This window comes from Anolis sagrei, chromosome 5 (assembly GCF_037176765.1).
Source record: "Anolis sagrei isolate rAnoSag1 chromosome 5, rAnoSag1.mat, whole genome shotgun sequence".
Classification (NCBI taxonomy): Eukaryota; Metazoa; Chordata; class Lepidosauria; order Squamata; family Dactyloidae; genus Anolis; species Anolis sagrei.
Window position 1 is genome coordinate 74,064,155 of NC_090025.1, and position 144,179 is coordinate 74,208,333.

Genomic DNA, 144,179 nt, shown 5'->3' on the forward strand with positions numbered 1-144,179 from the left:
AGGGTGGTTGGTGGTGGCTGGCCTAGCAGTTGGTGATAGAAAGGTTAATGTAAGTCTTAGTTCTAAAGGGTTGAGTAATCCCAAATGATATTGAAACAACTGGGTGCAAGTGGATGCCCATGATATTCTGAGTCAATTCCATAATTCCAACTTGGTATATCTACCCCAGACTCTTGGTCCTGTAGTCTTATGAGAAGGTTCGGCACAAGATCTTTACCAAACTTGAGGTAGAGGACACAACAGAAGGAGAACTCATGACAACAAAAGTGAACTCAGTTGTGACTTGCCTTGACTCCCATGGCAGGAGAAATACAAAACATAAATACAAGAAATAATAAAGAAATAAAACAGTTGGGCGCAGGGAGCTAAATGTTTCCAGCTGTACAATAAGGTGGATTTGGATGTTGCTGTTTCCTGTTTTTGCAAGTTGTTGGGTACACTATTCTGGAAGCCTTTTACTGGCAATTCCAGAAGCAATTATGCAGCTGCTCTCATAATCAAAAATGCCACCAGGACGAGGGCTGTGTATGACAATTTGTCCAGGTATATCATTCTCTCACTCTCTCTTTTGGCTATAGGATTGATCAGGCAGGGCAATTTTAGCATCCTAGGACACTTCCACCCTGTTCCGGGGATAGAGCCCCATGCTGGCCATCACACAATGTCATGTGACTTCCTGAGGAGGCCCTGACCCCAACTGGGTTGGAAACATCCTTGGACGATTCTCTCCCAACATGGGAATCTGTTGTGCTGGCTACAATGGAGCCAGCATGGGTCCTTGCTGGGAGGATGACATTTTCCATGTGTGTCACTGCAAGGGAATGGATGCTTCGCTCTGGCCTTTATGATGTGGTCGTTTATCTCATAGAATATGAAAGCCTCATATGGCATTGCACACTTCAAAATACTCCAAAATCCAAAATTGCCCACATGAGTTGGTAAGATAATGACAAGTTTGTTTTCTGATAGTTCAGTGTACACACATGTTGTGTCATGCACAAAACAGTGTCTAAAATTACCTTCAGGCCATGTGTATAAGATTCATATGAAACATAAATAAATGTTTAGTCTTGGGTCCCATCCCCAAGTTATCTCATTATGCATGCATTTGCAAATACAGATAGTTCAAAAACTGAAGCAAATCTGAAATCCAAAATTCTTCAGCCCCCAAGCACTTGAGTCAAGAGGTACTCAAACCGTATTGTTACATGTCTTGTTGGTGTGTGTTCACATTTGGAGCTGGGTTATCATACATGCCAGAAACAATGCTTTTACAGAAACATGCCCTACTCTCTACAGAATACATATTAATAATGTATAACCATAATTTGAAGATAATGCAATAACTGCTTGCTTGATTATGTAGCCAAAAGAATCATTTCTGAGATGTTTGATTTCTGCATGGTGACTGCATTTTGTATAATTCGGTGTGTATGAAAGGTTGGGCTGGGGGTGGGGAGGGGAAACAGATGCTCATCTATTTGTAACGGTCCAGAAAGCAGCGCTAAATTGAACTAGAATTACTTTAAACCTTTCCAAGCACCTTATTTTACTTCAAAAATAATCACAGTGTAAATGGTTTTATATTACTTGGCAAAAATCTATGTAAGATTCATGGATGAAGAGAACAATTTCCTCTGCTTCATAATCAAAGAGTAATGCTCTCTCTCTCAAAAAAAGTAAGGTGTGAACTCTTTTTTTTAAAAAAATCCGAACTTTACTTCTTTAGTTCATTTTTACGTTTGCATTTGCTATGCACAGTGTCTTATTCTCTCTCTGTAGAAACAGTGCCAATAAATCTGCTACCCTGCAACTTATGAGATACTTATAAATGTTCCAGTTTTAATCTCTTCCTTTATCCCCCTCTCCACCTCTTTGATCTCAGTTTACTCCAACTTCAGCAAACTGAATTCAATGTGCAAAAATAATTTGCATTGAATTAACTTGAGGGAAGGCATAGTCTTGTGCTTCCCTGTAAGCTCAGAGAAAAGCAAACTGATCACTTTTGTTTACTTAAATTTTATGCCACAATAATTAAAAAAAGTGTTCGGCACCTTTGCTATTTTTTGTTGATTAAGTGAAAACAATATGAATTAAATCTATTTCAATTCCCTCTTGTAACACGACAAAAATTGGACAAATCAAAAGGGAAGGGTGTGAATAATTCTGTAAACCTCTCGCCTTCGCCTTTCTATTGTCTCCCATCTCCTCCCTGGTCTCTCTCTATCCCTCACTCTCTCTCTCCTTTCCTTGCTTTCTTGCTTTTCTTTCCCTCTCTCTTCATCCCCTTCCTCATCCCTCTCTCCCGCATCTCTCCCTTCCTTTCTCCCGTCTCCTCCATCTTTTCCTCCCTCCCTTCCTATGTCTCCCTTCCCTCTCCCTCTCCTCCCCTGCAGTCAGGTGTGTTTATTCAGAAACAGAATCCATCTAGGACATTGTAAATTGTCTTCTCTGCTGAATTTTAGAACCGATCCCCCCCCCCCCCAATTTTGTTCCATTTTGACGACAATCACCGACAAAATGGAAGGTGTGCGGGGTATCACACGGGGGCATTGGGGCAAGGCGTGTTGCTGCCTTGTCCATTCCCCCATCAGACAGGGAAAAGTGTGGCAACACATATTGCTGCATTGCCATTTCTCCCATCAAATGGGGGGGGGGGGAGGGGACCAAAAACACAGGTAGCTCCATCAAAGCTATCCAAAACTTGATTTGGGCCGGAGCTTTAGCACAGCTGGTAAATCATCAGCAACTATAAGATCCACAACCAAAAGTTTGCAAGTTCGAAGCCCCGGGTTGGTGTGAGCGGCCGACCGTCAGCCCTGCTTTAGCTATAATTAGAGAAATTAGGTACCGCTAAAAGCGGGTGAGGTGTTTTACAATGCCATAAAGAAAAAGAGATCAGAAAATGTTGGAATGGGGAAGTCCTCATGGCTCTTCATCATAGAGGATGTAGTGACAGCACCCCCTGGGGACTCGAGCCCAACCGTCCATGGCATCCAAACAACACACCCCTTCTGTTCTGTCTGTCTATGTACTGTCTATACAAATGGCATTGAATGTTTGCCGTATATGTGTACTGTGATCCGCCCTGAGTCCCCTTTGGGGTGAGAACAGCGGAATATAAATAAAGTATTATTATTATTATTATTATTATTATTATTATTATTATTATTTCTTACCATGGGTGGTGAGGGAGCTTCTTGTGACACTTCCTCACTACTTCAGCCATCAGCGGGGTAGGGCTACGGCCTGTGCCATGTGATGGCATTCAGCAGGATTCGTGGCTGAAGAGGAGTAAGGGGCTAATTTACCCCTGTGTGATGAGGTAGTAAATGATACCCCTGCCTCCTGCAAAGAAAGATGAACTGCAACCAGATTCTCCCAATGGGTTTTCCATTTTGTACTATGTTTTACCAACATAGTGAAAGACAAACCCACAATTCAATGGCATCCTTAAGCTACCCCACCAGATCCAGTAGGAATTTGTGGAGCTTACTGGGATTCTGTTCTGGCTTTACATCCGTATTCTGAAAATGGCCAGACTTTTTCAGACCTTGTACTTTCTATGTTTTTATCCCAAGCACACTTTGAGTTGTTTCTGAATTATGGAATCCCTAAAGTAAGCCTATAACATGGTTTTCTGGAGCTGTGAGTGTGTCATCTTGCCCAGGTCACCCAGTGGGTTTTCATGGCTGACCAAGGGTTTTGGACCCTGGTCTCTAGAGTAATAATCCAACACTCAAACGACTGTGCTAGTGGTCTCACCATGCAAACTTTACATGAGTGTAGACACCACTGAATCTTCATGCACAGTAAAAGGCTCTAAATATCTGCTGTCCTTTTATGGCAACTCCAATGTCTTTATTTACCCATTAATTGCATTTTAATTGCCTGACAGCCAGAGTTAGAGGTTGACTGTGATGCCTGCTTCCCTGTGCCTGTAGGTTCAACCCACCATCAGTTCATTCTCTTTCTATACCTACAAACACAGCAAGGCTTTGCATTGCTTTGCTTAGTTGTTGTCATTTTTGTTCACTGACCAATGAATAATAATAATAAATAATAAACCTTTATTTATACCCCGCTAACATCTCCCGAAGGACTCGGTGCGGCTTACAAGAGGCCGAGGCCCAACATATCAATAAAACAACAGCATAACAAATACAACAATAAATAAACTCATAAAAACAAAACAATAAACATTGAAAGACTAGCAGTAAACATTAAACAATAACACCACGACGCATTTAAAACTAAGGCTGGGCCAAATGTAATGATTAAAAATTTTAAAAATGCTGGACATGACAGGTGAGATGGATAGGTTTTTGGAGATAAGTGCGATGTGCAGACAATCTTAAATCTCTAGTAAAGTGCATTTGGGACATGATGCTTGGAGTTTCCTATTCTAGGAAGGCACACTGGAACAACTACATCTTCAAGCTCTTCCTAAAGACTGCCAATGTTGGGGCTTGTTTGATGTTCTTGGGGAGAGAGTTCCAGAGTCGGGGGGCCACCACGGAGAAGGCCCTGTCCCTCGTCCCCACCAATCGCACTTGCGACGCAGGTGGGATCGTGAGCAGGGCCTCTCCAGATGATCAGAGAGATCGTGTGGGTTCATATATGGAGATGCGGTCATGCAGGTAGGCGGGTCCCAAACCGTTTAGAGCTTTGTAGGTAAGCACCTGCCCTTGAATTGGGACCGGAAAATGAACGCCAGCCAATGGAGCTCCTTAAACAGGAGAGTTGACCTCTCCCTGTAAGGAGCGCCAGTTAACAACCTGGCCACCGCCCGTTGGACCAGTTGGAATTTCTGGGCTGTTTTCAAGGGCAGCCGCACGTAGAGTGCATTACAGTAGTCCAATCTGGAGGTGACTAAGGCATGGACCACCCTGGCCAGATCCGCCTTCACGAGGTACGGTCGCAGTTGGTGCACGAGTCTCAATTGTGCAAAAGCCCTACTGGCCACCGGCGACGCCTGAACAGAAAGGATGATGTTGACACCAGTTTCTATGCACAAAGACAATTAAATGTAGAAACCTCTATCATAATTCAAGTGCATATATGCTGCTCAAAAAGAATTTCATATGACTAGAAGAATAGTTACCAGTAAAAAAAAATACATTAAAAGCCCTGTAGTGATTAAAGTCAGAAATTAGGTTTTGTGGTATAAGGGTGGGAAGGAGGTGTTAGGTTCAGGAAGTGGTCAATTTGGTTTCATGCAGGATAGTTCCAAGTCTGTTGTTAAAACGGAACTTGGACTGGACAGGAGAAGATGGATGGAAAAGCAAGCAATTAATTTACAGTCAATGCCTGAAGGCTAAAGATATAAATCAAAAAGGAGAATTACTGTATCAGGAACAAGGGAAAACAAAGAAGTTATTCTAGAAGAGGTGGTACATAGGGAAGCTGTCCAAAGTGTTTTGAGTACTCCCATTTCAACTTGAATATGTTTAGAGGTAGGTAGGTTACAAATGTGTTTAAAATAATCTTTATGAATTTTTCATAAAAACATACAATAGCTGGGTGGGTAAGGGATAAAAAGGGGAGGGGTATAGAGGAATGGGGAAGGTAAAGCATAGAAAAGTTAGGGAGTATTCTGATTTATAGCTACTGAAAGAAAATATAGTGTGCCGGGTGTAGAAACAGAAAAAAATGGGAAAAGGGGGAGGGAAGGAAAAAACGGGGGATTGTGGGAGAGGTGGGGGAAGTGGGGTATGCATATTTTGGATCTGGCGTTGACTTCCCGGTATCTTTTGGAGGTTCTTCCTATTCCTTTATTCCTTCCCTCTTTTTTCTTTTCCTCTTTCATCTCTTTTTCTGCTCTCCCCTTGTTTGTCTTTTCTTTCGGTTCTTTCATATGATTATTTCCATATTTTTTTTCCTCTGCTAGGTATGTTGTGACTCGTTTCCAGTCTATTTCCGCTGTTGGGGTACCCCTTTTTTTTGAAAGTATATATGTTAATTTGTCCATATTTCTTATATCAAGAATCTTCGTTAGCCATTCCTCTTCTTCCGGGGTTTTTTTTTTCTTTCCAATGTTTTGCATGAACTATTGTAGCTGCTGTCATTAAAAGGTATAAGATTTTGTCTTTGTTTTTTTCCATTTTTATATTATGTATCCCTAGTAAGAAGGTTTCTGGTTTCCAAGGTATATCAGTCCTCAGTATTCTTTGTAGTGCTTTTTGTATTTTTTTTCCAATAGTTTGTTGCTTTTGGACAAGTCCACCATAGGTGGTAGTATGTTCCTTCCTGTTTTCCACATTTCCAACATTTTGTGTTTGTGTTTTTGTTAAATTTTCCTACCCTATTATTATTATTATTATTATTATTATTATTATTATTATTTAAACTTATATGCCGCCACTCCCCTGGGGCTCGGAGCGGCTTACAAGAATGGCTAAAATCTAACAATTTAAAAGCAATTTAAAACAATTTAAAAACAACAGTATCAAACATTAAAAGCCTGTCGGAACAGGTATGTCTTACATGCCCTGCGGAAAGCTGGTAAGTCCCGCAGGGCACGAACCTCAGGTGGCAGAGCATTCCAGACTGATGGCGCCACTGCTGTGAAGGCTCTGCGTCTGTTTGCTGCTAGACGCAAGGTCTTGACACTGGGGACCTCCAATAGATCTTGGTCCTCAGAACGGAGGGATCTCTGGGGTTGGTAGGGGGTGAGACGATCCCTCAGATACATTGGCCCCAGACCATGCAAGGCCTTAAAGGTGAGTACCATCACTTTGAAAATGATCCGGTGCTCAATTGGTAACCAATGCAGCTGCAGTAAGATTGGTGTTATGTGGCATCTCATCGGAATTCCCGCAAGAAGCCGAACAGCTGCGTTTTGTACTAACTTGAGCTTCCGAATCACCGACAGAGGGAGGCCAATGTAGAGGGCGTTACAGTAGTCCAGTCTTGAGATGACCGTGGCCTGGATCACTGTAGCTAGGTCGTCCCTGGACAGGTAGGGGGCCAGCCGTCTAGCCTGCCGCAGGTGAAAGAAGGCGGTTCTGCTCACGGCGGAGACCTGGGCCTCCATTGTCAGCAGAGGGTCCAAAAGGACTCCCAGACTCTTTACCAATGATGACGGGCGTAACGCCTCGCCATCCAGGGTGGGCAGATGGATGTCCCCACTGCCCGGTCCACCCAGCCATAGGATCTCCGTCTTTGCTGGATTCACCCTCAACCTGCTGGCACGCAGCCATCCAGTCACGGCCTCGAGGCACTGATGGAAACAATCGGGTACAGAGTCCGGTCGGCCTTCCATCTTCAGCACCAGCTGAGTGTCATCGGCATACTGATAACACTCAAGCCCAAAACCTCGAACCAGCTGAGCAAGTGGTCGCATATAGATGTTAAACAACAGAGGGGAGAGAATGGCCCCCTGAGGAACCCCACAAGATAGAGGGGACCTCTCAGTGACCAGGCCTCCCTTCTCCACTCGCTGTCCACGGTTGTGAAGAAAGGAGGACAGCCAGTTTAAAGCTGTCCCCCTGATTCCAGCAACAGCAAGGCGGTGGGTCAAGAGATTGTGGTTGACTGTGTCAAATGCTGCTGTGAGATCCAATAGCACAAGCAGCGCTGACCCGCCCTGGTCAAGCTGGCATCGAAGGTGATCCGTGATGGAGACCAGCACAGTCTCTGTCCCGTGCCCCGCACGGAAGCCGGACTGGAAGGGATCTAGTCCGGCTGTGTCATCTAGGAATTGCTGCAACTGCTCCGCTGCTGCCCTCTCAATCACCTTGCCCAGGAACGAGAGATTTGAAACTGGGCGGTAACTGGAGGGAACCAAGGGATCTAAATCTGGTTTCTTCAGCAAAGAAGAGACCACCGCCTCTTTTAAACCCTCTGGAAAGACTCCTTGCTCAAGGGAGCTGTTTATGATCTTCAACAGAGGGTCACGTAATCCCTCCAAGCAGGATTTCACCAACCAAGAGGGACACTGATCGAGGGAGCAAGTGGTCGGTCTAGCTGCAGCTATGAGCCTATCGACAGCCCCTGCATCCAGCGGGATGAACCGGTCGAGGATGGGCCCAGCAAGCCCTATGTGGAGTTATATACCACCTATGCGCTATCTTAAACCAATTTTCTTTAAGTTCCATCGCTTTCGAGTATTTTAGCTTCTTATTCCATATTTCTTCCCATTCTTCTTTCTTTATCTCTCTTCCTAGATTGTCCTTCCACTTTCTCATATAAGTTTTCTCTTTTCCTGTATCTCCTTCTAAAAGTTTTTTATATATCTTTGAGATTAGTTTATTTTCCGTTTGCATTATTTTGTCCCAGAAACAGGTACCTTCTTCGAATCCTTCAAATGTATATGGAGTCAGCCCTCCGAATACACATAGCGGTACAGTACCCTCGTGAAGGTAAAAAAAAGTCAACAAAAAAAGTTGAGGGTTTTTTTTAACATAAGAGAACAGCTTTTTAGACATTTCTGGGCAGCTGACCATAGAATCACATTGGTATTCATTGAAATCTCTGTGGTTGAATGAAAATCATGTCTTTACCAATCCACAGACTGTCTTGACAGAGAAAAGATATGCCACAGTAAAGAATAAGGTGTTTACTCTTTGTTATGCAGAGCAACAGTCATGTGAACAGTTGCATTGACTCACACAAATGTCCTTTGAGAGAGATTCAAATGGTCCTTAGATGTCCATGTGAAGGATCTTCTTCCAACAGCTCAGAAGCATAAAAACTAATTGTCTTGGTAAGCTCCTCCACAGAAAATCTAAATATGTAACTGTTGCCAGAACTCCCAGGCTCAGTTAGTCTCTCAGGTGTGGCCCAACCAATCAGCTTTGTGCTTTGCAATTTTCAATTAACACACTCACCAACTGATTTTACATGCTCCAACCATCTCTAGGACTTCCAACATGACTGAAAGACATTGACCATAGCATTGCACTGGAAGACTTTGAGATTCCTAAAGAGACTGTTTCAAAGCAAACCCATGAGTAATCAAATTCACAAAAGTCAAATCCGAACATGTGGAGGGACAACTACATAAACAGTCATCTAAATGGCATATAAACCCCAATATGGCTCCGGTCCAGCTTACTTGTCCGAATGTATCTCCCTCTATGTTCCACCTTGTAGTTTAAGATTATCTGGGATGGCCCTGCTCTCAGTCCCATCAGCTTCGTAAAAGCGGCTGGTGGAGACGAGGGACAGGGCCTTCCCAGTGATGACCCCCCCCCCCCACACACACACACACCTGTGGAATTTGCTCCCCAGAGAGATCAGGTCAGCTTCATCCTTCCTTTCCTTTAGGAAGAAATTAATATTATGGTTTTGGAACCAGGCTTTTGGCCAGCAGGCGTGACAGTGTCTTGGATGTCGAATAGCACCTTGACTATATGATTGTGATAACGATGGAAATGGCTATATGATTATTATAATAATGTTTTAACTGTTTTTAATCTATTGTTTTATTTATTGTTTATATTGCTGTTATAGTTGTGTTCTGGAACAGCAGTTCCAGGAGCTCCAGATTTATTTGCTGTGTTTAAATGTTTGTGTGCAATTATTTATTTATTTATTTATTAATGCACTTGTATACCGCTAATATCTCAGCCTAAATCGGCGACTCATTGCGGTTTACAACATTTAAAAAACAATATTCAGTTAAAAGCATAAAACACATATACAGTACAAATTATTGGGCCACCAATAACAATCCTATGCATCTCATAACTGGAATCGTAATCCAAAATTCATCGTCCGTGTATAACCAATCCTTAGTCATCACAATTCGTTACAACGGATTAACCGAATGCTTGTTTAAACATCCATGTCTTCAATCTTTTCCGAAACACCACCATGCTTGGGATTTTGCAGCAGGGGGTTTCCTGTTATAATTTGCATTTATAGGGTAAGCCACCTGCCAATTATAGTTAGGATTCCTGGTCCTGCCCCTTTTTTGCGTTTTGGAGGGAAGGGAGCCTTTTCCAGTCAGTCACAGCAAGGTGAGCAATGTATAGGATGTGTTTACTTCCACTGTACAAAGGCTTCAACCTTTAAGAGCTCCAGGGAAAGAACGCCAGGGAAGCATTCCCACAGCTTTAAGGGTCTCCTAAGAACTCCAGGGATTCCTTCCTACAGCCTTGGGAGTTTCCAGGAAGACAACCAACTCTACAGAACATCCATCGCCTGTCTGGTAGGTCCTCTCAGTGTTTCGAGAAGCAGTTCGGCCTGGCAGAGGAGTCTACACCAGTGAGGGTTGGATTTTTGTTAGCCTTGGGAGAAGTTAAAAAGGGGGAATTTTCCTTTGAAGAAAGTTATTGAAGATAGTGCCTGTTCCCTGCGGACAAGTTTGAGAGAACTGATACTTTAAAGCTTTACAATTCCTGTTTGATTCATTAATAAATACTTTGTTGTACCTTTTAAGCCATTTGAAGATTCCTTTTGTAAAGGAAGCCTCTGAGAAGTTTTCCTACGGCCCCTGGTTTCCCGCTGGGTAAAGGTTACTCATCCTATATCTAAAGTCAACTAACTATAGGCCCAGCGGCGACAGAACAAGTTGTCATTTTTTGTTGCGGCATCGAATTGTCGCCAATGCAAGCCACTCTGAGTCCCCCTGTCCCCCCGGGGGTTGAGAAGGGTGGGGTAGAAATGTTGTAAATAAATAAATCAGATCTCATCTGATCTTGGAAACTAAGCAGGGCCAGACCTTGTTAGTACCTGATGAGGAGTAGTCAATGAAGTCAGTGCTTCAGAGGGAAGCAACTGACAAAACCACCTCTGAGTATTCATTGCTTAAGAAAACCCTATAGGGTCACCAGGTCTATCAGTGACTTGAAGTTACATAAATGCAAGCAATACATGTATTGACAAAAACAACAGTTCTTTTCCATTTCAAGGAATCTTTCTTTTTTCTTCTTATAGTTGTTTTATCAAGCCATTAAAATTGGTAACATTTCATAGGAAAGGATGTAGTTTCTTCTTTCAAAAGTCTCATCAGCCTATAACCCACAAATGGTGTAAGCCACCTACACATGCTTTTGGATAAATAGGCCTCTAATTGTCAGAATTGAATAAGACCCCCCCCCCCCGGCTATATTATTAAATGCAGGATTGTAGTCTGACCTTTGAGCTGGTATAGACATAACTGCAGTCAGATCGCCCCAAGAAGTAAATGCTCACATGACGGTAAAATTTGCGTAAGCAGTGAGAACTCTGAAATGGAAACTCACAGATTACAGGGGCTTTTCTGTGATTAGAAGAAGCTCAATTTTAAAACTGTGCAAATTCCTGCATCAGGGATTATAGCATTAGAATACAAAGGTAATTTTTAAAGAGACGTCATGTTTCTATTATGCCTTTCTTCTCGGTAAAATAATAAGAGCTACCTTAAAAGTTTGCTGTGAAGCCTCCTACTTTAATCTATGTGAAGAAGCTTGGAGATTTTCAAGTGCTATATAAAGTCTTGTATTGTGCATTTCAATCCAATTACATTGTGTTTTAATGGAGCCCTGAAGATGTAATGAAGTTACATTTCAAAAGAAATTAAGTTCAGGAGAGTAAAAGTCCTTTATTGGTGTAATGAATATTAACTAATGATTTCCAGTTACTTTTTGCTTTTTGGAATATTTCAAATTTTGGGTTTCCAAATAAGGAATCCTGTATTCCAAGCCACATTTCAGAAGTCATCACTATTTGCAAAACACTCAGTGCTCTTTACTATCATTATTATGTTTTCCTTTGTCTTTGCTTTCTCTATTGCATTCACATTCACCTATGACAAGTCTGAATTTTGAACAGGCTAGTTTTCTTCTCCCAGAATTGTCAATTTAAATTGTAGTGTTGGTTACCTAGCAGAGATCTAGTTACCTAGTTCTGGGAAATGGCGCTACTGTCCCAAGATCCTGGAGATGTGATGATGTGATCTGATTCCTAGGGACCCTTCCACACAGCCATATAACTCAGAATATCAAGGCAGATAATACACAATATCTGTTTTGAACTGGATTATTAGAGTCCACAGTGCCATGTAATCCAGTTCAATGTGGATTTTATACAGCCACGTGGAAGGGGCCTAAGGTAGACCTGTTGAAAATTTTATTCTGATACCTGAGTAAGGTACTGTTTATTCTGGCGTATAAGACTACTTTTTAACCCAAAAAAATCTTCTCAAAAGTCAGGGTTCGTCTTATACGCGGGAGTAGTTTTATACGCTGGAGTAGTCTTATACATGGGAGTAGTCTTATACACGGGAGTAGTATAATACACTGGAGTAGTTTTATACGCTGGAGTAGTCTTATACGCGGGAATAGTCTTATACACGGGAGTAGTCTAATACACTGGAGTAGTTTTATGCGCTGGAGTAGTCTTATGCACGGGAGTAGTCTTATACACAGGAGTAGTCTTATAAAGCGGGTGCTGAAACGTCCAATCGGATTGGAGAATCTGTGGTTGCCGCATATTGGGGGGGGGGGGAGCTCAAAAATGGCAGTGGCCGTGTCCCTGCCGTATGCAGCGACTATATGAAAGCATTAAGGGTGATGCTGCACAAGTACGGTAGAAGAAAATCCATTTATCAGGATTCATGGACTTAATGCGATCTTGATGGTGAGGTGAAGGGGCACCTCACCAGGAAGGTGTAAGTAAAGGGTGGAGCAAGCTGCAAGCGTCCGGGTCACTCAGGGTATGGAAAAAAGAGATAGAGTGGGTCTGGGCCCAGACAAACACACCTCTTTTACCTGTCTGACCCCCTCCTCTGCCTCTCAGGTCTCGCTCCTGAAGACTGCAGTGAAGCGGTGCAGGTGCACATGTGCGAGATCTGAGAGGCAGAGAAGGAGGTACAGTAATAGGAAAATTACCATATTGAAATTAAATCTGATGCTTTTTTAAAAAAAATTGGTGTGCATTGGAAGAGGGGTAGTTTTTTATAGCGTATATATCCAAACTCTATATTTTTACTGGAAAAGTTGGGGGTCGTCTTATACGCCCTGTTGTCTTATATGCCGGACTATACGGTACATAGGAGCAGCTTGACGTTAAGGATGGGTTTGAAGGGAAGCTCAGAAAAGTTCCTTTTATTCAAGTTACTAATTAAGGTTTTTGAGGACTAGCCATTGTGATTATTTGTCATAATGTTGTGCAACTAAATTGTTCATTCTTTTTTATTGTTTTCTGCTATTTTTAAAGAAGGAATCCCTTAGGATTTCTAAGTGAGTGACATAAAACTAGTACTCCTGTCAAAACATTTGTCAAATTACCCTTTAACCACAGGAATCATTCTTGAAAGCAGGAATAATTGTTCCTTGCATTAATACATTCATGATGTTATCGTTGCGATCATGCACTTTTGCTCTTTGCTGCTCCTTCTGTCTAAGCAACCTGCAGGCATCTAGTTTTAAAATTTTGTGAATGAGCTTGCCCAGATTACTGCTTATATACTGTCTCAAAATCTTGAGTTGCGAATAAGCCAGAGGAACTCAGAACCTTGACTGAGAGAAAGTACTAGACAGGGATTGGCACATACTTGCTCTGAGTGCTCTTACACACTGAACAAAATGTTTATTTCCCTTGCATTTTTGGTGGGACAGGGGTTCTAAAACCTGCTTTTCTGGCTGGGAGTTGGACAGATATCCAGCCGTACTGTTTCACAATCAGCATGGTTGGGCAGGGGCATTGGCACACTCCCCTCCCTGACTCTGTTTAGCACTTACAAATAGCAAAAACAGTTTGTGTTGCACCCTAGCATTGGAGCACCCTGTCACCCAGCACCACACCAGAGTCCAGTGATCCAGTAAAATAATGTTTATTAAAGAAAGCATATAAAAGGGGAAAATCTAAAAGAGACAGTCAGGATATAAAGTGCACTATATAAAAGAAGTTCAGTAGCAGTAATCCAGAAATGCTAGGTTTAACACAAAAACCAAGGAATAACTATTTCTTGATTTAAGTCATTGACGTGCTGGCTGATACCCAAACAAGGGATGAGCTGGAGATGTCACTGCCTTGGTCCTTTCACTATTGGCTGCTACTTCCCGGCGGATGTCAGGTGGTGCAATATCAGGTAAACAGTGTAATTTCTCCAGGGGTGTAGGGCGCAGACACCCCGCGATAATGCAGCATGTCTCATTAAGAGCCACATCCACTGTTTTAGTGTGGTGAGATGTGTTCCACACTGGGCATGCATACTCAGCAGCAGAGTAGCATAGCGCAAGGGCAGATGTCTTCACTGTGTTTGGTTGTGATCCCCAGGTTGTGCCAGTCAGCTTTCGTATGATATTGTTTCTAGCACACCCACCTTTTGCTTGATATTCAGGCAGTGCTTCTTGTAAGTCAGAGCATGGTCCAGAGTGACTCACAGGTATTTGTGTGCACTGCAATGCTCCAGTGGGATTCCTTCCCAGGTGATCCTCAGAGCTCGGGATGCTTGTCTGTTCTTAAGGTGAAAGGCACATGTCTGTGTTTTAGATGGGTTGGGGATCAGCTGGTTTTCCCTGTAATAGGCAGTAAGAGCACCTAGAGCTTCGGAGAGCTTCTGTTCAACCATCTCAAAGCTTCCTGCTTGAACGCTAATGGCACAATCATCAGCATAGATGAAACTCTCTGTCCCTTCTGGCAGTGGCTGGTTATTTGTGTAAATGTTGAACATGGATGGGGCAAGCACGCTCCCCTGAGGCAGGCCGTTCTTCTGTTTCCGCCATCTGCTTCTCTGGCCCTGGAACTCAACAAAGAAGCTCCTGTTTTGTAGCAGGTTTCCTATGAGGTGGGTGAGATAGTAGTCCTTTGTGATATTATACATTTTTCTCAGGAGGAGGCGGTGGTTCACAGTATCATAAGCTGCTGACAGGTCTATGAAGACAGCTCCTGCTGCCTTTCAAAGCCATCTTCTATGTGCTGAGTCAGGTTGAGCACTTGCGATGTGCAGCTTTTTCCTTTCCTGAAGCCAGCTTGCTGTGGAATCAGACAGGGGTCTATTTTTTTCCATAATTTTATGCAAAATAAGTCTCTCCAGAACTTTGTAGAGGTGGCACAACAGGGAGATTGGTCTGTAGCTTTTTGGATCATTACGGTCTTTGCCTGGCTTCAAGATGGTGATGACATTTTAAAACAGTTCACCAAGTTTAAAATGTGCTCCTAATGGTCTGACCTCATTTATGATGCTAGCGGTTGTAGAGGAATCTTTTTAACAGAAATGGTTACATGCTCTTACTTTGAATACAGTTGGCTCTTCATAATTTTGGGTTTCACATAACTTTGATTGGCTTTGATTAGTCACAAGCTAGTTCAACCTCCCCAACCTCCTGAAGTTGTTACTTCATCTTCAGGAAGTGGGAGATGCAAGGGATCACTGCCTGTGTTGCATCTGACTCATGAGGGTGGTGAAGGGTGGCTATTTAGGAGATATGACATAGATGGTGATGGCATTCTCCTACCTCCTAAGAATGGGCTACTCTGAGAATGGTCACAAAGTAGGCCTAACTGTGGGAGCCAGATGTGCTGCATGTGTCCATTTCTTCCATTGTCTCCCATTCATTGTCCGGACAAGGCAGACAGGCATGGCACACAAGAAGGTTCTGGGATCCCCAGGGTAAGTGAAGTGGAAGGCTGACTGCACCTTGTTTCCATCCATAGGTATCATATCATTGCAGGTCATGAGGAAATGAGTTATAACACCAAGGGAGAGCAGAACTTGGGAAAGTTTCTGCAAGCTCTAGTCATAGAATCATGGAATCATAGAATCAAAGAGTTGGAAGAGACTTCATGGGCCATCCAGTCCAATCCCCTGCCAAGAAGCAGGAATATTGTATTCAAATCACCCCTGACAGATGGCCATCCAGCCTCTGTTTAAAAGCTTCCAAAGAAGGAGCCTCCACCACACTCCAGGGCAGAGAGTTCCACTGCTGAACGGCTCTCACAGTCAGGAAGTTCTTCCTCATGTTCAGATGGAATCTCCTTTCTTGTAGTTTGAAGCCATTGTTCCTTGTCCTAGTCTCCAGGGAAGCAGAAAACAAGCTTGCTCCCTCCTCCCTGTGGCTTCCTCTCACATATTTATACATGGCTATCATATCCCCTCTCAGCCTTCTCTTCTTCAGGCTAAACATGCCCAGCTCCTTAAGCCACTCCTCATAGGGCTTGTTCTCCAGACCCTTTATCATTTTAGTCGCTCTCCTCTGGACACATTCCAGCTTCTCAATATCTCTCTTGAACTGTGGTGCCCAGAATTGGACACAATATTCCAGGTGTGGTCTAACCAAAGCAGAATACTTCCCTAGATCTAGACACTATGCTCCTATTGATGCAGCCCAAAATCCCATTGGCTTTTTTTGCTGCCACATCACATTGTTGGCTCATGTTTAACTCGTTGTCCACGAGGACTCCAAGATCTTTTTCACACGTACTGCTCTTGAGCCAGGCATTGTCCCCCATTCTGTATCTTTGCATTTCATTTTTCCTGCCAAAGTGGAGTATCTTGCATTTGTCACTGTTGAACTTCATTTTGTTAGTTTTGGCCCATCTCTCTAATCTGTCAAGATCGTTTTGAATTCTGCTCCTGTCCTCTGGACTATTGGCTATCCCTCCCAATTTGGTGTCGTCTGCAAACTTGATGATCCTGCCTTCTAACCCTTCAACTAAGTCATTAATAAAGATGTTGAACAGGACCGGGCCCAGGACGGAACCCTGCGGCACTCTGCTCATCACTTCTTTCCAGGATGAAGAGGAAGCATTGGTGAGCACCCTCTGGGTTCGTCCATTTAACCAATTACAGATCCACCTCACCATAGTTTTGCCTAGCCCACATTGGACTAGTTTCCTTGCCAGAAGGTCATGGGGGACCTTGTCGAAGGCCTTACTGAAATCCAGGTACGCTACATCCACGGCATTCCCCGCATCTACCCAGCTTGTAACTCTATCGAAAAAAGAGATCAGAGTCTGGCCTGACTTGTTTTTGATAAATCCATGTTGACTATTAGCAATGACCGCATTTGTTTCTAAGTGTTTGCAGACCACTTCCTTAACAATGTTTTCCAGAATCTTGCCTGGTATCGACGTGAGGCTGACTGGACGGTAGTTGTTTGGGCCATCCTTTTTTCCCTTCTTGAAGATTGGGACCACATTGGCCCTCCTCCAATCTGCTGGAACTTCTCCTGTTCTCCAAGAACTCTCAAAGATGGTTGCCAATGGTTCCGAAATGACTTCCGCTAGTTCCTTCAATACTCTTGGATGTAGTTGATCTGGCCCTGGGGACTTGAACTCATTTAGAGCAGCCAGGTATTCCTGTACGACTTGTTTCCCAATTTGGGGTTGGATGTCCTCAAATCCCTCATCCACTCCGTCTTGCTGAGGTTGAAGATGACGTTCTTTTTGTGAGAAGTCTGAGGCAAAGAAGGTATTAAGTAGTTCTGCCTTTTCCCTACCCCCTGTCAGCATTGCCCCATTTTCTCCTCGAAGAGGCCCTATCGCCTCCTTGTTTTTCCTTTTTCTACTGACATAAGAAAATAATCCCTTTTTATTGTTTTTAATGTCCCTGGCAAGCCTGAGCTTGTTTTGTACTCTTGGCCGAGTTTGTTTTCCAGCAAATATCGGGATAGTTGAAATCGCCCATGACTACTACATCTCTTCTCTGTGCCTGTTTGGTCAACTGTTGGCAGAAGACTTCATCAAGTTTTTCCTCCTGGCTTGGGGGTCTATAGTAGACGCCTACAACAAGATCTTTTTGAGTCCCAGTTCCCTTGATTCTTATCCAGATGCTTTTAAGCTGGTTTCCCGGATTGTTGTCTTGCATCTCTTCTGCAGCATAAGAGTTTTTGACATATAAGGCTACTCCGCCTCCTCTCCCCTTTGTTCGGTTTTTGTGAAAGAGGTTATAGCCCTCGATGTCTACATTCCGGCGATAGGAGTCATCCCACCAGGTTTCAGTGATGCCTATGATATCATATTTGTGGTGTTGTGCTAAAAGTTGGAGTTCGTCATGTTTATTTCCCAGCTCCCAGAAAAATGTATTGTTGAAGGCTTCCGTGGCTGGAATCATTGGGTTGTTGTAGGTTTTTCGGGCTATATGGCCATGTTCTAGAAACTCCCAGAAACTTTCCCAAGCTCTGTTCTCCATAGCAAGTGACCATGTTGGTTGGGAGATGTTTCAAGAGTTATAGTCCAAAAATAACTTTTCTAAACTCTGGAAATGCTTTGCAATGCATGCAAGAGGTCTGAGGCTGAAATTCTGGCATCTCCAAAGGTTGAGAAAGGCCTCTGCTTCAGAGCCTAGGGATGGCTGTCTCTCAATGTAGACCATAAAAAGTTACATAGATTGAAGAACTGATTAAATACAAGGCAACTTCTTCAATTTGCAATTTAACCCATGCTACTCAATATGCCCCGAAGACACCGCTGAAAAGTATTTTGAGTCATAAGACTGACTATGTGGTTTTACATGCATACATGTGAATATAACATCAGTTATGGCAAGTGCATGGCCACTTTAGCATATATTGGGTTTAACCTAATTCTTACACTTGACTGGAATTGATTCAATGGATCTATTCTAGATAGGACTAACAAATTGATTTGGCTTGCTGAATTTTAAATGGATCCACCACATTGTCCACATTGTCCTATTGACTATTTGAACATGAGAACTTGCCATCATTTCCACATCGCACTGTGAAATATTAGCTTTGCATGGTTGTTCCCACAGAATTTATTTCCACCATTGTTTTTCATATACTCAGAACTGGGCTATTCAACTCCCCTCTTTTGATGCGGCCATGCATGATAGATTTGCTAATGGTGGTTGTTTCACTTATGTGACCTCTTGGATCGTATTTCACAGCAGAATAAGAAGAGCCGAAGTAGATCACTCCACGAATCTGTCTCAGTTCAGTATGTGACTGGCAACACACAGGTTTATGGATCGAATACAGCATCCTAACTTAGCAAGTTATCAAAGGTACAACAATTTTCTTCTCTTTCCTATCCACTTTTGTGTGTGCAGTGGCTCATAGAATTGGGCCACCAGTTAATGGAATTAATTGATTGAACATGAATGGTGGATAGTGCAGGAGGGTGACATTATTACAAAGAAAAGCAATTAGATTGGTAGTTTTCGATGGGCCAAATACAAAAAATAATCACCCAGATAATTATTTTCCATTCACCTGTTAAAATTGGCTTCATTGCCTAATAAAGTCAGAGAACAAATATTAAAGAAAGAAGAAAAAGAATATCAATACATACACAGAGGGGGGAAATATTGACTCAAAGGCAAGTGTTGTATAGGAAAGAAAAGGAATGTGATGGATCCAATGAATTGTGGACTCTGCAGAGATTGTATACAATCGGGCAGTGAGGATTTTTATTGTGAGACTTGCTTTTCTAAGAGATGGCAACAAAGATCCCTATATACATTACCAAATACAGTCAGCCCCACACATTCACTCCAATTAGGGGTAGAGGACCTCACAAAGGTGTGAAAAACTTAGACACAAATGCTATTTTTTAACGTGACAGAACACCTTTCTCTTCTGTATTTCAAAACACTTCATCTGCTACTGTATGATAGAGAATAAGCCTACCTTGTATCGAGGGCTGGCCTAACCTTTAGGTCAGTGGTTCTCAACCTGTGGGTCTCCAGATGTTTTGGCCTTCAAATGTCAGAAATCCTAACAGCTGTTACACCGTCTGGGATTTCTGGTAGTTGGAGGCCAAAACACCTGAGGATCCACAGGTTGAGAACCACTGCTTTAGGTAGACTAAGGGAATCTTCTTCAGTGCTTTGGCAGAGTACTATATTCACTTCCCTCAATTGGAGGGCAAACCTGTGTGAAAAAAAGACCTGTTTCTTTCATGCATGTATGCAAAATAACATTAAGCATATGGAAAAGGGAAGGGAGACATCTTGCCCATCACTTCCAGCAAGAAATGCCTTGGGATACCTCTGCCCTTGTCACTATTGCAACATGTGGCTCAAAACTATCCAAATTTAGTAGTAAATGCACTTCCTTTTCTTTATTTGCTCTTCCTGCAAGTATTTTGTACTACTCCTTTGCAGTACTCTGTATCTCTAGAGACATCCAGTTTGGAGGACAACTGGCTACTGGAGAATGAGGTGCCATTAGGCAAAGAGATACGATTGCCTAGGGCAGGAGAAGGAATATTTCCTTAGCTAGTATGTAGATACAGGTATTTCTTATCCAAAATGCTTGGGGCCAGAAGTGTTTTGGACTTTGGATTCAAGAGCCAGGGTGTGTGTGTATTTGCACATATGTACATCATGAGATTCTGCTTCAGATAGGATCCAGGTTTCATATACATCTTACACACCTGGCCTGAATGTAATCTTATACACTTTTAAAAATAATTGTGTGGGTATGAAACAAAGTTTGTGTACACTGAACTATGAGATGGTAAAAGTGTCATTGGACTACTTCACATGGGGCAAAAATGCCCTGTTTGCTGCCTTCACATGATGGACAGCAGACCCCTTCCACTTTCCTTCCAAAATGGAGGTGGAGTGCCAAAAGGCACTTTGCCCTTCACTACGGGGAGGAAAGTGTAATGTAACTGGTTCCAACTGAGCTACCCACACTTTTGGCTCCAAAAGCCCGTGTGATGGCAGAAACGGTGGTGGGGCAATGAGCGTTCCACCCTTTCTGCCATATGATGGGGTGAAAGCCGGCAAAGCGGAACGGTCCAACTGGGCCATGTGATAAGGTCCATTATATCAGTCACACATGTGCATAATTTTGGAGTATTTCAGATTTTGAATAAGGGATGCTCAACCTGTATAGCTCTAAGCACTTTATAGAATGGAGGTGGAAACTAGCTGTCCATATTACATGATGTTGTGCAATATCCATTGCTGGTCTGCCGTCTCCCCATGATGAAGCCCATCAATAGATTCTGATCTCACCACAGTCCTGGGGCACACTCATGTGGAGAATTTGGATGTTTCTGTAATGCATCTTCTGCTCTCCCCTTGTTGGTAAAACTTTAAAAATATTAACTGGTTATTCAGCAGTTATGCCATTCACTCTGAAATGCAGGTTCCCACTGCCGAGGTGTCACAGTTGTGCAATGCCAGCAGTTGTTGAATGTTGTCCACCATCATGATGGGAAATAGCTGCTAACTTGTATCACGGGAACGCCATGGAGTAATGGTTCATCTAAAGTGATACCTGTTTTAAAGGCAGTCCAGATAACCGCTGGCAATATATTGGTGAATTGCAATGACTTAAGTTGGCTCTATGCCATCACAACTCAATTTTTCCCCTTGTTGCAGAGGTCAGAATTCACTACTAGCTTTGGTGTGACCAAACCCAAACACCTCCACTCGCGACCCACTTTTTCTCAGTTGCAGCCTGCCAATCCTGCCATTTCCTGGTTAGGAAAGAACAGGAGCAGCACTAGAGAAGCATCCAGGTATTTTCTAGTTGGAAACAGAGAAATTTCAAGTTCAGGTGGCTGAATCTGAGACAAGGTGGGTTTGGGGTGAGAGATCATTACAGTTATGACTTGTAGCTACAAGTTCTGATGCAGGGTTGGAGCTACTAAGTTCAGACTTTGACAGGATAGATGTTAAGACCAAGAAAGTTTTATAGGATTTGCCTCAGGGTGGTATGGTCGTAAAGCAGAGGGACAGAATGAAGAATGAGTGAGCAGAAAGATTCCCAGGTAGATGATAAATGGGAGGAAACCAAGAGTAGGGTTGGCTGGGTGCAAGGACACACATATCCAGCATTTGATGGGCAAGCCAAAAAAAGACTATCATCACAAAGGCCAGTTAACATTTCTCTGAACTGCATTAAGAACAATTCTTTCTTTTACATCACTTTTTGAAATGACAATGCAGTGCTGTATATACACAACTATGCATATGATAGTCATGTGCTTTGATTAACTGTGTACTTTTATCTCTTGAACAACTGATACTCTACCTCCTGAAGACATTTTTCTGCCACTTGCTGGCGTCAGTTACTTTTGCTTGAAGCAAAAGAAATTGAGGCCTGGCTAGCCATATGATGATAGTTTGGCCTCTTTTGTTGACAAGGCATTCAAAGCAACTACTGTCTAGAAGTTCCACTTTTTTCAGAAATAGTGCTGGAAGAAGGAGAAAAAGAAAGAAAGGAGAACCAAGTGAAGAATTCATGTGATACGCAGCTAAATGTTGTTTACCTGCTGCCTTCTTTATTGTCCAGTTACGTACACTGACTTTCTGGGTCAAGCTCAATTTTTACTCAGAAATAGAACCATGAATCAGTGGGAACTTGGTCAGGCAACACTTACACAAGGTTCACTGATTGCAAGGACATTGGACTTAGGACTGTGACTTTTCCATGAACATTCTTTGCAAGAGTTTGTGTGCACATAGGACAGTAATTGTGTCCAAGCTTCACAACAAACAGACATTTTTCTGTTTCAAGAGTTTATAATCTCCGACTCAAGAAAGCAATAGGTCAGTGGTTCTAAACCTTCCTAATGCTGTGACCCCTTAATACACTTTCTCATGTTATCGTGACCTCCAACCATAAAATTAGTTTCATTGCTACTTCATAACTGTCATTTTGCTGCTGTTATGAATAGTAATGTAAATATCTGATATGCAGAATGTATTTTCCTGCATATCAGGAACCAAATTTGCATACTGGACCAAATTTGGCACAAATACCCAATACACCCAAATTTGAATACTGGTGGGATGGGGGGCGGGGATTGATTTTTTTCCTGTGTGAGTTGTAATTGCTGGGATTTAGAGTTCACCTACAATCAAAGAGCATTCTGAACTCCACCAATGATGGAATTGAATCAAACTTGGCACACAGAACTCCCATGACCAACAGAAAATACTGGAAGGGTTTGGTGGGCACTGACCTTGAGTTTTGGGAGTTGTAGTTCACCTGCATTCAGAGAGTGCTGTGGACTCAAACAATGATGGATCTGGACCAAACTTGGCACGAATTCTCAATATGCCCAAATGTAAACACTGGTGGAGTTTGGGGGAAAATAGACCTTGACATTTGGGAGTTGTAGTTGCTGGGGTTTATAGTTCACCTACAATCAAAGAGCATTCTGAACCCTACCAACGATTGAATTGGGCCAAACTTCCCACACAGAACCTCCATTCTGAACTCCATCAGTGATGGAATTTAACCAAATATGGCACACAGAACTCCCACGATGAACAGAAAATATATATCAGTGACTAGCGGTCCCCTGCCACACGTTGCTGTGGCCCAGTCTGTTGATCTAGAAAATAAAGTAATGAGAAAGTGTTGGTTTCTAATATATGTAATTTCTTAATGCTTGTGGGTCAATGGTATTTCTTGCTGTTTTTTTTTGCCAGTGTTGATGTGGAGAGTGTCTGGTTTGCCTACTCTGAAACATGCAACATATCATTGTCCTTTAGGGGTCTCTTTCAAATCTATGGTACTATATCTGTCATAAACATGTGTGTGTGTGTGTGAACCATATTTATTTCTCTATATCTATGGTTGGATGGCTCTTTGTCAGGAGGGCTTTATGTTTTCTTGCTGTGGTGAAGGGAGTTGGACTGGATGGCCTTAAGGCAGCATTTCTCAACCTGGGGTTTGGGACCCCTGAGGGGGGTTGCGAGGGGGTGTCAGAAGAGTCATCAAAGACCACCAGAAAACACAGTATTTTATGTTGGTAATGGGGGTTCAGTGTGGGAAGTTTGCCCCAATTCTATCGTTGGTGGGGTTCAGAATGCTTCTTGATTGTAGGTGAACTATAAATCCCAGTAACTACAACTCCCAAATGTCAAGGTCTATTTCCCCAAAACTCCATCTGTGTGTATATTTGGGCATATTGAGTATTCGTGCCAATTTTGGTCCAGATCCATCATTGTTTGAGTCCACAGTGCTCTCTGGATATAGATTAACTACAACTCTCAAACTCAAGGTCAATGCCCACCAAACCCTTCTAGCATTTTCTGTTGGTCATGGGAGTCCTGTGTGCCAAGTTTGGTTCAATTCCATCATTGGTGGAGTTCAGAATGCTCTTTGATTGTAGGTGAACTATACATCCCAGCAATTACAACTCCCAAATGACAAAAACCATAATTTTTGAGTGATGGTCACTCCTTGTGTAGTGAGGCGTTTTGTTACCAAATTTGGTGTGATTTCATTCATTGGTTCTTTTGTTTTTAAGTTACTTGTTATGCACAGAGCATATATATATATATATATATATATATATATATATATATATATATATGTATGTATGTATGTATGTATGTATATGTATATGTATATGTATATGTATATGTATATGTATATGTATGTATATTAGCTTTCCCCTGCCATGCATTGCTGTGGCCCAGTCTGGTGATCTGGAAAATAAAGTAATGAGAAAGTGTGGTTTCTAATATATGTAATTTCTTTATGCTTGTGTTGATGTAGAGATTGTCTGGTTGGCCTACTCTGGAGCATGCAACATAGAATTGTCCTTGCTTAGGGGTCCCTTTCAAATCCATGAAATTATATCTGTGGGTGTGTGTCATATCTCTCTCTCTATATCTATGGCTGGATGGCTCTTTGTCAGGAGGGCTTTGGTTATGTTTTCTTGCCCTGGTGAAGGGAGTTGGACTGGATGGCATTAAGTATTTTCTGTTGGTCATGAGAGTCCTGTGTGCCAAGTTTGGTTCAATTCCATCGTTGGTGGAGTTCAGAATGGTCTTTGATTGTAGGTGAACTATAAATCCCAGCAACTTCAACTCCCAAATGACAAAATCATATATTTTTGAGTGATGGTCACTCCTTGTGTTGTGAGACATTTTGTTGCCAAATTTGGTTGATTTCGTTCATTGGTTCTTTTGTTTTTAAGGTACTCATTATGCACAGAGCATTTTTATATATATAGATATATAGATTGGTTGGGGGGGGGGGGGCAAAATACTGTTTGCTTACTGTTTAAAATTGCCTAGGGCCGCCTCTGCACATTGGGAACCAAAGGTTTAAGGATACTTTCATTATTGGTGTGACCATAAATAATAATAGGATCTCTGATTTAATGACAATTGGCCCAAAAACAACTAATTCCTGACAATCTTAAGACACTATGCTTGGAATCTTCATGGCCTATTGCCAAATCAGGAAGAAAACCCATCTTATCTGCCATAGTCATAAACAGAACGTGAGGGCTAACGGGCTTGGAGATGACCATATGTTTGTTTTATAGATCTTCAAATCCTATTACGTATCCAATTTTAGTTTAAGTATCCATGTTAGGCAATGGGAGCTGAGGGGGAGAGATTTCAAAGGGAAATGGTTAAGAAGATATAGGCACAATCATGTGTATTGTCTGGGTGTGATTCTCCTCCCAGCTGGTTTTTTTTTCCTGCCTGTCTCATAGCTACTAATCTTCTGATTTCATGCCTTCTGTCTCTTCCACCAATGTTTTAAAACTTGATATCTTAGTGTTTCCCCCTCTCACTCTAAAGATGGCATGTAGCTGACATACTTTATAAGTGGCTTGACCTAATTCTAGCAGATTACTATGAAATGCGTGTTAATAGTAGTAATTGATTGCTTGCAATAGAAAATGGCATTAGGACATTAATTGGCATCTGAATTAGCACAACTATAGATTTGTCCTTTGTTTCGCAATACCTCCATGCACAAAGAGATCTCTTTAAAACTCGGGGTGAGATTCAAGTCAAGCTGGATGGATCAGTGAGATAAGATGCTTTCTGAAATATTAGCTGTACATCTTCCCAGCTAGACTTCCTGTTGGTGTCGTCCCCCCCCCCCACCACCTTGTAAGCCATGCAGCCTCCAAAACAGCCATATTGGAGCCCCATCTACGAGGGTTGAATGAAAAGAAATGCCTCCACCTTCGTTACTTGGATTTGGATGGGAATATTTTAATAAATCAAACGCAGAAATAATCCTTAGAATGTGCTCTTTAACTACCACTATTCACTTTTCCACATAATCGCCAGACAATTGGATACATTTCTGCCAACGATGAACATGTTTTCTGAAGACGTTATGGAAGAAGTCAACAGTTTCCACAACCAATTGTGCACAGATCTTCCGATAGTAAAGCAAAGCAATGTGACCCACACGTTCTTGTGAAATGCCAATTATGTTTGAAATTTCTGAGTGATACAACGATCGTCCTGAAACAATCTGTCAACGTTTTGCTTATGAAACTCGGTGCTTGATGTCACAGGACCTCCAACTCTTTGTTTTGTCATGCATGTCAGATGTTCCCACCTCAACATCTTTAAACTTACTCATCCAATGACGCACAGTCCTCACATCAACACAATAACCATAAACAGCTTGCATTCTCTGATGAATCTCCTTTGGAGTGACACCTTCTGCTGTCAAGAATTCAATGACTGCACGTTGCTGAAGTTGCATTGACCGACTGTCTGTGCAGAGTTCCATATTTTGTACTTGAACAACACAACCATTCAATGCTAAGGCTACCCGCCAAAATGGAACTGTAGAGGAGAGTCTACTGAACAAGCCAGTACCTGCTGCCTACCAGTACTGCCATCTGTTGAGGAGTTACAAAGGTGGAGGCATTACTTTTCATTCGACTCTCGTACACCAGCAGTTTCAAACCGGTATTGAAGAAAGTGGTTTCATTGTGCAGATCATTACATAGGAAATCCTGGAACCAGTCTGAGGCCTAGATGGCGATTACACAAACTAGAGCAGAGCTTGCTTTTGCACGTGTTTTGTGGGACTTTGTTATCTAGCTACTGCAGTTTGAAACTAGCTTCTAACTACATTAAAGGTCCAGTATAGATAGGACCTAAGTTGTTGGAGAGTGAGATGTGCAGCAACATATCCAACTATTTTCCTTAAACTGAATGTGCTGCAACAGGCACTAGCAGCAGGCCTTTAGACATCCCTGGGAAACCCTTGTAGATGATGTCCTTTCAGGAGACACTCTGCTAAAAGCTCATGAATACACTCTGGCAAGCTGGAAATGTTTATGTGGCTTAAAAGCTAAGTTTAGGAGAACCTTCGTCATTGCATATTTAGAATTCCAATTGTCAGTGACTGAAAAGGTGAGTTGCAATGCCATAAGAAAGACTCAAAACATCCTAACTTACTAGCAGAATGACTGCCATCATATTTTTTCCATCATGAGAGAAGATTACTTCTCTTCTCAGCTGTGCACAATCCAAACTTCTTTGAGAACAAGAAGTTTGAGGGTGAGGGGCAATGCTTTGCAGTGATGCTGCTCATAGGTTTTTTGCTCATAGAACTCCCAGTCCTTCCACTGCATGAGGGTTTCTGTTAACATAGTTTGTTGTAAATATTTGGTCTCCTTGGGGTTTGTACTTCGCAAATTTTGTGTCTTTATTGCAATTAGCAAAACCTTGTGGTTTTTACTATTGTATTATATACCAGATATACACTGGACATAGTAATACATCATTTTAAATATTTTATTTTCTCCCTTTTTTTCTGTGTTCTATAGAATAATACTTTATCTAGATTGATATATAGGTTTTCTGATATTATTCATTCAATTTGTGTTTGAATCTGTATATTTTAGGGTGTGTGTGTTTGAATCTCTATATTTTAAGTTAATTATAGCTCAATCTTGCACTTGCACCCAATTAAGAGGGTATGTGATGCAATGTTTATAAATATCTGAAAGGATGATATATTGAGGAGGAGGCAAGCTTATTGTCTGCTGCTCTAGAGATGAGGACAGGGGGCAAATGGGCTAAAATTGTAGGAAAAGAGATTCTACATAAACATGAGAATGAACGTCCTGACAGCAAGAGCTGCTCTACAGTGGAGTAAGACACCTGGGGGTGTGGTGGTGTCTCATTCTTTGGAGGTTTTGAAACAGAAGCTGGGTGGCCATCTGTTGGGGCCATAGATTGTGTTTTTCTGCTTGGCAAGAGGTTGGATTGCATGGCCTTTGTGATCTTTTTCAATTCTATCATTCTAGAGTTGGTGTCCTTGAAGATGCTGCTATTGATCTGTATGCAAGAAAATGGCTGGATTCTTGTATGCTGCTTCTCCGCTCACTACCAACCAAGAAATGCTCAGATTTGGAAGACCACTGGGAAGAGATGGGGTTTAGGTGAGATCTGGAGTGTTTTATGGTCAGTAAGGACTTATAACCTGCCCAACAACCAAAAATGAGGGGTTGCGATAGTATAAAGCTGACCACACCATTGTATGTAATCAATAGGATGCAAGCTATTTTTAACTGATTTAATTCAAATAGATGTAAATGCAAGTATGTAGATGCTGCCTTTCGGGACAGGCATATTTCTAAGGAGGTTTGCTAGTAAGATAAAACATAAGTTATAAAATCGTTATTAATAATCCTCAATAAGACAAATACATAAGGCACAACAACACATCCCACATTAAACTCAATCCGATTAAATGGCTTTGTTTCCAATGTTCTTTCATCACATCAACCGAGTGTGATCTGGGAGAACACGTCGATTGGGATTTTGGTTCTATCAAGTGTGTAATTGGTGAAATATACCATGCCAACAGCTGCAAATTCATGTATACTATTTACACTTTTATTTAAACTCTTCAACAATACATCTTTCAGACTTCCACATATTTATACATACGTTCATTGTGCATATATATATATAAGTTTATTTATATATTTATAGAAAAATATTTTTAAGACTCAAGAGCCTAAAGGAGCTGAGAAGACATTATTGCTACATTTTCAGCATTTACATAAAATTGGAGCAATAAAACAAATCTGAAACTATCAAGCCGCTCTGTAACCAAGTAGTCAACAAAAACAGAATTATAAAAATATAACTTTTCAGATTATAGGAAAAAACACTGTCTATCCAAGTGCCAAAGAAGTACCATGGTGTCAACAATTATTACAAGTTTTTTTTCTCTTACAGTTGCAAAAGCCAAAAGGTTTTGTATTTATTTATGATAGTCTTATAAGTAGGATTGGAGGAAGAAAGCATACTAGCCATATTCTCACCTTTAATATATACATATACTGAATGTGTGGATGGAAGACAGGGACTGATACATACCTCTGGGTCCTGTCCCTACTTGGTATCCAGCAGGAGGTGTAAAGTGGCCCAGGATGTGTACAGTTAGACACACAAAATGTCTTCTACGCAACTGTGAACCTTAACTGTGCAATGTTCCTATCTGCACATGTGAAGCATAGACATGAAGAACCTTACAGAGCTGATTTAAAAAAATATTCTGGGCACTGTCCGCTAGCATAATCCTCCTTGCTCTGTGTCTTACAATCATATACTAATGCGTTGCAAGTGAAAACCGTTACAGAGTGACTCTAATTCAGTGCACAGTTCTGATCATACACATGGAGCTTTCCACTGTCAGGAAAGGAAGAAAATCTGCATGTGCAATGAGAAACATGATAGGCATTTATTTATGGGGAGAGAGAGAGAGAGAGAGAGAGAGAGAGAGAGAGAGAGAGAGAAAGGAAAGCCCCTGCTTACATGGAGCTTGGATCAAGCCATGCCTCACAAAATTCAGCAAACTTTTGAAAAGTGCAACAGTGTAAATGACTACATTGTAAGTGCCTACTTTTAAGAAAGGGATGGCATATTTTTGGAACCTTAATCCCAAATAATCTGGTTAAATACACAATGCTTGGTCAACAAAAGTTAGTGATGTTGGATATAATTTGAAGCCTCTGGCAGTGCATTTTTAAGAGGAACTTTCATTTAGGTCTACAGTTGCTCAATAATATTGCATTTGGACACAGTTACATCTATCAATGTAAAGCCGACAAGAGAAGTTGTTACATTTTAAGTGTAAATCACAACAGTCTTAAAGGGAAGCTATTCTGAAAATATACAGGTATTTTAGTGTAAGTCTATTAATCAAAAGATGATCTCGAGATTTTTGTTTATTGGACAGATGCTTTTAGAAAACCAAAGTGAATTCAGACAATATGGTAATATTGACACGTAATTCCTAAAGCTACCTGCCTGCATTTTGTATTAACCTGATAACTTCAAAAATTTACTTCTTGATCTATATTTCTATCCATACATCAGTCAATACTACAGGAAAACATCCTCCTCCCAAAATGTGGCCATGTGAGATTTTGTTCTATTAAGCTTACACAGCTGCATGTACCCAAGATATGCTTTGAGGAGAGTAAGAACATTATTTGACTATTCTAGCCAGACTATTAGAGCTACCCAAGGTATATATCATAGTTCATGTTGTGATACAAGCAGATGTGTCTTCACCAGACATGGGAACTACTAGGATGTTCTCCAACAATTTATGATGTAACATATTTGTCCACTTGAAGTTAGCCATGCAACAGTGTATCTTTATTTCCCAATATATGCTGTTAGAAATAGATGCACTGGTTGACCTTCCAGTGTGTATAATTGGTGTAAAAGAAATATATTGGGCCCTCTCTACCAAATCACAAAATATTGAGGGGGTGTATACAAATGGGAACATGTGCATACAAATGTTCCTGGTGTTGGAGGAAAATTCTGAGAGTGTCTTGGACCACAAGATCAAACCAGTCCATATTCCAGGAAACAAAGCCTGACTGCTCACTGGAGGGAAGGATATTAGAGGCAAAGACGACGATAAGAAAGCTTGGAGAAGACAATGATGCAGGGGAAAATGGAAGGAAAAAGGAAGAGGGGCCAACCAAGAGCAAGATGGATGGATGGTATCCTTGAGGTGACTGGCTTGATTTTGAAGGAGCTGGGGATGGCTACGGCTGACAAGGAGCTCTGGCGTGGGCTGGCCCAAAAGGTCACAAAGGGTCAGGAGCAATTGAATGAATACACAACAACATGGATACAAAACAAAAGCTTGGAAATTGTCTTCTGTTCTCTTCTTCTTATGTATCTTCTGTCTCGACTGGAAAATGCAGAAGCAAGACCTGTTATAGACACTAAACTCTTAGCGCAGAGGTGGGGAACCTGTATCCCTCTGGATGTTGTCCTGACTACAGTTGCCATAATTCCTTAACACCAGCAGGGCTGGCTATATCTTATGGGAGATGAAATACAACAACATCTAAAGTTAGCTCAATGTCTTTCTGTTCCTTTCTAATCAGGTGAGTAATGTCTTGGATTCTGGGGGCTCAATCCAATCCTGGATTTTTTTTTCTCTTGCAGAAACAGAATATAGTATTAGGAGGACTACAAAAACCTTTTCCTCACTCTAGTACCTGCAAGAAACTGTTTGACGTGGCTGCAAAACCCTTTGAAACTAATATCTGGACAACTCCATAGTCACAAGAGGAAAAAAATGAACATCTCAATGCCACTACCAGTTTCACATTGGATTTGGCCCAGAATGTCAAAGTTTGCTTACATTTCTAAGGTTCAAAGTTTCAGAACTAATGGAAAATGTCTTAAGACATTTGCCTTTCCAAATTTTCAAACAGGACCAACAACTTTCTAGAGTTAGTGCTCTTGAGATCTCCATTTTAAAAATGTTGCATTCAAAGAATTCCATATCCCATTTTTAGACATTCTTCCCCACTCCCAAATTTTAATGTTTACTTTCCACTTCTACACTACAAATGCAAATAACATAGCAACTATACACAGACTCTAGCAAACAGTGCAACAATGCTGTAACTGTGGTGGGCAATCTACTTTGCTTTTAACAGCATGTAATAAAAAAGGAAATTATTGTAGTATTTCTACTACTCTCAGTGTATCAGTGAACAAAATGAGAACAACTCGTAGCCATTGTTTTAAAAACTGCAGAGTCCCAATCATGGCTGGTTGAATTTGTTTTCAAACATCTTCATGTGTGAGGAGAGGCTGAGTAAATGAAGCACTGCTACCCACTGAGTTGATTCTCGCAGAGTGATCTGTACCATTTCCTTGACTGCAAATGCCGCTTGTAACATTTGAGTAAATCTGGAAGAGATACAAACTGGAATCAATACTTAATGGCCACACGTAACACCAAAGTATCTATCAACATTTTTGCATGTATTTGAGGCAAGTTAACACACTTGTACAGTCATTTTATGAAGTAACCTTGGTTCCAAAAATCCCATGTCACAGTGAATTTGACAACTTCAAAAGAGTTTAATCTCCAATTCTCTATAATGCTAAAAAATTAGGAAGAAAAATGTCATTTCCGCAGTGTTTGTGAGAGTCCAATGCCTTCCCATACACTTCTGAGGTCAATTCTGTCTTTTATTTCTCTCTGATCTTTACATTCCCACCCCATCAAACAGGCAGTTTATAGCTATAGGTCAGAACAACATTTCATGATGCATATGATGAAATAAATCCCAGGCCACAAAAGGTCATGCCATAATAAATTTATTAGCTTTTAGTGTTCCACAATAATAGTGTTTTTACTATTATTTCTTTTTGTAGCAAAACCTTATAACTGAACCTTAGGGCCTTGAAACTTCATTACATTTCTAAAGCCTGTAGGAAGTTCTCCACTGATGAAGAAGCAATCTGTCTCACTCAGTGGGACGAATACTTCTGTACAATGATTTTAACAATAGCCAAATGCAATACTTTCTCAGAAATTATTAAAAACCATCCAGGGTTCTATAACTCTCTTCACCAAATGGAACCACTTAAAACTGAATGCAGGATGTTGGTGTGTCTGGGGTTTCATTTTCCAAACACTGTGTCAAATAAAACTTTTTGCAACTCAGCCTAGACTACTCAACACTTACATGGTTTGTAGTATCTGAAATCTGTTGTTCAATCAGTTGTACAACTTGCTTAAAGGTTGGTCTCTTTACAGGATCTGCATCCCAGCAACTCTTCATTATCGCATACCTAGTCATGGAAAGAATGCATCAACTCAGATTTTAGCAGCAGATAAAGCATTGACTACAAACATTAGAAAAGTCTGTTTTCAAAACAAACTATTAAGTCTACAGGTCAACCAAAGGAAAAAAAAATCAGAAAACAGAATGAATGCACATTCAGCCAATGAGTGTACTGTAATATTCTTGAGTATTATACTACGATTCTAGGAAACTAGAGTTCAAGTTCCCACCCAGCTATTACTTCTCAGTCTGATTTTCTTTTGTTGTGTCAGGAGAGACTTGAAAAACTGTAAGTCACTTCTGGTGTGAGAGAATTGGCCATCTGCAAGGACATTGCCCAGGGGAAACCTGGATGTTTTGATGGTTTACCATCCTTGTGGGAGACCTCTCTCATGGTCTCCCGGACTTGAACCTGCAACCTATCAGTTTTCAGTCCTGCTGGCACAGGGGTTAACCCACTGCACCACCGGGGGCTGTGTCTGAAAGACTCAGGGCAAGTCACACACTCACAGCCTCAAAAAAAGGTAGTGATAAACCTTATTATTCACCTTCAACTCATTTCTGACTTGCGGTGAGATAAGGTGAATTAATCACAGGCATTCTTGTCATTATTTCTTCAAACTATCATTCAAAAAATTGACCACTGGATTCTACTGAAGCTTTTTGCTCTTAAGTGCAGGCCCCAGCCTTATATCCATTGTCAAGTTGTAAATGATATATCAAAGTGCTACAACTGGTTTGGTTATGAATGCTTATTGTTGTTCAATTTTAAGTCATTTTGTTAGGCAATTCTTTTAAAGCAGAACATTTTTAAGAATGAGACTGGGGAGCTGTATAGTATTTTAAGTACTGTAACAGGTTTTACTTGTTTTAAGTAATTTTACCTGACTTGTTTTATTTATTGTGGGTTTAACTCTCTCTCCATATATATGATGTAGGTTTTAAATAGCATTGTTTTTAATGTTGTGAGATGCTTTGGGTCTTGGTCAAGAAAGAAAGAAGGGGAATAAATAAGTAAATAAATAAATAAATAAATAAATAAAATAACCCTAGAGAAGGGGTCCTCAAACTAAGGCCCGGGGGCCGAATACGGCCCTCCAATGTCATTTACCCGGCCCTCACTCAGGGTCAACCTAAGTCTGAAATTACTTGAAAGCACACAACCAAAACAACAAGAATCCTATCTTGTCAGCCCTCCAGGTGTTTTGGACTTCAACTTCCACAGTTCCTAACAGCCAACTGTGGGAGTTGAAGTCTAAAACACTGGGAGGTCCCAAATTTGCCCGTGCCTGCTTTAGACCTTAACTCACAGAGGTACTAAGGGTCAGGAATTCTGGGAGCAAAAGTCAAAAACATCTAGAGGACCAAAGTTTGAAAAAGGCTGTTGTAGACTACAATTTATAGGCCTAAATTCAACTGCTAGTCCACTGAATTAATTTCTAGATTAAAAGTTAGCACACATGTAAACATCATCAATGCTGCAGAAAAAGCTTCAAAAGATAGCTGTGGCCCTGCAGGAGAAGGATTTCTAGCCACTGGAGCAAAAGTGTGGTTTAAGTGTCAAGCCTATGTCATTCCACCCCTCCAATATCAGCTAAAACATAATTGTACAAAAATTAACAAATATGAAAAGGGAGCATATCTCAGTTGTAGAACATGGCCTCTGCAAGCCAAATGTCCAAGATCTCAGAAAGAGAACCAAGAGAAGACAACCTATATCCCTGCAAAGCTGCTGGTCAATCAAAACTGACAAATAAGGAGGTAGTATTTATAAGTATTGTACCTAATTGAGGTAATTTCGTCATGTTGGCTGGTGACAGATTTTCTTGGTGGAGGGTTTAATTCACCTGAGTGTTTTGATTTTATATTCAGTTTTATGTTTATATTGCACAGAAAGCACTCAACTCTTGAGTACAAATGATTCAGTAAACTAATATCCCAATCTCACGCAGATATACTTGGGACATCAATCCTATTGATTTCACAGGGGCTTACTTTCAAGAAAACAATTTAGGAACAGCTGTATGTCAGTGATAGGGAATCTTATGAATATTCAGAATATAATTAAGATTTTCCTTCACTACAGCAACTTCCCAAAGACAGAAAACAAAGGACAGTTATTTAAATCAAAAACTGGACGCTTGTCATTTTCCATTTCGGAATTGTAAGAAGTCTGGTCTCTCACATTTCAGCAGGTGCAAATTCTGGGCTAAACATCCTGTATCCTTCCTTAATCCTTTTATAGAACTTGGAATCCACAGGCATTCCAGGATAGGGGCTGCCTCCTGTCAACACAGAAAATGTCAATATATCATAGCGTGTTTGAAAAATGGGGAGAAATAAAACATCCAAGTAGTAATCTTGTTGAGTTGCATCAAGCAGAAACCCGAAAGCCAAGTGTGTTTTACCTAGAGAGAAGAGTTCCCAAAGCAAAATTCCATAAGACCAGACGTCACTCTCAAATGTGTATACACACTCAAAAATGCTTTCAGGTGCCATCCACTTGACAGGAAGTCGTGCCTGTGAAAGGAAGCAAGACAATGAATGGGAAGATTAAGAATTATCCCATACTAAAATGTATTTTATGATAGTAAGACTGTCGTGGGCTAAAGATTTTTAGCCAATGATCCATCTGCCTTTGAACAGAGTAATCAGTGATTAACTATATTTGAACATACAAATGCCCCATTGTACCCAAGGATTCTGGATTCACAAATTTAACTATGTACATCTTAAGATTATTTTTTAACATTTACTAAAAGTAAAAATATAATATTCATTTGTGAGATTAACATAATTCAAAAACCACTGGGCGAATTGACACTGAATTTGGACACAATACACCTATCAGGCCAACAAGTGACCATCACTCATAAAAACACTGAAAAATACAGCAAAATAGATTTTAAAAGCCAAAAAATAAAAAAAACATTACACCGCATGCGCTTAACCACATAAATACACATATACACAAATATATACACACATATATACACACAATATATATATATATATATATATATACACAGACTGGGCCACAGCAACACGTGGCAGGGGATGGCTAGTTTTATATGTTGTTGTTGTTCATTCGTTCAGTCGTCTCCGACTCTTCGTGACCTCATGGACCAGCCCACGCCAGAGCTCCCTGTCGGCCGTTACCACCCCCAGCTCCCTCAAGGTCAGTCCAGTCACTTCAAGGATGCCATCCATCCATCTTGCCCTTGGTCGGCCCCTCTTTTATATAAGTTTTATATAGTTTTATATAAGGAACATTATTTTACTACACTACTGTATATAATGAGAGTTGAGAAACCATAGAATTTGGTATTCCTTGTGGATACTGGAACCAGCCCCAGTAGATACTGACAATTTCTTGTGTACATTACTAAAATGGGGAAAGTTGACTATAAGTTTTATTTTTATTGAACAAAAAATACCCCTTATTTTAGATGTAATAACTGCAATTAATTATTCTTCATTCATCTTTTATTACTCTTAACAGGAACGGATATCAGACTTTGGCCATACGCATCAGGCAAGGGACCAAGGACTGTTGGGATGATGTAACATTTGCCTTCAAGGAAGAACCACAAGGAAAGGAAGACCAAGCTCCCTCTCTCCTTCCAAAGGGCCATGGAAAGAGCTAGAAGCTGTGGTTCATTCTCCCTGTTTGAAAGAACAACCCTACAATTCTGTGACTGCAGAATAGATGGAAGGTATAGCACAGTGGTCTCACCCCACTCACTGGTCAAGAGACTAAGCTCACTGGATGAGATGGGCTTAGTGATAGGGTTTGTGTTCATTGTGGAAATTTGCTTTAAGCTGCCTTGAAGATCATTCAATAAAAAGGCAACATATAAGCCTCCTATATAGATACTTCCTAAGTGTTCTTAACTGCAAGCCCTGACAGTTAAAATTGGTTCTCACTGATTTATCACTGCAGCCTTTGTTGATGAGTCTACCAATTAAATCAATTACAGTTTACAGCTCCAATTATTATACAACCCACTGAGAAAGTGATCACTATTAGAATACAAGGAGCTACAAAGATACTACCAAGGCAAAAAGTGAGAGATATATATTGAAGAAAATTCATTTGAGTGTATTGTTGTGATCTTCCATTATTGTCTTTTAAGATCCAGTCTGATATCATTGGAAGGCATTTATTTCTTGCCCGCTCCAACAAAGAATTATTTGTCTTATGTCTCATAAATTGCTAAAATTATGAAGATGGTGATGGCATATTTGCAGTTCAACTATATGTAATCTAAAGGTCCTTAAAATGTATGGCAATTCTGACAACCCTCAACATTTTAGCAATACCCACAGAAAATTAATCATACATATTACAAAGGTTATGGTCTTCATATTTATTCAACATTGTTTTATTGAATCCTTTCCCCCCATCTTTTAGGTTTTATTTGATTAAAGAAATTTTAACTCACATCTCCACAAATATTTAAATTTTTGTACTATAAACTTGGAAACTTAAAAATCAAATGCCTAAATCCCATGGTTAGTCATTGAAAGAGGGGACCTGTTGAGTCAGTCAAGTGTACATAAGTGCTGACTTGCCAAGATGCTATTGTTTTAATGGTTCTACATTTAGTTGGGACAAAAGGATCTTAGGACAAACAACTAAGTAAATAATAGTTTTGTATTTGAATGGGACATCATCTCAAACAGCAGTGGCTTATGCCGTCCAACAAATCATTTATGAAACTAAAGGGACCTTCTGTAACAATTTTTGATACAGTGCATGTGTTTATATAAGCGGTTCTGTGAAAATGAAAATTAAGCTGAAGTTGTAATGTGTCCTCCTTTGGGCTATACTAAATTACTACTCCTTTGAACCACTTCTGGTTCTTTTTTTTATTAAAAAAACAGGATTATTAATACTATTACGGCTAGGATATTCATGAAATGCCTCATCTACTTTTTCATATTGCTATTACAAATTCATTTTCTGCAACCTTATGGTGACCTTTATAGCTTAAAGCCTAATTCTAACAGCAAGACCGAGATAGAACAGAGCTAATGAGTCAACCGCTGAATGGCAAGTCAGCATAACGTAAATCCAATAGAATCAAAAAGACTCATGTAATTGGGATTCCAGCCTGTGATGACGACCCATGACATTTCAAAGGGCCACATAGTTGATTTCACCAAAGTTATTGTGATGTCATGGGTTTGTATATCAAAAAATGTTGTCTGTTTTGTTGGGTTACCATGCAGTAAGTAGCTGCTGGGAGTGGAGAGACAATTGAGTGTTGAGGTGGATGCTGACTAGGGGAATGTTTAAGGAGATTTGCATGAAATTGTCATCTAACAAATGTGAGTTCAGATGGAGAGGTAAATTGGTTGTAGCCAAGGATTTGAAAAAAAACTGCAACAAGAAAAGGGAGTTGACTTAGACAAGGACTGAAGAGAAATGAGTTCAAGTTGAGTGATTGGTGAGGGTCTGATTTAGCTTGAAATAAAAGGTATTTTAAAGGTTATGTATAAATGCTCTGCTCTTTTATGTTTAAATTCTGTAATAAAGGTTTTGTTTTTACATACTTTAGCTTCTGTAATTATCAATCTGAGAATCTGGTTTCAGACAAAGTGTCTGTGGAGGCACTGTTGAAGGTGGGATAAAAGCAATATGAATCTTCATAGAAACTTTGAAGGCATTTAGACTGATCCCACACAAGGCAGCCAGGAATAGGTCCTTAAGCATAACAGACATGGGATGAGGGAAAGCCCTCACATTGCAAAATGCTTCACATTTGGTGGGCTTAATGGTAAAGATTCCTATATTTGGCCAAAGTGGTGGGATGGTGAGAGGAATCCTCACAGTTGGTGGGACTGGCGTGATTGCCCAACTGGAAAACTCCACATTTGGTGTTTTCAGTGGTTGAAATAAACACCAAAGTTACTGCTGTGGAGTACAAGAACTTGCTGTGTTGGTGACAGAAAGCAATTTGCTTAACTACTTCATCTAACTGTATGAAGTAAGACCTCTGAATTAGAGCTTCAAGCGATATCTTTGATCACGCAAGGAAGAGCAAATCTGTTCTTGTCATACTTCGAGGGAGACACTGCCTGCTGTCACTTTCCAGAGTGATTGGGAGGGCTCCTTAGCATCTGCTCTGAGATTATGCCAGACACAATTACAGGACATCTTCTCTCCCTGGTTGCTAACAGCTGCAGCTAAGCCCTCTTTCATGCCATAAAACATCAGGCAACTCAGGACACTGAAACCCCTTAATTTAGACAAATGGAGTGCAATTACTTACTGCCCACCTGCAAGCTGTTGTCTTACGCTTAAAGAAAAAAAAAAGCCCCAAGGATGGAGTTAATTAGACTGAGGCTGGAAATTAAAGCAGTTGTCTGAATACAGTTTCTCAACACACAGATATGCTATTGAGGTGGTTTCTTCCTAAATTTGCTAGTTTTGCTGCTCAGATTTTTTATCTCCGCTTAACAGCCAGCATCTCATAATGAAATCTGCAGGGAAAAAAGTAGTGGTAGCAAAAACAGATCTAAAAGGAAGGAATGCAGTCATCTTTGCTTGAGCCTTGGATGAGACGGATCTTCATTATCTCAGGAGATGGTTTCAACGGTGTCCCCACCTCCAGTAAACAGGAAGAGATTACAGCTTTAATACAGCGATTTAGCTGAGAGGAAGTTTATTTGAGGGGAGGCCATTTGTCGTGAACAGGTGACACAAGACACCTCCTTCATATCTTCTGTTAGAACATCCAGCCCATTTTGCTTCCGTTGCCTACCCCCATTCTAAGTTGTGCTTTCTAGGCATAACATTTCTGTACATATACATTTTGAAAAAGGTCAATGGCCATTAGGAATCAGGGAAGGGTTTACCATATGCTTTATACCAGTGGTTTCCAACCTGTGGTCTGTGGACCACTAGTGGTCCACAAAAAACTAAAATATGGTCCACAGCCTCACTGTTACTTCACTATTGCAACAAGAGTGAGTGGTCTCGCAAAACTCCCTTTTAGTGCCGAGGCTTAATAAATATAGTTTTCTGTGGACAAGCAGATGGTGACTACTGAATGGCATATGTTCTGTATCAGAAACTAGAGCTGATGTGGTCTATCCAGTACAGTTTTCTGAATTAGCACCCCAAATAATGAAACCAAATCTGTAATTTAACAAAATCTGATTCATAACCCTTTTGGTGCTAATGTTGGTCCCTGGTCAAAAAAAGGTTGGGAACCACTGCTTTATACAGATAAAGGTGATATTCAAACATACTTACATTTCCTTTGACAACATAGTTTGAGTCATTCCTAATGTCTCTTGCAAGACCAAAGTCACAGATTTTTGTGATCCGTCCATGAGTGAGCAAGATGTTGCGTGCTGCTAAGTCTCTATGGATGCACTGAATGGAATAGACACAACAACAAAAGATATACACATTATATCAATAAACAGAAATAATTGCGCACCAGTACTGTGAAGAGCAGTCTAGGTTGGGGGGGGGGGGGGGAGTGACATGTAATCAAATGTATCTTGGCTTTTCTTATTTAAAACAGGGGCCAGTTTTATATCCTGAGAGCTATTGAGTGGGGAACCACTGAAAAGTAAAAATAAAGATGCCAATAATCAACTTCCGGCCCTCAAAACGAGTATTTTGTGATGTGAAACACTATAGAGAGACCTTATAAACAATTTGAAATATGGAGAAAACGAAAATATAAAGACACCTGTAGAAGAGAAGGCTGAGAGTTGACATGATGGCCATGTATAAATATGTGAGGGGAAGTCATAGGAAGGAGGGAGCAAGCTTGTTTTCTGCTGCCCTGGAGACAAGGACACGGAACAATGGCTTCAAACTACAGAAAAGGAGATTCCATCTGAACATTAGGAAGAATTTCCTGAGAGAGCTGTTCAGCAGTGGAACTCTCTGGTGAAGGCTTCTTCTTTGGACGCTTTTAAACAGAATCTGGATGGCCATCTGTTAGGAGTGCTCTGAATGCAATTTTCTTGCCTCTTGGCAGGGGGTTGGACTAGATGGCCCATGAGGTCTGGTCCAATTCTATGATTCTAAAAAAGTTGCTATGGGGTTTCTGTCATTCTTAGTTCTCTGATTCTCCTAACGATGACTTATAATGAAGATGTAAATGTGTAATTCACGGAATGACTTCTGCTCTTCCCAAAAAGATTGGCAGGAATGGTACTTTGTCTTAATATTCTTGTCAAAGTTCCAGTGACAGAACAAAATAATTCATCAAGGATCCTACACCAGGTTCCTTCGAGAGTGGTTTGTTCCAAGGTAACTATAGGAAGAATCTGTATTTAATTAGTTTACTCCACATTGCCTTGTGTCACTTTCTAAGATGATTTTATTTCATTTAATCTGTTTACCTTTTTCTCTACAAACTGTACCTTATCCTTCTGAGACTGCCAATTTAGAAATGACTCACTGCATAGTTAATTAGAAGGAAGTTCCATGGAAATCAAACGAATATGCTTCTAAGTTATGCCTTTGGGATGGAATTTGTTGTTTGCTTTAGGGGTTCTTCCATCAAAGACGCTGCATAACTGGGTCCAAACATTTTGTATGTTTTGTATAAAGAAGATAAAGTTAGGTGAAACCAACCAATGGTTGACTCTATAAATCAGTACCTACATGAGCCATAAATGAGGGCACAATTTTTAAAAGTTGCTTAAAATACAGGCAAGATATAAGTTGACTCTTTTTCAAAAAGATTATCCAACAGGGAAAATATGCACCATTTAATGTCACGCTGTATGAAAAGAAATCATTATTTTCCATGTTTCTGACTTACATTTTTGGAGGACAGAAAGCTCATTCCCTTTGCCACCTGGTAAGAAAAACTTAATAGGTCTTCAATATCCAGAGCCAATTCATCATCTTCTAAGATGGCAATGGTGACATCCTGATTAACAAATGATCCTAAGCAACAGATGTAGGAACAAGGTACAAATGGATTAATTATGGCTGTTTGGGAAGATAGCAGACTTTCTATTAACAGAGCATGATACCAAATTAACACAGCAATGCTCCTCAAACATATAATCTGCTATGAAAACACGAAGCTATTCTGAACATCTTATTGAAATCTGCCTGCTAACTCACTTAAAAACCTCAATGTAGACTATTCAAGTTTTAAAAAATGGACAATTCCAAAAGAGAAGGCATTCTACTTTCCCTCCTACCAACTCACCTGTCCTTCCTGGACTTCTTTTAGCAGTTTTGGCATGGACAACTTTAGATACTCCAGGTTTCATATCCATATATTCATTGGTAGCATCACTGTATGGAAAAAAGGACATCTTTGCAACTCAAAGAATAAATGTCTTGGAAAGCAAACAATATTTTACACTGAACATTAAGGAATATATTTAATATTTAATTAACAATAAAACAAAGGAGAATATACAGTAAGTGATTGTGACTAAAAGCCCCTTCATTTGACTGCTGGTAAATGAAGGGATTTTAGGATGCCATCAATTAGAGTGATTTGTAAGCTGATGCTTTGGATTTCAGAAAAGTTCATTTTTGTTAACTATAACCTCTCCTTACCTAAACTAGCTATAATCTGAGATACTTATTAATTCATTAGTTAATTTACTATTATTTCTCATTTTCATGAGTGTTTGAATTCACAATAAACCACCATTTCCTATGGTTAACTACTGTTAACTATGATTTATAGATGTAAATCAATTTCCTAATCAATAGTTTTAAGATGAGGTGTTTTGAATGAACCTTAATTAAACTAAACAGAATATTCTGGGTTAAAAAGACATGTGAAACAAAGACAGAACATAGAGTTCACAAACACTCACTAGTGGTTACAGCAAGCATTTGAACATGCTTTTAAAATCATGAAATTCCCATGATTTAAGAAAATGAAAAAAAGTAACTATTGGTGAGGCCACACCTCGCAATCTAAAGATTACACCTCATTCAAAACCAAAGATAAATTTACAGAAAATAGGATGTCATGGAGAAGGTTTCAACTTAACCTTTCTTTGCTTGGAGAGATTTTTGCAACCTCTACCAGCAATTGCAACCTCTACCAGTGATTTAAAACTTTGTGGGAGTTAGGGGCACATGATACCTGCAAAAGTAGAAAAACTACAAATCACAAATGTCTTCAAAGACAGTTCATTGCTAGACCCTCCTGCCAGATATTGACCACAGAATCATGCTGGAGGACCTAGAAATGTCTAGAGAACGTATCTTTTTGGTTGCATACAGGATAGCAGTGGAGGCAGTGGAAAATACAGTAATCAGCAAATATTTAAGTCCAAAAATGTGGAGAGACTAATAAAAGTCAGATGCAGACTAATAAAAGTCAGACCTTTCCAAGCCCCTGGAACTCTTCAATGATTAAAAATATGGAAGGTTCAAACCATTGTTGATTTAGAGCATTTAACTTTACTGCTTGCATGATGGGAAAGAGTTTAGCTTCTCACCTAAAGGGGAGAAGACCTAAGGTGCTAGGCTACAGACCTGCTCAGATATTGAGCAGATCTGTAACTCAGCTGCAGAATGGATTGGGTCTTCACATGCTCTGAGCCTTCACATGCTCTGAAGACGAATGAAAGAGTAGACATATTTAGCCCGAACAATCTAGGTATTTGAGTAGCAGAAAAACTGAACAGGTGGTGAAGTGGAAAGAGATTTGAACTCACTAAAACTTCAATGACTGTGTCATTCCTAAATGAAGTTACAGCTTTTATTAAAGTCTAACTACCATGTATGTGTTTTCATTTTTGTTCAGGATAGACTTGTTTCCAGTGTGGCTTGCAAGTAATATAGACATTTTCTTCTGGTGCTAAGTTTACAGTGGTGTCTGTCTATAAAGACCCAATTCATAATGATTCAAAGACACAAAAAGCCTATATTCAATAATTTGATGTCTATTGCTAAAGAAAGGCAGGCTGCATGGAGGACACAACACAAGAGGGAAGTTGTAAACATAAAATATAGGAAAAAAACTCAGGGTGAGGCATCTCCCACTCCCCAGACAACAAGCCAGCTTCGGCAAATAGAACAATTCTCTGTAGCCATCCTGAATCCTCTGAGAAGAAAGAGTGAAAAGGAAATGTGATAAACAAAAACCCGTCCTATCACAGAATGGATACAAGAATTGGCACCAAATCCTTACTACATGTGTTCTTTTTGATGGAGGAGGTTCTTGTAAACAGCCGTTTCTTCATGCTTTGGGCAAATAAAAGAATCACGTTTCCTCCTCAGAAAATTCAAAAGGTCGCCATAACAGCAGTACTCCGTGATGACCAGGGTAGGACCTGCAGATGCAGAGGAAGTTAGAAGTGGTGAATACATTTTGTATTCTGGCTCAGACATAATAAAAAGATTATTGGGCCACGTGCATGAAAATAGCCTGTTTCAAACAGAACTACAGAGCAGCGTTTCAGCTTGAAAAGTCAGGGTGAAATTACATCAGCAGCATCTCTATTCAGGACCTGGGCCCTATTTACAATTAAGAAGATGTCATTCCCAATTAATTATTTCCACACATCAATAGGACTGCAGTGTTAAAAGCACACACATACACGAATTAAATAAGTCTTGTGATAATGGTGCAAACCAGACACATCTGTTTCATTTTGGAGCCCTTCCTGAAGGAAGTGATCTGTTCCAAATGTAAGCTTCTCACATTAATCCTTTGATTCACTTTTGTTTATAGAAAGACATCTCACTCTTACAGTAATGTTTTGGAAATGGTATAAAATATTATATTCAGGAAAAAACAATTCAGATTGAATAAGCTCACTAAGACACAAAGTGAGATCTTCCGGACTTTCAAAACTGTTATTCAGGGTCAGAAAAAGAAATAAAGTCTCAATTGTTTTTATATAAAAATGAGTTTTCTCATTGCCTGATTCAGTCATTTGAATATCTAATACTATTGTCTGGGATTCTGAAGTTAGGATCTTGGATAGTTCTCTTATACACAGATTAGCTTATATCAACTCAAAGACCTCCACTACTTTCTGGGTCTTTTTGGAGTAATAGGAATATCAGTGGCAGTGGAGTCAGCATATGAGGAATGGTACATAGTGCTGTATTTCAGGGAGAGACAGCAGTGGAGATGGGGTTCTAGGCCAGCCTCCAATTCAAGGCACGTTTCATTAGTACTTCCACTTGAAGTGTCTGCATGGAGCACTTTTGCCTAATTTCACGCATTATCTTGTTTCCTCCTTTCCTCATTTTTTAGCTTTAGGCCTCCTCAGAGCTAAGCCGAGAGAGAGACATGAGAGATCAATTTGATGAGACTGCTGACAAATATCTCACTTCTTCTGTATGCATTATTTGTTTGTTGTCAAAACTATGAGGCTTCTAAGAAAACATATTTTCCTCTGGAGCTTCTTGGGCATGTATGCGAATTTCTAGGATTTTCCTCATTTTTCTAAGGCTTACTTTAACTGAATTGCAAAACTGAATCATTCTGCAATTGTATGTTTATGTCTTTGAAGTTAAGTTTCCTACCTTATTTTTCTTAGATCTAATTTTATTAAAATACATAAAGACACATAGTGTGACTTATATGGCAGTTCAAAATACAATTTCCAATTTTGGTGAATTCAAATAGGTACACATTTTGACTAAGGGGTACTAACATTTAGGACCTGAAGGGAAAAGTGTGCATGAATGTGTTGAATGAGTCACTCTGTTTCAAAAGAAATTTTGTTCAACTTGAGCTGACACTGATGTACTACATATTTGCTTTGAGCTTAGACAGGAGCCTCCACTTTTACTATACGATTGCCTTTTGGTTATTTTTGTTTTGCATTTTCAGAAATTTGGAGCTAAAATGTTAAGTTTGTAATTATGGATTAATGTTTCAATCAGGACAGACAGAGATATACAGGACTGCCTGCTTCTTAAAGCAGAGTATTGACAACAAACAGAACAGACCCCATACATATTTGTTCATACAGACGTAGAATTTTAAAATAGTTCTTTAAAGCTGCCTAACATTAAGCAACCTAGATGCAATTTGGGAGAGTCTTGAAGCTCCAGTTTCATTCAGATGTGTCAAAAACTTGCAGACAAGTTATAGTTTCCAGCAGAGGTGAATAGGAGGAACAGTAGCAGCAACCTGAATAACAAATAATGAGTTGCATTTGCACACTGGGTCCACTGGGCATGTTTGTCTTCCCTAAGTTGTCCTGGCTCATTTTCTCTTTAGGTTTCTTGGCCCTTGTAGTTGTTGCAAATAGTTTTGTAAAGCTTGGGATTTTCCTAAACATTCTGATTATAAATCTCTGTCTCTTGAGCAAGGATGGCATTGTTTTAGTTCTGTAAGGACTCAGATTCAGGTAATTACATTCATCTCTCATTTGCGGTTTTGATTTTTGCGGATTTGATTGCTCACAGATTTGATTAAAAATGTTCTCTCTAGGAATTTTAAAGTCCTCCAATGTGACTTTATGGCCAAATTCCTCCTGTCATGTTGGAGGGCCTAGGATCCCTCTCTAGGAAGCTGTAGGTTCTCCAATACAATCCTGTGGCTGGCTTCCAGTGGAAGACATAGAGATTCCTAAAGAAGTGTCCTCTCAGATAAAAATCGGAGTTTTTCACTTTCGCAGTCTTCCTGTGCACCCAACCACAGTGAATGTGGAGGATTGACTGCAATTCATTACTAGTGCATTACTAGTTGAGTTTAATTTGCTCTGGGGCCCACAGACCCTTCCAGTTCTCTAAGCTGGATACCTTGCAGGAAACTGAAGCTATTTCTCCATGCAAACCTGAATCAACTCATGGGTGTGCCTTTCTGATTAGAAATTGTGCCCTAGAAGCACTGTAGGTTTTTATCTCAAGAAATTGTCAAAAATCATACCTCCAATTGTGCAGGCTCCTAGTAAATTCACAATGTTTATATGGTTGCCAAGATAACTCAGTACTTTCAGTTCAGACATCAAGGCTTCCTTTTCAGTGAAATGGGCACTGGCTAGAGAGAGAAAAATGAGGCTCAGCAAGTAAAGGAGCAGAAGATAGTCACAGGTTAGCATATAAGCCTGGCTGCTTTCTCACATAGATATAGTGATACCTTGACTTAAGAGTTTAAATCGTTCCACGACTGAGCTCTTAACTCAAAATGCATTTATCTCAAAGCGAACATCCCAATTTTTGCTGTGTGTTTTTAAATAAGAAAATGTACTTTATAAATAACAAATAATGTATAAATGCACATTCACGTGGATCAATAAAAAGAAAAATCAATTTTAAAATGGTAGAAGCACAAAGTTGTGGCAAGGAAGCACAAAGTGAAGAGGCAGAAGCATCATTTTCTTCATACTCTACTCATTCCAGCCTCTCTTGCTCTACATCTCTCTTCATGAAGCCAAACATACAAGGAATAAAAACCACACAAAATCAAGTAATCCAAAGTTCCTCAAAGCAAACAAGAGCAAAGCAGACCGCAGTCTCCCAAAGTGAACAAGAGCGCGAGGCATAGAAGCTGCTCCCTTGAAGCCCTAAAACCCTGTATTCTAGTACTAGCACTCCGTCTTAACAAAAAATAAGGTTCTTATGTCAAAGCGAAGCATGGCCAAGCTGGATACCTTAACTCAAAATGCTCTTAAGTTAGGATGCTCTTAAGTCAGGGTTTCACTGTACCCTTTAATACGTTTAAGGAGCTTCACACTACCCTCGTGCCTTTTCTGTTATGGAACATTTTCTTACTTATGAAATTCATTTGGAAAGTTTCACCTTTAAAGCAAAATGCAACATTCTATTAAACTACAGGATCACAGTTTTGTAGAGATTATTTATTTATTTGCTCTATTTGTATTCCACCTTTTTCTTCCCTGAAGGAGACTCAAGGTGGCTTTACATATGGCAACTATAAGAGAAAAGAGGAATGTCAATGACCATCTAAAGGATGGTGAGCATTCCACATTTGTGGGTTTAATTTTTGCACAAAGTCACGCCCACTAGGCTTCCACGGATGAGCAGGAGTAATAATTCAGCACTCAAAAGTAGTACACTATAGCAGCTCTCTGATTTATTGTATGATTTCACATTTTGATTTTGGGGCCCCATTGAGTGCCAAATCAAGAGACATTAACTAAAACAAAGAAAATGAATGGAGGCTGCAGAACTTACGCTTGAGCATTTTTACAGCTACTCTCAATGCTCCATCAGGTTTGAACAGACCATAGGCAGTTGCTTCAACAACTTTCCCAAAAGCTCCAGCTCCTAGAGTCTTGCCTGCAGGATTTCCAGAGATGAAAAGTGCAAATATTTAAGAAAACAGGTTAGCCATGCAAATTAACCATACAAAATACAAATTAACCGTACAAAATAAGCTAATCAGTTTTGATCTTTTCGATTAAACAAAGAAATCCAAAGAAAAGATCCCATGCACCCATGTTGCTGTTATTGTGTGCCTTCAACTTGTTTCAGACACATGACAACCCAAAAACCTATCCTGGAGTTCTTTTGGCAATATTTGTTCAGGAGGAGCCTTCCCTTGAGGCTGAGTGTGACTTGCCTAAGGTCTTCCAATGGGGTTGCATGACTGAGTGCACATTTGAACCCTGGTCTCCATAAAAATAGTCCAGTATTCAAACCACTATATCAAGCTAAGTCCTCAAATGACCTGTACAAAATGTTAACATTATTATCTCTCCCCCCCCCACCCCGCCCCGCCCCCCACCACTTCAGAGTACAATACAGTTTTGCTGACAACTTTTAATTCACTATCAAAATCAAATGTGTACAAACCAACCAAAACTTAGCCGGTTTCTTGGAAACTCCCATTTGTCATCATAAGGAAGCTGTGTTGGGTCTATGTAAACATAGTTGTTTCCATTTATTTCATCTACCACTTTCCACTGAATCTCATATTTGGGTTTCTGGAAGACAGATACAATATTCTGAGTAATCAAACTCCCAATGTGAGGTCAGAAATCAGTTAAAGGATGCTTAATACACCTCTATTTGTTGAATTTATTTACTCAAAGCTCTTACCTGAAGATATTTGTACACAAGAACTATGACTATGAGGCACATGAGACCAGCTGCGACTCCAAAGCCAATTAACAAAGGGGTGAAAAGGGTATGAGTACCGATTTGTTCTAGAATGAGATAAGCAAAACAAAAACAAAAAAGTTGTTCAAATCTTCAATAAAGAGAACTATAACAATAATTTGGCTATCATTCCAATATGCCATTAAAGCAATTAAAAAGCTACAGAGCAATATAATTAACTCATTGTTTTGAGGAAAAGAATCATATTCTTGGAAAATGCGAACACTGGTTTTGGAGTTACAGTATATGAAATTGGAGATTAAACATTTATATAATATATTAAAGAATACAGCAGAGCTTGGTAAATTATATCAAAGAGTAATTAGAATAATAGATTAAAGACCTTGGAAGAGACCACATGGGCCATCTAGTCCAATTTCAAACCTAGGCATTCAAAAAGGGTAGAAAGGGTCGGTGTTTCTGTAACGTTCTCCCCATATCATAGAATAATAGAGTTGGAAGAGACCACCTGGGCCATCCAGTCCAACCCTCTCCCATGCAGAGAAAGCACAAGTATGTATATTCCGGGGTATTCGATGACTTTTTAAACCTTTAAAATCCTTTGAAAAGTTGGGGGTCGTCTTATCTTCCGGATATACTTGATGACGAATGGCAGCGGCAGCGGAGCTGACACAGCCGAGGCAGCGGAGGAGAACCTCCGCTCGCAGCGGCCGGCCTGCCTGCCTTCCAATTGGGCCCAGGAAGGAGGGAGGTAGCTTGAGGAAGGCTGCCCTCTGACCTCCTTGTCTCTTTTTTCACTGGGCCCAGCTGGGGCCCAACGGAGAGTCTGGCACCTTTCCCTCCTCCGTCCTTGCCCCGCAGATGCCTTCCTCGGCGGTGGAGACAGGAAAGGCATGTGAGTGAGGAGGGAAAGGTGTGCACCTTTCCCTCCTCTCTTGTCCTGTGTGCGCCTTCACCGCCGAGGAAGGCATCTGCGGGGCGAGGACGGAGGAGGGAAAGGTGCACACCTGCAGAGGCCTGTGCTGACCTCTGCAGGTGGTGAGTGCGCCCACCCCTGCTGCTTCCGGAGAGGCTTCCAGCATGTCAACAGCCTCCTGGCGTGGGCCAGATGCTCCGTTGGGCCCCAGCTGGGCCCAAGGAAAGAGGCAGTGTGAGCAAGGAGGTCGGAGGGCAGCCTTCCTCACACTGCCTCCCTCCTTCCTGGGCCCAATTGGGGCCAATGGAGCATCTGGCCAATGCCGCATTGCTCCTGGAGGCTGTAGACAGAGGCTGGAAGCCTCGCTGGGAGCAGCAGGGGTGGGTGCGCTCACCAGCTGCGGAAGACAGCGCAGGCCTCCGCAGGGGTGCACCTTTCCCTCCTCCGTCCTCGCCTCGCAGATGCCTTCGTCGACCACGAGCCAATAGTGTGATGCTGCAGCTGAAAAGGTCAATGCCGTTTTAGGCTGCGTCAATAGAAGAAGCCTGAGAGAAGGCAAAAGGGAACTGATATGACACTTTACCTTGCCCGGTTTTTTTTAATTGCTTTAAATGAGAATTATTTCATGCAACTGTTTATTTTAACTTATTGCCAGCATGATGTAAAGGACCCAGAGTGTAAATGGAATTCAAGGGAGAAAGAGCAACTGTAATGTACAATGTAAGGTACAATGTCCTTCTCATAGGAACCTGCATGTCATAAGCATTTGAATTAAAATTACTATATTGAATTCAAATCTGATTTTTTATTTTTTTTTAATTTAGTGTGCATTGGAAGAAGGGTGGTCTTATACAGCGAGTATATTCCAAACTCTACATTTTAACTGGAAAAATTGGGGGTTGTCTTATATGCCCAGTTGTCTTATATGCTGGAATATACGGTACCTCTGACAGATGTCCATCTAGCCTCTGTTTAAAAGCCTCCAAAAGAAGGGGCTTCCACCACACTCAAGAGAGTTTTACTATTGAACAGCTCTTGTGGTCAGAAAGTTCTTCCTAGTGCTCAAGTGAAATCTCCTTTCCTATAATTTCAACCCATTGCTCCAAGTCCTAGTCTCCAGGGCAGCAGAAAACCAGCCTGATCCCTCTTCCTTATGACATCCATTCAAATATTTAAACATGGTGATCATGTATCTTCTCAACCTTCTCTTTCAAAGGCTATACATGCCCAGCATTTTGAGCTGCTCCTCATAGGACATGGTCTCCAGACCTTTGATCATTTTAGCTGCCCTCCTCTGGACACATAATTTAATCATACTTTTATTGATGGGAAAAATATAATTACAAGTAACTCATTTGCCTAAATCCAGTTAAATAAATGGGATATTGACAAATAGACATTAATTGAAATACTATTGATTTAATGGGTCTATCCTTAGTTGGCATTAACATTAGATTTAAGTGATTAGTTATTTTCAAACCCTGCTACACAAAAGCACATTGAAGAAAAATTAAGTATTTACCTCTATAGCAACATCATAGAATATGATTGTATTATAAACCAGAAGAATGTTTCTGGTCTCAGAGAGTTTATAGAGTGCAGGTGAGTTTTTGAATGAGATTGCGTGTGTAAAGTATATACCTACAATTGAAATGAAGTTTCAAAAACAATTTTTGCTGTTACCTTTGACCGCAAAGTTGAAATAAGCTGTGCGCCTGTCAATGGCATTCGAAGCCTCACATGTGATTGTGCCATTGTTCTTGAACATGCTGGCATCAATGGTGCTTTCAACAATTACCTTTCCAAAGGAAGGAAAGGGTGAATCATTATAGCTGGTCTTCACATCCACTGGAGAAATATTTGATGAATCTGAACACCTGGAAGAAATAATTTATCTGAATGAAAAAAAAAACCCCAAAAAACTGGCAGAGAAGAGCTAGATGTTCTTCTACTACTAAGTCAATAATAATAATAATAATAATAATAATAATAATAATAATAATAAACAACTGGAAATGCTGACACAATACGATTTAAAGATAGAACTGCAAAGACTCTGGCACAAGCCAGTAAAGGTGGTCCCAGTGGTCATCGGCACACTGGGTGCCGTGCCTAAAGACATTAGCCTGCACTTAAACACAATTGACGCTGACAAAATTACTATCTGTCAGCTGCTATTCGGATCTGTACACATTACATCACACAGTCCCAGACACTTGGGAAGTGTCCGACGTGTGATCCAATACAACAGTCAGCATAGTAATCTTGTTTGATGTGTTCTAATCTTGTTGTGTTTCAAATAATAATAATAATAATAATAATAATCTTAAAACCATTAGCTAAGTTTGTATCCATGATCAGTCAGACTTCTGAAGAATTTTGGTTTATTATTTATGCAACTATGTCCATACACACGACTTGAAAGTTCCTGCTTACATCTTATTGTCAGCAGAACTGGCTACATGAACAAGAACTCAGCAGAGTACAACATCTGAGTCCAACCACTGGCTGGCCATTCCTAAAACTATGTTTTTTGGAAACTGGGTATTTACACACACTTTACACAAGCCAGGGATCCTATACCATCATCAAACCTTCATTTTAGACTCTAGTTTCATAATGGAGTCACAAAACTAGCAATCCATATTCAGAGACACTATTATTCCTCCAGTATCTTCTTAGCTTCTAACTTAAGTCTCATTGATTTCCGCAGGTCTACTCTATATCCAATAGAATATTGTCTTAAATTAAACACAAACCCATTTTATATTAACTACTTTTCATTCAATATCTTGTGTACACTTGGCCTTCCATATCAATGAATACAAACATCCATAGTTTGAAAACATTCTCCAATGCCCCACCCCCCAAAACTCTGGATCGCAAGCCTTGATTTTTCCATTTTATGTAAGGGACACTATTTTACTACACCACTGTATATAATGGGACTTGAACATCAATGGATTTTTGTATTCACAGGGGTGCAAAAACCAAAGTTCAGCAGCAGATACTAAGGGCCCACTGAAAAGTATTATTCTAGCTTTCATAGACTTATCACATTGATCTTTTAATTAGCGTGCCAAATATTTTCTACAAGAAAACAAAAAATATGTCAAGAAATTGTTCACAGCTTGTTATTAAAACCGATTAGACACATTAAAACAATGTAGAAGTTAACAAGCTGGTCTAAAGAAGCTCGTATTCCTGTAATAAAGCATAACAAGATCTTGCAATTTGCTCCTTTCCATGTGCCTGTTTCCATTCTTTTCAGGACTTATCGTCTTATTGGGATGTAGTGATTTCTTTGATCTGTGTTAAGACTTTTCCAAAGGGAAAATCCCTGGGGCTGTTGTTTGCTGAGTTTTAGCTGGGGGCCCAAGTTTGAAGGACACATTTTTCCCTCTGAAACTTTTATTTATTTATTCTCAGAAAAATGCGATGGTGAAAAAGTGCTAGGTCACTAATGTATTGAACAGCTATGGTATCTTGTAACTCTAAAATATTTTAAAGCAGGTAAGAAAGGAGGAAAAGATTTAAAAAGATCACCTTCCTTTAACCTTTCCCTATATTTACCTTGAAACAAAAGAAGCAGGCAAGGGAAGAGGAAGTTCAACCAATATGCAAACAGCAAAGAAGATGTTGCCAGAGGAATTACTGTGGGAATGCTCCCCCTGCAACTATGAGCACAACTATTTTTTCCAAATGTGGAACTTGGGACTTATATGTTTTGAATATGATGTGAGCCACCTTGGGAGAAAGGTGGCTTGGAGAAAGGCTGCATAGAAATATCTAGAATAAATAAATATATTATTTTAGTTTGGGAACTACAGCAACCAATTTTTTTTTCACATTTGCCTTGTCTAGAGGAGTCCATCTTTAAAGCCATATTCATAATTGATGGCATGTTCCACTGCCTGTTTGTCCTATTTGTCACATTATGTGCCACAGGAGGCACAACCCAAAAGGAGACCTCTTTCATGAGCAAGAGGTTTCCTTTTCAGAGAGTGAGTTCTGAATTTAGTAAAAAAAATTTGTCGTGTCAGGAGTGACTTGAGAAACTGCAAGTCGCTTCTGGTGTGAGAGAATTGGCCGTCTGCAAGGACGTTGCCCAGGGGACACCCAGATGATTTGATTTTTTTTTATCATCCTTGTGGGAGGCTTCTCTCATGTCCCCGTACGAGGAGCTGGAGCTGATAGAGGGAGCTCATCTGCCTCTCCCCGGATTTGAACCTGTGACCTGTCGGTCTTCAGTCCTACCAGCACAGGGGTTTAACCCACTGCACCACATCAGTAGCACAGAGCTGGAGTGGGTTTTATTCAAAAATCCAAAGCCCAAAACACTTCAATCTGTACTGGCAAAAGCTGAAGCAAACCCTGGGAGGTTCTGAAAGATTTAAGATAAAAAAGCAACTTTTCCAAGCAGAACTGGTAAAGACAAAAAGTTAGGAATCATTGCTAAAAGCATGCTATGATCTTTCTCATTTTATACTGTAATGCCACAATTGAAACCCTCTGTAACACAAAACACATATGCCAATTTGCGAACTGTTGCTATTGCACAGCTGATGACAAATGCATATTTCAGAAGGAAACTAATGAAAAACAACTGTTGAAGAATGGTTCAGATAGAAAATGTATTATCCGCTTGTAATTAAGTCCAGAACACTGTCAAATACACAAGTATTTTATAATCTTGTTTGCAAATCCTCTACCTGCACTGAAAATACATACAGTCATTTTACAAACTTGGTAATTACCTTTGTAGTGAATTCTTTTCTTTTCCCTAAGCTTACAAGCTTAGGGAAAGTACCATATAAGCTACTCTGTGTAAATGGAAATCTAATTACTCTGCGTCCTGGAAAATTGTGTTATTACATGATAAATCCAAAAGATAATAGCCATACACAGAAGCTATTTTGTAATTGTCATTCTACAGGGTTAAATAATTAGGGCCAAGAAGAGCCTGGTTGTAAAGAGGTGGAAGTCCTCTGAAGTCTCATTTGGCCCATAATGCCTGGTCATAAATTATAGTGACTCCTTCCAGTAAAGGAAGCAAACCCACAGAGTTTTAAGAAAGAAAATGCTAGCTGCCACGTGGGTGTTGACATGTAGAGATTGCTTGTCTTAACCCAATCTTCTAAGTGATACTGATTAGCCACACAGCTGACAACTTATGGAAAATGAAACTTGAGAGTCTTTGAGTTCACCCACTCATAAAGAATAGGTATCATCATCATATGTTACCCGCCTCTCCTCATGGCTCGAAGAGAGGCGCAACACAGTTAAAAAAGATCATTATAAAATACGTACATTAATGGCATACACACATACACAAAAGCTGGGTTGCAAATTAAATCACAATGACTAGCCTCACTTCTGGTAATATATTTTCAAAGGCTGTGTAAGCAATGCATACAAGTGCAGTTTTGTTTTGTTTGTTTGCAATCATGCATGGCTATCTGGCATGCCAAAAGTGAGGATAATGAACACAATCCAACTCCCTTCCCCAAATGCATTTACTGAACACGTCATTTTCACAAAGAATATCCCAACATAGAAAATAACTTCTGTAGCATCTGAAGTTGCTGGCGGGTTACTTGGGGGAGCCAGTCTACTCAGCAAAGAGGAAGGCACTAGTCACCTCATCTTGTTGGTTGCTTCTGCAATGATCCTCCAGGAAAACTCATTGTTATAGTTTATCAGGTCTGTAGGGCATGATGAAGTGCACACATTTAAAGTCAAGGACCTGATTACACTTGGATCGACACATATTCCAATGATTTGTCCACTCACCTCTGCTCAGTTCCTGGACAAATGTACCAGTTTATTGTAGGGGCGGGATATCCTGAAGCCACACAATGAAGCATGCCGTTGCTAAGTCTTTCTGAAGTGACAATCTCTGGTTTGGCTGAAAGTAAATGGGCAGATCAAGGTTAGTTCTTGGGTTTCTGTGTTAATGCAAATTACTATTTTGCCCATACTACTGAGCAGATAGCAAAAACATGTGCACGGTAACTAAAACATCTGACAAAACTACACACCTCTGTGCATCTCAGTAAGCCCTATCAACGACAGTGGCTCTTACACCTGTGTAAATATATTCCAAATCTTGGTTGTTGTAATGTGCCTTCAAGGTGACTTTTACTTAATGGCAATTATTAAACGCCCCTAAAATATTTTCATTACATTAGGGTGGCCAAATTGTGACTGTCCTGATGTTGGAAACCTTATCTGAAAAACTCTACCAAGTCATATGAATGGAAACATATGAATGGAGAGAACTCTGTGTACTGGTCAGACCTTTCAAAAGCATTGCCCACACTGTATTTGGACGACCTGTTGCGAATCCTCCATAGCAGAAGGATTTGTTTAATTTCTAAATCAGGAAAGGAGAGCCTATGGCCCTCTGGGTATTACTGGATCCTAACTCCCATCATCTATCACCAAGACTCACTGGAATTGCAGTCCAACAAAAACTGAAAATCTTCTTGTTTCCCTTTTTCAAGATTAAGTGGGTTGAAGATTAATGGTTTGTAGATTGTTATGTACCAAAATATTTATCTCTACCCATTAAGGTTTATGGTTTTGAGTTTCCTTTTCCAGTGCTTTTTCTAATACTTTAAAGAAATCACAGAACTTATGTGTTCAAGTGATTATTATCTCAGCCTGAGGGAAGACAGGAGCCATAAACAAGATTTACAGACATTTATGCTAGCTGTGTTTGAAAAAATGCATTGAGAAGAACAGGTACACCAAGGAAAGGCTTTTAATAAACTTATCCTTAACATCCTGTAAGGATTTATTTAATGGAGGAATTGGACAGCTGTAACAGGAACTCTAGCCAACCTCATTTGGTAACACCTATGTAGCCTTGACATTCAGTCATTTCACATCCTAAGATGATAAAAACCCAACTACAAATGGAAAGAGAATGAGGACCCCATTACTTACAAGAGTTTGGAAAAATTCTTTGGACTACAGCCCCAAAGCAGCAGGTAAGCTATCAGTTGCAATACCTGGATTATTTATGATGTTATCCATACAAGACACTATTTCCTATGTGCTTTCTCTTTTTATTATCACCTGTTCCTTCAAGTTGCCCATGGAATTATTTTATGACAATTCCAGGAATTTCATAGGGTTTTCTTAGAAAAGAAATTCCCAAAGGTAGTTTTGCCAGTTCCTTTCTCGCAGATTGTGCCTGGATTCATTGGCCATCTCCTACCCAAGACTGCCCATCCAAATCCAGAGCTGACCATGTGTCATTTCCAAGACCAGACAGGATCTGCTGCTTTAAGGATATATGCTCTTTTTTCTTTCTCTCTGTATTTGCATTCAGTGTCCCTCTCAACACATGAAACCAGCCACCCCTTTTGAAAAGCCGCAGGGGTTGGTTTGCAACATCACTCAACTGTATGTTTAGTGTAGTCATCAGACACATCCTGGTCAGAGGCAGAGTCAAGAAAAACAGCCCCAGGCATGTTTCAACTGTTTTATTTAACTCTCAAACAATCAAAAGTCATGAACAAACCTCCCACTTCCCATCATAAGATACTTTGACTGCAAGTATGACTCTTGCAGCCTGATCTTAAACTATAGAAGTTTATGGAGGATATATTCACACGAGAGGCTTATCCAGAATTTTGGAGAATTATGGTTCATTCAGAAAGAGCTGAGTGCTGCCACATTTAGTCTTGCTTTGCTTCTCTCTGCCAGTCTAGCCACAAACAAACCAGAGTTGTTTTCTCATCATGCCACTCAAATGCAGAGGCCTGGTTTCCAAAAAGGTGAGGAATTATAAACCAAGAAATACAAAGTCCAACAAATTCCTCACTTGCCTTGCAGACAATTTTACTTTCCAGAAGGTAGAAGAGTCAACAAGGGGATCAATTATTCTGGATCTGATCCAACCAACCCTGATGACCTGGGTCAATGGAGTGGAAGTGGTGAGATACTTAGGTGGGAGTAAACCATGTGCTCCTGGAGTTTGTGGTACAAAGGAAGGGCGAGACTAAGGGCCCTTCCACACAGCCCTATATCCCAGAATATCAAGGTAGAAAATCCCATTATATCTGCTTTGAACTGGGTTATCTGAGTCCACATGCAGATAATGTGGGATTTTCTGCCTTGATATTCTGGGATAAAGGGCTGTATGGAAAGGTCCTAAGAGAAGTCAAACATGCACTCTACATTTTAGGAGAGCTGACTTAAGGAATTTAAGAAAATACTGAGCATGATTCCATGGATAGGAATACTAAATGAGAAGGGAACTAATGATGAATGGGAATTTCTTAAAAGTAAGGTACTGAAGGCACAATTACAAATAGTGCCAGCAAGAGGGGAAAAATAAGAGAAGTGTAAAACAAGGGAATTGATGTCAAAAGAACTTTTAGCTGAGCTAAGATTTAAAAGACATATGAACAAAAATGGAAAAGGGGGGAAATCACCAAACAGGAATTCAAATAACCAACATATGTAGGGAAAAGGTTCATAAGACTAAGACACACAATGAGATCAGGATTGATAGAGAGATTATAAACAATAAAAAGGAGTTATCTGGTTATGTCAGTAGAAAAAAGAAGAAAAAGGAAATGGTAGGGCCAATGCGTGGAGAAGGTGGTGAAATACTAAGAGTTACAACCTTGGTAGATGCAGGGAATGCTGTGGATGTAGCATAGCTTGATTTCAGTAAGGCCTTTCACAAAGTCCCCCATGAGCTTCTTTCAAGCAAACTAGTCAAATGTGGACTGGGCAATGCTGGTGGATTTGTGATTGGTTAAGTGACCAAAGGGTGCTCACCAATGGTTCCTTCTCAACCTAAAAAGAAATGACTAGTGGAGTACCACAGAGTTTGATCCTGGGCCCAGTATTGTTCAATATCTTTATTAATAATTTGGATGAAGGCTTAGAGGGCATGCTTATCAAGTTTGCAGATGACACCAGATTAGGAGAGATAGCCAATACTCCAGAGGACAGGATCAGAATTCAGGGTACAATCTTTCATTTTTCTTCTTCTTGGCTTTGGCATTAAATTTTATGTATTACAGATGACTGAAAGTCTTCCTAAATTTAGAATACATTCTAAATTTCTCATTAACATCAACTTCCAGTCATGTTACTGTTGCAGCAAAAATAGCACAAATCTTATGGATTCGCTCCACAAGAAGCTTATGCTTATACAAATGAGCTAATCTAAAAGATGCCGCAAAACTCAATGTTATTTTTCAAATGAAATTTATCCACAGAGATACTGGTGTAAAGGTTAAAGTGCTTGACCAAGACTCGGCAAAACCAGGTTTTATATGCCTCCTAAGACTAATCGTGGTCAAGTCAATATCTTAAGTGAAGAGGAAGGCAAACATCAATAAATCTTGCCAAGAAAACTCTGTAATAGGGCCACCATATGTCAGGTTCAATTTGAAGGCATGCAACTATAACACTCTTCAAGATTGCTAAGCTTGGGATGAAATAAGAGCTAGTAGTGTTTTGCTAGGGAATCCTTCCAGCTCACTTTCAACCTCTGATTTTAATTTAAATGAGCAACCCTATAAGACACTGAAATGAGATCAGGATTTGTGATCCCAAATCAACTGGGTGTGTAATATTGGGTCCTTCCACACAGCCCTATATCCCAGAATATCAAGGCAGAAAATCCCACAATATCTGCTTTGAACTAGGTTATCTGAGTTCACACTCAGATAATGTGGGATTTCCTGCCTTGATATTCTGGGATATAAGGCTGTGTGGAAGGGCTCATTGTCTCCCCTTTGAGGTAAGCTTTAGTGAGCCCCTTAAACGTGTTTCCAAGCCTCAGCATTCCTATTTGTAAAACAAGTTTGAACAACCCAAGGGGGATAGATATACAAAACAGGCAAAAAAAAAAGGTATTGCAAACCTTGCCTTTGAAGAAACCTCAAAGGAACATAGGGTCCTTTCACGCAGCCCTATATCCCAGAATATCAAGGCAGAAAATCCCACATCATCTGAGAATGGACTCAGTTAACCCAGTTCAAAGTAGATATTGTGTGATTTTCTGCCTTGATATTCTGGGATATAGGGTTGTGTGGAAGGAACCATAGTTGCCCATCTTAAAGCTGTCGCCCTGCAGGGTTTGTAATTATGTGTGTGTTTGTTCAAAGTAGCCCCCCCTCCCCCCCCACACACACACAAAAACACTGGTAGGAAAGTGAAAAATCCCAGTTCTGAGTAGGTCCCAAGATTCAATGGGCACAGGTTTGCGTTATTTGATCTGGACAGGTCTACCTGTGTACGGAAGAAATGCTAACCCCTCCTATTTTTTTTAACTAGGGGCCCTTTCACACAGCCATATAACCCAGAATATCAAGTCAGTTAATCCACAATATCTGCTTTGAACTGGGTTATCTGAGGCTACACTGCCATATAATGCAGTTCAATGTGGATTTTATACAGCTGTGTGAAAGAGGGCTCAGGTTTCTGATCCAGAACAAGGGTCCTATATTTGCTATTTGTAAAAAATGAACACTTAACTCAAGAGGCAAACTGTATGGCTAATACAACCCACACTTTGACCTTACATAATTATCTGGCACACTACACAATAAACATATATTGCTACCATAGCTATTTGCCTTTACTAAGTAGGAAGAGTCTGAGTGTTAGATGACAACCAGGATTCAAATCCCACTCAGTCATGTAAACCTACTGGATTATTGTAGGCATATCACACTTTCTCAGCCTCAATGGAAGATTTGGGCCAACCCCCTTTAAACAAATCTTGCCAAGAAAACCACACGATAGTTTTGCCCTGGGGCCAGTGTAAGTCAGAAATGACTCAAAAGCACATAACAACAATAATTAGTTAGAAAAATAAATTGGCAGTAAATGTAATGTAAATCAATTCAATGGTGCTGAAGTGATGACTATTGAGATTCAAAAGAAAAAGCACTTCTTTAAGCTCTCTTGGAATCTCTTTTGCTGGTAGTTCAAGAGCACTTAATAAAGTAATGAAATTAGAGATTTAAAGCATTTAATGGCTGATTATTGACAAGAGAATGGAGCTATGCAAAACAGCTTAATGAAACATTCAATACTTAATTTGTTGTAGATGAAGCAGGGAGCAATATATAGCCATTAGCAGCTTCTTCTTCTGCAACAAAGGATAATTAGGAACAATGGAGTGCATCAAGGAAGCCCCTGTAAGGCAACTCTCAGAATTGGGCACTGGAAGGGAAAACACTTGCTAGCAAGCACTGGCCCAAGTTTGGATAATTTTTAATTATACCCCTCTGGCTACAGGCAACGTTGTTCTCGGTGGTGCACTTTGGCTAGGAACTTTCATTGAAAATCCTGTTACTTCATGATCACTATTGTGATCAATCAATATTCTTAGCCCAGTGGTGGGGAATTTTGTTTTTTGCAATCCTGATGTCTTGGATTAATTACTAGAAGTCTCAGAAGAATAAACTCTGCTAAGGGACTACAGGAATTGAAGTGCAAACCATAAGAAGAGCTAAATGTTCACTACCTATGGGTCAACCTGATCTGCTCACTGCCAGGATAACACAGGAAGCCCAGTCCTAGACAGAAGCTTGGGATGCAAAGATAATAATAAATAATCATTGTAAAAAACTGGGATCATGTGCTCTCTGAAATTGACTGAGAGATACACAGCGAAACCAGTCTTTCCACCAAATGTGTATTTTAAGCCTGTCTTCCTTCCTTAATTCAAAACTTTCTTATAAACACACCTTGGGTGAGAAATAAAATGACTGATATATTGCGAAGATTCATATCAGCCATCTACAAAATAGTTTACATTGTTTGTTTCCCTAGCTATCACCTCAAGGAGTATGATAAGTTATATTTGCTATCCTAGTCTGAAGCTCTAGTGTTGATGAATGGAATAGTTAGGATGTTACAATGGTGCCTTTGTGTCGTCCTCCTAAAGAGAAGTGAGGATGCTCCAAAACCATGGTTTTCCAGGGAGAAGACACTTTGGATCAGATGGATCAAATGTTGCTAATTTCTAGGTCAGCTCTGGAATAGTTCCTAATTATGAATTAAATACAGGAATTCACTGGGTTCAAAAGCCTGGTAAGTCTTCTGGCACTTTTTCCCTAGCCAGTGTGAACGAGCCATGTTGGGTTGAATACTACTCTTGCTACTCTTTACTCTGGAAAGGTTGTAGATTTCTCAACAAAGTCACTCATAATAAAACTGAACTGGCTGATTGTGCATCAGAAGGTATCCTCAGTATCTGCAGCAGGAGTCCATCATAAATTTAAAAGGAAAATGTCATTTTTTTTAAAATTCTGGAGACTAGGCAGCCAAACCATAGTGTATAAACTCTTTGGTAATCTCAATTTTTTTGATCCCATAAAATATATTCCATAAATTAAAAATATTTCACACAACAAGATATGTCTGTTTACATTAAACTTGAAATTAGCATGTATGGGGCCAGGACAGTTGCAGAAGCATTATTTCATAGTATCCAAACCAAGCTTGAAAAATGTACACCTTTTCCCACATTCCTATGCTATGTCTGAACCTATGCATTCATTTTAGAATCTATAAAACATCAGTTTAAGAAAATAGCATATTACATTAAACCACTGTTAATGTCAAAAGGGCAAGCAGCTGAGAGAACACAGAATATGAATATATAATACTATACCAAGATCAATAACAAGATATAGGAATTGAAACCAGCCCTAAACATTTATTTATTTACTCTATTTATATCCCGTCTTTCTCTACCCCGAAGGGGACTCAAGGCAGCTTTACAAATGATGCCTTTAGACAACAGACAATTAAATACATTGTTAAAATTTAAAATTAGAGTTAAAATGCACATTAAGTATTATCTTAGTATACTGTTAGAATGCAACACCAACTCATGGCTAATGCCAGAAAATACCATCAAAATATAATTAATGTTAAAAAGGGAAGGGAGGAATTGAACACCATGATTTTAGGAGAACATTACACACACCAATCTTATCACATTCACGTTTAAAGTGCTGGCTTCCGCTTTCAACCGTGCAGCTGTTTCCTACAGGATTCTTTACAATGTTTAATGTTATATCATCCCAGTTTGCAAAGCAGGCTTCACAGGTGCCCCCTCTGCAGCAACCATTAATAAATTGTGGCATCTTATGCTAAAGGCAGTGATCTGTGATAAAGCCATACTTCGGGCTCCTCTTTTCTACTTACTGTTGACATAGACGTTGAACGCTATAGAAGAGTTAGCATCTGAATTGGACACAAAAAATGTGTAAATGCCTCCTTCTGTTCCTTTCAGTCGAGTAAGGTGAAGCTCACTGGAATGTCTACAGAAGGAAGAAGTACAGCTTTATTATTCTTGTGACAAAAAGGCAGAAAGGACAGTTACATGGGAAACTGAACAGACTGCTAAGACACCCAAACTTAAATTTTGTTGCATTAGAGGCAATTATTCTGTTTTGTTACTGTTCCTTTCAGAAAATCACATTCCTGTCAGTTAGTTTAATGCAATGGGAAAAGTGCTGCATTGGCTGTGCGAAGATGAATATGGACTTCACTCGGTAGTTTGCAAGTTGTTATGAAGTTAATACCTTTCAGTCTAAACTATTTTCCATATGTTGGGATGCTAAGACGATTCAAAGGCTACAATATTAATCTGGAAATAGGGCCTACTGAACACAGTGAGACTTAATACTACATCAACTAGTATAGGATTGTGAAGTAAGTGTTTCTTGCACGCAAAATGGGAAAATGGGAAGTTTTTACTGTTTGTGAACCGCCGTGAGTCGCCTTCGGGCTTGAGATACAGCGGTATATAAGCAAAGTAAATAAATAAATAAATAAATAAGAGGAAAAAAGTAGTAGCAAAGCTATGCAGTAAGGTAGTGGATTCATTTGCCATTTGCTATTACTTAGAAAAGGCTTTCAATTTGTTTTCTGATATATTTGTCAGGATCTTATGTTTTTCTCTAAGTGAATGTTTATTTATCAACACAAACTTGGCTGTAAAAGCTCATGAAGTCTTTTTCTTTCTTAATTACAACTGCATATGTACTATACAGTTATAGAAGTCTGATAGCACTTTAATTGATGAAACTCAATCCTAGGAAATCCTGAGATTTGCTCTCTGTGCTAGAGAGCTCCAGTGGTCTCCCCTGAATTACAGTCCTGCGGTTGTTTAGCAAAGGATTGTAAGTACCTCACGGAATTACAAATTCCAGGATTCTATAGGATTACGCCACAGCACTTAAAGTGATATAAAGTTGCTACAACTGTACATTAAGGAATTAACCCTGTGGTTCCCCTATGTCCAATGGGGATTGCGAGTGCATGTCCTTCATTTAATAATTCCTCTTCTACAGGAGTTTGTTTCACATTACATAAATAAGTTGCTACAAGGGAGACACTACGATGATTCTACTGTCTGTAGTTTGGTTATGTATGCACTACAGCTCCCCGACAGCTCCCCTGAAGCTCCACTGGCTGCTGATAAGTTTCCGGCCCAAGTCAAAGTGTAGGTTATTACCTATAAAGCCCTACACCTGTGGTTCTCAACCTGTGTCCCCCCAGATGTTTTGGCCTTCAACTCCCAGAAATCCTAACAGCTGGTAAACTGGCTGAGATTTCTGGGAGTTGTAGGCCAAAACACCTGGGGACTCACAGGTTGAGAACCACTTCCCTACATGGTTTGGGTGAGGTCTATCTTTGGGATTACATCTTCACCTACGAACCAATGCAAGCTCTAAGATTTGCCAGGGAGGCTCTCCTCTCAGTCCCGCCTCTGTCTCAAGTGTTGTTGGTGGGGACGAGGGGGAGGGCCTTCTCAGTGATGACCCCCTAGCTCTGGAACTCCCTCCCCAGGGAATTTAGGCAAGCCTCCACTACAAAAAACTTGGTTCTTTCAGCATGCCTTTGATAACGTTTAAGATAGCAGCCAGACTTTAGCCAGGGAAGGCTAAATTGATTGTATGGACCCTCGATCAATGACCATTGCCATATTTTATTGATTATATTGCTCTTGTTAATTTTATATGTCTGGTTTTAAATGTTATTGGTTTTAATGTTGATATATTGTATTTTACATGCTGTATGGCACCATTATGTGCTATTTATAAGCTGCCTCGAGTCCCTATGGGAGATGGTTGCAGGGTATAAAATTTATTATTATTATTTTAACTTCAAGTACCTCCCCTCCCTCAAAATTAGAAATATTAGGATTCCACAGGATGTGACAAATACAGTGGAATCACAGATCTATAATACTGTTGTGAGAAAGGAACCCATGAATCTTCAAAGGGAGCAACATATCATAGCTTACCTTAATCATTCAACAAGGTCCTGTAGTAATTGGGCTACAGTCACCCAATTTCAACTATCACATCAACTTTGGGAAAAAGAAAAAGCCCTTGGGACTCTGGAACCACACTACTCTGGTACTAAACTGTGGAACTGATAGATGTCATGTTATGATTCTATTATTACTACTAGTTTTATTGAAGTATATAAAAGTAGTGTAGATCATCATATCAGGGGAGAGAAGGGTCAACCTGTGAGAAGACACTAAGGGTCCCACCATATACATTTGGTTTTCTGGCTCTTGGGTATTAGAAAAATGCAAAAACTTGGACATTGGACAAAAATGCAAAAACTTGGACAAAAGCTGCCCTCTCAGCTTTTGAACATCATATGTAAAGGTTGTTGTGAACTGTTATGAAGCTGCCATATGGAAAAAGAACCCCATCTCTACATCAATATATATATGGTTGCACTATAATTTTATTTTACCTGTTTTGGTCTATATTTGTGACTCTGACATAATGATCAGATGAATTTTGCAAGGTTTCATTCATATACATCCATATCTCTTCTTCTGGTTTGGGATATGCTTCATAGGTCACTATTAAAGCCAGGTTTTCTCCATCATTAACATGTACTGTTGAATCTGTAGAAGTTGATAAACTGACATATCCTTTACCTGGTGGTTGAAATAGATTTTTTTTAAAAAAATCACTGTTGTCCCCTGAAGCACATATAATTAAAATCAAGGTCAAGAGCAGAAGGAAATTTTACAGAGAAAGTATGCCATAAATTGCAATGTGTAGAAAAGCAAGCCTTATCACTTGAAGGTTAGAGTGAGTGCCAATGACATTGTACTGAATGAAGTGAGCTGTAACTTGTGTTTCACATAGGGATCTTCTCTACAGATACTTCCGTGGATTCAGCCACTGCATTTACTGGAGCATTCAAGTCTCAGGGACATGGAGCTCAATTTATTATCTACCTATGCATTCACTTTATTTAACTTATATCCCATACTTTGATGTGTATTAGAAATGTAAGTTGGTTCACAAAATAAAAACACCTGCACAAATACAACAATGATAAACCCGCCTGCAAATAAGAGGTCAAAGAGGTAATTGTCTGAAATGTTGCCTAATCCCCATGAACAGATTTTGTGTGGACAAGCAATAGTTGGCCTTGTTTCCTGGTTTCATTCATGGAAGCAGTTCCATCAGTGGAACAACCATACAAGACTGTACTAATTCACTATGTGAAGTAATACTATCTAAGAAGCAGGGGAAACCAGGAGAGGGGGTGGGAAAACCTTTTTTTGCCAATTATGGATAAAGACATGTTCAGAATACTCCTGCTAATTACAGCACATAAATATGTTCCTAATCAGTTTAGCACTTATGGTAATTTTAATATTTAAAAAGTACTATGTGTCATAGGAATCCAGCACTCTGGGGCAGCTTTTCAGGAAAGCATGTTAATAAACAGCACATCATAAGCACTTCTGATGGCTCTTGACGGAACTAATCTGGAGTGTGTGTTGCAAAACAATGGTTCAAGCTTTTAAGTGAGCCCTGGAAATCAAAGCTTTCACACTAAAATGTGCTCTTTGGGTACAATCCAGCATACCCCTGGGAACAGCTCCTCCCATATGTTCTTCCCTACTCAATTACCAGACAAAGCTTTATTTCATGGGTCCTCAATTCAGAAAGTAAAGGACATGTTGATGCAGAGCACAGCAACCATTTTGCCAGGTTAGACTTTCACAAAAAAAATGTCCACCAAGCCTTTATGGCAGCATTTCTCAAGCTGGGGGTCAGGATCCCAGGAGGGTCATGAGGGGGTGTCAGAGGGGTCATCAAAAACCATCTGAAAACACAGTATTTTCTGTTGGTCATGGGGGTTCTGTGTGGGAAGTTTGTCCTGATCCTATCACTGGTGGGGTTCAGAATGCTCTTTGACTATAGATAAACTATAAATCCCAGCAACTACAACTCTAAAATGACAAGTCTATTTTCCCCAAACTCCACCAGTGTTCACATTTGAGCATATTGAGTATTCATGCCAAGATCCATCATTGTTTGAGTCTACCGTGCTCTCTAGATGTAGGTAAACTACAACTCTAACTCCCAAACTACAACTCCAAAATTGAAGGTCAATGCCCACTAAAGCCTTCCAGCATTTTCTGTTAGTTATGGGAGTTTTGCATGCCAAGTTTGGCTCTTTGATTGTAGATCAACTATAAATTCCAACAACTACAACTCCCAAATGACAAAATCAATCCCCCCAACCCCACCAGTATTCAGATTTGGGCATAATAATAATAATAATAATAATAATAATAATAATAATAATAATAATAATCTAAAAAAAAATATTTGTATTCTACCCTATCTCTCCGAGGGGACTCTGGGCAGATTCCAACATAACAATGGTAAATATTCAATGCCTACATAAAACACACAATACTAACATAAAATCACAGAAAAACCCCACATATAAAAGTAACATTAAAAACTAACATCCGTAAATGAAACCTGACATCAATAAATTAAACTACATATATTGGGTATTTGTGCCAAATTTGGTCCAGGGAATGAAAATACATCCTGCATATTTACATTAAGAGTCATAACAGTAGCAAAATTACAGTTATGAAGTAGCAACAAAAATAATGTTGGGGGTCACTGTTAAGGGGTTGCAGCATTAGGAAGGTTGAGAACCACATCCTTATGCAATCTTCTTTATATAGGTGGAGGTTTCTTATTCAACAGGGTGCAAAATGGATACGGTGACTTGAGCTTCAAGAAATTGCTCCTTTTTTACATTTAAAACAGAGAATAACACTTAAGCCTACAAGAAGTGTGATTCCCTTATTAAATAAAGTTTGTGCTCCTGTCTCTTATTTTCACCCCACGAAATAGTCTGAAACAAAGCACATCTGGTTTCCCAATCAATGTCCTGCAATAAATCCCGAAGTAAGGTGTGGGGCGGCAGTAGACACTAGACCCACTGCAATTGTTCACTTTTATACTATGACCTTCAATTTGAAATTACCATCTTATAATGCCTTTCTACTGAGAAGAGGGTTTTCCTACAGGACTTTTACAAATAAGTGTGTAAAAGATTCATAAATACGATCAAGTGTTCATATTAGCATTATTTTGATGTCACAGCTTTGAGTGATTATTTTATATTTTTTAAGATACAGGGGAAAAAACTCCTACAGACCAAAGGCCTGTCTAGTCCAATATTCAGGTTCAACAGTCCAAAAACAGGGCATGAGTACATATTTCCATTCATGTGCCCCAGGAACTGATCTTCAGAGGCATGCTGCATCTTATATTTTAAATAATATGTTATCCCTATGGCTAGTAGCACTGATAGTCATATTATTCAGTAATTTATCTATTATTTCAATATATTTACAGAGTATTTTCATTTCATTGGTTTGCATGTCACTAAGAAAACATTTTTGGAGGGGAAAACATAATATTATAAGCATTTAAGGACACAAAAGCAAGTAGTCACCAAAAGGTTGTCCTGCACACCAATCTTCTGCAATTCTTATTTATCTTAATGCAAGATTGCACAAGAAAGTGTCTAATAAATTGTACTTTAAGCACTCAGCAAAATGTGGGTGAAATTCAGGGACATGGAAATGATGTAAAAGAATCCAACTTTCTGGTTCTTTTAAGGTGGAAAAAAAGTATATGGGGAATCTATATCTAATTTTAAAAGCATAATTGTTCTCAAGGAAGCCTCTGAGAAGTATAATTCTCCACTAAAACAACTATAAGTGTTTTTATTTTGTTTCATTTGTACTACTGTGGATGATTTCCACCAGTGTGTAACGATAAAGAAAATACACTCTGTCATAGGAGAGTGGAGAAGACTTAGCATCTGGATCTGCTGAAATTGCCCACAACTGATCCAAACAATGCCCAGTTGCGTGCTAGCGTTCAAGGCTTTATTTAAATGTAAAATACATTTAGTATTTCAATGCTTCCACAACATAGTAGTGAACATTATATGAAAGAATATACACAAATAGTCTCTCCCATTTGAAAAAGCTTTGCTGTCTATAGCAAACACAGCTTTATGGGAGGTACCGGCAATTATGTAGACACACTGGTCAGTGGATACGTATTTTAAAGGTATATCTAATCAAGTTACATTTATATTAATTTCAACATTTTTCAAGTTGGTGTTAATATTCTTTGTAACTTTTGTGTTCACTGTAGCTGTAACAGAACACACAATGTGCATACCATGACTCAAGAGTGTGTGCTTTTGTCCACAACAGTGTTTTGGAAGTGGTTATTGTAAAACTGATTTGTTTTGAAACATAACATTAAAAATAAGTCACACCTATCTCTAACCATCTTCTCATTTCCCTTTCACCTTTAGTGGGCTGGACAATACACAAAATACATATATTTATTAATTGTTCTCCCCATGGCACAGAAATCTTACATGTCTGCAATGTTACTATTTACCTAGTACTGTCAAGGTTATAGTGACATTGGATGTTCCAAAAGGGTTGCTTCCTTGGCACGTGAATGCTCCAGAATCATTAACTCCCACTGAACGGATGCTCAGCATTAATTTTCGTTCATATCCATAATCACCCACATTCTTGCTTTTGCTTGTAAGATTCTGTTGGCAAAGGGGGAGGGGGGAGAGAGAAATTAACATCTCAGATACAGCGTACACAGCATCTTTCCCAGATAAATTAAAAATAGATGTAATTATAACTTCACCATATTAATATTCATAACTTAAAACCAGAATAATAAGCCATCATGACAAACCTGTCACTGGAACCTCTCCATACAAAACGACATTCGCAACGCAGTCCCTGGGAAAAAAAATATGTCCTTCCTAGAGCAGCATGCACACATTCATCCCTATTCTTATTTCCTTTCTCCAAATTCACTCCTATGTCCTTTGTATTCAGCTTTCTTTTCTAGTAATAACTACATTAGAGATTTGTCCTTATTAAGATATGTAGTCTTTGGGTGGCTTCCAATATTATTTCAGCAGCCAGGAGGCCACGGCTGGTTGTCTTCTGTTGTGCCCCTTCAGGATATTATGAAACAAGGATCACACTGGCAGAGCAAGACTTACAACAATGAAACTTCACAGCAGTGGAGTGAGACTATACCAGTGTGCAGGAGGAAATGCTACCTTGCGTAGTAGTTTCATCACTTAGGGCAGGACCCAAGACTAGGTTCAGGACATTTCACTGCCTCAGGCAACAAAATGGCACATCTCCCTTTCCTCATACTGATTTTTTTTATTTTTACACAGTTGTAATGCCATTTAAGTGAAATGAGCAGGTCAGTGTACGGCTGGCAGGGAGGCCACTTGGCACATATAGCTGTAATTTCCAACACCTTGATCACTCTTCTTTGTCCTCCTCCCCAGAGCCTACTGCCTGAAGTATTTGCCTCACAGTAATTAATGGTAGGGTCAGCTCTTGTTTTGCTGTTTCCTTTCCAGCCAGTCTCAGTAAAGGAAAAGTGATGTAACAGTTTTCATACCACTGAGGTGACAATATATATTTTTATTCTAGCATGGGTTATAACCATTATGGTGAGGGAGCACTCATTTCTAAGGACAGCATCTGATCTGTTGAGCTTGGGGAAAAACACATTTTTGGATTACAACTCTCAAAATCATTCAATCAGCATGGCTACTCATTATCAAGTAACTTTCTCATATCTATTGCTTTCTTAGAGCCTGAACGAACTTATTTTGAGAATTAGTGGCCATGCTTGTTGGATGCTAGAGCAGAAGAGTCAACTCTTGGAAATATTCCTACTAGGAATATTTTGTATACAAACAAATATGAAAAAAGAAAACGCAGGAACAAAAACAACGAAAATCAGCAAAATATGAGAGTAAGAAATCAAACAAGTGAAAAAGCATTTTAATACAAAATTTATAATGATTTTGGAAGTATCCCAGTAGTCCCCTCTGCAGGTCCCATGTTTGTCTGGTACCTAGTGAGGCTTTGCTTCACCATTTGAGTAGGTAAGCTGCAAACTGCCATCAGATAAAGCACTTAAGAGACCCAAGAGGTGAAAAGGATGGTGGATTAGCAGAGAATGGCATCTAGGACTCCAGGGAGAGATTACCCAGGACATATCTTCCCCAAGGCTATGAGATTTATCTGTCGTTACAATGCCACATGAATCCCTTTTCTATTCACACACAAGTTGTTGGTTATATATTTTAATCAACCCCACCTCCCAAACATACACACCTCTTAACTGTTGTCAATTAACAGTGGAATTGTACTTAGAAGGTTAAAAGCACTCTTGTTGGGAGGTTATGAATTTTAACCCTTGCATGCCCCCAAAATACAATATAAAAAGCCACAGATATCCTTCAATTTCTGAATGGCCAATGATTTAGAGACAGTTAGGCTGAGTCGCCATTAGGCTGAGAATTGTGGTATATAAGCGAAGTAAATAAATAAATAAATAAATAAATAAGTTAGGCCATTATCTCAAGGGAGTAACTGCTAGTAAGGCTCCCTGGAACCATTTTTGATTACACTGTTTGCCCTGCTTCAGTTCCTCTGGCACACTTGTTGCACACCCTCAGCCTACCCCAGCCTTGACTCAACCTGGAACTGGATTCAGCCAAACAATCCACTCTTTTTGAAAATAGCAAATAATCATAATAATCACAATCATCATCACAACAGCAGTGATTTTTGAGTTCAACTGCATGCCTTTTTCATACTTGCATCCTCCTCCTAATGAAAGTGAGGGTTCCACAGCACTATGCTGCTTCCTGCCTCATCCTCCTGAGGAATGCAATGAAATCCCCAACCTGCTTTTTTCTTTTTTTGCTTCCTATTTCCCTCCTACCACTCAAGGGTGTTTTGATTGTGTTTTTCCTGCATGGCAGGAGGGGGTTGGACTGGATGACCTCTGGGGTTTCTGCTATTGTTATTGGTTCTACTACTACTACTACTACTACTACTACTACTATTACAAAGACTGGACTGGCTGGCCCCAGAGATCTTCCACTGAAATACTGTTAAGTTTATGTTTTATGTCTTCCTTCTGAATGCTGTATTGTTCCTTCTTTCTTTCCTTTTTTTTTGACACTGTGTGAATTAGTTCACACAAACACTCTCCATCCATCTGCCACTGACTATATATAAAAACACAATATATAATATATAAACATTTCTTGGGGCTCTACAAGAAACCTTTACTTTGAGAACCTCAGATCTAAAGGGTTTAAGTCAGAGAACTATTGTTTCAGACCTTCAAGGTCCTTGTCTTGAATGTCTAGCTTTCTATCTTTACCCCCGAGTCAAATACTGTTCCTTTAAGAAAACAATTCCCCAAATCCCCAGCTACCATGGCAACTCTGCCTTTCTCCTGAACATCACATTATGTCTTGTGATGTAGAAAACCTGGGTCTTGTTCCACAAGTAGATCCCTGTTCGGGGGTTGAAAGACATGATCTTAAAAATGCTTTTTGAATGCATTTTGAAATCTGGTTTTGGATAACAACTCCCAGTAGTCACGTATGGCCAGTGGTTAGAGATAATGGAACTTGAAAATGTCTAGAGCAGTTGATTCCCAACCTTTTTTTTGACTAAGCACCACATGACCAGGGATCACTTTGACCAGGGACCACTCTTCAACATTAGTACCAAAAGGGTTACAAATCAGTTTTTGGTCAACTTTAGATTTGGTTTGGTTATTTGGGATGCTGATTCAGAAAACTGCATTGGATAGACCACATCAACTCAAGTTTATGATACAGAACATATGCCATCCAGTAATTGCCATCTGCTCACAAACAGAAAACCATATTTAATAATCTTGAGCAGCGGGCCTTATTTTAGGTCTTGTAGCCTACCAGTGGGCTGTGTCCCACAGGCTGGGGACCACTGGTCTAGAGGTCTACAATCATGGCAGCTGAGTTCGTTAACTAACTTGTGACCCCATAACCTGAAGGCACTAGATTCAGATTTTGGGAGCTAAGCAAGGTCTGGGCTGACTACTACTTGAAAAGGAGAGTGCCAAGGAACACTAAGCTCTGTAGGCTGTATTTCAGAACAAGACAATGATAAATCATTTCTGCATCTTGTCTTTAAAAAGCTGGGTTGAGACTTCTCGTTGAAATGAATCAAATGAAGTAGATGAGGAAATCATGTTAGTGGAATTCCAAAGATCCTATAGTGTAAGTCAGACATTCCATACAAATCCACGGATTGTTGCCAAGCTAGGCTGCTAGAAGGTATCTCAGCTGCCATCTGAGGCAACTGCTTCTTATTTCCTCAAGAGCAGAGGGCTGATGTCAAGGGTATGGAGCAGAATGGCAAGAAGTCTGCTGAAAGGCTGAGTATCCACTTGAGATTTGCCAAAACCATTGTTCTGGATAACAACTCTTGCTATAAATTTTGTTTTGTTGCCAAAAATGTTGTATACATCCTCAATGCCATCCTATGTTGTTTTTGTAAAGATTGGTCTTTTCAAGTACATTAGTTAAGACTGATGGGATATAATGAACTCACCACATTGGTTGGAGAAATCCAATTAGCCCGCAGAGTGCTATCTACATCTCTGATTGTGCACGTAACTTCAAATTGTTCACCTTCTTTAAGAAGCTGGTCGGCTTTGGATAAGGTGATGTCTGGAAGGGATTTGTGAACTGGAAAACAATTTAGGCGTGTATTATTTTTCACTACAAGCAGAGACTTTAAGAGAGAAGTGGGGGAGGGAAATCAACAATTATTAACCTCTAAAAAAAATGTCACACCTTGAGAGTTGATTTTAAATCTCCATAATACAGTAGAATAGTGCCTTTGTGTGAAGGAGACCTCTTAGTTAAAGAATGAAAACATTTACTGGAACTAAGTAACATGCACAAATAACTCTATGTTTAATCCCATAGTGAAAACATATTCCAGAAAAGATATTCCATAATCATTTTTGTAATATTAAAACTCAGAAATGTCCTTATCCACCCATAAAAGCTCAATGTAGGAAAATCAGGGAAGGCCAATACTTTCTATGTAAAGGGTCACATTGGTTTGGGGATAATCTGTAAAGAGCTAGATCAAATCAAATCAAAACATTTATTTCGGTCATTGACCAGCACAGGAAATAGTGTCACGTTTCCATACAAACCTGGCATGTTTGGTACATTAAACATATAAATACAACTACTAAAAACACAATATGGGTGAGGGAGCAGAAGGGGAAACAGGGTAAAAACATACAATGCCCAGATCCATCACCAAATTGTAGATTCAGGGAAGAAGATTACTGGACACACAGTTGACTTTTGGAACTAGTCATTCCCTGGCGGATTTTGTCTGCTGCTGCACAAAACTTTGCGACATTGTAGGTTGTAGCTGAATTAGTATCCGCAAGTAGCAGGGAGATATAAAATTGTCCTGAATGGCCTGGGTGCTTGTCTATCAAGGGTAAGATAAGCCTGGCACGGGTATCCCTGTAGAACGGACACTGAAGGAGCACATGTTCTATTGTTTCCACATGACCCGAGTCACAGGGGCAGAGTCTCTCTGGGAAAGGGATCTTCCGGTAGCGGCCTTCGAGTACAGCTGATGGGAGAGCGTGGCATCGGGCCAGGGTGAAAGCCCTCCGATGAATAGGAACCTCTAAGTATGTTAAATATGCCATAGGGGAGGCAAGGTATCTGCTGTCTTCACTGACAAGGAAGGTTGGAGCCGAGACCAGATCTAGTTGGCGCTCTGTGTCTGTGATACGTTGTTTAATAAGTGCTTTGGCTTGATTGTAATCCATAGCTAATAGTAGACCTGGAGAAAATCCCAACGAGGAGATTTTGGATGCTACCGCCTGCTTCCATGTGGATTGGAAGTCATCCTCCATGGTTAGTGGGGCAAGGCCAAGGGGTGCACGGGACAGTGATGTTAAGACATAGGTAGGTGTGACACCAGTGGAGCCAAAGACCAAAGCAGATGAGTTCCCTATCTTTTCTTATTCCCACCCCATTCTTTCTTCCTCTTCATCTAGCAAGATTCCTGGAAAATGGACAGTACTGCAGAAGTATGACTTGGACATTTGCATAAGGCTTTGGAAATTAGGCTGGGAACCACATCAAATCCAACTGAGGCCTGCATGTGGCCTCAAGTTGAAGGTTTTCCACCTTTGTTTAAGATGCAATCTACTGGTTGCCTAAACTGTAGAAGCACACAACTATGTTCTAGATCTTAGCAAGACATTGCAGACAATACAAAGATATGCATTACCTGGCCGCACAACAAGAGTGATGGCTTCTGACTGTTTTTCCTCTCCGTTGTGTTGTGCTACACATTGGTAACAACCCCAAAATGATCTTTGCACATTTTTTATGGTAATTCCTTTCTGAGGGTCAGGTTTTAACACAATATTCTCAGGTAGAGACTTTGCATTTTTACATCTTTTCAATGTGAAATTTGAAATGTCTGGGTCTGTCACTGGGCATTGAATAAGAGCATCACTGTCTTCCACTGCATACGTGACAGGTTCATGAAAGAACAGAACCTTTGGATCTGAAATGAAAACAAAAACATTTTCTTGAAAACTATATATTGAAACAGTTATTCAGATAAGACTGCAACAGCATGCAGACCTATCTGGAACAAGCCACAAATTAAAACTATTCCTTGTATTGATTGGCATATTAAAATATATTCTACATTACAATTCAAGCAATTCATACATTTTTATTATCAGCTGGGCCTCACATTGCTTAATAAAATCATTTCAGAATTTCAAGACCTCTGCTAGGCTTTCTTGTAATCCACTGGAATCATTTAGAGATTCTATACTCTTGTAGGAATCGAGGAAATACTACCATGCAGACCTGGTTCCAAGGAACGCATGAGTAATCTTCTTTTTGGTAGACAAAGCACAAATAGAAAGGACTGTTTCTTGGCAAAGTAACAGTTTCTCATGAATCAGTATCTCAGGAAGAAGAAATATTAATGATGAGCTCTGACCATTTTCAATTCGTAGGGAAGGGAAAACAGAAGGAAAGACGCATGCATCCATCTGTCCATCAGGTCTTGCTTTTTTTGGAGAAGTTCATAATAGTGAACCACAAGCACTACCATCACCAAACCAGGCCTGGGCAGCACAAAGAAACATCCATAATGAAGGTACTTAAAAATATATAGGCCTAGCCTACACTGCCATATAAAATCCAGATTGTCTGCTTTGAACTGGATTATATAGCAGTGTAGATTCATATAATCCCATTCAAAGCAGACAATGTGGATTATCTACTTTGATAATCTGGATTCTATGGCAGTGTAGAAGGTGCCATAAAGAGCATGGAAGGAACTAAATGCATGAGGAATGGATATTGAACTTCAAAGATTAAACAAGCAACAGTAAGATCTTCACCATCCTTCACCAAGAACCCTACCACCAAGGTCTTAGAAAGAAGTTTTAAAAAAATTCCTGCAGAGAACTATCAAAACAAAACCAATCACCCCAAAATACACTTCATTGTACCCCCCCCCCCCCCCAAGCACTGTGAATGGACTTTTGGTATGTATGGGAACTTGGAAACTTGAACTGTCAAACCAGCAAAGTTCTGTTTTATCCCCTCCTCTGACAATTTCTTTGACTAAGCTGTTTTGCAGACACATTGCCTGCTTTTAACTGGATTCATAAACTGGTCCAAACTGCTTTGGCTTAATCTGTTCTGAACCCAGTTCAGACTGATCCAGTCTGATTTGCAACCAATCCAAATCAGTTAAATGAAGTAATTTGCAAAACTCTAATAAAAACAGCAGGTGCCAGGGAAAAAAACCTGAGGACGACTGTGGAAAAAAAAACAATAACATGGAGGAAAATGACAAAGAAACTCAGGCCACATATATACTGCCATATTATGCAGTTTTAGAATGCAGCTTAACTGCATTGAACTGCATGATATGGCAGTGTAGACTCATATAATCAGTTCAATGCAGTTAAACTGCATTCAGAAAATTCATTATACAGTAGTGTAGATGAGTCCTAAAGTGGAGGAAAGTGGGAGCCAAAGGGAGAAATTATTCTGGAATATGGTTAGCAAACCTCCAAGAGACCAAATGTTTCTTATGATCCTGGGCAAATAGAGACAACATATCTAAAGAGTGGGTGAACTCTAAAGGCACAAAACTCTGAAAACAGCGTACAATATTCTAAGCATTTGCTTAATCAGCCTAACCTTCACCTCTAGTGTCTGTCTCAGGGTTTGGATAAATAGGAACTACCTTTCTATCAGTATTATAGTCTCTGCTTGAATCCCACTGAAAGCCAGCACTCGGTTACAAACATGCTTGGCCAGCCATGTACCTTTGGGAATTTCACAAGGAGAATGTGAAGGTGCCAGCTATCCACTCTTGCTTCTTCCCAGCATTTGATGGCCAGAGGGACCATTGATGACTGGTGAACAAATAATACTGTGTGAACACTGGTTGTGATTTTCTTCTGGTTCCCTAAAACTCCACTTCTACAATCTGTTTGTGAAAAGGTGGATTTTGCCTACATCAGCAAAGCTATGAGAAAATTTGCTGACTTTGAAAAATACTACTGAAATGTCTATTTGTTTTTCAAAACAAAGACCTGAAGCTATCTGTACAAATGAATTCTTACTCATATTAAATTATAATTAATTACAATCTACATGTCCCATTGAAAATTTAAAAAATCTTTGTTTAAATATGCTTTGCTGATCATTAAGAAAGCATGATAAACCCTCCTCTAGATATATCATCTCCATTTAACACTTAAAAAGGAAATTGCAACAAATATATGGGAACAACAGTCAATAGGTCACAAGAAGGACAAGTTCTGGGCAACACTGAACTTCTCTTCCAATTGTTTTACACTCTTCACTATCTCACCCAGGAGGGGCAATTACCACGAAACAAGAACTTTAATGGTTTACATTGAGAAAAGCACATCCTATATTGTACTATCTCAGTGTGGCAAATGACAAAATCAGTTTATAATATTTACATTTTTGTAACAGTGTTTGAATACTACTAGATAAAGTAATGCAGACATCCAGTTGTTATTCTCAACTTGAACAGACCCACAGAATCAATGGGGATTTCATGAGTGAACACTTATATAACTTCTACTGATTCAGTGGGTCTACTTTATCAGAACTAATAACTGAATAATAAGCAGAGTTTTGAGTCAGCAAAAGATTTCAATTGTTTGTAATATGCAAATTCTGCAACCAGAGGAAAGACTAGATATATATTTTCTCTTCCTGGAAACCCGTGAAGTATTTTTAGGTTATCAGAAGAACACAACAGATTGAATGTATAGGTTATTTTTAAATAGGAAATGAATTACTCTGCTTATATTTTCCAGTGCATCCTATTGTGTGTTTACAGGCTGCAGGGGATGGAGGAATAACACCACATAAATTCCCACCATATTTCTATTTCCTTTCATTTATTTAGCATGAAATATATCCTGCACAGCAACATTCACACTTCAGTTCATTATCATGAGCAGGTTTTTCCCATCTCATTAACAAATGGGGATTCCTGTAGAAAGTGCTGTGAGATCAAATGTTTAATCCCTTTGCAAAAGAAAAGAATTTAAATAGAAATTCTTGACTGATTGTTATTGTGCCTTCAAGTTGTTTTATATTCACAGTATCCCTAAGGTGAATCTAGCAGAGGGGGTTTTCTTGGCAGGAATTGAGCCTTCTTTTGAGAATGAGAGTGTGTCTTGCCCAAGGTCATTCTGTGGGTTGACACGACCAAGCAGGAATTGGAAACCTGGTCTCAAGGCTCAAGGTAGACTGCGAAAAGGCCAATGGTTATGCTACTAACAGGACATGGTCACAATTCCCTTGTGTATAGAAGGGTCCTTCACATCAAGACACTGGTCATGTAAGGTGCTCCCATATCAATACTGTTGTTCCTCAAGGAGACTGATGCAGGGTCACCCTACATAAATTACCCTAAAGAAGAAACAACCACCTTGCTTTAGAAACTAGTAGAATCCTTTCCTCCTTCACTTAATCATATTTTTACAACTCCAGAAAATCGCATTTCATTTTCATAGAAATGTGATAACTGTCATTCATCCTCTGTGGCATGGATTAACAAAATATAATCCACAAGCTGCATTTGGCCCTCATGATCCCAATGTGTGGTACAGTGGAACCTTGACTTACGAGCATTTCAATTTAAGAGTTGTTTCTCAGCCTGGGTTTCACACTTTGGTATAAGAGCAGCACTTTGAATTAACAGCTTGCATGAGAAGAAGCAGCCTCCATGCCTCGTGCTCTTGTCCACCTCGCTGTCTATTTCACTCTTGCCCACTTTGAGAAACTTTGAGTTAAGTTAATTTTGTGTGGTTTTTATTCCTGGTTATGTTTAGCTTCATGAAGAGAGAGAAGGAGAGAGCTCAAGAGAGGTAGGGAGGCTGGAATGGGTATAGTATGAAGAAAATGATGCTTCTGCCTGCTCATCTTGTGCTTCCTTGCCACAACTTGAGGCTTCTCACCATTTTAAAGTTGATATTTATTGTAACTGTGCATTTATATATTCTTTGTTATTTATAAAGTACATTTTCTTTTAAAACATGTAACAAAAGGGGGTGGGATTTCAGGCCCCTGGAACGGATTAATAGCATTTCAAGGAGAAACCTCGCTTTGAGATAAGAGCATTTTGAGTCATGGAAAGAATTACACTCTTAAATCAAGCTATCACTGTACTTGAATCTTTCATAACGTGCCCCAAAATCTACAGATTGGCCCAATTCCTTAGAATAGTGAAGTGCAAAACACAACAATATTGTGTTCTCCCAACCAAATCTATGAAAAACTGGTTGAAAACTGGCATAACTACCATCACATTGAGCATACTTATTTGGTCCTCAGAGGGTACTGGGGTACCCTCTGTGGTCCTCTCTGCAGTTGCTCACTCATGTCCCAGGGCATTTGTGGGGGAGAGGGAGCAGATTGAAATTCAAGAGTAGTTGAAATACATAAACCAACAGAGGTTGGGCTGAAATTTCTATTAGCCCTGTCTAATATACCCACTGATAGGGATTATGGGCTTCATTGACTAATAATATATATATATTCATCCTTACATCAAAGGGAGCATTTTGGAAGCGGAAATGACTCTCCATTCAGCAGAACATTGAGACCAAATAGATAAGAAAAGCAACTACCAGATAGAAAAAAAGAGATGGGAAGGAAATCAGAAGCCAAGGGCAATGTGGCTATTATTATTCAAATCCAGGTATCAAAATAATACTGTGTTCCCTGGAATCCTTAGCAGACTACATGGTTTCATCCCATTCTTTAAAAGAATGGAAAACTACTGAAACATGGCAGAACAGGATTATTTTGCTCCCTTTTCTCTCACTAACACTTAAAACTGTGGAAACCACCTCACCAATTCCCCTAACTAGAACTCATTCTGGTTGCAACTCTACAGTTTTCAGGGGTGGTGGTGTAACTCCCCCCCCCCCCCATCTTAAGTGTTACCATAGAAAAATTCTGGCAAAATATGTATTTGCTATTTGCTAGTACTTCCAAAAACCCTTTTAGTGGTATAATGGCCCACTCCATTGGAATACTCATTAGAAGCCCACACTTTAGATCCACAGCTTATATTAGTCTCAAGAGGTTTAGACTCACTTGGGGATATTTCCAGTCTGCTCTGGGAGACAGCCACAGATTGAACATCGCCAGCTAGGACTGCAGTGTCTCAAGGGCATCTTTTGAAAGCCATATTGTCCACAACAAATCCCTTAAGTAATATTTTCAAAGAGAGTTGAGGAACTCAAGTCTTACTGGAAGTGAATATCTGCTTCTAGTTTCAATGAGTGACATGCTGGAGAAATCAGGTGCTGCTTAAGTGCAATTACTGTTACTACTATTATTTATTTATTTGCAGTACTTGTATACCGCTTTTCTCACCCCTAGGGGGACTCAAATTTATTAATTAATTAATTAATTTACTTTATTTGTATACTGCTGTTCTCAGCCCTTAGGCGACTCACAGCGGTTCACAACAAGACAGCAAAAATTCAATGCTACAATAACACGGTATAAAAAACAGTTAACATCATAACACATTATACGATAATATACAATTAACAACAATAGCCATTCACTAGCGTCTCATCACTAAAAACATGATCCAGATCTGTCATCCATTGTTCCATGGGAAACCTTTACCTTACTTTATGTTAATATGCATTATTTGGGGTAGGTCCATAGCTTTCATCAGGTTCTGAAATGGGTCCGCAACCCAAAGTATGATATGAACCACTGATTTATCTGTTAGAGCGTGATGAGTCAGAAGTGAGTGTGTAGCATTTTGTGCCGGTAAGTAACACTATGTTCCTTATTGTATTTGACAAACCACACATGAATGGAATCTAATAGCCAGTGCTACCAGACGAATAATTTCTATACTAAAACCTAGATCTGTGTAAAAAGGAGAGAGAGGGAAAAGAATACCAATAGCACCTTACCTTTAACAAAGACGTAAATGGAGTCATTCAAGCCTTCTTTGTCCTTGCACATATATGTCCCTGTGTCTTTGGGTCCAACTTTATTTATGTAAATCTCCTGGTATCTAGGATGCTTCTGCTTTGCAGATGGGTCTGCATTTTGGATATGCCAAGCCACAGGCCCATCATCAATACAAAACAGCTTTAATTCTTCCCCGGTATTCAGAACTAAAGGGGATCCTGCTGGAGTGATCAAAGGTCTTGTGCCATCTGTAATAAATAAATAAATAAATAAATAAATAAATAAATAAATGTATAAGACATTGTTACTTTAATTTGTAATTTTATTTCTTCTGAAAAAAGTAACTAAAGTATTACAGTTTCAACAATTCCATTGCTCTAAAATAAATGTTGATAGTTGCTTCAATATTTTTATCCAGCTTGCCTGATTCGGTTGACAGAAATCTAAAAACATAGGGCTTTTTCACATTTCACAGTTATAACATTATAATTCCACTTTAAATGCCATGGCAATCTCCAATTGAATCCTGGGCTTATACTTTGATGAAGAATTATAACACTATTGCTGAGAATTTTAACTGCCCTTACCTAAGTGGCAAATCCATCCCTCAGGACATGGAAAGAGCCTCCTATAAGATTGAATATATATAGTTGGGCATACTCTGGGCAATGTTTCTTGTAAATGGCTAATCTTCCCAACCCAGAAGCATTGCTTTACAACATATATGGAATGCTATTGACACAAAATGATAATAATCCCCCAGGATGAGAGAACCATGATGATTAAAAAGGAATTATAGCACTATAAAATGGAGACCTTGATTCCAAGGACCTATATATAAAGACAGCAATGTGAGGTTTGCTTATATAGCCTTTTTTTGGCAGAGTCTACACCTACAATTGCTATCCTACACAGATACATAGGCATGTCAGTATTTGCATCTAGTTTGTTTTGATGTAAATATGGAAGAGCAGTATGGCTTAAACTCTACTCAATCAATGGAACTTACATAATACCAGCACAGTAACACCAGCACTGGTTGATCTCATTTACTGTTATCTCTACACTGAATGGTGATCCCTCTTCAGTGTTTCATGTAGGAGTCTATCTACTATTAACTTGCAATGCAGAGGATTCAGTCTTGAACCCTTCAGATGCAAATTTGGTGGTCAATCACAAAGTTCTATCTTTCCCCAATCTATTCTGACTCATGTAGTAAACTCTGTGTTCAAATAACTAGATGCAGCAACTGTATGTTATCACACCTAATACACACATAATGTTATGTTTACTGAAAATAACAGTTACTGTGCTAAAGGGGATCTGGGAACTGGTTTAATTCTAGTCAAATTTCTGTAATATTGTTTGCTGTGCAGAGATACCCATAAAAAGTGGTAATCAATGGTCACATCTTGTGAAAGAGCAAATATATTTATCATAAGAAATACCTTTAACCATTACAGGCTCAGAATTTCTCTCTGGTTATCTGATGCTTTCTTTATTTCTATCAACTGGCACTCTGACAGATTTTGGTTTGTTTTATTTTTTATAATCCCTATTTGGCTTATAATGTACTAGTTTGATGCAGACAAGAAAAACAGTTCACTAAATCATTTCTTTCAAAAATTGATTCTTCTCACTATTCGAGACAATGCCACCAAGCTAAGTCGACAAATGAAGTTTGCATAGATTATCACACAACATATATTATATGTTTATCTCAGCCCCTAAGCAGGTCTTCAAAGCACAAGAGATTAAGAGAATGTCAGGTAAACTCCCCAGTTAGTGAGAAATCTAAAAAAAGTGTAACACAATAAGGAGTTTGAAAATCTGGAGCTGGATCTCTAGAACTACAGAAGAATTGCAGTTCTGTTCTATAGAATCACTGAAAAGCAAATGACTTCAGAATGTTCGTTTTAAAATGCTCTTTTATAACAATCTGCATCTATACACAATCTGTGTGTAACACAATAAAGCAAAGAGGGTTTGCGAACCCTAGAGCAGGGGTTGTCAAACTTTTTCATATGTGGAGACCTTTTTGAAGCAAAACTTTCTCATGGAGCCTCAAGCAATGTTTATATCTTATATTACATATAATGTACATATATCGGGCATGGGCAAGCTTTCGGACACAAGGACCACACTGTTTTTTTAAAAATTTGACAGAAGGGCTGGGTTAGAGGCAGAGTGTTTGTGTGAACTAAATGAAAAAAAATGAACTAATTCCTATGCACACTGCACATATCTCATATGTAGTGCATTAAAAAAGGAAAGAAAGAACAAAAAAGAAATTAAGAACAATTTTAACCAACATAAATTTTCAGTGGAAGACCCCAGGGGGCATCTAGTTCAACCCCCTTATGCCATGCAGGAAAAGCACAATAAAAGTGCCCCCAAAACATGACCATCCAGCCTTTTTTGTAATAATAATAATAATAATAATAATAATAATAGCAACCTCAGGGGCCACCCAGTTCAACTCCCTTCTGCCATGCAGGAAAAGCACAATCAAAGCACTCCCTGAGTGATGGGAGAGAAATAAGGTTTTCAAAGCAAAGAAGGCGGAGGGGGGGGGGGGAGCTGGGTGGCAAGAAAAAGAGTGTGGCAACAAGGGAGGTGGGGAAGAAAGTGTTTGTGCCCCAAGAGGACCCTGCTGCTGTTTCAGTAACTCCAAAATGTAATTTCCCTGCATTTCTCAGGAGGAGGAAAGAGGAAGAGGTGGGAAGAAGTATGACACTGTGGAGCCCCTGACTCACTCATGGAACCTCAAGGGTTCCATGGAGCACAGTTTGAGAACCCCTATCCTAGAGAATATGATCAACATAAATCATGGCCATAGACTGGGGGGGGGGGGGGGGGGAGGCTAAGGGTTCCATCCTTAGCCAAAAATACCCTGGTCTACTCATGGATTTTAACTGGTTAGCCAATTCATGAGTAAACCAGGGTTTTTTTTTAACCGGATACATTTAAGGGTTCAATCCCCCCCCCCCTGGTTATTGCAATGGACATAATCAACATAGGGCTTTTCAAATCAAGAATAGGGGAGTGTGTGTTACATTGGATAAAGTTTTGGACAGGAGTAGGGATATCTGAATTTAAATCTTAGCTAAGCCATGAAAATCATGCTTAGCTTAATACACTCAATCCAATGGGAAGTGGTCTCAACATCACAGTCAACTAGGAAAAGAATGTACAAACTAAGCATGCCAAATTAATGCCAGATCATGTGGAAGAGCTGATTCTATGATTTCTCCCCCTTATTCTGAGAGATGCCCAGTCTTTGGTCAATCTCTGACCATATGTACCCATTGAATCAAGTACTGAATAATATGTTGATGTTTAAGCAAATTTACATAAATTTAATGTCTACTCTAGTTTAAACTAACAACTGTGTGTATGTCCATATATTATATTTTCACACATGAAAGCAAGGGGGATCTACACCAAGAAATTCTGAAAGGATCAACCAGTACTGGCTGATCTTGGGTTCATCTCTCAGCTTGACTCATGTATCTTTGTTTGGAACAGAGATAGACAGAAAGTAGATTTGATAGGCAGGTACATAGAAATAAAAGATAGATGGACAGATAATCACACTACTGACATCAAACCACTTATTATTCCAATGGTTTGATATTAATTTCAACTTCTTCCAATCTTCATAGAATGCTTAACAGCAGAAAATATGAACATCAAAGCATTTTCTAAAGACATTAATATTTTCATGCATGCCTGACATTGTAGTTGCTCCTTTGGCAGTGTATTTGGAACAACAGTCTTCTTTCATTTTTTCACTTAGAAGTCATACATCCGAAGGCTACTGTTTTGCTTACATTAGATCTTCTCTTTTAACTCAGAATCACCTCTAACAAGGTAATCAATGTCTAAACATGTCTCCAAACCATCATGAATTCAATTACTTCTGCATTTCACTGAAGTCATTGTGTCCATTAGGAGCCTCTGGTTGCACAATGGGTCAGACCCTTGGGCCAGCAGGACTGAAGACCGACAAGTCAGAGGTCCAAATCCAGGAGCGTGGATGAGCTCTCTCTGTCAGCTCCAGCTCCCCGTGTGGGCAAATGAGAGAAGCCTCCCACAAGGACATCAAAACATCAAAACATCCGGAACATCCGGGCATCCCTGGGCAACGTCCTTGCACATAGCCAATTCTCTCACATCAGAAGCGACTTGAAGTTTCTCAAGTTGCACCTGACACGGAAATAAATTTTGTGTCCATTTATCCCTTCCGAAAAGGGCAAGCCAACACCACTTGTGACTGAAAAGCAATATGCACCACGGAGCAAAATTGTATGGTCATACCTGGACTAGAATAAGCTAAGGCAATTAACTTGTGATCCACTAGTTTACTGTATATACTTGTGCATAAGCTGATCACATGCGTAGGTTTTGGGGTCAATTTTCCTTTGACCTGTGGATAAGGCACGGGTAAAACTGTGGGCAATGTGACAAATAAAGCTTTTCATCTCTTTTGAGGAGATGCATAAAAGGAACATACTGAGAAAGAGTTAAAGAGGAGAGGATTTGTTTATTTCAGAGAGTATGTAAACTACATTGCTGATCTTGAATCTGTTTACATCTACAGAAATACAGATAAAGAAAGGAATATACATGAAGAAAAAGAATGACAATGAACCTGGGGAAAAGGGACAGGAGGAAGACCAAGAAAAGCAATCTGTCTTTATTATGGACTTAGCATAAAGGCAGTGAAAAAGAGGCAGAGTAAAAAAAGCGCTCCTACTCCATTATCCTTTCCACAACCAAGCCAGAAAAAGTTTCCATCCTTCCTCATTTTCCTTTTTGATCTGAGCAGAAATCATCAGCAGTGAGTGAAACAGAAGAATGTGGTGAGCATGTCATTATGGGCAGTTAAGGTAAAGGAGCATAATAATGGCCATTTTATATAAGAATTTACTGAATAAGATTCTCTGTAGAGTGACTATGGAGGCCATTTATAAGAGTGGCTTATGGCAAGCCCCTATTAAAAATGGCCACCATCATTTTTAATAGGAGCTTACCACACACATTATGAGCAAGAGAGGAGTAATAAAGGGGAGCACTTTTCATGACTGCTTCTTGCCATTGTTGTTGTCCTGGGTTCCTATTCTAGCATTGACCCATGTATAAATAGCCTCATGTTTTGGATGGAATTTTGTCTTTTCTTTTTAACTTTTAGATGAATGACAATCAAACGCCAATAGTCACATATATTATAGCTATCACACTACTGTGTCGCAACAGTTTGGAAAGCTCTGCTCCAGGGTGTCCTCTGCCCAAATGACAAGAGAAACCAACAGGCATAGCTCCATTACAATGAAGCCTACAAAATACAATAAGGAGAATCTATCGGTGGACTCCCCTTGGCATGACAGGTTTTAAGGTAATTGGAATGGGGGCAATTTCCTATCTCTTCAATATCCTACAAGGCACCCCTAAAACAATGCTAGATGGACAGAAAATCACTAATATCTAGTTTAAAGGAGATATACAGAGCTGAAGGAATGGATGGGAAAGACAAGAGAAAAAAGTCATGCATGTGGGCTGCTGGATTTAGCACAATCTGAACTGGTGCCGGTGGTTTTACCAATCCACATCTGACAATATATGTGTTCTCTATGAATTTTCTAGGTCCTCCAGTGACACTATAGTTAGTATATTCAACAAAAGTTGTTCATTCCAATAGGGTTTTCTATTATTCAGTTTCCTGTTTCCATGGTAATTTTGTGAACACATGGATAATACTGTATATTAAACATTGTTATAAAATACAGTACATACAATTTACCTTGATAAGTACATTATACCTGTGATTATACAAAACCCCAGTATAATAATTGCATCATATGTAATGAAAGAGAATCAAAAGGGTTGTAATCCTATATATGAAATCAACATCACCTGAATGCATTTAAATATAATCTTGGAGCCTTAATGAATATTCAAGTCACGTTTCTTATATTCCTTTCATGAAACCCCAATATCAAAAAGAAAGAGAAGGCTATGTGATTGTGTGAGAAAAGAAGCTGCGCAACACAATTCTATTCTCACAGGAGTCATTTACTGTCACAAATCAAGTTTTAAATAATACCCTCAGTTCTTTTCTGCCCCAAGTACAATCTCCTATATATGATTATAGCTTTCCCCAGTGCAATATTAACCACTCGAGAGGATGCATTATTTATTATTTTTGTCTTTTTTAGTAACAAGAGGCAATATTTAATCATTTCAATCTCCAATAAGTCAATTTAAATAATCTAAATGCTTCAATTTCTTTCTTTCTTTTTTATTCTGGCAGACTTTAAGATTTGAGTTTTTGCCTTGAATGATGAGTGTTAGACTTTCACTTGTTCTTTTAAAAACATTTTCCACTTTTAATTGGGTTTTACATTTTTATATAAAATTGCTTTTAAACTTTTTTATCCTGTGAATTTTTAACGATGTCTGTTTTTTACTGTTAGTTTTCCAGTCCTAAACTGGGGGAAAGATGGGATACAAATACTGTGGCTGTGGTTTAAAAAACATGATGCATTTTTATATTATTCAATTTTTTTAACAAAAAGAAACACACCATTGCTGACCATTATAACAAGTGACTTTTTTGTGCCAGTGAGCAATATCACTTGCTGGGCCTAAATACAGTAAAGGTACCAGATTCAAAGTCAGCCCTGGTCTGTACTTGGATGGGAGATTGCCAATGAATACCAGATGCTGCACGCTGTATTTCAGAGGAAGGAAATGACAAAGCTGTCAGAAATATTAAAAATTACCTGGGTATTTTTGAGTACAAAATTGTGAATCAAGCACTGAAAGAGTGAGTAAGCTGAAGCCTGTTAGAGTCAGTGGATCAAAGCGAGTATCGTCCTGAGGAGAGTGAGGTAAACCTCTGTGTGAGAGAAGTTTCATGTGAGAAAGCTCCAGTGTGTTTGTAAAGCTACTATGTATTTGTTTATTTGTGTTATGGAAACCTTATTTTCGTAAATAGTATAACCATATTATTTTACTACAAAGAAAAGAGATAAAATTGATCTGTGTGTTTTTGTTCTTTTTATCACTTTGGGCTACTGGTGTTAGGTCACGCTGCTGCTGATAAGTTACTCTGCTATACATTTCTGAGGAGGGTCTTAATAAGCCCACTCGCCCAACAAAAACAACTTCTGAATATTCCTTACCTAAGAAAACCCTATAAAATTAATGAAGTCACCATAAGTTGATAATTAACATGAAGGTATGCATGTATACACACAGAGGTCAACTGCAAAAAATTACTTTTTAAAATAAATTCATGTTATTCTGACAACTTTTTCAAGTAACATTTCCAAGCTTTGATATTAAGAGTGTTCATTATAAACACAGTATAACACTTATGCTATTCAAGTTCAGTTGTGTTTTTGAGTCCTTCCAACTTGGCACAGCCACTGTTTGCTTTGAATTAGCTATCCACCTGTGCTGCATTTTGCACATGACTACCCAAAGACAATGTTATCTGAAAGGTGATTATCACCTGTATTTCTTATTATGTGCTCAGCAGGAAGTTTGTAAAGATCTGGTCCCTGATATTCTTTCTTACATTCTCAGTACCAGGGGGAAAACAACAACAAAGACCACAATACCTATTCATTGTTTACCATCGCATAGATATCTCACATAGTCTCTTTTTTAGAACAAAGCATTCTGTGGTCACAGTTTGACATCTCGGGCTAGGAAGGCTTAATACAAACAGGTCAATTACCCTTCACAATTACAGTTCCTGAGCTAACTATCCCAACAGATCAATAGTGGCTCCTTTGGAAACTCTTGAAGGAGGGAGTGGGGAGATAGAGAGACAGGATTAACAAGAGTTCTGTTGTTTACCAAACGGGATGTTTCCACCATCTGTGAAGTTAATGTGATAATGATAATCTCTCTCTCTCTCCCTCTCTTTTAAGATTAATCCCTTTATCTTTAAAACTCTAAAGAAAAACAAGCCAAAATACAATGAATGTGGCAGGTCGCATCAAGGGTACTTAATTGCACACCACTTTAGAAAAATTAAATAAAAATTACATATATATATATAGAATTCCCAAGTGTATGGCCATAGACCATGAGGGATTTTTCTCATGGCCAAGGCCAAGCAGTGTGCAGGAAGACAGGAGGGAAGTGGCTATCTGGCTAAAATGTCATGGAAACAGCTGCAGAATGGGTTAGAAAGAGCAGGTGGAAAACAGGCACTGAGGCCAGGAATGTCAGATGGCCACTGCACTGAGTTACATCTGAAATTATAGGAGGTGTCTGTGGTTCTAGAACAGCAATAGGTGGGTGGTCCTCAAGTAGAATCATTTTTCAGCTGCCGACCTGGAACAGCTCCACGTAGACAGCTGTGTTATATTTCTATTCTGCATCCTATATCAAATGGCCACACAGTACACAAGAATACCAAATGTGGCTACCTGGATTGCTCACCTAATATAAGCACCCAACCCAAGCACACAAAACTGGAAGGTGACGAAGGAAGGAAGAACTGCTTCAGTCATAAGCTGTGGGTGGAGCTTTTGTTATGATGCATGACAAAATACGGAGGTGGAGAATCTGTGATCTTCCAGTTGTTGTTGAACTCCTGTTCCCATCAATCCTAACCAGTACAATATCCAACATGACAGTAAGGTAAATAATGTGTGCATTAGCAATAGTAGATAACAGAATATAAGAGTAAATGCACGGGTGTATATTTCTGCCTAGTTTCGTCTTACACGTTACAATATTGATACTCAAACTCTAGTTCTTCAGGTGGTCAATTCTCAGAATTCTCTGCTGCCTTGTCAAATAATCAGGGATTTTGGGAGCTGAAATCCAGGACACCTGGAAGACCAGAGTTTGGGAAACACTGCCTTACAGCATGCATATGTCTAGGCAAGCTATGAATGGTTATTAGTCACTATGGCTTTGTATTTGTTGTTTATTTGTTCAGTCGCTTCTGACTCTTCATGACCTCATGGATCAGCCCACAACAGAGCTCCCTGTCAGCCATGGCCACCCCCAGCTCCTTCAAGGCCAAGCCAGTCACTTCAAGGATGCCATCCATCCATTTTGCCCTTGGTCGGCCCTCTTCCTTTTTCCTTCCATTTTCCCCAGCATCAATGTCTTTTCCAAGCTTTCCTGTCTTCTCATTATGTGGCCAAAGTACTTCATCTTTGCCTCTAATATCCTCCCCTCCATTGAGCAGTCGGGCTTTATTTCCTGGATTATGGACTGGTTTGATCTTCTCATGGTCCAAGGCACTCTCAGAATTTTCCTCCAACACCACATTTCAAAAGCCGTCTATCTTCCTTCACTCGTCCTTCCTTATGGTTCACCTCTCACATCCATAGGTTACATGGGGAATATCATTGCTTTAACTACACGGATCTTCGTTGCCAGTGTAATATCTCTACTCTTCACTATTTGATCGAGATTGACCATTACTTCTTTCCAAGAAGTAAACATCTTCTGATTTCCTGGCTGCAATCTGCATCTGCAGCAATTTTTGCTTTATCACCAGTAAAAGAGCCAGCATGGTCTAGAGCAGTGGTTCCCCAGGTGTTTTGGCCTACAACTCCCAGAAATCACAGCCAGTTTACAAGCTGTTAGGATTTCTGGGAGATGAAGGCCAAAACATCTGGGGACCCACAGGTTGGGAACCACTGGTCTAGGTTTGAGCACTGGACGATGACTCTGGAGACGAGGGTTAGAATCTCTGCTCAGCCTTGTGCCAAGAAAACCCTACAATAGGTCGCCATAGGTCAGAAATGACTTGCAGACACATAATAACAACATTATCACCAATATCATACTTGTTACTTGTCGCTGCTTGCTGGGAAACACAGTTGTCTGCTGTCAGTGGGCTTATGGGCCACATTGGGACAAAATGTTGAATTATAAAGGCCCTCAATCTAATGTAGCACCAGTCTTTTTAATTACATGGGTTAATATCCTCATCAAATGAATGCTCCTGTCAGTCAAACAGTCATATCCACTTTCAGGATACTATTTAAAAAAGTTATCAGAGGACACCATCCCCACCTGGTTTTCATTTCCAACTTAGGTACAATATTTTTTGTATACTAAGCAGGCTCAAAAGTCTCACTAGGATCTTGGAGAGGGGGGTATTCTTCGCACCTTCTTTGAAATGATCCCTCCCAGCATTCTCATACTTTCTTCTTATTTCTCAGTGGTTTGATTTAGGCAGAGTTTGTTCTGAGATTAAATGGTGTACCAAGCGTAGCATGATTAATTTTTGTACCACTTTACCTCATGAATTCTTCCCAAACAAACATTGCCTGCTCAGAATATGTGTCAAATTTGACTTCAACTAAATCTGCAAGATAAAAACTGCTTTCTAAAATACAATCATCCTTCTTCCAGATTAAGAAAATGCTAATCACCTATTTGCTCCCAATGCTAATTTTCCTTCTCTGCCATTACATATTTAACTATACAAAATATGAAATAATTACATTGGAACAAATAAAATGGATCAAAACACACACTAATGGAAAATTGATTATGCAGATGTGTGGGGATTTTACTTTTTCATTCATCCTAGCCCTCAGAGGATGCTTTGCTTAATAGAATAGCATTCCCACGCAAACCCATCTTTGGAAGTACTTTTACAAGAATGCTACTCTTTCACTCTGAAATACTTTTTGGAATGTGGATTCTGGGTATTAAGTGACATTTTCTTGATTTCAGTAAGAATGGCAAGCAAGAAAGCTGGAATATGCAATATATTCTTCTCTAATACTATAGGTTGAATCACCAGTCATTTAGAAAACACTGAACTGAATCGAACTGAACCTCTCTTTGCAATATGAATGCTAATTATTTCAAGGGATGGAAGCAATTTAATCAAGATATTGAAGTTTCATTAAAGATATTCTGATAAGTCTGCTAGATAAAGCTTTTAGAAGAAAAAATAGCAATAACTACATAATTATTCTACTGTTGCTATTTTGTTATCTCTGGAATTTATTTCCCTTGCAATATCTCATTTCAAGAAAAATGCAACAATGAATAAAACATGCAGATTAAAATAATCTACACAACTAAACTGGGGACAAAAGAATGCTAATATTGTGTCTTTACTCATGTCGACAATGGCTGCACCTACTCTTTAATACCTGGATGGCAGTAGGAAGTTCAGAAGTGGAGACTCGTTGTGGAGTCTACAGGAACATTCTAGTCAAGGTAATTTTGAGATTGCAGGTGAGTGGCTCACTAAAATGGACAGCAGAACACAAGATTTGCGCTAGAGAGGATCCTGACCAACTCATTAATAGTTCAATAACAAGCTATCTATTCAAGCTCTAAGCTCCACTGAATGTTCGGTAGAGAACAACAGTGCAGTCCTAGTTCAGTCACTGAGGTTGAGTTTCACCTTGGAATATAGCTTTTTCTAGCTTTTCATGACAGAATACATTCTGAGAGTGTCAGATCTCCAGATTTCCTTCTCAGTTGATAAAGCGACATTTGAGCAAACGTGTTTCTTTTTATTGTCATGTATACTCAAATGACAATATGCCAAAGATGTTGTTATGGATGCCATGCACCATGGAGACTGTATGTATGCATTTAAGGTTTTTGTTATATTTTACATCCAACGCACTAAGCCTTGCATTCATAAGTCACATTATGGGGAAGGAGTAAAAACAGGGAGGAATAGTCTGTCTGTAAGTGGTTCTTTTTCTTACATAGCTAATGAAAGTGTGGGCTGGATGCCAATCTACATGCCATCCACACAATAAAGAGGAGTCAGTTTTGTTTCAATGCTATCGCTGTAAATTTTCACTTGAATAATGGTGATCAGACTCCACCTTTGTCTGTGAAAGCCAACTGATTAAAATAATTAATTCACACCCTCTTCTAGTCAACCACTGAGTGCATCTCTTTGTAAGAGGCCTTGCCATCCGATCTGCTTGACTCACGTAGTCAAAGGCTCCACTCTTTTGAGTCTGGGAAACTGACAAGTCATTATTTTCAGAACCGGACAAGGCAGTTCATGGCTCACTCCCAAACTCACTACACATCTGCAAGTTGCAAGTCAGTACTTCAAACAATATATACATTGTGGGCAGCTTTCTAGACACAAACCAAAGGAAGTGCAGAATACCCCAGTGGGTGTCTCTAGAGATGACTGAACCACTTCCAGCACTAACTGTACTTTTTGAGACAGGCCACAAAACACTTTCTGAGTTTGTACTTAATATAGAAGACCTAAAGTGCCCTCTTGCTCTCTTCTGGCACAGAGTACTGACACTGATACTCTGATCTCAGTCAAAGAATAAGAGAGACTGTTTTTTAATTCTTAAAAGGTGTTGTTGAAAAGTGGAATTAATGGTTTTATTATATTCTGGTTAAAATTTGACTCATGGAGCCTGCAGCAGTATGATTGGGACTTCCCATGCCCAGGAGGTATAAGTTCTGTGAAATCACTGTCTCTCTCATCATCATGTTCAACAGTCTTGCTTTCTATCTCTCTCAAAAATAGAAAGGCAAGGTGTCTGTCATCCTGTCCAACAGTATAGACAATGGATAGCTTTGTCCTGGGATGCAGCAACCCAAATGGAAGGTACTTATCAGAAACCATAAGGATCACTGTCATTCATTTCTGCTGGAACCTAGAAAAGTTACTCCTTTCAACAACAACAACAAAAGTTCATCCTCTGTTAAAATGCTTAACAATAGCCAACTTCCTGTTATATTACCTGAACTAAATAAAAGTTTTAAGGGCACAGTTATCCCCTGTGATGATATTATACTTAACTTCAGCTGCAAAGTGTGATCCTTATTTCAGTGGCACTATGCAGCTTGAAAGAAGATCACACTTTAACTTACTTGGTTCAGTGCTATGAAATCATGGGAGTGATAGCTTTACAAAGTATTTAGCCTTCTCTGTCAAATAGTGCTGGTGCCTAATCAAAATGCAACTGTATTGAATGCATTTTAATAGCACATTACTTGAAATTCTGCCTTTCTTTTTACTTTAAAGCAGTACTAGAAACTTGTGGCTATTATAATTCCTGACTATTGTATACATATAGAAATTGGGAGTCCCACAACAGCAGCCTCTCCTGTTTTTCATTCGATGTCTTATTTCCTGTACTTTTATTTCCTGTTATTTCATGTAAACTTTCTTCACATATGAAGAGTTTTTCATTGCTGCATCTATACACTTTGTTTGTAATATTTCATTTGATGCCATGAGGGACATCCGTTCTCCATAGTTGTTGAGAACTGCCAAGCAAAGACTACTACTCACAGGAAAGAAAAGGCACAGTACATCCGAATACCTTTGTTATCTCTCATTCCAAGCAGTGTAACTCATCTGTCACGCTTCCAAAGAGAAATACCCCACTTGTATTACGAATTGCAAACAGAACAGATTTGGAGCTGTTATGAATCAGAGCTAACTACTATTTCTATCAAAGAGAGCTGCCAATGTACAACCAAATCCGTTTTTTAAAAAATAAAATAAAATAAATGTGCTACAGATATTTCAGTTAACAAGAAAGATGTGTGCTAGGCCATTACTTCTTTAACAGAAAAATTGGTAACAGAGGCAGAAATAACATGGAAAGGATAGGGAAACGTTCCTATGCTACAAAAGAAGAAGAGCCATTCAAGATGTTCCAGCAAACTTTTTATTCCAAACTATCATTATGCACATGTGAAATGAAGCAACCAGGTCAGGTTAGCATTGCATACACAAACAAAAATAATTTGAATCTTCCAGAGACCAAGCTTCTTTCAAAATGCATTCCATGATTTCTTTCAGGACCCTCCACTTTTCTTGTGATTTCTATTTTGGTGGTCAAACAGATAGATCTATGCTCTTTTAACATTCTGAGGATAGCTAATATGACAGGCTTATCTGATTTCCCCCTTTTCCTTTTGTTGTTGCTGACAAAAGGCATCTGCTGTTTACCTTGCCCTTTTTAAGTGGGCATATGGTGTTACAGTGGAATATAATTTTTTACAGCAAGCATATAATTTCATGCTTTTCCGGCTCAAGTTTTTTTGCATTGTTTATTGCAGATATTCTGTCACAGCCTAACACTGAAATTTCTCCACTTTTCCCTCACAATTCTCCCAATGTTGACTTTAAAAAAATGAGAACAACAAAAAAGGTGTTGTACGGGCATAAAAATACTTCTTTGTCATAGGCTTTATTGAGATATGCCTCTTTTTGGTGTCTTCTTCACAGTTTCCTTCTTCAAAGCTAAACTGTTAAGTGTTGCTATGAAATATGCTTAATGAGGTATTCCTGGTTGCAAGGTAATTTTAACAGCTCAAGAAAAGAAAAAAGCTAAAAGAAATATAAACACTTGCCTAGCTATTAGAGTGTAGAACACAGCCCCCCAATGTTTAGTGGTAATGCTGATTAACCATAATTCAGAAGTGAAAATATGGGGCTGATTAAGTTTCAAGCAGAACATAATCAGTTATGCTCGTAATCACTGTACGTTGCTAAAAACATTTAAGTAAAATTGATATGAAATTTAAGCACAAAACTACATGTTCTCTCTACCTGTGCGAGATGAAAAACCAAGTTATATACCTTTTCATATAGCCTGTACATTTGTAAACATTTGTCATGATTATTTTTTAAAAAAACAAACAACTGTGTTGGGTTCTAGTTTTCATGGCTGGAATCACTGGGTTGCTGTGGGTTTTTTTGGCTGTATGGTCATGTTCCAGCAGCATTCTCTCTTGACATTTCACCTACATCTGTGAATGTAGCCCCCGATGGCGCAATGGGTTAAACCCTTGTGCTGGCAGGACTGCTGACCGAAAGGTTGGAGGTTCGAATCCAGTGAGTGGGGTGAGCTCCCATCTATTAGCTCCAGCTTCCCATGCAGGGACATGAGAGAAGCCAACTTCAGGATGGTAAAACATCCGGGCATCCCCTGGGCAATGTCCTTGCAGACGGCCAATTCTCTCACACCAGAAGTGACTTGCAGTTTCTGAAGTCGCTCCTGACATGAAAAACCTGCATCTGTTGCTGGCAACTTCAGAGATTCTGTTGGCAGAGAGTTATGTGGATGTTCAAGGTGGAAAAAGAGCCCTTGACTGATAAAAGAAAGTGTGACTGTTGTAACTAGCAAGCTTGAAATTAGGATTTGAAGCTGCACAATCAATCAGAGTATCTGCATAGAGGTAACCTGGCCACTATTGCCTGGAGGCATCCTCTGTTTTGGGGGGCAGGGTGTTAACTGGCCCTTGATTGCTTGCTGCCTGGAGTTCTCCTGTTTCTGAGAAGTGTTCATTATTTACTGTCTTGATTCTGGTGTTTTTTAATACTGGCAACCAGTTTTTGTTCATTTTCACAGTTTCCTCCTTTCTGTTGAAATAGTTCGAGTGCTTATGAATTCCAATGGCTTATTTATTTATTTATTTGCGGTATTTGTATACCGCCCTTCTCAACCCTGAAGGGGATTCAGAGCAGTTCACAGTGTTGGCTTCTCTGTGTAGTCTGACATAATGGTTGTCAGAGTCGTCTAGAACTTCTGTGTTCTCAAATAATATTGTGTCCAGGTTGATTCATCCAGTGCCCTGCTATAGTAGACTTCTCTAGTTGAATTAGTGTTCCTTGATTTGTGTCTGGGTGCTGCATTTGGTGGTCTCTATGTAGACTTGTCCACTACTGCATGGTACATGGTAGACTCATGCAGAGGTGAGAGGATCCCTTTTGTCCTTTGCTGAACACAGCATTCATTGAATTTTCTTAGTGAGCCTGTAGACTGTTTGTAGGTTGTGTTTCTGTATCAGCTTCCCCATGTGGTTAGTGGTTCCTTTGATGTATTATTAGTTTACAAGCTTCATGAGACTGACTTGCAAGAGAACTCTTCCCATGTCAATAAAAACCTATGGAAAGCCATTCCCCATACAGTCAACTTTATTTCTCGTGTCAGGGCAGCCAGTCAATTATACAGTCAACTGATTACTATGTATTCCTGGAAAAATTATACAGTAGACAAAAACAATATTTTGTCTTATGTTTAGCAGAAACACAATTATACACATCTTTGCAGAAGACTCTCAACAGAAATGTTCACAGAATGATCAGGGTTGACAGAAGCTGCAAGGCTGAACCTAATGACATGGGTATTCATGTTCCTGAAAATCTAGGTGACCAAAAATGGATGACCATTTATTTCTGGAAAAGATTTCACCATCCCAGGATAAGAGGCTCTGGGGCATAAGGCAACATTTTGACCTGTGTGTGGGAGGGTGGGGTGGGGGAGTTCTTCTCAGGAGAAAAGGGCTACCGTAATATGGAGGAGATTATGCTTTGCATGTCAAAAATATCTGCCTCCAATCTGTTTGAAACCTGGGAAACCTGCTCCCAAGCAATGTACAAATACTTGAATTGTACAGACCAAAGCTTTGACTAGATATATGAGGGTACTGGGGTAAGGAAGATGAATGAATATAGTGGCAGGCATTACCTATTACCTGGAGCATCTTCAGTGGTTCTCAACCTGTGGGTCCCCAGGTGTTTTGGTCTACAATTACCAGAAATCCCAGCCAGGGATTTCTGGGAGTTGAAGGTCAAAACATCTGGGGATCCACCGGTTGAAAACCACTGATCTAGATGGTGGCGTATGAGCCCAACACATTAGTTAAGCAATTATGGAAATTGTAGTCTGCAACATTAGTTAAACAATTATGGGAATTGTAGTCTGCAACATTTGGTACCAGTGGTACCAAATCTTTAATAGACTGTGGACAACGGAGGCAAAAATTGGATACATTGTGGACGATAGAGATCAATCCATCCATCTCTCCACCACCAGCATACAAAGAAATAAATTCATTTTTAAAGTAACTAAAATGTACTAATATTTACATATACAGTACCTTTTTTGTTTTGTGATATAAAGACACCATAATGAGACTTAATGTGAAAAAATATTGTGTTTGGGAGGATTACTGTAATCCTCCCAAACTGAGCCCAGGTTTCAAGATTCAGTTTGGAAGAATAAGAGGTCCTCTTCCACTGGCCCAGCAAAGGGAGAGAGCACCCATGTGCTTCCTTCCCTTCCCTTCTCATGAGGAGCCAGGTGATGGAAGTTCCCTCAGTCCCCACCTGCACTGGTCTACTAACCTCGACCACCTCCTTCTCGTCCTTACAATTCAGCCTGCAAACAGTGCTTCCTTCTTTGCCGCAAAAGCGGGTAAGGACTGAAAGATCCAACACCACCATTCCTGCTCCCTCTCTTTGCCAAGTGTTGGACCCTTCCTTCTTTATCTGCTGTTGAGGAGGCTGCTGCTGCTGCAAGGACCCCATTTGCATGTCCAGACAACAGGAGTGAGTGGCTGGGCTGAAAGAAGGGGACTGCAAATGGGGCTCTGGCAGAGCAGCCTCCTCAAACTCAAGCAAGGAAGGAAGGATCCAATGCCACCCTTCCCACCCCCTCCATTTGCCCAGCATTGGACTGTGCTCTTGAGGAGGCTGCTGCTACCAGAGCCCTGTTTGCAGTCTCCTTCTTGCAACCCAGCTCCCTGCCACCTGGGCCTACAAGGAAGCAAGAATCCAACATCAGACAAAGGAAGAGTTGAGAATGGCAGTGTTGGATCCTTCATTTCTTGCTTTGGCTTGAAGCTGCTGCTGCTGCCAGAGCCCCGTTTGCAGGCCCAGGTGGTGGGAAAGCTGGGTTTTAAGGAGGAGATTGCAAATGTGGCTCTGCCTCCTCAAGAGTAAAGAGAGAAGGAAGGATCCTACACTGGGCAAAAAATATTCTTCATTCCTTACCTAGTCTTGGGGCAAGGAAGGAAGCCTTATTTGCAGGCTGGATTCCAAGGAGGAGGCAGCTGAAGCCTTTAGGTCAGTGGAAGTGGGGGCCAGAGATAGTGCCATCATCACTGGCTCCTTGTGAGGAAAAAAGGGAAGGAAGTACATGGATGCTCTCATCTCCCTTTGTCTTGGTCGGTGGGAGAGGAGCACCTTAAAACTGAGTGCTAACAGGAGCTACAGCTCTGTTTGGGACAAAAGAAAAGGGGAGGGTCAGCAGTAGAAGGGCGTGTTTGTGGGATTTTGCCCACAATGCATCAACTCAGATTTTCTGTGAAAGACCCCCTCTTTTCTGTTTCTTGGGAACCACTGGTTGGGAACCACTCATTTAGATACTGCTTCCAGTTAAATGGAGAGGCTGAAGGTGTGTGAGATTAGACCATTCTTGCCCACTCCAGAAACAGTCTGCTTATATAAAAGATTCATTTGGAATAATACCTAGATACAAATACTGAACATGCACTCTTCTAAGATTTAACTTTTCTCCAATTTTATAACAATGGCCATGTTATTGCACTTTGAAAACATCTCCATAGTGCTACCAATAATCCTAAAAAATATAACATGCAGTTATAAAACTGGTAATTCATTTGTGACTCGGCAACCTTGTCCAACAGTTTGCCCTAATGAAATGTTCAGAAAGCTGTGTACTATTAAACATCCTGGTTTATCACTTTCAGTGATAATTACCTTAAAAACTAATGTAAAAGTCCCAATTATGACCCAGCCTCATTGGCTCAAATCACAACTGGGAACTCGGAATAGGATTTCATCTAGTAAAAATAAAAAGTGGAAAATAAAGTATTTGAAAAGAAGAGAGAAAGACCAAGGGAAGAGGAAGCAGTAAATAAACTGTATTTCACTAAACCAAGTAGTACAGGTTGGAATTTTTACCTTCCTTTCAGGACATTAAAACTAATTTCCTCTTGTCCTTTTACAACAGCTAAAAGAGACTTGAGGAAGTGAGTCAAGATCCTGGAAGATATTTGTACAACACTACAAAGAAAAATAACATCTGTACAATTCTGCTAAAATGTGATTGGTAACACTGTGTGGGATGATACTTCTCTAGAAGAATAAAAATGACACAAAAATGTCAAAGAAAGCACTGCCTAAATTCAGACTGTAAACCTGCATATGATTTTGTGGGAGCAAATCCCATTAAATTCAATGGGACTTGCTTCTAAGTAGACATGCATAGGATTGCACTGAGAATCTTGATTATTTACACCTCTGCTTTAAAAAGCTTTTCATAAATTAATATATTACAACCCTTGTATCTGCGAGGCTTATGTTCCAGACTTCACATGGAAATGCAAAGCTGCAGATAATAGTAAACTCTATTGAAATAAAGGACTTTTGACCTACAACTAGTACAGAGTCATGCTGGGGGACCTAGAAAATACCTAGCGAAGATACATTTTGTCGAACGTGAATAAATGAAACTAAAGATAGCGATCCAAGGATTTAGTCCCAAGTTTGCAGTCTTAGAAGCACTTTATAACAAGCATACAGAGCAGTAGCTGTCTTTTTACTACTTAGATTGTGCTAGCGGAGTACTTACTACTTATCTTGTCGTAAAGAGAAACAGTGAAGGTGAACTGATTATTTAGCATTACTGAACTCTTCTTTCTCTTTGGGTTGGCAATTAGAGAGTTAGAGTTCATTAGAGAGACCATTTTCTTCCTCCTAAAGAGCAGAAATTTGCTCTGTGCATAGATTACACCAAGTGGGCAAATTCTGAATAAAGTACATATTCATTCAATTTTGGCTTCAGATTATATGGAATAAGGATGCTTCTAAGGACCTCTTTTTCTCCATAATGGGATTTTCCTGCAAGGGATTGTGTGTTTCTGGTTCTCAATACTGTCTTTTACTTTTCCACTCTGCCATTCACTTCTATCCTGTATCAAATAGTTACTTTTGCTTTATATTTATATAACGTGTTTAATAATTAGGAAGTTTCTCTGGGTATCTCTATATGGGACAAATTGCATAGGAGTGTCATGCTTCATATCTGCCCTGGATTCAGTACATAGCTACAAAATTTGGGGCCATGTGTCTAGATTATCGAGCCTATCCCCTTGTCTTTGTGATGCCATAATTCCTCATAAGTGCTTGGTCGTAACCTGTCTTACACCTGCTGAGGTCATAACAGATGCCCATTCAATCAATAAGGGGGTACAATACCCTCCCCTTTCTTGCTGGTTGGGCAGGAACCCTGCTGTGACCTCAGCAGATATGACCATAATGGCCAGGAACTCACATGGAGCTCTATGGCCAGCAAAGAGTGGCAACAGCAACAAGGGACCACTCATACCCTTATCTGTGCTGATCACTTCAGGGAAAGGATGATGGCAGCGGTGTGCATGTGGAGAATGGATTGGACTGAAACTGACTTTCTTGGCAAAAATGGGAAAGGGGGGAGCAGTGGAAGGAAGTCTGTAACAGTGTGAAAAAGAACAAAACGGAAAGGTGTCTTGATACTGCCACTTGAATTGCTATAGTCACATCAATTGTTGCAAGATTTCCATGCAGACATAAACTGTAAGCTGAAACCATCTATCATATATTGCTCACAACTGGATTGTAAAGATTCCTGGAAAACTGTTCTATGCTTCCTGTTAACAAACAATGAGAAGAACTGGAAGCAAGTAAAATATCACAGTAGCCTGATTTTTATTTTTTGCTTTTCCACTGTGGAGATGCCAACATCCACTCCAGTCTCTTTCTTTTCCCAGAGTGCTTTGTGGATGGACTATCAAAATCAGCAAGATTTGGCACAGTACTGGAAACAGAGGAAATACTTATCACATCTTTCTCAAGGTGGATAACAACATATTTAAAACAATTGAGTATACATATATCATTTGAAAACCATTAAATAATTTGTAAGTTAAAACTATAAACATTAAAATATCAAAATGAATTTAACAACCTATATATAAACCTTTAAACAGCACTTCAGCAGTTTGTAAACTAAGGACACTACTTTGGGAAATTGTCAATGAAAGCAATGAAGAATCCCATGACTAGCTAACACATTGTGGCACGAATGTGCCACAGCTAATAGGTCATTTCATCAGTCTATATGAAAACTGCCTAGGAGGTTTGTTAGCCTATAATCCTATACATTCTCTCCTGCATGCAGACTCCACTGAACACAATGCAAGAACCTTCTGAACACATGTATGCAGGTGTATTCATTCTCTACCACTCTATAAGCAAAGTTCTTGGAGAAACTTAAAATAAAATACAAAATGCCATAAACAAAAATTAAACAACCAACCACAGTAAACAATTTTATTCCAGATAAAAATATATATCCAGACTGTTAAAAATACTATTCCATCTGAATATCAATGAAAGGGACAGGCATAAATTTAAGGAAGAGGGCTCCTTAGGTATAGTGCTACCACCAAGAAGACTCAAAACTCTGATAAGATAACCATAGGAAAAACAGTGTATTGCAGTTGTGCATCAACAGTTAGCATCCAGACAGAAGACTAAATAATAATGTAGGCTTACTATTCTTATTTGATGAAAGGTACATTTCTAGTTTTCTAGTTATAACCATTTTTCAAGATACACACGGAGAGAGAGATATGAACAAATGTTAATACAACTCTGCCCTTTCCTTAGCCCTGTTTATGTTGATGCATTTCTTCTTTCTTGGCAATGGAGAAACCGCCACCCTTGGCACATTAACACATCTTTTTAAGTTACTTTACAACAGGAGTGTGCAGCTTTGGGATAGGGGTGGGCACATCAGACATCTAGGATGCTCTGAATGGATACATCCTCGTCCTTCAAAACATGCCCCCCAACACCCATATTTTACACCTCCACCACCCCAAAACATAAAATGGCCTGTGGGACCCATCATATAGTGAAAGGGCATTTAGGGAGAAACATATTTTGATATCTGGGAACCCCAGAGGGCACAAAAATAGACGTGGCCTGCAAACAGAACTTTGCCCACCTGTGCTTGAACAACATGGCTGCTTATTAACATATGTTTACTTTAAATTGTTTACAGACGTTGTTTGAAATTGTTTTAACCTTTCAAGTCTGCTTCTATATTGCCAAATTGTTACTGCATTTTACTCTATTTAAACTATTTTAATGTTTCAAATTGTTTTGATCTGCTTTAATTTATTTTACTTACATGTTGCCCGTAAATCCCATGCCTACAAATTAATACAAGTATTTTAATAAATAAATAAACCAGAAAACTTCTAATGTTAAGTCACGTAACTTTAAGAATGGCTTTATCCTATGAAAGCTGCCACAAAGCCTTTCAAATGCTGAGGGATTATCTGCCTTTGCCAGAAACTGAGAAATACAGGTCCTTCTGCAAGTCTCAGCAATATCTTCATCTTGTGCAACATGACTGGCAAGATGAAATCAAATTGATCATATGATAAGGTGACTGCTGGATCTGTAAGGCTAATGGGTACAGCAACCACAGTGTTCTTCATCTGTACAAACACAAAAGCCCAGAAAAAATGATTTTTTTTTTAAAAAAAAGCCAAAACCCTACACCTTGCAATATACACCAGCTAAAGTAGCCACACTGGCTGGGGGAATCTGGAAACTACAGTTTTAAAAGTAAATTTTCCAAGCTCTGCCTTCTTGAAATGTTAGGGAGAGATACAACTTTTTTGAGGTCATACTGGAAATTCCCAGCCAAATGAGGATTTCCAAACTGTTAATCCAACACACCTTCTAAAAGAAAACATATAATATAGGAGAAAGAGGCCTCTTGATGTAACCTTCCATTATAGAATCAGAGAATAATAGAGTTGGAAGAGACTATATAGGCCTTTGGTCCAACCCCCTGCCATGCAGGAAAAGCACAACCAAAGTACCCCGACAGATAGCCATCCAGCCTCTGTTAAAAAGCTTCCAAGGAAGGAACATTAAAACTACAAAGGAAGGAACTGTACAGGAGAACCACCAACTCATTAACTAAGGCAAGAACACAAAAAGTTAAGCCTAATTGCACAAGAGCTAAATGCTTCAATATAGAGTTAAGTAATACACATTCATTTTAGGCCTAAGTGGCATCCCCACTGAAGTACAATTACCCATGATAATCCACAACATTTGCAGTGATTTGGCCTTTCCTGTCACTTTATGAGACTAAAGAAGGGAGAAATTCTTCTCAGCAGTCTCTATGATGCTGTAGAACAGTGGTTCTCAACATGTGGGTCCCTACATATTTTGGCCTTCAATTCCCAGAAATCTTAACAGCTGGTCAACTGGCTGGGTTTTCTGAGAGCTGTAGGCCAAAACACATGGGGACCCACAGGTTGAAAACCACTGTTGTAGGACATTTGGTGGAAATGGTGTTGAAACAAGGGATGGTTACAATCCCTCTAATAGGGATAACAACTGAGACACACAAACAAACAAAACAGAGTTGATATCCCTTATTTAACAGCTCAATTAATAGAGAAATTACATCTAAAGTTAGATCTATTGCCAGTTTCTGTCTACTGGAAGGAGTGAAGCAGAACAGCAAACAAAGAAACTAAACCCAATGTAAATGTCTCCTCCTTGTTTGCCTAGGTAGAGATCCATTAGGGCAGTGTGTCTCTATCTGCACTTCATGCTTCTACTCAGTATTAATAAATTAATCCAATGTGTCACTCAGAGCAAAAACAAACAAGAGTTCTCTTTTGAGGCTCCAGAGATCCTCCAATGTCTGAATATAGTTAAACAATGACACAAGAGGCAGAAATAATCATTCCAACAACCTCTAGTCTTCCGTACCAATGCCTGAGGAGGAGTGATGACCTTCTGAAAAAGCTATAAGACAAAACATGTTCTCCCAGATTTTTCCTGAGGGGGGGAAAACATCTTGGGGGATTGAACAAAAATTATGAAGCACCTATCTCACATACTGAAGGAAAGCTGAATAATATCCCTCTGACATATTTGACTATGATTCAATATTTGCAATAATTAAGTCACTAGTCAGAATGAAGACAGTATTCTAAAGGAGGATGTTCAGAAATACATTAAAAATAGATTTCACACACATCACTATGATTTTTCCCACAAATATGTAGGTCAATAGGTGGAAAGACCATGGTAGAAGAACAAAATATGTGTAATATCTTATTTCAAATAATGTTTAAAGTGGGTTTGCAAGTATTTCTATCCTATTCCATTTGCTTGTACCGCTACTCACACTGCACTTTTTCTTTTCTACTCAACAATGAGATGACGTTTTTCATCTCCTGCTACTGAAGGCCAACTGACCCTGAAGCAGGGGTCAACCTTCCTGAGCCAATGGACATATTGGGAATTGTAAGAAAGTGTCAATGACACTCGCACAAAATGACAGGTACGACTGACATGAATAGTCACAAAACATGAATTTCCCAGAAGTCCCACTGGAAAAGCAAAAATGAAAATAACTTCCCAATATTCTGAATACAAGGCAATGCTGGGGACTGGCCTACTCTTCTGAACCTTCACTCATCTTTTCCAACACACATTTCACTTATGGCAAACTAATGAGATTGTGAGACATGTAACCTGGCTGACAACTCAGTACCAAGGCAGAGGTGTATTTTCAGCCCCAAATGTCAATGCTTATTATTTTCCCCAACAATACACAATGAAAATCCTTATCACAGAAGATAAACTAGAGATGCTCAGAAACACGCTGTTGAAAAACTACCAACCACACAGCCTGCAAACAAATGTAAAATCCCATGAAATATTGACAACAACCACATCCATGCACCCTGGCAAAACATCACACCAAAACCAAACAACCAAATAAACAAACAAGCGGGAAATACACTCACTAATCCAAAAATAGGATAGCTACTACACACATTAAAAAGGCAGACAACATACAAAGCAGGCATCAACTGCACTCAATCTAATCTTGTGGTTTTCCAAGAAGTTTCCCCTCCTGTCAACTTTTTTTCTGGACCTGGAGTGTACATCAAGTGCATCACTGGACTGAACCCTCTTCCTATATTAATGTTTTAAGCATGCTTCTGAATATCATCCCTTTTTTAAGAAAGGGGGGTATTACAAATAAAATAATTTAATGGGCAGAAAGCCTAGTGGGCAGGAGAGGTGCACAGAGTTAAGAAAGGAAAAAAACTCTGTATTAAAGATAGGCATTTTTAGGATAATATCAAAGAAAAGCCACTAGATGCAAACTTCCATTGTAAGTATAAAACAAAAGAATTCTACAGGAAGATGGTTTGTGTCAACAAGTAGTCAAGTTGCCTGTCAACCCACAGAGTTTTCTTAGGCAAGGAGCACTCATAGGTAGTTGGTAATTGTTCTCTGATGAAACAAAGCCCATGTCACCTTGTATTTCCTGGCGGTCACTAATTGGGGTTAACATTGCTTAGCTTCCACAATGAATGTATTGCCATCCAAATAAGAATTCTAGCTCCCAATGTGCTGAAACAGAAGAGCATATAAAAAGCAAAGCCATTGCCTCAACATTTTAAAGGATTGTTTCTGAGTATTTTTGCTTGGTTAGATGTCTCTAGAAGCTTTAGATATAACCCAGAGGACCCTGAGGATGGATCTACACTGAGTTAACAAAGCTTGACACCACTTTAACTGCCATGGTTCAGTATCACGGAATCACGTGAGTTGCAGTTTGAGAAGGCACCACCACTATTTCACAGAAAAAATTAAAGATCTTGTAAAGCTATATCTCATGATTTCATAGCATTGAGCCCTGGCAGTTAAGGTGGTGTCAAGTTGCAATAATTCTACAGTGTAGATGCACTCCAGAATAACATACAGAACTTGGTTGCCTCTGAAGACTGCTCAGAAGCTTCAACTAGTCCAACGGATGGCAGCCAGATTGCTCACTGGAGCAGGTACAGGGAGCACATAACTCCCGCTAAGCCAGCTCCACTGGCTGCTAGTCTCCTACCAAGCACAATTCAAAGTGGTGGTTTTAACTTACAAAGCCCTAAATGGTTCTGGCCCAGTTTACCTGTCTGAACATATCTCCCTAACTATCAAGGAGGTTAAGATCATCCTGGGAGACCCTGCCATTAGTCCCATCACCCTCACAAGTGCGACTGGTGGGAACGAGGGACAGGGCTTTCTCAGTGGTGGCTCCTCAGCTATGGAACTCCCTCCCCTATGAAATCAGGGACAGAAATTTTATGCAATCCATTAAAATCTAGTAAAACATCAAAAACCTGCAAGTAATCATTAATATATGCTAATTAATAAACAGGGCAGTTTGTGTCCATTTCCAACCTAATTTGGATTCATGAGTATGATGTTTGGATTTGTGGATATGAAGTCGCTAACACACCTCCACTCAGAATTTTTTAAATTACCTTGAAAAATAATATGACAACATGCTAAAATTATACATAATTGAGTGATGATTGGACAATGATCTGGGACTCAGTCTTCCACAGCTCCACAGCTTAGTTATGGATGGCTACAGAATGCATGCTATTTGTTCTTCATAATGGTTTTGGACCTGAGATGGAAATGAGATACTTTTCAAGGATAGTGTTCAACCACACAGACATATTGTACTGATTAGGTGATAAATCTACCTCAAAAGAAGCAGCGCACAGACACTGATATCTTTCTTTTCAATGAGAAGCAGCTTCCCCAATAGCAACTCAAGCCAGAACAGGCAGGAACTTTGGAAGGTGTAACTATGTTGCTAAAGTCTCCTCTCAGTGGCAAGTTCTGGTACTGCACTTACACATCATGCACCTTGTGCTCCTTCATATAGTAGCATGTTAGAGAGGTGAAACCTACCACATGTTCAGTGTTTTAAAATGCAGATCACCCGCATATTAACCACAAATTTGTTTCTGATGAAGAAGACAGACTTGATAATATTTGAAACATTACTTCCATGCTACAAGCTCTTATATGAAACATTAATTTTATTTGAGTTGAGTTACAATTCCATCCTTCTGTTTCCTCAAGCATGCTGAAAGTGACACACACAGCATTCCTATCTCTGGGAATCCTTGCAACAACTCAGTGAGAGTAACTCATCCAAAGTCATCCTATGAGTTCCAAGGCTTAATGGGGAGTAAAAAAAAAAAGGATCTCCAAGGTCCCTAGTCCTACCCTCTAACCCAGGCATGGGCAAACTTCGGCCCTCCAGGTGTTTTGAACTTCAACTCCTACCGGCTGTTAGGAATTGTGGAAGTTGAAGTCCAAAACATCTGGAGGGCCAAAGTTTGCCCATGCCTGTCTAACCACTACAGCATATTGGATTTTTCAAACTTTTCTCTTCTGAATCCATGTTAATACTGGTTAAGCTTTCTATCTGCTACCACTCTTTTAGCATTTTGAGCACTCTCTTTTTTCCTCACTAACCTTATTATCCTAAACACAGTTCTTGGGAAGCAAAAGCAAAACACAGAGTTGTTTCAAGGACAAAGAGAGGAGATGGGAGTTTTCATTTCTACATGCACCAAGTCCCTTATTTCTAATGAAACCCTGCCTCAGAATTGTAGTGTCGGATTATCAAAGTGATTGTGGGATTGCTTCTTTTTGTTTGTTCTACACTGAACAGAAAAGTACACTTTGTGGACAGCAATGCTAAGACTTCAACCTGGTATTCTCCAGATGTGCCAGGGTACAATTTTCAAAATTCTCAGATAGCAAAGCTATTCAGTTGCTATGAAAGCATATGGGAGTTAGTCCCTGGAGAGGTCCAACAACTCATTTACGCAGATATGCACTGCAGTAGGGATATTAGTTTTTGCTAATTTTGTTCTGAAAAGGAACAACAACAAACCTTAGCAATTTTCTTCCAGCTGAAAATATTTCAATTCCTACACAGCAGGGGGTGGGACTAGATGGCCCATGTGGTCTCTTCCAACTCTTATGATTCTATGATTTATTCTCTGCAAAAACCACACATGGCTTTTTAGCTTGAGAAACAGCATTTTTTGCCTAGAAACAGTAAGCTACTGTATGCCATGCAGCTGTGGACAAGTCTACATAGGGACCGCCAAACACAGCATTGCCCAAACACGAATTAAGGAACATGAAAGACACTCCAGACTAACTCAACCAGAACAGCCAGCCATAGCAGAGCACCTGATGAACCAACCTGGACACAGCATATTATTTGAGAACACAGAAATGCTGGACCACTCTGGCAACCACCAAGTCAGATTAAACAGAAAAGTCACTGAAATCCACAAGCATGTGGACAATTTCAACAGAAAGGAGGAAACCATGAAAATGAACAAAATCTGGCTACTAGTATCTAAAAAATAAACTCCAAAATCAGGACAGTAAATAAAGAACAACACTCAGAAGACAGGGGAATTCCAGACAAGAAACAATCAGGGCCAGTTAACACCTCCCAACAAAGGATCTCCAGGCAGGAAGCAGCCAGGCTTTGAAGCTGCAAGGCTATTCAAGGCTAATCAAGCTCGCCAGCTGAAACATTTGCACTTGCCTCAGGTAGACAAGAGTTCTTTCTCCCACTCTGGACATTCCACAGATCTATAAACTCCATCTGCCTAGTTTCCAACAGACCTCACAACCTGCCATAGATGAGGGTGAAACATCAAGAGAGAATGCTTCTGGAACATGGCCATACAGCCTGGAAAACTCACAGCAACCCACTAAGCCGTTTTCTGCACCAAAATGTACATATTTTCCACAGAGTAAATCCCAAACTGTGAAGATTCTTGCTAGTCCAGGTCCCTCCTTACCTGAGCTTTCCAACAATTCAGGCACATATTTTTGGAACATATTTTTGAATGTTTTAAAATACTCTTTCCATCCCTACACTGCAGAATGAATGAAATTCAGGTGCTTTGAGTGACATCAAACATGTATTAATGAGAGGAAAATCTATTCTAAAAAGGCACGCTTGTTTATATATACTGATCCTTAAGATAACTTACTGTAGTAACCACACTGGAGCCTTTCTTTGTGTGAAGCGGCTCTTACTGTAAGGTGATTTGAAGGTAACTGGGAGGAATCACAGTGTGGCAAGCGAGAAAGGCATAAACTTTCCCCAGGTAAAGCCAAAAGGAGTTCCTTCAAAACTGTGTGCAGTAGCAGCAGGCCCCAGGAGAGTACAGTCAGTTATTGTGTGTGTGTGTGTCAGAAGTGACTTGAAAAACTGCAAGTCGCTTCCAGTGTGAGAAACTGGCCGTCTTCAAGGGCATTACCCAGGGGACACCAGGATGTGTTACCATCTTGTGGGAGGCTTTTTTCCCTGTCCCTGCATGGGAAGCTGGAGCTGACAAATGGGAGCTCACCCTGCTCCCCAGATTCGAACCGCCAACCTTTTGGTCAGCAGTCCTGCGCAAAGCAGTCCTGTGTGCCACCGGGCAATGGGTTAAACAAGATATATACAATATATATATATATATTGTCTATATCAAGAGTATCCTTGGATATATACACAACTGCTGCATTTCTGGCATAACTAGCAGATTTCAAAACATCTTATTTGCAAATAGAGTGCCAAAAACTGGAATTTGCTTCTTCTGATGATCAATGCACATGGCTGGCTACATTTGGGCTGGAAAGCAACAGCAATGGTGTGAATCAATGCAAGACGGCTTACAAAATCCAATGCATATTTTATTAATATTGGGGGGGGAGGGGCTGCCATGAAAACCTACTATGGAAAAATGTTTAAAAGCAATTACACCATGCTTTTCTATCTTTTCTCAGTCTTTTTTTTACAGTACACCTGTGTTTGGTTTTTTGCTATGCTATATAGTTCCTGGTGATGCAGTGGGTTAAACGGCTGAGCAGCTGAACTTGCTAACTGAAAGGTTGGTGGCTCAAATCCATGGAGCGGGGTGAACTCCCACTGTTAGCCCCAGCTTCTGCAAACCTAGCAGTTTGAAAACATGCAAATATGAATAGATCAATAGGTACCGCTCCGGCAGGAAAGTAAGGGCACTCCATGCAATCATGCTGGCCACATGACCTTGGAGGTGTCTATGGACAACACCAGCTCTTCAGCTTAGAAATGGAGATGAGGACCACCCCCGAGAGTCGGGCCTCAACTAGACTTAATATCAAGGGGAAACCTTTACCTTTATATAAACCTACAAAACAATGCTTGGAATCTGTTCCATATCCTGGGTTTTCTCCAATCAGGACAGCCTAATAGTCTCATTTACCTCAATTTAGTAAGTCTAACCAAGCGGAACAATGACACACCCATCTCCCATAAAATACATCTTATTGAATTCAGTGGTGCTTTTTCCCAAGGGGGTGGCTACAGAACAACAGCATATTTATTTATTTACATCCTATTTATCCTCCCCCTTTCTCAATGCAGAAGGGGACTCAAGGCAGCTTACATAGAGGCAACTATTCAATGCCTTAAAACAACATACAATTGAAATAAACATTGAAATTAAAAATTAACACATATTAAATATTTCAAGGGTTATTAAAACCATGCCATCCACAATGGTAGTCTGGGGCCATTCCAGAATTCATTGCACATGTTCCATATTTCTGTTATTGATCTGCAATTATTCTCCGAAGGCTTGATCCCAAAGCCACGTTTTCACAAATCCACAGCTTACCAATTGCTTGCTAATAAGACCCTTCTTATATTTGCGTATACATGGAATGGTGCCCTTACCAACTTTTCCTGACTACACACAACTGCAGCAGTATATGAAGTTACTTAAATATAGCAGGATCTGGATTGCAAACTTAGGCACTTCTTTGAGAGCAAATGCAGCTGACTGAAGGACACAGAAACTGACTGACTTGGCAAAGCATGCAAAAGCCTGGGCTGTCAGCTTCACTTCTGCCAACAGAAATTGGGTTTTCCCTTTCCAATGCATTTAGAACTGGAGATTATGTTATTTCCCTGCTTCGGGAAAATGGGTGTGTCTGTGCAAGCATCTCTGAATGCTGTGATACCTATTCAACTGCAATGGAATCCTGGAATTTGTAGTGTACTGAGGCACCTGCACGTTTGGGCAAAGCAAGCTCAAGACCTTGCAAAACAAACAAACACTCCGGACTCCATAGCATTGAGCCAGGGCAGTGCAAGTGGAGTAAAGGTGCTTGAAATCTGCAGTGGAGATGCACCCCACGACACAGATAATGATGAGGATGAGGATAATACAGGTATGGGCAAACTTAGGCCCTCCAGGGGTTTTGGACTCCAACTCCCACAATTCCTAACAGCCGGTAAGCTGTTAGGAATTGTGGGAGTTGGAGTCCAAAACTCCTGGAGGGCCCAAGTTTGCCTATACCTATGATCATCTATATATATAAAAATGCTGTTCATTTTGAGTGACATAACTCAAAAACCGCTGGACTAATTGCCACCAAATTTGGCCACAAGACACCTACTAACCCAAGGAGTGATCATCACTCAAAAAAATTAATTAAGTCATTTGGGAGTCGTAGTTGCTGGGATTTATAGTTAACCTACAATCAAAGAGCATTCTGAACACCACCAATGAATTGAACCAAACTTGGCACACAGAACTCAAAAGACAAACAGAGAATACTGGAAGGATTTGGTGGGCATTGACCTTGAGTTTGGGAGTTCTAGTCTATATATATATAAATGTAATGTTCGTTTGTGGGATTAACATAACTCAAAAACTACTTGACGAATTGCCACCAAATTTGGCCACAAGACACCTACTAACCCAAGGAGTGATCATCACTAAAAAAATTAATTTTGTCATTTGGGAGTTGTAGTTGCTGGGATTGATAGTTCACCTACAATCAAAGAGCATTCTGAACTCCACCAATGATGGAATTGAACCAAACTTGGCGCACAGAACTCCCACGACCAACAGAAAACACTAGAAGGGTTTGGTGGGCATTGACCTTGAGTTTTGGAGTTGTAGTTCACTTACATCCAGAGAGCACTGTGGACTCAAACAATGATAGATCAGGACCAAACTTGGCACGGATACTCCATGTGCTCAAATACAAGCACAGATGGAGTTTGGGGGAAATAGACCTTGACATTTGGGAGTTGTAGTTACTGTGATGTACAGTTCACCTACAATCAAAGAGCATTCTGAACCCCACTAATGATAGAATTGGGTCAAATTTCCCACACAGAACCAAAAATACTGTGTTTTCTGGTGGTCTTTGTCGACCCTTCTGACACCCCCTCACAACTCCTCCAGGAATCCCGACTCCCAGATTGAGAAACACTGACTTAAGACCATCCAGTCCAACTCCCTTCACCAAGGCAAGAAAACATAACCAAAGCCCTCCTGACAAAGAGCCATCCAGCCATAGATATAGATAGATAGATAGATAGATAGATAGATAGATAGATAGATAGATATGTTGACACACACATATATGTAGATGACAGATATAGTGTCATAGATTTGAAATGGCCCACTAAAGGACAATCCAGCCATAGATATACACAGATTTACATGATTCACACGCACACACATTTATGTATATGACTGATATAGTATCATAGTTTTGAAAGGGACCTCTAAAGAAGGAGATACGATAGCCATGTATAAATATGTGAGAGGAAGCCACAGGGAGGAGGGAACAAGCTTGTTTTCTGCTTCCCTGGAGACTAGGACGCGAAACAATGGCTTCAAACTACAAGAAAGGAGATTCCATCTGAACATGAGGAAGAACTTCCTGACTGTGAGTGCCGTTCAGCAGTGGAACTCTCTGCCCTGGAGTGTGGTGGAGGCTCCTTCTTTGGAAGCTTTTAAACAGAGGCTGGATGGCCATCTGTCAGGGGTGATTTGAATGCAATATTCCTGCTTCTTGGCAGGGGATTGGACTGGATGGCCCATGAGGTCTCTTCCAACTCTATGATTCTATGATTCTAAGGACAATTATATGTCGCATGTTCCAGAGTAGGCAAACCTGACAATCTCCACATCAACACTGACAAAGAAACAACAAGCATAAAGAAATTACATATATTAGAAACCAACACTTTCTCATTACTTTATTTTCCAAATCACCAGACTTTTCTTTTTTTTGGTCGTGTCAGGAGCGACTTGAGAAACTGCAAGTCGCTTCTGGTGTGAGAGAATTGGCCATTTGCAAGGATGTTGCCCAGGGGACGCCCGGATGTGTTTGATGTTTTATCATCCTTGTGGGAAGCTTCTCGCATGTCCCCGTATAGGGAGCTGGAGCTGACAGAGGGAGCTCATTCGTACTTTCCCCGGATTTGTGAGAGAATTGGCCGTCTGCAAGGACGTTCATCAGGGGACGCCCGGATGTGTTTGATGTTTTATCATCCTTGTGGGAGGCTTCTCTCATGTCACCGAATAGGGAGCTGGAGCTGACAGAGGGAGCTCATCCGCGCCCTCTCCAGATCTGAACCTCTGACCTGTCGGGTCTTCAGTCCTGAGGGCACAGGGGTTTAACCCACTGCACCACCGGGGGATCCAGATTGAGCCACAGCAATGCATGGCAGGGGACGGCTAGTATATTGTAATAATCAATAATAATCAATTCCTGGCTCCCTCGCGCGCGCCTCAGGGACGCTTCCAGCTCTTGGGATGCAACTTCAAAGCCAAGCCTTTGGAAGCGGCACCGAGGAGGGCGTGGAGCGCCTAACTCAAGCCGGACCGGGGAAAAGAAGCGAGCGAGGCGGCGCTGAAGGAGCCTTTGCTTCAGGTGCCCTAACACACGCCCCCTCCCTTCCTATTCCGCTTCACCCCGCTCACCCACCTGTTGCCGGGCAGCCCAGAAGCGCCGCCAGCCAGGCCACTTCGAGAGCCCAGGAGGCTTTCATGACGCCAGCAGCGAGCGTCCCTCCCGACGGACCGACTGACTGACTGACCTCTTCCAAAGCCAGGCGAGGAGTGAGAAAGGAAGCGCGGGCGGCGCGCGACACATCCAACCTCGGATGCCGCGCGCGCTGGCGGGAGAGGGAGGGAGGGGGCGTCCAACTCCCCCCTCCGGCTTCTCCCCTCCCTCCTTCCCTTTCTCTCTCTCTCTCTCGCAGCCACGCCCCTTTGTTTCTCCCTCGCTCGCTCGCGCACCCTCTTTTCTCGCCTCGCGCGCGCCTCAGGAAGACCGTTGGGCGCTTGCTCCCAGCTCTTGTGTCTGAGGCAGTGGGATTCTCTCCCCTTTTGTGGAAAAGTCAATTGCCTTTTCAACACATAATAATAATAATCACAACGCTACGTAACACGGTTTCAGTGCCTGACTTATCATTGCCATTTCCTAATTGGTCCTGTCATAAAAACATGGGGAAAGTTTATTAAACTACGAACACTTTATATAGGGTGCCTTTCCACATAAACCCCCCAGTTCTAAATGCCTCAGGAAGGGAAATGCCAACCCTATATCCCAGAATACCAAGGCAGGAAATCCCACATTGACTGAGTGTGGACTCAGACAACCCAGGGCCTCTCCACACAGCCCTATATCCCATTATATCAAGGCAGGGAAACCCACATTAACTGAGTGTGGACTCAGATAACCCGGGGCCCTTCCACACAGCCCTATATCCCAGAATACCAAGGCAGGAAATCCCACATTAATTGAGTGTGGACTCAGATAACCTGGGGCCCTTCCACACAGCCCTGTATCCCAGAATATCAAGGCAGGAAATCCCACATTAACTGAGTGTGGACTCAGATAACGGGCCCCTTCCACAAATATATTCCCAATATATATTCCCAAATATCAAGGCAGGAAATCTCACATTAACTGAGTGTGGACTCGGATAACGGGGCCCTTCCACAAATATATTCCCAATATATATTCCCAAATATCAAGGCAGGAAATCTCACATTAACTGAGTGTGGACTCGGATAACCTGGGGCCCTTCCACACAGCCTGGGGCTCTTCCACGCAGCCCTATATCCCTGAATATCAAGGCAGGAAATCCCACATTAACTGAGTGTGGACTTGGATAACCCGGGGCCCTTCTACACAGCCTGTGGGCTTTCCACACAGCCCTATATCCCAGAATATCAAGGCAGGAAATCCCACATTAACTGAGCGTGGACTGAGATAACCCAGGACCCTTCCACACAGCTCTATATCCCAGAATATCAAGGCAAGAAATCCCACATTAACTGAGTGTGGACTCGGATAACCTGGAGCCCTTCCACACAGCCCTATATCCCAGAATATCAAGGCAGCAAATCCCATATTAACTGAGTGTGGACTCAGATAACCCGGGGCCCTTCCACACAACCCTATATCCCAGAATATCAAGGCAGGAAATCCCACATTATCTGAGTGTGGACTTGGATAACCTGGGGCCCTTCCACACAACCCTATATCGCAGAATATCAAGGCAGGAAATCCCACATTAACTGAATGTGGACTCAGATAACCCGGTGCTCTCCCACACAGCTCTATATCCCAGAATACCAAGGCAGGAAATCCCACATTAATTGAGTGTGGACTCAGATAACCTGGGGCCCTTCCACACAGCCCTGTATCCCAGAATATCAAGGCAGGAAATCTCACATTAACTGAGTGTGGACTCAGATAACGGGGCCCTTTCACAAATATATTCCCAATATATATTCCCAAATATCAAGGCAGGAAATCTCACATTAACTGAGTGTGGACTCGGATAACCTGGGGCCCTTCCACACAGCCTGGGGCTCTTCCACGCAGCCCTATATCCCTGAATATCAAGGCAGGAAATCCCACATTAACTGAGTGTGGACTTGGAAAACCCGGGGCCCTTCTACACAGCCTGTGGGCTTTCCACACAGCCCTATATCCCAGAATATCAAGGCAGGAAATCCCACATTAACTGAGCGTGGACTGAGATAACCCAGGACCCTTCCACACAGCTCTATATCCCAGAATATCAAGGCAAGAAATCCCACATTAACTGAGTGTGGACTTGGATAACCTGGAGCCCTTCCACACAGCCCTATATCCCAGAATATCAAGGCAGCAAATCCCATATTAACTGAGTGTGGACTCAGATAACCCGGGGCCCTTCCACACAACCCTATATCCCAGAATATCAAGGCAGGAAATCCCACATTATCTGAGTGTGGACTCGGATAACCTGGGGCCCTTCCACACAACCCTATATCGCAGAATATCAAGGCAGGAAATCCCACATTAACTGAATGTGGACTCAGATAACCCGGTGCTCTTCCACACAGCTCTATATCCCAGAATACCAAGGCAGAAAATCCCACATTATTTGAGTCTATGGCAGGCATCCTCAGAGCTTGTGAGGTCTGTTGGAAACTAGGCAAGTGAGGTTTATATATCTGTAGAATGTCCAGGGCTGGATAAAGAACTCTAGTCTGCTTGAGGCAAGTGCAAATATTTCAGCTGGCGAGCTTGATTAGCTTTGAATAGCCTTGCAGCTTCAAAGCCTGGCTACTTCCTGCCTGGGGATCCTTTGTTGGGAGGTGTTACTAGCCCTGATAGTTTCTTGTCTGGAATCCCCCTGTCTTCTGAGTGTTGTTCTTTATTTACTGTCCTGATTTTGGAGTTTATTTTTTAAATACTGGTAGCCAGATTTTGTTTATTTTCATGATTTCCTCCTTTCAGTTGAAACTTCGCTTATTCTGAGAGAGGTCTAACAATCCATGCATTGCTACTGATACAGGTTGAGCATCCCTTACCCGGAATTCCAAAATACACCCCAAAATCCAAAATTATCCACAAGAGGGCCTGAGATAACAAGACCTTTGCTTTCTGATGGTTTCATGTATACAAACTTGTGCTTCATTTATATATATATATTTAAAATATATATTACATAAACTTAGTTGGAGGCTGTTTATAATTTTGGGTTTAGACTTGGGTCTTATGTCTAAGACATCTCCTTGTGTGCAAATATGCAAATACAGGAACCCAAAGAACCCCAAATCCAAAGCACTCTGGTCCAAGCATTGCGGATAAGAGATACTCAACATTTGTATGCTAAAAAGTAAACCAAGTATCCATAAATCACATTAGTCACTCTCGGTTGGCATGCCAGTCTTTCGCAGAGTGCAATTGAGCATACCCAACTCACAGTTTCCACATTTAGGAATAGTTCAGCATGGCTGCATCTGGGCCGGCTCCCTAATGAAAAACAGTGAAGCCACCACTTCTCAGGTGGCAACATCTGAGCCATTTCCCCATCATCTTTCAGCCCTGGCAGTTTCTTTATAAGGAATAAAGGCTATAAAGAAGAGGAACAACATTTTTCGACAACACAGATCCAGCCCTATTATATCAGGCTAGATCTACACTGCCATATAAAATCCAGATTATCTGCTTTAAACTGGATTATATGGCAGTATAGATCCAGCCTCAGTCACCAAAATGCCTTAGGGTGATCATGACCTGGACTCTGCTAATTTTTTCCCCATTTCTCTTATGGCATTTTTATTGAAGAATTGTGAATGTTAAGAATGTGTGGTATTGGATTGCCGTGTCAATGGGTAACAATAGAATTGTAAGCATTTGAGTAAGGCTGGATCTACACTGTCCTATATGCCAGGATCTGATTCCAGATTATCTGCTTTGAACTGGATTATATGAGTCTACACTGCCAGATAATTGTGGATCGGATCTGTGATATAGGGAAATGTAGATCCAGTCTAAGACCCCTTCTACACTGCCTTATAATTCAGATAATCAAAGCAGATAATCCATACTATCTGCTTTGAACTGGATTATGAGTCTACACTGCATATAATCTAGTTCAAAGCAGATAATCTGGATTTTATATGGCAGTGAAGTAGGGGCCTAAGACTTCTCAGAGACTAGTTAGGCTCCTTCCACACAGCTGGATAAATCCTATATTATTTGATTTGAACTGGAATATATGGCAGTGTGGACTTAGATAACCCAATTCTAAGCCAATATTGTGTAAATTTCTGCCTTGATATTCTGGGTTGGTTTTTTGTTTTTGTTTTTTTCGTGTCAGGAGTGACTTGAGAAACTTTTTTATGATAAAATATCAAAACATTCAGGTGTCCCCTGGGCAACATCCTTGCAGACGTCCAATTCTCTCACACCAGAAGCGACTTGCAGTTTCTCAAGTCGTTCCTGACATGACAAAAAAAATTGGATCTGGAGTTCTAGAGACAAGTATTGGTTGGCGAGACCTGGAAATTTGGGAGACTGTATCTGTGGCAGTGACAACATTGGTAGAAGTCCACTTTGTGCAGCAGTGGCCTATCATTCCGTGATAAAACTCAGTGCTGATCAAAATTGACCATGTGACCTTCTTTACAGAGAAAAGTCCTCTATTTGAAAAGTTGTTAGAGCACTGAATATATCCTTTGTATAAAGCAATGCCCAATCCAGGTCTGCATTAAAGATAAAATGCTACTTTCCATTAATTAGCCTCAGAATAGCAGACAGCAGAGACATCAGGTCACCTAGTAATAGTCTAGGTGATATGCCCTGGAAATGTAAAATTACCCTAATTATTTCTGTTCTCTATCCCTAGCTATAGAAACTAGCCCATGTGCATTTTGTACAAATTGCTGCCTTTTTCTGTCTGCTATTGTTCCTTTCCTTTCTTCTTTGTGTCTCTCCCTCTTGCATGAACTGGCTATTCAACCTTCACATTGGACTGCTGATATTTCAACCTCTGTTGAATGTAAACATACATATAGACACAAGTGCAGTGTGTGTGCGTGTATGGAAGCAAAAGAGGAAGCTCTATTAGGAATGAAAAACCATTTGTCTATTTCCATCCGAATAAACCAGCACATTTAATGGGACCTGTATTCCAACACATCTAGTGGACCACAGATGCCCCATTTCTGCTTATTATGATCTCATAAACAGGCTTGCATTGATGTTATGAGACTTTTCCCATCACACAGAGCCCCAGTCACTGAAATATGTTCTTCTAATTAAATGGGATATGATTATGAGCTCTGGCTTAGGTTTTTAGTGGGTGTCATCATTGTGCTGACATCACTCAGTTCTGTTTTCTCATTGTCATATGATTCAGCTTTGGCGACAGAAGTGTTGAATCAGTGTCTGGGATCTTTAATGGTCGAGAGCGAAGAAGCTGATGTTTGGTTCTAACAGATTGTCGATTAGTCCACTTGGAAGATTACTGTTCAAGTGTGAACTGCATGGAGCTTTACTTACATAAACAGAGGGCAGGGAGTTTATAGACTGGGACCATCTTCCATCCTCAGTATTATTTCATGTGGTCCACAAAGGTGATGTGACACTAAAATTCCATCTACACTGCCATATAATGCAGTGTAACTGCATTGACCTGGATTATTTGACTCTACACTGCCATATAAAACAGTTCAAACTTCATCCTGAAACTGCATAATATGGCAGTGTAGATGGAGCCAAAGACAGGGGAAGACACTGGAAGATAGAAGAGGGGGGAAAATACATTTCTTTGGCCTCTTCGATATAGCTGAATAAAATATATGGCTGTGTGGACTCAGACAACCCAATTCAAAGCAAATATTGTGGAATTTTCTGCCTTGATCATAGAATCATAGAGTTGGAAGAGACCTCATGGGCCATCCAGTCCAACCCCCTGCCAAGAACCAGGAAAATTGCATTCAAAGCACCCCTGACAGATGGTCATCCAGCCTCTGTTTAAAAGCTTCCAAAGAATGAGCCTTTACCACACTCTGGGGCAGAGAGTTCCACTGCTGAACGGCTCTCACAGTCAGGAAGTGATATTCTGGGTTATATGGCTGTGTGGAAGGGCCCTAAGTTGCAGACCACACTCATCTTTGGCTTGATCCATCAATGGTTTTAACCTAGTCCTGATGTATTGTTCCTGAAAGAATGCAGACATCAACCAAAAAAATCCCATTTAGGAACTTCCCCTTTAAAAAATACCAGGAGAGATGCTGAATTGGTGTTTTGTATTTTGGATATCCTAACCTTGTGATATCAAGACAAAAGACCTGCACAGAAACCCTATCTCCATTCACATAATTAATATTCTGAAGATGACATCTCTTTAAAGAATTCAAGACAATAGGCCAAAAGGAAGTCCAAACAGACATCTTAAAAGGAAAGATAGATCACTGTTCAGAACATTGTCGCTGCTAACGGAATAAATAAGATTTCTCCCCTCACACACATACACGCACACATCTACTAGAAAGAAATTTCCAATAGTCAGTTGTTAGTTCTGTTCTTGCCCCTAACTGTCAACTTTCTTCCAAAGGTTAACAATGTTATCCCATATGACCTGAAAGCATCAGAGAAAAGCCTCGCTTTTATATTTTGAATGGCTGTCTCGCTTCTTTACTTCTCTTCATCTTTGACAGGGGATCTCCTTTGATTGGTAGATCCATCAGTCCACCCAGCTAGAAAAACAGAAAACATTTACTGTAGCGCTCAAAAACATATTCTGCGTTACACAGTTTATTTAGTAGCCCATTTCACATTCAGCTCCATCTCAGAAAATCTTTAGAAGACAGTGGTGGGAATCCTTTAAACACACGTCTTTATGTATATGAAAAGGTCTAAGTTAACTATTACTATGAAAAATATGTCATAACTAGCTTTATGCAGGGAATTTATTGCCCATTCTGGGTGAGGCAATATTTGAAATAGTTTCTGGAATCTTGTATTAGTAGTCCACATGCCACAATGACACCGATATTGTCTCCTCATCAAAGCACCATTAGCTTTGGTAAGACTTAAGTTGCACATTTAATTCTCTTTTATAGATGGAGACTATAGGCCCTTCCACACAGTCAAACAACCCAGATTATCAAGACAGAATGAGTCACAATATCTTCTCTGAACTGGATTATCTGAGTCCACATTGCCATATATTTCAATTCAAAGCAGAAAATGTGAGATTTTATTCAGCGGTGTAGAAGGGGCCTTTGCGTCCTTAAAAAAATTAACACTACAAAGTGCTGTGAGTGGGAAAGATCCCTTCTTATTACTCCAAATGTTTGCTCCTTTACATTGGGAAAACGGAATGTGAAGGCCTCCTGACTTTTCTGCACTAGAATTCCCTTCAGCTATAAGTAGGATCACCACTTTTCTGAACCTCTGGGCTGAAGCCCAGAAAGACTGCTCTGCTTCTATATATATGGGGTGCTTCTACACTATGGGACTAATGCAGTTTGACACCACATTAGCTACCATGGCTCAATGCTATAAAATCTTGGGATGTGTAGTTTATTGTAGTTTACATCAGTCCTCTTTGGCAGAAAAAGCTAAAAGCCTTTTCAAGTTACAACTCCCAGGATTTCATAGCATTCAACCATGGCATATAAGGTGGCATCAAACTGCATTCATTCTACATTGTAAGTGCACCCTAGGTCTTTAGATGGGAAGACAAATGTCCAGATGAGTGCTGCTTGACAGAGATAATGCTTGTCATATGTGTGCTGGCTTTAAAACTTAAGTACCCTTATTCTCTACTCCTGAAAAGGGTAAGAGAGATGACTAGCTCATTGTTCATGTATATACTGTGTTTGATTTATGGATTTCACGTATTTATTAAGGAAATTGTGCAGAACCTCTCTCTCACATACACACACACTCTCACACATTTTGCACCTAATACACTAGGGATTTCTCCTGTGACATGACAATGGAGAAATCTATGGCAGCGTTTCTCAACCTGGGGGTCGGGACCCCTGGGGGGGGTCACAAGGGAGTGTCAGAGGGGTCACCAAGACCATCAGGAAACACATTATTTTCTGTTGGTCATGGGGGTTCTGTGTGGGAATTTTGGCCCAATTCCATCGTTGGTGGGGTTCCGAATGATCTTTGATTGTAGGCGAACTATAAATCCCAGCAACTACAACTCCCAAATGTGGAGGTATATTTTCCCCAAACTCCACCAGTGTCCACATTTCGGCATATTGCATATTCATGCCAAGTTTGGTCCAGATCCATCATTGCTTGAGTCCACAGTGCCCTCTGGATGTAGGTGAACTACAACTCTCAAACTCAAGGTCAATGCCCACCAAACCCTTACAGTATTTCTGTTGATCTTGGGATTCTGTGTGCCAAGTTTGATTAAATTTCATCATTGGTGGAGTTCAGAATGCTCTTTGATTGTAGGTGAACTATAAATCCCAGCAACTACAGCTCCCAAATGACAAAATCAATCCCTCCCCCAATTCCACCAGTATTCAAATTTGGGTGTATTGGGTATTTGTGTCCAGTGAATAAAAATATATCCTGCATATCAGATCTTTACATGACGATTCATAACAGTAACCAAATTACTGTTATGAAGTTGCAATGAAAATAATGCTATGGTTGGGGGTCACCACAACATGATGAACTGTATTAAGGGGTCACGGCATTAGGAAGGTTGAGAACCACTGATCTATGGTTTCAGGCTGTGGGTCTGGCATCTCAGGGCCTCTTCACACAGCCCTATATTCCAGAATATCAAGACAGAAAATCTCACATTATGTGAGTGTGGACTCAGATAATCTAATTCAAAGAAGATACTATGGGAATTTCTGCCTTGGTATTCTGGGATCTAGAGCTGTGTGGAAGGGGCCTCAGTGGTCAGAAGGTAACCAGGTACTCCAACTTTAGTCAACATATCTAATACTGTGGGTGAAAGGAATTGCAATCAAACATCTGAAGATGTCAACATGTTCTTCATCCCTGCTTTTAGAACTTGCCTGCTCAACAACTAAGGGCCCTTCCACACAGCTGAATAAAATCCCATGTTATCTACTTTGAACTGAGATATATTGCAGTGTGGACTCAGATAACCCAGTTCAAAGCAGATATTGTGGGTTATTCAGCCTTGATATTCTGGGTTATATGGCTGTGCGGAAGGGCCAACTGCATCTTCTCTCAACCATGTATGGTGTCTCCCCATCAGTATTTTAGTTTGTTTGATTTTTAACATGAAGGGCTGTTAATTATTTTACAGGTCACAATATTTGGCTGTTGGGGTGAATTCAGCTCTTTGAGGGTGGTCAAGCTGTAATTTGTAGAAGCATACTTTAAAGTAGTACACACAGGTTGAAATGTCATCAGTCAAATGAGTAGGTTGAGTAGCCAGTTCATGTTGTTATATGTATTTATATTCCCTTCTTCTCTCCCAAAGGAGACTCAAGGCAACTCAGGAGACTCAAAGGAGTTGATGTTGATAACAAACCATAAAACAAGCCTGTAAAATCTCATTCTTATGTTTTTTTTCCTATTCCAAAATACAATGCGAACAGGAAAAACATCAACATAAAGGAAACATAACCACAAGGGGGGAAACACACAAAATCAGATTGGTTTGAGATATACCTCAGTCCTATGAAGGTTAGATACAATCTTTTTAAAAGCAGTCCCTCCTAGTGGGAATCTTTTTCTTCTCAAAACTCCAGGTATAACTGCAGAGATTAACGTATTTGTTTTCTTACATATTTGATGTTCTTATACTACGAGTTTCCACCACATTTCCAAGATACCCAAGATGGTTAACAATAAAGAAAATTTAAAAATACATTAAAGCATTATACACGGCAAATAGAATAATTATGTTTTTAGAGAAGAAGAAAATAAAGAGAACCAAGAATCAGCCAGGCAATAGGTCTGGTGGGACATGATTTTTTTTCTTGATTTTGGATTAACAAAAATACATACAGTAGGTTTTCCACTGTATGTGAGAGCTGGACCATAGGGAAGGCTGTGTGAAGAAAGATAGATGCTTTTGAACTGTGGTACTGGAGGAAAGTTCTGAGAGTGCCTTGGACAGCGAGAAGATCCAACCAGTCCATACTTCAGGAAATAAAGCCCGACTGCTCATTGGAGGGAAGGATAGTAGAGGCAAAGATGAAGTACTTTGGCCACATCATGAGAAGACAGGAAAGCTTAGTGAGGACAGTGATTTTGGGGGAAATGGAAGGAAAAAGGAAGAGGGGCCAAACAAGGGCAAGATGGATGGATGGTATCCTTGAAATGACTGGATTGACCTTGAAGGAGCTGGGGGGAGGTGACGGCCAACAGGGAGCTCTGGCGTGGACTGGTCCATGAGGTCACGAAGATTCGGAAATGACTAAACGAATGAACAACAACAAGGTTTTCCACATTTGCAGACTTGATTATTAGTGACTTTGATTAAAATGTTCTCTCTAGAAATCTCTAGGTATACCACTGTGAGTCTATGGTCAGCATCTGCCAAATTTTGGCTACTGTGTCATGATGGAGGGCCTAGAGATTATGTGAGATAATGCCTCTCTAGGAATATCTAGGTCCTCCAGAAGTTGATCATAGGGTTGTGCTGGAGATTCTAGAGATTCATAGAGAGGTAAAAATAGCATTTTATTCACATGCACACACAAACCTTTGTGGGGGTCCTGCACTCTTAACCCCAACAAACATGGAGGTCTGGATTAACATGATTATGGATTAACATGTAGAAAAACTTGAAATCATCTGTAATAGGAATTTTGTTCCATACTATTATAAGTGCAAGTTATCTTGACTCAATGCAGTAGATTTGAAATAGCTCAATAATTATCCAATATAGTGAGAACATCTGACCTTATCATGTGGGCTAATTTTCCTGTCATACACCAGTTCCTCTCCCCTTTTGCCTTGGAGCCCATCCCACTAAGTACATCTACTCCCAGCAGGGCTCCATGGCAAAAGGGGACAGAAAGTGGTGTATGCTGCTGTGGTGGCAACACAAGAGGCTTCCCATGTTGCACTGGCAACAATTGGGTGGGGGGGTGGGGGGAGTTGGGTAGCAGACACTTAAATATAATAATAATAATAATAATAATAATAATAATAATAATAATAATAATAACTTTTTTCTTATACCCCACCACCATCTCCCCGAAGGGACTCGGGGCAGCTTACATATGGGTCAAAATTTCCACAAAACATAAAACAAAACAATCCATAAAACAAAACACATTAAAATAGGATCGTCAAAAATCACAACAGTCCAGATAAAACTCATCAAACATAACAGAATAAAACAAATTATATCAGATCTCCATCAAACCAAGTTCAACAAAAACAATGAGCCAAAATTTCTAAAATGGGCAAGACCAAACTATAAAAGGGCTGGGCAGGGGATAGTGCAAATAGCGTAACATAGGGCCAGGGAAGTGGTGACCTATCTGGTGACCTAGGAACTGGGCATATACAATTAGGGACTAATCGTTCTTGAATGCTTGCTGGAACATCCAGTTTTTTTCAAATCCCTACAGAAGGAGGACAGTGTGAGGGCTTGCCTAATCTCCATGGGGAGGGTGTTCCAAAGCTGGGGGCCACCACTGAGAAGGCCTTCTTTCTCGTCCCTGCCAACCATGCTTGTGACAGTGGTGGAAACAAAAGGAGATGCTTCCTGGCAGATCTTAGAGCCTGCACCCGTTCATAGGGGAAGATGTGATCACAAAGATAGGCAGGGCCCAAACCATTTAGGACTTTGTAGGTTATAACCTGTACCTTGAATTGGGATTGGAAACTTATCAGCAGCCAGTGGAGCTGCTGTGTGATAGAGCCAAGGGTAAGTCAAGCAAAGCGGGGTATTTATTTATTTATTTATTTATTTGATGCACTTATTGACCGCCATTCTCAGCCCTTACGGGCGACTCATGGCGGTGTACAGTACACATAAAAAGACAGTTACAAAGGCCAGTATCAACAACATATAACTATACGACAAATACAAACTACCTAAAAATCCGCTTCGTCTCTTAGTAGAATCATAGCCAGTCTCATCTTCCTTATACCATTCCAGTTCTCATTACCGTAATGTTGTTGCTTAGCACTTAATTAAATGCCCTCTCGAACAGCCAGGTCTTAAGGCTTTTTCGAAAGGACATGAGGGAGGGCGCCTGTCTGATATGTGCCGGGAGAGTGTTCCACAGCCGGGGGGCCACCACCGAGAAGGCCCTCTCCCTCGTCCCCGCCAGCCGTGCCTGTGATGCAGGCGGGATCGAGAGAAGGGCCTCCCCAGACGATCTCAAGGTCCTCGTGGGCTCGTAGGCCAAGATGCGGTCAGAAAGGTATTTTGGGCCGGAACCGTTTAGGGCTTTGTAGGCCAAGACCAGCACCTTGAATTGGGTCCGGTAGCAAATCGGCAGCCAGTGGAGCTGGGACAACAAGGGCGTTGTGTGCTCCCTGCTACCCGCTCCAGTTAGTAACATGGCTGCCACACGCTGGACCAGCTGAAGCTTCCGGGCCGTCTTCAAGGGCAGCCCCACGTAGAGGGCGTTGCAGTAATCCAGGCGGGATGTGACAAGAGCGTGTACCACCGTGGCCAAGTCAGACTTCCCGAGATACGGGCGCAGCTGGCGCACGAGCCTAAGCTGTGCAAATGCTCCCCTGGTCACCGCTGAAACCTGGGGGTCCAGGCTCAACGATGAGTCCAGGGTCACACCCAAGCTGCGAACCTGCGCCTTCAAGGGGAGTGCGACCCCGTCCAGCACAGGCTGTAACCCTATATCCCGTTCGGCCTTGCGACTGACCAGGAGTACCTCTGTCTTGTCTGGATTTAGTTTCAGTTTGTTCGCCCTCATCCAGACCGTTACAGCGGCCAGGCACCGGTTCAGGACCTCGACAGCCTCCTTAGTAGCAGGTGGGAAGGAGTGACAGAGTTGGACATCATCTGCGTACAGATGACACCGCACCCCGAAACTCCGGATGATCTCACCCAGCGGCTTCATGTAGATGTTAAACAGCATGGGGGACAGTATGGAACCCTGTGGCACCCCACAAGTCAACGGTTGTGGTGTGGAACAGGAGTCCCCCAATGACACCTTCTGGATGCGACCCTCCAGAAATGACCGGAGCCACTGCAAAGCAATGCCCCCAAGACCCATTTCCGCAAGGCGCCCCAGAAGGATACCGTGGTCGACGGTATCGAAGGCCGCTGAGAGGTCCAGGTATGGGGCAACGGGTCCTCCCCCTTGCCGGGACCACATGGATTTGCCACGATGCCTGGTGAATCCATAGATTAATGTGACAAGGTCCACCAAAATGTGTGTCCAATTTGTATATTCTTTTATGGTTGATTACAACTTCATGAAGGATTCCCAGTCTCTTTCAAAACCATTCCTTTCCATACAGTTGCAGATTTAATTACATCAAGTAGGGCATGTAGGGTTTCTCCTGCTCCATTTGTGAAATTATAGAAAACATCCTGACACAGATTATTAAATTATAGAACACATCATGACACATTTATAGCCAACCTAGAGTCACAGATTATTAAATTGTAACAAATAGAAAGAAAGGAGGGGAAAAACCATGACTACACTGCCATATTATCCAGTTCAAGGCAAATAATCTGGATTCAGAAACTGGTTATATGGCAATATAGATGGGGCCTGACTCTTCATTCTGTCTTAGTGTAAGATAACTATCTTTCCTACCTTTCCACTCCCAAGTAACCATGAAGTTGTAATCTACCATAAACGAAAATACACATTGGACACACATTTAGATCAAAAGGGCCAACACCCTTCCCCTTAAGTTACACGGTCCAAGGATGAATGTTGAATGAGACAGCTGTAATCTGATCACATAATCTTTATATAATCTCTGTTGACAAGACACCAATACATTCTATAATCAACTACTGAGCATGTCCAGAACTCATTTAACAAAAATTGGTGCATGTTCATTAACGGATTCTTTAGATTTGTTATGTCACAATCCAGCCAAAACCAGTTCGGGCAGACTGTATATTTACAGATTTCACTCAAACAATTAACTGTTAAAATAATTATAATAAGCAGCATAAAATGGCGAAAGGCACACAAAATAAAAGTACACTGACTCTTCACAAACAGTAGTTTGAGGTCCACATTATAAAGCAATATAAGTAAAACCTAGCACGTTCTGACTTGGCTTTTTTTTAAAAGCCCTCATCTAAGAAAACAGTACATCCTGAACTGCATTATCATCAGATATTTTTTTGACTTATGAACAGTCATAATGGCAAAGTTTGAAATCATATTCTGAACTCTACCATCATTTATTTGAAATCTACTTTGTTATGTTCCAGACAAAACATTAACCCATCATCATGACAGCTCCTTTGCATTTGCATAGATGAAAATCACTTTGTCTGATAATACTGCAAGGGAATCTTCAAGCTGATTCACAAATGCATGCAACATGCTCAAGGAAATATCTAGGTGCTTACAATCAGTAAAAACCAAGCTGTACCAACTCAAAAGCAAACAAATAATATACATTTTAAAAAGTGGAAAGTATTTTTCCACCACTTCTTTGCTTGGCAATTGCATCAAGCATGGCTTTCTTGATACCTGCAACAGAGTATAGAACACCATAAACAAGTCAAAGAGTTTAGCTCCTCCATATCACACTTCTCTGAAATACTGTGCACAACTGAATAACTTTTGTGAATTGCCAGGCTGGAAAGTTACAATACCTTCATTCCTCTTGCAGTTTAAAAACTATTATTTCTGGGGTTCAAAATGCCAGTACAACTAGAAGTAACAAAAAAACCCTCAACAAACCCCAGTTAAATCTATTCTTGAGCTTTAGATACATTATACTACAATATAATCCAATACTATCATTTATTTAGGAATTTTTGTACCCATTTAAGTAACGCTTAATAGGTATTTTTGGAATGTTATTCATGAACAGGTAGCAAATACAACATGGGGCTTGAAGGTCTGATTCTAACTCTTTTCAACTTACAAAAAGAAACAAATGAAAAACACAACCCATTCGTAGTTGTCTCCTATTGAGACAACTACAAATTCTGCTTGTTTACAAATGGATAAAGAACACATAAATTCTGCCAACACATAATTGGTAAACCATTGTTGCTGCTCAGTGCTGCATGTCACAGAATTAGCTTACTGAATATTTCCTATATTTTTTCATTTGTGCCAAGCCTTAGTGGTGACCATATGCGTACATACTCCCCTGCCATTTATAGACTTTTCTGGACTTTGCTTTTTTCTATAACAAATAAGTACTTAAGTGGACTTAAATGAGTTTTACTTTAAACACCAGCATTTTTTCACCATCTAGAGCAGGGGTCCTCAAACTATGGCCCAAGGGCCAGTTACGGCCCTCCAAGGTCATTTATCCAGCCCTCGCTCAGGGTCAAGCTAAGTCTGAAATGACTTGAAAGCACCCAACAACAACAACAACAACAACAATCCTATCTCATCATCCAAAAGCAGGCCCACACTTCCCATTGAAATACTAAGAAGTTTATATTTGTTAAAATTGTTTTTCATTTTAATTATTGTATTGTTTTTAAGTGGGTTTTTTTGCACTACAAATAAGATACGTGCAGTGTGCACATATTGATTGAACAAATGTTGTTGTTGTTGTGCATTTGTTCAGTCATTTCTGACTCTTTGTGACTTCATGGACCAGCCCACGCCAAAGCTCCCTGTCAGTCGTCACCACCCCCAGCTCCTTCAAGGTCAATCCAGTCACTTCAAGGATACCATCCATCCATCTTGCCCTTGGTCAGCCCCTCTTCCTTTTTCCTTCCATTTTCCCCAGCATCATTCTCTTCTCTAAGCTTTCCTTTCTTCTCATGATGTGGCCAAAGTACTTCATCTTGGCCTCTAATATCCTTCCCTCCAGTGAGCAGTCAGGTTTTATTTCCTGAAGTATGGACTGGTTAGATCTTGTTGCGGTCCAAGGCACTCTCAGAACTTTCCTCCAGCACCACAGTTCAAAAGCATCTATCTTCCTTCACTTAGTTTTCCTTATGGTCCAGCTCTCGCATCCATAGGTTACTACAGGGAATACCATTGCTTTGACTATGCGGATCTTTGTTGCCAGTGTGATGTCTCTACTCTTCACTATTTTATCAAGATTGGTCATTGCTCTCTTCCCAAGAAGTAAGTGCCTCCTGATTTTCTGGCTGCAGTCTGCGTCTGCAGTAATCTTTGCACCTAGAAATACAAAATCTGTCACTTCCTCCACGTTTTCTCCCTCTATTTCCCAGTTGTCAATCATTATTGTTGATTGAACAAATAAACAAACAAACAACAAAAAAGGTCTATGGATAGTGTGCCTTTTCAAATCACTTACACAAATCGTTTGTATATCATTTGCCTGAGAAACTTTGTCACCATGATGTTAGACAAAGATATATCTAATCTACATGTGATAAAAGAAACCAGAAGGTTAAACAGTGCAATCCTATATGTTCTAGAAAGGGCCATTGAGTTCAGTGGGATCCACTGTCATCAGATAAAGGTCAGATAAGGATGTAGTTTTAGTTTACTTTTGGTTGTTTATCACTTATATAAAAATGCTTCACTTATTTTAATGCCAGTTGGTTTGGGTTATTAACTGTAATGGTTTGCAGTGCAAGCTATAGATTTCAAGGTTCTGAAGAGAGAACTAATTTTGTAGTGTGACATCCAAGTTGCACGGCATTTGGAAGAATCTTGAACAGCAGCTTAAAAAACATTTTTCAAACTGTATGCTTTTAATTTCTGTGACCAATCAGACTAGACAGTGGTGGAGATTCTTCCCCCCTCCTTAAAAATAAAACAGCAGTTTGTATGTTTATGACACAATAATAGAATGCAAAAATGCATTATACTGGTCTGAAAAATCAGATTACTGCAAAATGATAGCTGTACAGTGCTCAGGAAATTCAAAAGTACGGCTCCTTCAACAACTGCTAAGTCTATTTTCATATTTTATGTGCTTGTAAATATCAGGCGTGCTTGTGTATTAGGCAGGAGGAATGGACTGGTAGTAGAAACTATTCCTTTTTTAAATTTCCTGGCTTCAGTAATATTAGATGCTCAGCCTCTGTATTTCATATATATTCCTCATTGGAATGTAAAAAACAGCATCTGGAAAGGCATATCTACAATCTTTTAGATTTTATAAGGAACTTCTAAGAGTCTGCTGAAAGAAATAGACTCAGAGCTTGGGAAAAATATAATTTGGGGGGGGGGTACAGTTCCAGAATCCCCCAGCTAGCATGGCCACTAGGCATAAAAAGTAACTTTTCAAAGCTCAATCTATCCAAATTGAATAGACTACAAATCTCAAAAGTTGCATTGTACAAACAAAGTTGCACTGGTAGTGCCATAACATATAATAAAAGGTAAAAAAGCAAGTTAGTTTTGATGATGATGATGATGATGATTATTATTATTTACTATATTTCATACAAGCACCACCTGCATTTCTCTTATGTGTTTTCCCTTTCGTGCCTCAACCCCTTCTTTTCTTTAGGTAATGAGAATTAGGCACCATCTGAGACACTTTGGTGTTGAGGGCAAAGGGTAACTATTAAGCCAGTGAAAGGAGTGTGTCCTTCACAATACCCAAAGCAACATGGTCAAGACAAGTCACTTCCCTCAGGGTTGTTGTAAGTTTTTCGGACTGTATGGCCATGTTCCGGAAGTATTCTCTCCTGACGTTTCGCCTGCATCTATGGTAGGCATCCTCAGAGGTTGTGAGGTCTGCTGGAAACTAGGAAATAGTGGTTTATATATCTGTGGAATGTCCAGGGTGGGAGAAAGAACTCTTGTCTGTTGGAGGTAGGTGTGAATGTTTCAACTGGCCACCCTGATTAGCATTTAATGGCCTAGCAGTTTTCAAGGTGTGACTTCTTATTGCCTGGGGGAATCTTTTGTTGAGAGGTGATTAGCTATCGCTGATTATTTCTTGTCTGGAGTTCCCCTATTTTTGAATGTTGTTCTTTTCTGTTCTGATTTTAGAGTTTTTTAAATACTGGTAGGAGGAAAGTTCTGAGAGTGCCTTGGACTGCGAGAAGATCCAACCAGTCCATACTTCAGGAAATAAAGCCCAGCTGCTCATTGGAGGGAGGGATAGTAGAGGCCAAGATGAAGTACTTTGGCCACATCATGAGAAGACAGGAAAGCTTAGAGAAGACAATGATGGTGGGGAAAACGGAAGGAAAAATGAAGAAGGGCCGACCAAGGGCAAGATGGATGGATGGCATCCTTGAAGTGACTGGATTGTCCTTGAAGGAGCTGGGGGTAGTGATGGCCGACAGGGAGCTCTGGCGTGGGCTGGTCCATGAGGTTACAAAGAGTCGGAAATGACTGAACAAACGAACAACAAGCCAGATTTTGTTTATTTTCATGGTTTCTTCCTTTCTGTTGAAATTGTCCACATGCTTGTGAATTTCAATGGCTTCTCTGTGTAGTCTGACATGGTGGTTGTTAGAGTGGTCAAGCATTTCTGTGTACTCAAATAATACACTGTGTCCAGGTTGGTTCATCAGGTGCTCTGCTATGGCTGACTTCTCTGGTTGAAGTAGTCTTCAGTGCCCTTCATGTTCCTTAATTCTTGTCTGGGTACTGCGTTTGGTGGTCCCTATGTAGACTTGTCCACAGCTGCATGGGATACAGTAAACTTACAACAACTCATGAAAGCCTTTGACAATACACATTTCCCTCAGTTCAGCAGAAAAACCAGAGATGTGGAAATAGGGGTAGTAGCACCAAAGCCTACTGATTCTATTGCTTTGCAGCATCTGCTACCAGAACCAATCACCTCAATTTGCCACACAGCTGGCCTACTGTGACAAAAATTAGATTTGCAGCAAAAATGAGGGTCCTTCCTTCCTCACTTATAGAGGAGGTATTATAACAGCAAACAGCAGCAGTTAGCAACTATAGACAGCATCATTTTGGGGAAAGATCATACACTAGAACAAGACTCTCTGCTTTTCTTGTTTTCTGTTTAGATGAATGGCAGTTTAGAAGTGTGATAAGAATTTTGGCTTGCCAAAACGTACCTAGAGCCACTTCTTGTAAAATTAATCCCCAAAGACATTTGGCAGCATGCAAATTTGGATGCTGGGGTTACAGGCTCACATTACTGTCCAGCACATGCATTTTAAGGAATGTTCCATGATCACTATTTTGGCTTGTGATCTCTGAGAAGAGATAAGACAGTACTGATTCCTTTGGCTTTACCAGCTGCTACTTGATACCATCAACCCTAAGGTGTTATTGGCAATTACTAGCAATGGTAAACAGAGAGGTGTTATGATGCAACCATCGCTTTGAGCTGTAGTTTTCTTGGGGCCCTTCCACACAGCCATATAACCCAGAACATCAAGGCAGATGATCCACAATTGTATTATAGGGGAAACCATCTGATTCCTAATCCATCTAAAATGCAGACCTTAAGAACAGACAAGCATCTCGAGCTCTGAGGATTACCTGGGAAGGAATCCCACTGAAGCATTGCAGTACAACCAAATACCTGGGAGTTACTCTGGATCATGATCTGACTTACAAGAAGCACTGCTTGATTATCAAGCAAAAACTGGATGCTAGAATTAATATCATATGAAAGCTGAATGGCACAACCTGGGGATCACAACCATACACAGTGAAGACATCTGCCCTTGTGTCTTGCTACTCTGCTGCTGAATATGCATGCCTTCACCACGTTAAAACAGTGGGTGTGGCTCTTAATGAGACATACTGCATTATCACAGAATGACTTACTTACTTACTTACTTACATAGACAGAATGTCTATGCCGTACACCACTGGGGAAATTATACTGTTTCACCGGTATCGCACCACCTGATATCTGTCGGAAAGTAGCAGCCTGTAATGAAAGGACCAAGGCATTGACATCTCTGGCTCATCCTCTGTTTGGATATCAGCCAGCAAGCCACCACCTTAAATTAAGAAACAGCTTCCTAAGATCTACAGAAATAATCACAGGAACACCTCAGCAAGTGAGAGTCCAAAAGTGGCAGGTTAAAACCAGGAACCTCAATCAGTGGCTTATACCAGATGAGAAGGTCCCTCCTGGACACGCAGAAGATTGGACGACTTGGAAGGCACTGAACAGACTGCGCTCCGGCACCACGAGATGCAGAACCAATTTTAAGAAATAGGGCTACAAAGTGGAGTCCACAACATGCAATGCGGAGAAGAGCAAACCACTGACCACCTGCTGCAATGCAGCCTCAGCACTGCCACATGCACAATGGAAGAGCTTCTTACAGTGACACCAGAAGTACTCCAAGTGGCCAGCTTCTGGACAAAAGAAATTTAGTATAATGCCAAGTTTTTAACTTTGTTTGTGTTTTTTCTATACACTGGAACTGTATTCTCAATTAGCTTCTGACACGATAAATAGATAAAGCCACAATATCTGCTGTGAACTGGGTTATCTGAGTCCACACTGCCACATAACCCAGTTCAAAGCAGATAATGTGGGATTTTATAAAGCTGTGTAGAAGGGGTCACAGTCTCTTCAAGAACTAAACAACGCCCCTTCCATACAGCTGTATAAAATCCACATTGAACTGGACTTATATGGCTGTGTGAAAGTGACCAGCTTCATAGTAAAAGAGTTTTTTCCCAGCACCAGGAATGTCAATAAGAAGTTATTAGATGATCAGCATGAAAAGAAATATGGAAGAATCTTACAGTATATGATTACAACTGTAGGGATACTTTATGCACACAATGAAAAGATACAAAGATCTCATCAATAGAGATTGGCTGTTGAAGATGTATGAGCTAGTCGAAATTGATAAATTTACACTCATGTTTAAGGGCAATACAACAAAAAAATTGAACAAGTTTGGCAACTGGAGGGAGTCACCAATTATAGTGCTTGAATAAGAGTAGATATTAGGCATGGGTAGGTACAGTCGTTATCTTCTAAAATCGTTATTATTTTGGAAAAATTTACCTTTTGAAGCGATATCGAGCCATGCAGGAATAGTGGGAGGAGTTATTCCAAATTTAAACCACTTACCCATTGTTCAGAATTATTTTCAGATGTATTTTGATTTTTAGAACAATTAAACAACTTTGACAAAGCCTCGCGGTTTCCATTCTTGAAGGCCACGTTTTGAAATCTGGCAGTTTTCCTTCCTTGGCTGGCAGTGAACACGATGCTGAAGAGGGATGAGGTGGGCATGGCTAAGAACAGCTCTTCCTGAAGGCCACGCCTCCAGTGACCTTCAGGATTAATGAAGCTAACGAAGCGATTCGGATTTCCTGCTATTTCCGATCTTTTTTTCAAGAAAATTTCAGAAATCATTTTAAAATCAAATCGCCAGCGCCCCCTATATACAAAACGAGTTTAGAACGATTTTTTTCTTGATCGCCCAAGCCTAGTAGATATAATTGGAAGGAGGAGTAAACCTGTATTATTTAGTTGAAGAGATAAATAATGACACAATAAAGTTTATATTAGAGGAAGTAGCTTAAGATGGCAATTTTTGCAATCAACTGGGGGCCCTTCCACACAGCCATATAACCCAGAATATCCAGGCAGATAATCCACAATATCTGCTTTGAACTGGATTGTCTGAGTCCATACTGCTATATAACCCAGTTCAATGTGGATTTTATACAATTGTGTGGAAAGGGCTTGGGGTCTTAGAAGGAAAGCCCTCTTCTCTCCTACCACTTATCCCCCCTGTTGTTATCTTTTTTCATTGTAGTATAATTTAGTAATGAATTAATATAGTTTGTAGTTAATTTTTATTACCCCATATGTTTGTTTTATGCAGTATAAAATTGTGATTTTTGTGTGGATGTTTTTTTTTAAAGGAATCAGCTCCCACAAGGTGTGATGTGATGGCCAATATCTTTGATGGTTTCAAAAGGATATTAGAAAAAATGATGGACAGCTGGTATATCATGTCAGTATCTATTTGTCACAATACTAAACAGAACGATCCTATTTAGAGTCAGTACAATTCTGAAAACACAAACTAACATTACATTTTTGTTTATATAGATGTCTTGCACATTTTAAGTTGTGTTCCTTTGGAAGCTGTGAGCCACTTTAGGTCTCCATTTTGGGGGGAAAGGAGGAAAATATTTTTTTTAAAAGCAGCAACATCTGGGTCCCAATGGTTCTCCCTGGATTACTATGCACTTCAGCTGCTTCTCTCATTCAACTGGAAACACTGGCAAGAATGAAAAAGGTGTTAATAATCCTCTAATTATGCTGTTCCCTCTCTCACCAGCACACAGATTGCTGCTGTTAAGAGCTTCACATCTCTAGTTGTCTGGCATAAAGCAAAACAAGGACAGTAGATACTTGGGTGTAATTTCTAAGGAAGCGTTGGACATTTAGGAGACAAAGAAGACCACTGTCTCTTTTCTTTTGATGAGTTTAATAGACTTCTAGTTATCCACTTGGTAAATGTTATTTTCGTTTTTAAAAACCTACAAAATGTTACAATGGATAGTTTTTACTGGGCTCTTCTCCCCCCGCCTTGGCTTGTTTCTATAAGCCCGATAAATAATAATGATTTTATAATCGTCTCCGATCCAGCCTTTGTGAGACTTCATGTGATTCAGACGGCGAAGGAAATTAAAGACTAAGAGTGAGCCTGTCAGCAGTTTTGGCTGCTCTTTCCTTTAGCCTGAGGAAATCAAGATCTGCTATGAAGATTGCAGTTATACTGATAGAGAATTCCTTAATACCAAAAGGTTTGTTTTGATCGGCGTCCACAAGACCAAATATACTTCCTTGTTGTGGTTGAAAATAAAAGTTATAAAAGTTACTTTTATATTAAAAAAATGTATTTTGACTGCTGAATTTTGAAGATTGTATGTTTCTATGAATATATATGTATATATATATATGTATATGTATATGTGTGTGTGTATATATATATATATATATATATATATATATATATATATATAAAACAATAAAAAAACCTTTTATATCAAAAGCTAAAACTTTATATTTGCAACACATTTAGAAGACCAGTTACCACATGGAAAAAGTATAGTTCCTTACTGTTGTACTGAGGCCCCATGTGCATGGCCATACAAAATCCAGATTATCTGATTTGAACTGGATTATATGGCAGTGTAGACTAATATAATCCACTTTGAAGCAGATAATGTGTATTATCTGATTTTATAATCTCGATTATATGGCAGTATAGATCCTGTCTGAAATGTTGACTGTTTGAGACCTTATATACCCAAAAGCCACCAGATTCCATCTGATCATGGAAGCTCAGCAGGGTCATTTTAGGACTTGAATGGGAGACGACCAATGAATACCGGGGGCTGTAGACTATATTTCAGGAACTTGAACAATTACCTCTAAAGCCCCTTCTACACTGCCATATAAAATCCAGATTGATTATCTGTTTTGGATCAGATTATATGGCAGTGTAGGCTCATATAATCCAGTCCAAAGCAGATAATGTTGATTATATGACAGTGTAGAATGGGCCTGAGTATTCCTTGCCTAAAAATTCCTAGGAAATTCATGGGATTTCCATAGCTTAACAGGAGACTTGAAGACACACGGCATACTATCTTAGGAACTAAGCTATGAACTTTTCTTTCATTATGGCACATAATAATTTTTTGCTCATGTGTTGTCCTAAGGATGACACTAGCTAATGCATGCAAAGATATTTAAACAGATATTCTGTGCCTCCAGATAGTTTTTGAACTGTGGTGTTAGATGAAAATTTGGAGAATGCCTTGGATCATAAGATGATCAATCCAGTCCATACTCCAGGAAATAAAGCCCATCAACTCACTGGATGGAAGGATATTAGAGGCAAAGATGAAGTACTTCGGCCACATAATGAGAAGACAGGAAAGCTTAGAGAGGACACTGATGCTGGGGAAAAAGGAAGGAAAAAGGAAGAGGGGCCTACCAAGGGCAAGATGGATGGATGGTATCCTTGAAGTGACTGGTTTGACATTGAAGGAGTTGGGGGTGGAGATGGCCAACAGGGAGCTCTGGCATGGACTGGTCTATGAGGTCATGAATAGTCGGACATGACTGAATGAATAAACAACAAACCAGGGATTATTTGGGACCAAGACTCCCAGCATTCCTTGCTGTTGGCTATGCTTGCTAGGACTGCTGGGAGTTGCAATTCAACAACACCTGAAGGGCAATACAAAAATTTTCAATGGAAAGTATTAAATGCTGCAAGAAAATTCCATAATAATAATAATAATAGGTATTAAATATTGCGACAATTAAATATTGCAACAATAGGTATTAAATATCGCGACAATTGCAAAATAAATCAAAAGGCAAGCTTGGAAAAGTTACTTTTTTGGTGTGTAACTCCAAGATTCCTGCTTTCTACAGTTCTCACTTTCTTGAGCTCCGATTAAAAGCTTTACAACACTGTTTCCTTGAATTTCTTAATACACCCCTTTTTGGAAATCACCAGGCATGGGAAGACATACAAATGCAGAGCCAACTGCCAAAGGGAATGCTTAACTGATCAGCATAACAAAGCTGGAAAATAAATATAAATGTCATTGCAGTAATAACCCAAATTAAAAGAGCACACATTTTTTAAAAAAATCTGAAAATATGCTGAAGATTAAGTTGCATATTAATAAATAAGACAACACATCTCTGAAATGAAAGATGTGTGTATCTTGCCCCAGGAAAGGAAAACGGCATTAAGCAGCTTTCGGCATAAAAATTAACTAACCAGCAGGGTCCCCCCCCCCCCAACCTCCCCAAATGATCTGCATTGGAAAGAATACCTGCCAGTAACCCAAAAGAGATATCAGATTAAAGAACATAATTTTCTGCCAGTTTGTTAACTATATAATATGTGCATCTATGAACATCTATGATAGGATCCAGTATCACATGTGATCCAGTAACATCTGCATAACAAATGATACATTGCTCAATTATTTTCAAGAGACAGTATAAGCATTCTGGCTTTCCCATTTCATTACTTCTTTTCTTTAATCATTGCACATAGCTGCCTATGATAATCTTGTTTTGCTATCTCAACAGCATCAAATACCATACAAAATTGTTCATTTCTTCCTGGTGGCATTTATAAACGAGTGACTCCATTGCCATATCTGCAACTGACACTATGCTGTGGCTTTACACTGTTTATATTTCAAAATGGCTTTGTCCGTTTTGTTGAAACATCTGGATAACTGTGAAGGGAGAAGTGAACGTTACCCACAAATGGGCAAGACGAATCAAGGATGGTGGTAAATCTTACATTATCTTGGTATCTGTCAGCTGCAGAACAGTAATGACAGAGGAATTTAGCTCCCAAACCTGTCCGTTCTGCTTAAGCAAAAAAAGTATGGTTGTTATTTTTTTTAAAAAAAAAATACACAAATTTCTATCCTGCCCTACAGCAAATGATCTCTGGGCTCGACAGGGGAGCAAACAAACAAAATTAACATAATAGGTTAAGACAATAAAATAATTTAAATATAATTTAAAATAACAAGTTTAAACATTGTTACTTTAAACAAAACTCTTTAAAATTCGTATGTGTATGACATTCAAAGTAAATCGGTGAGACCCAAAGGCTTTGATAAGTAACCATATTTTTTATTCCTGGTCTAAATCAAATCAATATAGGTGCCAATTGGGCTTCCAATGTTGTGGTATGATTTGTATGGGAGGGGTTCCATAGGGCTGACACCCTGAGAATTACCATGCTAGATGACATCAACCCTAGAGATGTCAATGTCCACAGCTACGGGGCAAACTCCTTAATCTGTCTGGAATATGGCCATGGCTTGAGCTGGAGAATCAAATCTTCGATTCTCCCTCTTGATTTATGTACCTGAATGGTTTCTTAATCCTTATACTTCAATTGTTTGGACACTGTTCTGATTTACAGCTACCGACCCTGATCTGATCACCATACTCAATATATCCCATATGCATGGGGGTATTGGGGTAATGATACAAAAGGTTTGCTAGGCTAGACCCTCTTTCACTCAGACTCACACACCCCCGAAACTCAGCCCCCCCGAAACCCCCCCCGAAAAAAATTCAGCCCCCCCCCCCCCCGAAACGAATTCCTGGCCACGGGCCTGTGATCTGATAATCTATTCCAGGAGAAAGACCTTGAGAGCACTATCCTGTTGATCTTCATAGACCTCTGAGTGGCTTTTGATACCACAGATAATGGCATCTTACTGGACTGGTAGGAGGCAGTGTACTGCAGTGGAAGGCTGGTTCCAGATAGCAATATTAGAAGATGCCTATTCTGCCACACAGCTATTAAACTGTAGGGTGTTGAAAGGTTCCAGCTTATTCCCCAAGATATTCAGTATCTTCTAGGCTTGGGTAACCACGGAAAAAATTGGTTCTAAACTCGTTTTGTTTTTAGGGGGCCCTTGCGTTTCGTTTTTTTAAATAATTCCGAAATTTTCCTTTTAAAAATTTCGAAATATACGAAATTTCATATAATTACGAATTGATTCATTAATGGCGGACGCGATTGCGCAATATGCTAAAAAAAACCTCCAAATGGGACAGGGGGAACTTCTGAAGCTTCCCTCTCCCTCTGTTGTTGACTGTTGGTGTGATAAAACAAACAACAACTATAAAACTTGCACCAGACATGCGAAAATAATTACAAAATAATTACAAAATAATTATGAAATAATTACAAAATAATTACGAAATAAATTGAAAAAATTGTTTTGAATCTAATTTACTCCTCACACTATTCCTGCATGGCTCAATATTGGATCGTAAGCTAATTTAAATACAAATTAATAACAAATTACGAAATTAACGAACGAAACCGCCCAAGCCTAGTATTTTCACCAAGCTGCTGCAGAAGGTCATAAGAAAGTTTGGAGTGGGGCTGCATTATATGCTGATGATGCTCAGCTCTACTTCTCCATGCTATCAGAATCAGTTGAGGATGTGCAGGTGATGGATCAGTGCTTGGGTGCTGTAATGGGCTAGATGACGATCAATAAACTGATAAGATGAAGGCTATATGGATTGATGTGGTTCTTGGGTCCAAGATGAGGTTGCGGTCCTCCTGGTAGACTGGATACATAGCTTGACATTATTTCTTGATCCATCACTGTCACTGGAAGCCCAAGTGGACTCGGTGGTGCAGAATGCTTGACTGTTAGGTCAACTATGGTCTTCACTGGAAAGAGATAACTTAGCCACAGTAGTCTATATCACCTTCCAATGAGACAATGTGTTTTACAAGGGGCTGTCATTGAAGAAGTCTCAGAAGCTGCAGGTAGTGAAAAATGCTGAGTTAATACTACCTCATCACACGGGATGATTCCCTGTCATATGCTGCTTCCCCTTCACTTTCAGCATGGAGCCCTTCACACGATGCACAGGCATTTCCTGTCGGGCTCTATGCTAAAAAGGGAGAGGAAGTGGCAAACACTGCCACAAGGTCAACACAGGAACCTTCTCATATTGCCTTCCCAGCAATGGTGGGAAGCTGGGAAGCAACACTTCCCCTCAAAGCATGAGGGGCAAGGTAAGATCGGCCATGCGGGGTGGGTGTGGAGTGACAAGTTCTTCATGCACCCCACTAGGGAGCCCTTGGATTTGCCCCAATGCGGGGCGAGTACATGGGCCTTTATGATGAGGTTTTGAAAGTTGCAGCTGGTTGCTTTCTAAAGAAGATACATAAAGAATATATTATTTAGGAAGAAGCTTAAGTGAACCTGCTCCAGAGTTCAAACAGACAAATGATCTACCTTTAATAGCATTTTCCTTCAACAGGCACTGTGTCTTATAACCTGATGCAAATAATTGTTTGTTGATATGTCTTCAAGCAGTTCCTGAGCACCTACAATACATATTTATGTCTATACTTTCTTTGTGAATATGGCTTCTTGCCTAATATATTATCAACAGAGTAGACTATACATGAAGCATGACAAAAATCCGATTACTATAAAAGACCACAGCTCCATTCTGTGTCCTCAAAATCCCCTTTCCTTCTAAGAGATACATTAAACAAGGAGGCATAGCCTAATTTTCATTATCTTTGGGTGTTCAGTTGTGGATCATATGAATGAAGGCATGTCTTTTGAAAAAGAACATCTTATCAGTGGTGTGTCTTTAAAACAGTGTTTCTCCCAATGTACAACTTTCAAAAGAAGCTTGATATTGAAATGGTTCTGCAAACCGACTACTGACCAAAAGGAAGGACCAGCCCTTGTTACTGCTGTGTATCTTCAAAGCATTTCCAACTTATGTCACATGGACTTCTATATAATCCAGTTTCAGAAGGCAGATAAATGGCTTTGAAATGGAGTCTCTCCCCCCCCCCCCTTCCAGGGGTTGAGAAGGGTGGGAGTACAAATATCTGAATTAAATAAATAAATAAAAATATATGAGTCTACACTGCCATATAACCTAATTCAAAGCAGTTAATCTACATTCAGAAACTGGATTATATGGTGTTATAAGTGTTGATGGGGTAGATGGGGCCTTATGGGTTTTTCTTCACAAGATTTTTCAAAGGAAGGTTGCTTTTCACTTTCTCTGAGGCTTTTTTGTGTCAGGAGCGACTTGAGAAACTGCAAATCTGAGGCTGAAAGAGTGTGATTTGCCCAAGTCATCCAGTGGGTTTCCATGGCTAGATGGACATTCAAATCCTGGTATGCAGAATCATAGTCCAGTACTCAACCCATAACTCCATACTGATCCTACTTTTATGCAAATTATGGCAACCACTTCAGATAGTGAAAGCAAAAGGGCAATAAATGACATTCTCCCAGTTTCCAAGCCCTGGAAGACAAGGCTGTGTTTATTGCACATCTTGGGGGCCATCCAGACAGCACCTTTATTGTGGTATCTACCGCAATAAAGGAGGGACTGTCCAGACAACATTCTGGACAGTCTGAAATTAATTCGCTACAAACCAGGAAAACCCTGGTTTGTAGTGAATTAATTTGATAGTGAATTTATTCCGTGCCTTCTGGAAGTAGACATTTATTCCACTATTTCCGGGTCTGGACTACAGAATATAGCAGTTCGGACAATATTCCCACAGTTTACTGGGTTAAATAAGCCTGATAAACTGTGTGAATACCCACCCCCCTCTCCCCAAGCCCCCAGACTCTAGAAAAGTAATAAAAACTTAGGTACCCTCCATTAGAAGCCTCGGCCAGCTCTCCTGATACATAGAAATAATGTGCTGGGAGAGCCGGGGGAGGGGGGGGGAGGGGAGGAAAATCGCTCCTCCGCCGCTATCCTGGCACATCATTTCTATGCACCGGGAGAGCCATCTGAGGCTTGTATTGGAAGGTACCTAAGTTTTAATTACTTTTCTAAGGGGTCTGGGGGCT

At 40.1% G+C, this 144,179-nt stretch overlaps 1 protein-coding gene across 1 annotated transcript; it reads right to left on the reverse strand.

Moving 5' to 3' along the window:
• Nucleotides 1-29,215: 29,215 nt before the first annotated feature.
• Nucleotides 29,216-115,124, reverse strand: KIT (KIT proto-oncogene, receptor tyrosine kinase). Its single transcript, XM_060778533.2, has 21 exons — nucleotides 114,931-115,124; nucleotides 81,428-81,676; nucleotides 75,187-75,468; nucleotides 73,465-73,601; nucleotides 69,413-69,572; nucleotides 65,406-65,595; nucleotides 62,832-62,947; nucleotides 55,428-55,542; nucleotides 51,318-51,511; nucleotides 48,698-48,804; nucleotides 48,456-48,582; nucleotides 47,831-47,935; nucleotides 46,563-46,673; nucleotides 43,863-44,004; nucleotides 41,910-41,998; nucleotides 41,511-41,638; nucleotides 39,977-40,099; nucleotides 35,121-35,232; nucleotides 34,898-34,997; nucleotides 32,614-32,719; nucleotides 29,216-31,828 (listed from the first exon to the last, which is right to left on the reverse strand). The coding sequence occupies exons 1-21, from the start codon at nucleotides 114,992-114,994 to the stop codon at nucleotides 31,703-31,705; spliced, it is 2,883 nt and encodes a 960-aa protein (XP_060634516.2). The 5' UTR covers nucleotides 114,995-115,124; the 3' UTR covers nucleotides 29,216-31,702.
• Nucleotides 115,125-144,179: the final 29,055 nt, after the last annotated feature.

Excerpts from the sequence above, each read along its gene's own strand:
- KIT (XM_060778533.2), bottom strand. The coding sequence starts at position 114,994 with ATGAAAGCCTCCTGGGCTCTCGAAGTGGCCTGGCTGGCGGCGCTTCTG. Across the intron at positions 75,469-81,427 it reads CATTTACGTCTTTGTTAAAG|ATCCAAAGGTTCTGTTCTTT; the intron begins GTAAGGTGCTAT and ends TTTTCATTTCAG. Across the intron at positions 48,583-48,697 it reads TTGTGTACAAATATCTTCAG|AAACCCAAATATGAGATTCA; the intron begins GTAAGAGCTTTG and ends TCTGTCTTCCAG.